This window comes from Pyrus communis, chromosome 16 (assembly GCF_963583255.1).
Source record: "Pyrus communis chromosome 16, drPyrComm1.1, whole genome shotgun sequence".
Lineage (NCBI taxonomy): Eukaryota > Viridiplantae > Streptophyta > Magnoliopsida > Rosales > Rosaceae > Pyrus > Pyrus communis.
Window position 1 is genome coordinate 7636803 of NC_084818.1, and position 139815 is coordinate 7776617.

General features: G+C 37.2%; 15 protein-coding genes across 25 annotated transcripts; 12 read left to right on the forward strand and 3 right to left on the reverse strand.

Annotated features, from left to right (window-relative positions):
• The first annotated feature begins 213 nt into the window (after positions 1-213).
• On the forward strand, positions 214-3717 carry LOC137720810 (transcription factor GTE1-like). Of its 2 annotated transcripts, none has more exons than XM_068459916.1 (9): positions 214-352; positions 444-572; positions 910-1125; positions 1521-1598; positions 2045-2269; positions 2384-2482; positions 2625-2683; positions 2905-3055; positions 3134-3717. In XM_068459916.1, the coding sequence occupies exons 2-9, from the start codon at positions 447-449 to the stop codon at positions 3353-3355; spliced, it is 1176 nt and encodes a 391-aa protein (XP_068316017.1). In that variant the 5' UTR covers positions 214-352; positions 444-446; the 3' UTR covers positions 3356-3717. The 2 variants fall into 2 exon arrangements, with proteins under 2 accessions (XP_068316017.1, XP_068316018.1); XM_068459917.1 differs by having other exon boundaries at positions 447-572.
• An 875-nt stretch (positions 3718-4592) lies between these two features.
• Positions 4593-13410, forward strand: LOC137721540 (E3 SUMO-protein ligase SIZ1-like). 3 transcript variants are annotated; one of them, XM_068460633.1, is made up of 18 exons: positions 4593-5000; positions 5085-5222; positions 5645-5725; positions 6335-6377; positions 6666-6756; positions 7032-7194; positions 7391-7521; positions 7930-7998; positions 8100-8187; positions 8283-8358; positions 9049-9122; positions 9496-9603; positions 10046-10207; positions 11131-11235; positions 11321-11401; positions 11493-12369; positions 12540-12710; positions 13098-13410. In XM_068460633.1, the coding sequence occupies exons 2-17, from the start codon at positions 5199-5201 to the stop codon at positions 12686-12688; spliced, it is 2322 nt and encodes a 773-aa protein (XP_068316734.1). In that variant the 5' UTR covers positions 4593-5000; positions 5085-5198; the 3' UTR covers positions 12689-12710; positions 13098-13410. The 3 variants fall into 3 exon arrangements, with proteins under 3 accessions (XP_068316734.1, XP_068316733.1, XP_068316736.1); XM_068460632.1 differs by having other exon boundaries at positions 4593-5222; XM_068460635.1 differs by having other exon boundaries at positions 4593-5222; positions 6678-6756.
• Positions 13411-18779: 5369 nt separating this feature from the next.
• Positions 18780-24438, forward strand: LOC137721541 (uncharacterized). Of its 3 annotated transcripts, none has more exons than XM_068460637.1 (12): positions 18780-18891; positions 19371-19829; positions 19959-20047; positions 20231-20339; positions 20803-20870; positions 21603-21680; positions 22122-22186; positions 22545-22611; positions 22723-22905; positions 23560-23616; positions 23748-23843; positions 24032-24438. In XM_068460637.1, exons 2-12 carry the CDS (start codon positions 19376-19378, stop codon positions 24164-24166), a joined length of 1401 nt encoding a protein of 466 aa, XP_068316738.1. In that variant the 5' UTR covers positions 18780-18891; positions 19371-19375; the 3' UTR covers positions 24167-24438. The 3 variants fall into 3 exon arrangements, with proteins under 3 accessions (XP_068316738.1, XP_068316737.1, XP_068316739.1); XM_068460636.1 differs by having other exon boundaries at positions 18786-18886; XM_068460638.1 differs by having other exon boundaries at positions 18786-18886; positions 19962-20047.
• Positions 24439-26025: 1587 nt separating this feature from the next.
• LOC137721542 (uncharacterized) lies at positions 26026-28047 on the forward strand. Its single transcript, XM_068460639.1, has 5 exons — positions 26026-26128; positions 26670-26797; positions 26902-26979; positions 27149-27295; positions 27766-28047. Exons 1-5 carry the CDS (start codon positions 26026-26028, stop codon positions 27883-27885), a joined length of 576 nt encoding a protein of 191 aa, XP_068316740.1. The 3' UTR covers positions 27886-28047.
• Positions 28048-29605: 1558 nt separating this feature from the next.
• Positions 29606-31977, forward strand: LOC137720877 (uncharacterized). Its single transcript, XM_068459990.1, has 4 exons — positions 29606-29782; positions 30492-30654; positions 30760-31053; positions 31189-31977. The coding sequence occupies exons 2-4, from the start codon at positions 30514-30516 to the stop codon at positions 31816-31818; spliced, it is 1065 nt and encodes a 354-aa protein (XP_068316091.1). The 5' UTR covers positions 29606-29782; positions 30492-30513; the 3' UTR covers positions 31819-31977.
• A 388-nt stretch (positions 31978-32365) lies between these two features.
• LOC137720876 (uncharacterized) lies at positions 32366-40025 on the reverse strand. Of its 4 annotated transcripts, XM_068459988.1 has the most exons (5): positions 39410-40024; positions 38093-38950; positions 36394-37536; positions 34336-35613; positions 32366-34236 (listed from the first exon to the last, which is right to left on the reverse strand). In XM_068459988.1, the coding sequence occupies exons 1-5, from the start codon at positions 39570-39572 to the stop codon at positions 32693-32695; spliced, it is 4986 nt and encodes a 1661-aa protein (XP_068316089.1). In that variant the 5' UTR covers positions 39573-40024; the 3' UTR covers positions 32366-32692. The 4 variants fall into 4 exon arrangements, with proteins under 4 accessions (XP_068316089.1, XP_068316090.1, XP_068316088.1 ...); XM_068459989.1 differs by having other exon boundaries at positions 32366-35613; positions 38093-38936; positions 39410-40025; XM_068459987.1 differs by having other exon boundaries at positions 32366-35610.
• An 11299-nt stretch (positions 40026-51324) lies between these two features.
• Positions 51325-61586, forward strand: LOC137720764 (serine carboxypeptidase-like 27). The gene is made up of 9 exons (XM_068459879.1): positions 51325-52336; positions 52425-52520; positions 52695-52787; positions 52878-52963; positions 53804-54064; positions 54364-54491; positions 54572-54667; positions 55106-55211; positions 61023-61586. Exons 1-9 carry the CDS (start codon positions 51976-51978, stop codon positions 61161-61163), a joined length of 1368 nt encoding a protein of 455 aa, XP_068315980.1. The 5' UTR covers positions 51325-51975; the 3' UTR covers positions 61164-61586.
• A 2820-nt stretch (positions 61587-64406) lies between these two features.
• Positions 64407-67013, forward strand: LOC137721447 (tetraspanin-6-like). 3 transcript variants are annotated; one of them, XM_068460543.1, is made up of 3 exons: positions 64407-65046; positions 65653-65998; positions 66750-67013. In XM_068460543.1, the coding sequence occupies exons 1-2, from the start codon at positions 64555-64557 to the stop codon at positions 65971-65973; spliced, it is 813 nt and encodes a 270-aa protein (XP_068316644.1). In that variant the 5' UTR covers positions 64407-64554; the 3' UTR covers positions 65974-65998; positions 66750-67013. The 3 variants fall into 3 exon arrangements, with proteins under 3 accessions (XP_068316644.1, XP_068316645.1, XP_068316643.1); XM_068460544.1 differs by having other exon boundaries at positions 65653-65987; XM_068460542.1 differs by having other exon boundaries at positions 65653-65969.
• A 2653-nt stretch (positions 67014-69666) lies between these two features.
• On the forward strand, positions 69667-75201 carry LOC137720549 (MLO-like protein 6). The gene is made up of 15 exons (XM_068459633.1): positions 69667-69827; positions 70109-70166; positions 70282-70493; positions 70585-70701; positions 70792-70852; positions 71431-71519; positions 71651-71725; positions 71816-71910; positions 72009-72058; positions 72145-72185; positions 72354-72527; positions 72631-72666; positions 72849-72916; positions 73122-73182; positions 73281-75201. Exons 1-15 carry the CDS (start codon positions 69711-69713, stop codon positions 73728-73730), a joined length of 1704 nt encoding a protein of 567 aa, XP_068315734.1. The 5' UTR covers positions 69667-69710; the 3' UTR covers positions 73731-75201.
• A 3056-nt stretch (positions 75202-78257) lies between these two features.
• LOC137720926 (uncharacterized) lies at positions 78258-81188 on the forward strand. Its single transcript, XM_068460046.1, has 6 exons — positions 78258-78598; positions 78722-78749; positions 79432-79662; positions 80330-80393; positions 80468-80527; positions 80816-81188. Exons 1-6 carry the CDS (start codon positions 78462-78464, stop codon positions 80869-80871), a joined length of 576 nt encoding a protein of 191 aa, XP_068316147.1. The 5' UTR covers positions 78258-78461; the 3' UTR covers positions 80872-81188.
• Positions 81189-81388: 200 nt separating this feature from the next.
• Positions 81389-84766, reverse strand: LOC137720925 (rhomboid-like protein 19). The gene is made up of 8 exons (XM_068460045.1): positions 84601-84766; positions 84399-84523; positions 83614-83674; positions 83323-83489; positions 82794-82899; positions 82496-82698; positions 82272-82409; positions 81389-81864 (listed from the first exon to the last, which is right to left on the reverse strand). The coding sequence occupies exons 1-8, from the start codon at positions 84622-84624 to the stop codon at positions 81762-81764; spliced, it is 927 nt and encodes a 308-aa protein (XP_068316146.1). The 5' UTR covers positions 84625-84766; the 3' UTR covers positions 81389-81761.
• Positions 84767-87369: 2603 nt separating this feature from the next.
• LOC137719562 (chlorophyll a-b binding protein 6, chloroplastic-like) lies at positions 87370-89036 on the forward strand. The gene is made up of 4 exons (XM_068458599.1): positions 87370-87649; positions 88102-88204; positions 88293-88581; positions 88688-89036. The coding sequence occupies exons 1-4, from the start codon at positions 87450-87452 to the stop codon at positions 88837-88839; spliced, it is 744 nt and encodes a 247-aa protein (XP_068314700.1). The 5' UTR covers positions 87370-87449; the 3' UTR covers positions 88840-89036.
• A 9546-nt stretch (positions 89037-98582) lies between these two features.
• LOC137720187 (L-idonate 5-dehydrogenase-like) lies at positions 98583-101309 on the forward strand. The gene is made up of 6 exons (XM_068459205.1): positions 98583-98915; positions 99263-99330; positions 99626-99862; positions 99981-100271; positions 100374-100552; positions 100779-101309. The coding sequence occupies exons 1-6, from the start codon at positions 98768-98770 to the stop codon at positions 100969-100971; spliced, it is 1116 nt and encodes a 371-aa protein (XP_068315306.1). The 5' UTR covers positions 98583-98767; the 3' UTR covers positions 100972-101309.
• Positions 101310-103455: 2146 nt separating this feature from the next.
• On the forward strand, positions 103456-106952 carry LOC137720229 (zinc finger CCCH domain-containing protein 40-like). The gene is made up of 4 exons (XM_068459271.1): positions 103456-104119; positions 104639-105018; positions 105128-105351; positions 105857-106952. Exons 2-4 carry the CDS (start codon positions 104644-104646, stop codon positions 106767-106769), a joined length of 1512 nt encoding a protein of 503 aa, XP_068315372.1. The 5' UTR covers positions 103456-104119; positions 104639-104643; the 3' UTR covers positions 106770-106952.
• Positions 106953-130901: 23949 nt separating this feature from the next.
• On the reverse strand, positions 130902-138094 carry LOC137721557 (putative serine/threonine-protein kinase). The gene is made up of 6 exons (XM_068460653.1): positions 137918-138094; positions 137284-137399; positions 136927-137137; positions 135132-135369; positions 134861-135011; positions 130902-131323 (listed from the first exon to the last, which is right to left on the reverse strand). The coding sequence occupies exons 1-6, from the start codon at positions 137985-137987 to the stop codon at positions 130988-130990; spliced, it is 1122 nt and encodes a 373-aa protein (XP_068316754.1). The 5' UTR covers positions 137988-138094; the 3' UTR covers positions 130902-130987.
• Positions 138095-139815: the final 1721 nt, after the last annotated feature.

Sequence of the window (139815 nt, forward strand, 5' to 3'; positions counted from 1 at the left end):
ATAATGACAAAATAAAGGGTAAAATGAATCGTACGAAGATTGATTTTTTAGTGTAAAAATGTGATTTTTCGTTAAAATGAACCGTACCATGAGTTTTTTGTTAAAGTTTTTTTTTTTAATTTTTAATTTTTAATTTTAGGATAATATTTTTGTTGAAAATCCCAAAGAAAATAGTAAAGCAAAACTTCTTTATAACCAACGAGGGTGAAACGACAGCCGACGCCGACGCTGGTGCTCAAACCTTTCGCCTCGCAGCACAAAACCTCCTTCTTTTTACACACCCAGCTCCCTGCCCGAAACCCAATTTCAGGGCCGCCATCATCTCCGCCGCAGTCTTCCACTTTACGCATTGGTTCGTGCTCTCAACTTTTCATGGCTTTAGCAAAAACAATTGTACTTATTTAGCGGCAAAAAAGATAACCCACTATTTCATGCTTTTGCAGCAGATGGATCAAATGGAGGCGCCAATTCTAGCTGCCTTCGACGGCGGAACAGTAGATTTTGCCGCCAATGGTGCAGAAGCAGAGTCTTTCAAGCTCCGGGTTGATGAAATTTTCGTAAATGTTGATAAGGTAATTGAAAGCTCTAACCTGTTGATTACATTTACATATTGAATACTACCCGTGTAAGATTTTCTTCGTAAATTAGAAGTTTACCAATTTATCAGGGGAAATTGTTGAAGGCAAAATGAAATATTTTTTGGGTTGATTATTATGTAATTAGATACTGATTTGTTATGATAATTAGTGTAATCTTGGTGGTTTTCAAGTTTAGAAAGTGCTTCTATGATTGTGTTTTTTCGGGTTTAACTTAAATTGGCGTCTCGTGTGATTGATCATGAGGTTTGTTTGTGAAGGTCCAGACATTTATATAATATTGGTATTTCATGTTTTTTCTTGGGTTTTGCAGCTCGAGGAAAGAGTGAATGACATAGAGCAGTTTTACACGACTACGAGTAAAAAGATGCCAAATGCGTGTAAAAGTAGCTCAACTGCGAAGGATAAAGATCAGACAAAACATGTTCCAAGTATTAAGAAGCAGCAGCAAGATGCAGCATGTAGGGAAGCAGCTGCTGCTAAGAGAATGCAGGAACTTATGCGCCAGTTTGGCACGATATTGCGTCAGGCAATCAACTCATTAGCTATCTCCTTATATTTTCTGCATTTGTATGTGTGCCTGATTACATTTTAAAACATCAAGAACTGAATTTTTAAAATTTGGTCAGTTTTCTTATGAAAATTCTACTCTACTAATTGATAGCTCTCCCTTGCCCAAAAATTGCATGTAACTGTTGCTGTACTTTTGAAAACATCTCATCCATGTGGGAAGTCTCGTAGTTATCTTCTTAATCTCTGTCAGTTCTGCTATAACATAATAGGATGTACTATCTTGGCTATAAGCTGAACCTACACTATTGAGAACCTTGAGTAGACGCTTTTAACTAAACATAATAGTGCATGGCTTTTTTGATCTGTGAATTTCAATTTGTGTTTCTGATGCATATTTACTCTGGTCATCAGATTGCTCAGCACAAGTGGGCGTGGCCTTTTTTGCAGCCTGTAGATGTAGCAGGTCTTGGTTTAGATGACTATTATAAGGTAAAGTTGATTGCTTTTTCTTCAAAATTATGTTCTGGTTGGTATAAGAATTAATTTGTGTTATCATGAGTGATCCGTAGGAGAAAGGTTAGATTTTGAAACTCCTCTGCATGGAAAGGTTAGATTTTGTGGTATTTGATTTCTTTTGTTGTCGGTTGAAAGCAACAAGAAGAAAAAGAAGGGCGGAGGGAGGTTCATCTAATGGAAATGCACATTAAGCATTTTTTAAATTTACTTCTCTGACACTTGTGTAACTCTTTAAGACAATAACAGTAAAGTAGGATAATTGCCAATTGCATGTTATGACTTTGTTATAAAGATACTATCTACCGACTTCTAGCAGGCTTTTCTTACTTTCCTGATTGATCCTTGTACAAGATTCATGTGTTATCGAAGCATACCTTCTATATAAGTGTAAAACTAATCTGTTGTGCATCATGTTCTAGGTGATTGACAAACCAATGGATTTAGGCACTATTAAAAATCAAATGGAGGCCAAAGACGGTACTGGATATAAACATGTTCGGGAGATATTTGCTGATGTGAGGTTGGTTTTTAAAAATGCGATGAAGTATAATGATGACAGAAGTGATGTTCATGTTATGGCCAAAACTTTGATGGCAAAATTTGAGGAGAAGTGGCTCCAGTTTCTGCCTAAAGTCACAGAGGAGGTATATCCCAACATAATGATATGGGGTTCGGTTTTGTTGGGTTTGTACTGAAAGTAGTTTAGCATCTTGGTTAATTTCTTGATAATTTTTAACTTTAGAGCAATATACTTTCAGGAAAAAAGGCTAGAAGAGGAGGAGGCAGAAGCACAGTTAAATATGCAACTTGCTGAAGAGGCTGCTCGTGCCAAAATGGCTAGAGATTTAAGTAACGATGTCCGTTAAATTAACCTTCTTATTTGCATATGATCAATATTGATTACAACCCTCCATAAATATAAGATTATTTCCAAGTTTGAAAATTTCTACCTTATCATGGACATCTTTTAAAATAAATTCTATGATGTCTTCTTTTCAGCTTTATGAGATTGATATGCATTTGGAAGAACTCCGCGAAATGGTTGTTCAGAAGTGCAGGTTGTTCAGTGCATCTTCTCTTTTCATACTATGTTTCCATATACATGGTGACCCATTGAATGTAAATTTATTGCGTATCTGCTTCAGTAATGTGTATATGCATTCTGCGGTCTATTTATGCGTGTGTGTGCAGAGGGAAAGAGTGTATTTTTATGCATGAAATCAGTTGTAAGTGAATGCCTTTGCAAGAACCATATCTTATTTTGAGAACATTGTTTCAGAAAAATGTCTACTGAAGAGAAGCGAAAGCTTGGGGTAGCCCTCACCAGATTGTCGCCTGAGGATCTTAGCAAGGCATTAGAGATCGTTGCACAAAGTAATCCAGGTTTCCAGGCTACTGCTGATGAGGTGGACCTTGACATCGATGCTCAGGTAACCATTTTAATTATTGATCATCATCTAACCTCTCGTTTGTTCATATTTCCAAGTTCTTATACTATATTCATGCAGACTGAGTCTACCTTGTGGAGGTTGAAGTTTTTTGTGAGGGATGCTATTGAAGTTCAAAGCAAGAGTCCAGCAAGCATGGGCGGCAACACCAACAATGCTATTAACCACAACAGTGGAAACAAAACTAACAACATCAGCAACGCTACTAATAAGCGAAAAAGAGAGATTTCTGATGCGATCGTCAAAACTGCCAAGAAAAAGAGTAAAAAGCCATCTCCTTGATCATGCTGTGTGCCATGGGAGAGAACGTTAGGTTGCGCTTTCGGTCCTTTTATTTTATTTTCATAGATTTTTGTTCTGGCAACTTAATTTTTTCGCATTTGACCAAGTTTTGTTCGTAGTGCTTCATCTCACATTTTAGTTTATGCATCATCTAATGACTTATGAGTGGTGTATGTAAATCTGTATGGTCTCCTAGTCCTAGACATGTTTGAATTTGGGAACAATGTGAATCTACAAGTTGGACGTACGGTTCCAATATAACCAGAATTGCAATCTGGTGTAGCCTTTATCTTGTCAGATACGTACATATATATGTAATTTTTCCCAGTCAGATAATGTTTCATGTTTGCTGTACTATGAAATTCGATTACACGTTCTCAAGGAGTTTGTTGTTTGTTTAAGCGATTAAAAGTGTTTATCCATACACCTGCTAAGTTTTTGTGTTCGATTTCTGTTTCCACAATATTGCTTGGATGAAACCCCATATTCCGACATATTTCGTACTATATTTAGGAAAAAGTTGAGATTTTTATTTATGTTTTGCTACTAATTAGGGAAAAGTTGAGATTTATGCTAAGTCCTAGTGTAATGTATTAGGACTAGTTTAGTTGATCATGGTACTATGTGCGTGGTTGTGTAATGATTATCTAAAACTATTGAGATTTGTTGCCATTTGTGCAAAATTTATAAAAAATTATACTAATCAACGACTATGTGTAATTTAGAATACCTTAATGTAACGACTATTAAAACATTTTGAGATTTATTACCTTTCACGCTGGATTTATTCAAGATATATATATTAGTCACTAACTATGAATTTAGAGCAGAATGTGCGGCTCTTTCTTCGATTTTTAAGAATAATTTACATTTTGGGCGACATTCATAAAAGATACATACTAATTAACGGTTATGAGTTTAGATGAGTATGTCTGCCAATTTGTACCGACAATTTAAATAACTTGAAATTTGTTACCTTTTGCACTAAATTCATTAAATATTCATATTTCATAATAATCATCGACTATAAATTTAAGACAGTATGCGTGTTTCCTTGCAACGAATTTTTAAATATTTAAAAATTAGTTGCGGTTCGAGCAATAATCATTAAGAATTTACACAAATCAACGATTATCAGTCGCCCACCTCAAATCTAATCTAATAAAATCCAAAATCTAACACCAATAATTTCTAATATGAAAGCATTTTATAACAAAATCTGTGTCCATGGAAAAAAGAGGGTAACAAAGTCTATGATCCACACCACTGTATGAAAGCAGGTCAACAAGAAGTCGCCAGTCGTACGTCCCAAACTCCATAGCTGCTGAGCTGCAGAACATGCAAGACAAAGGGAAGAAGAAACCTCAGATATCGCTACTTATATAAACCACTTACAACATCAAGTGATTGTGTTTCGTCGTCGTACCTACGACTCCCAACGCGTCCAATCAGAGGCCGCCAGCAAAACCCAGCAGTGCACGGCCTGCTGCGCTGAATCACCTAATCCCAACCCGGATTCATACGCCGAACCTAATTCGATTCTGATAAACCATTAAAATCCGCCGCGTAACGGTCGACCAAGTCTGAGTTTTTAGGAGGGCACTGATGGCAGCAGGACTGAGCTGCTGAGTGGAAACCCAACGAGGTAAATTGGCACTCTCGACTATGTCAATTCGAAAAATGGAGAATTGGGTTTTGATTTGATTGAAATTTTGATTTTTGGTTTGAGATTGTTATTGTTTTCGGGTTCGGGTTCGGGTTCAGCTCGATTTTGGTGGAATTTGCGAATTTGGAGCTGAAATTGGTTCGGTGATTGCTGTTTGGTGGTTGGGGGCAAAGAGAAATGGACGTGGTGGCTGAGTGCAAGGTAAAATTTGTTTGATTTCTTGTGGTTTAACTTCAAATTGTGTGGTTTGTTAGTGTAATGTGGCATTGTAATTGCATTCTGAATTGTCATTTGAGAGAGAGAGAGAGAGAGGATCAAAGTCTCATGCTGGCAATGTTATTGCATTCTGAATTGGGCATTTGAGAGGGGGGGGGGGCGGTTGGAGAGAGAGGGGCGGAGAGGATCAAAGTCTCATGCTTTCTGTTCTGTATAATCGAGAGAGAGGGGGTTTAGGGAGAGGGGAGGGATCAAAGTCTCATGCTTTCCATTCTGTGTAATCTATTTTCGTGATTCAGTTGTTAGTTTCTTATATCAATATTTGGGCTGTACTAAAAAGTTCACATGCCATTATGTGTGAGTGTATGTTGTTCTTCCCTTCTCTCTGATATATGTTTAACCTCCAGAGAAAATTGGCATCCTTTCGAGTCAAAGAGCTTAAGTACGTTCTGACTCAGCTGGGCATGTCAAAGCAAGGGAGGAAACAGGTGCGTTGTTATATATATTAATTGGTCTGCATTTGCTTAACGTAGTTCTCATTGGTTTCGTGTCACTGAAAGTTGGTGGCTCTTAGCTTTTTTTTTTTCCGTTGTATCGTTATCTGCTCATGAATATAGTCACTTTTATGAGTGTACTATGAAAGGATTCATTGTCTACACAGAACTTTAATGACTGAGACTTCGTATGCATTCCAGAAGATGCCCATTTTTGTTTACTTCTAAGCACGCAATCTTTGTGGGGTCATCTTTCAATAACTAATTCCAAATGATTGAGAATAGTTTCTTTGATATGTGCTGTCCCAATCATCCTGTTTATTTATCATAATTGGTCAGTCTAGCATTGACATACTGTTTTAAATTTCCTTAGTTTTCGATTGTAGCTCGACATCTTTTAACCACTTAGTTACTCATTGTTATTAGAAGTTTAGGCAGTATTATTTAATTTTTTTATGTTTTCATATATGTTTACAGCATGTTGAGAATCATTGATTCAAAACCTCATGGCTCACACATATCCATTGAGTGATAAAATGTTTTCATTTAATCATATTTTGTTACATGAGGTAAACTATATTTGTACTTGTCTTTTCTGTGCAGGATCTGGTTGATAGAATCTTAGCAGAAGTTTCAGATCAACATAGTAAGTTCTTCAAACAACTTCGTCATCCACACAATTAATTTCAGATTCTGTTTCATTCTGTGGTCATTGTCCCTCTTGAAAAATGCAATAGTCGACTATGACTACAACCCAAAAAGTATTGCATCCTAGTGTCACTTATAGCCGGTTTTGGTTAGGTGTTTAATACATCCAGGGTGTTTAGAAATTTTAGTCTGAAATATTCATCTGCTGACCGGGTTCTTCATAATTGATCAAGAGTCCCTGTTCATTGAGTGCTTCATAAAAAATTAGATTAATCTTCATTTACAGGGTTCTTGGCAGCATCCAATGCACTCCATTCATCGAAGAAAAAAATAATTGAGAAGAAAGGAGTTGCAGAACTGATTGATGAAGCTTACAGGTGCTACTTTACTTTAGTGTTTTTGTATATGTTTTATCCTGTTAAGGTTTTGCTTTTCCTCTTTTTAAGTTGCTCATTTTTTGGGGCAAATTCTTTATTCTATGAAATGCGTGTTGCGGTTACTGATTACAAAAAGAGAATTTGTGATTGACGTCCCTTTTTTTGTATCTTCCTTGTATCATTTTTCTGTGTGTTTGGAAATCTTTATAATCAAGTTCTCCTCTCTATCTCTTGGCCTTTTAAATTTTAATTGTTATATTATTGTTTTGTCCCAGAAAATTGCCGAATACACCGTCAGCTGATTCTGCTTCAAAGGAACAGAGTGGTTCAGACACCTGCAGTGTGAAACCTAAAAAGGAAGTTAAAACTTTTAAGGATCCAGATGTGAAGATTTGCTGCCCCTGTGGAAGTGCATTGTCTAATGGGTTGATGATACAGGTTCGGTAGCATTTGCTGTAGTTAGGATCATACAAATTCTATTTAGTTTCATATGTCGTATTGGCTGGATATTTCTTCAGGTTTGCATGACTGGCAGGAGCATTTCAGCATTCATTTCATATTGGATTCAAGTTGTTTTCTAGAACAACTCAAAAATCTATGGAAAATACCTAATTCAGGTATATGTTATCTGCAGTGTGTGGACTCAAGGTGTCAAGTGCAGCAACATCTTGGTTGTGTTATTATTCCAGAGGAAACAAGGGATTTCAATATACCAGTTCGGCCTCTATTCTACTGTGAACTGTGTCGTCTCAAACGAGCAGACCCGTATGTATCGTGCATTTTTCAATTTTAACTTAATTGAGTCTTCAATCTGAATGAAATATAGTTTCAACTGGGCAAAACGATATTTGGTTTTGCAACTTTTGCTACGTGAGAGGTAAACTTTATGATTCATTTTCAAAGGCATGATGCCATGATTGATGGTTTGAAACAGGCATTTACTTGTGTTTAATAAGTCTTAAATTCCCTATTGACGAAATATAGGAAGGTTATTGAATATGAACTCTACCGCTCATTCTATTTTATTCACTTATGCTGGAACTTAGGTTCAAGGTGATAAAGGTGTTTTTTATTTATTAATTTTGTTGGGTTAGCCCATTCTATTTTTGCTTTAATTTTAGTTTCCCCACAATGAGGGGTCCTTGATATTTTTGCATCTGTTCCAACATGCAGTTTTTGGGTAACTGTGGTAGATCTACTATCTCCGGTGAAACTAGTTACTTCAAATATTCCAATTGATGGGTAAGTTTCTCTCTCTCTCTCTCTCTCTCTCTCTCGTTCTCTCTGTCTCAAGTAATCCATTCTTATGTATTTTGTTTTAACATGGTTATCAATGTTTTCAGTGCAAATCCTACTCAGAGTGTAGAGAAAACATTTCTACTTTCTAGAGCTGATGGAGATCTACTAAAGGATAATCAATATGATGTTCAGGTTTGTTTCATTTTGGTTATGCGATAAGTGATGGTTATATATATTGACCAGTTGTGGTCATTTATTGATGGTGTACTTTGAATTTTTTTATACAGGCTTGGTGTATACTTCTTAATGATAGTGTTTCATTTAGGATGCAATGGCCACAATTTGCAGATTTACAGGTCAATGGTATGCAATTTGGTCATCCTTTCCCACCAATTGATGATACATAAATTTTACCTTTGACAGTTTTTTCTATGAAAAATAAAACGATATGTGACCACACTATCTGCATTTCTCTGTCCTCTCTCTCTCTCTCTCTCTCTCTCTCTCTCTCTCTCTCCCTCTCTCTCTCTCTCTCCCCGCCCCTCCTCTTTTCCCCCTCGCCCTCTTTCCTTAAGAGAGGTGCCTAAGAAACTTCTTTTCCCCCTCGCCCTCTTTCCTTAAGAGAGGTGCCTAAGAAACTGTACCATTAGGTATGTCGGCTGGATTGGCTGACTTGTGAGACAGATAAAATGAAAATACCATTTAGTAATCCACATGAAGCTTTGCCTTGCAATGGTCGTGACCTCTATTGTTTGTTCTTGATTTCACAAATTTGATGTTCTGCATCCACGTACTGTGTGAAACAGTATACTTGAAAAATACATGTAAGTAGCTAGGCAGCCTAGGCTAGTTATCCTCCACTCCTGAGGCCAAGAAATAAACTATTGCCTGTTTACTGAGTTTGTATGATATTAGGGCAGCTTGGATGACCCATGAATTAAAGTTTTGGTACTACAGGCTGGTGGGGCCTACTATTGTTTTCCTTGTTTATTTTTGTCAAAGTGAATGAATCCCCAATTTCAACTTACATTTCAATTTGTCCTTTATTTACAGGTGTGAATGTTAGGACAGTGAATAGACCTGCGCATCAATTGTTAGGTGCGAATGGTCGTGATGATGGAGTGTTAGTGAGTATTTCACTTCTGATTTTTTTATGTTTCTGTGATTGTTGATCTCATAATTCGATTATTTCACTTGTAATCCTTGCCTTGCTCATTGTTGATAGAGATTAAGACTAATTTGTCATTCCTTTAGTATACATGTATTTTTTGGATGACCATGCATTGTATCCTCCATTTTGTTGTAAAGTACTATACTTATTTGGTTTATGCTTCCTTAATTGTTGTGTACTTCATTTGTGGCCACTTCTGGTGGTTGTTTTATAGTTTTTAATTTTTCATATTATTAACATTTAAGTATTTAACTTTTCATTTCAAATAATTAGATCCATGCATTCTAAGAAAATGTGTTTCAGTTTAATTTGATTTATTTTCATGTCAGATCACAGTATACATTGTGGAGGGAATCAATAAGATTTCGCTATCAGCATGTGATAATCGTGCTTTCTGTTTAGGTGTCAGACTAGTAAAGCGACAAACAGTTCAGCAGGTACATCACTGATTCTTCATTTAAAGCGTTTTCGAAAGATAATAACCTAAGTCCTGGAACATATGCTGGTGAGTAGAGCTGGTTAGCTCACTCAGTAAGTAATGTGGATGGTACTTGTGGATGGATGCACTGCATCTATCTGTAATCTGCTGTCCTTGGCACTAGATTCTCAGGACACGGAAAAGAAAATTGAGTACGTACATGAGAAATTCCCATAAGCATGAATATACAGATATCTTTTTTGGACCATTATTGATCCGTGAAAAAGTAGAATCAAGGAAACATTATCGACCGATGAAATAATCTGAAAATTCTGAGAATACCATTCAAGTTCAAAGTATTAAATTCTGAGAAATACCTGTGTTGAAAGGAAGATGTGCAAATCTGGATAGCATGTCATCTCACCAGCTGTGTTTCTCCTTTATTCAACTTTTTTATCAAGGTTCTGAACTTGATTCCTAAAGAAGAAGATGGTGAGCTTTTTGAAGATGCACTAGCACGAATTCGTCGTTGCATTGGCGGTGGGCCTGCTGTGGCAGCTGAAGATAGTGATAGTGACCTGGAAGTGATTTCAGACTCAATATCAGTAAATCTCCGCTGCCCTGTAAGTGATGGTTGTTTTCTTTTGCTAGTTTCACACCCTTTAACTGCATGCACTTGTTAATGTTAAATTTTATAATGTTTAGATTCTTAGAATGCTAGGATGAAGCTTTGCATCTTGAGGCTGCCCATAAACATTGAGCTTTTTTATTTTTATTTTTATTTTTTATAATATACACCTTAGATGAAAACTATGGCTTATATCTTAATTTGGAACTTCAGAAATGTTGCGAGAATAGTCTGTCTGAGGCATTAGGTCAGGTTTCCTTGTGCCTATCTTGAAGTGCGGTCCACGGAACCGTTAAGTCCTAGGGATTTCCTGGTGACCATCCCTTTATCACGCCCATAGACCCATTGTTTCTCAGCATAACATAGATCGTACGACCCTTACTTCATACTGGTTTTCTAAGAATATTTGTTATTACATTCATACTGACAAGGCTTGCCTTCCTGCTAGCCAATTAATTATAAGAGCACAAAATCAACCTTGGCTAAACAGGCTGGTTGATCCCCAATGAAAAATGTACAGCTTACCGTCCTTAGCCACGGGCTGCAGATCACAGACAATGGGCTGCAAGTTGCAGTCTGATACCAAACTGACACACCCTGACCCGGAGTATCCACCTGGACACCCAAATCGAGCTGTGTTGGCCGTCACCCGGAAGGTGATGAAGCCATAAAGTGATGGTGACGTGGAAAGTGCTACTAATTTAAACCTAAAGTAACTAATTCTAGAGTGCGCATGTGAGTGGGATCAACCCATTTCACACAAGTGATGTTTAGAACAAAAGTAAATTGCAGTAAAATAATAGTAAGGACATTTATACCGAAAGGAGAAGTCTCCTACATAGCGTATATAAGCCTTGTTTGTAGTGTAGAGCTCATAATATTGCTGTCCATAACATAATGTTTACATGTAACTGTCAGATGAGTGGCGGTCGAATGAAGGTAGCTGGCAGATTCAAACCTTGTGCCCACATGGGTTGCTTTGATCTTGAAACTTTTGTGGAGCTAAACCAACGCTCTAGGAAGGCAAGTGATACAATAAACTTATATTTTATTATTTTTGATTATTACAAATTCTGCAAATATGTAAAATAGTGTATTATGGTTGCAGTGGCAATGTCCTGTATGCCTGAAGAACTACTCTGTAGAGGACGTAATCATTGACCGTTATTTCAATCGCATTACAACTATGGTAATTCCTTTAACGATCAATCTGATTTTGTGTAGTGTCTCTGAAATGTTGTGGAACCAAAGACATTTATTGTTGTTTATCTGGTGGACAGATGCGAAATTGTGGAGAAGACATAGCAGAGATCAATGTAAAGCCAGATGGTTCTTGGAGTGCTAAGACCAAAGGCGAGTTTGGTGATCTTGCGCAGTGGCATTTGCCTGATGGATCTCCATGTGGTGATAGTGATTTAGAACCCTCAAGGAAGTTGAAGCTGGAATCCGGTTTAAACGAAGATAATAGAGTTAAGTGTAATTGGGTTACTGAAGTTCGTGGGCATCAGCCTGACCCCTTAGAGGAAGTATTTGAGGGCTGTAGTCACAATGTGATAACAATGAGCAGCAGTGACTCCAGCGGGAACCTTGATTTCTCTGTAAATGAGGACAATGAAATCAATTCTGTACCATATAATTCTGATCCGACATTTTCAAATAAGAATAGTGATTCTGCTGAAGCTGGGAATGCTGACGTCATCATTCTTAGTGACTCCGAAGAAGAAGATGCCAATTTAGTTTCTTCTGGTACCGCCTATGGTACATTTCCAGTAAGTGGAACAGTTCCTGGGTTCCAATATTTTGGTAATGTCTCTGGTTCTTTCATTGATAGCACTTTGGTTCCAGCGGATCTAAATCCAAGCAGCCAAGATATGAACTCTTCTATTTTCCATGCTGATGCTGGATTGGACTTGATTGAAAATACCTTGCCCTTTGCTAGTGAGGACCCCTCACTGCAAAATTTTCTTCCAAATCAGCCCTCGGCTTTGTTGGAACAGTCTGATTCTGGACAACATCCTCCACAATCAAACAGCATTAGCAGGGACGACTGGATCTCTCTTCGACTTGGCAGGGTCGATGAAAATGTTCCCAATGCCTGCCCTGAACATGTATCCACACATGAAGTACAATTGAGTAACGAATGTGGATCAGATGAAGGTAAAAATTTTGCCTATTTAACTTTGTAATTGTTGGAGCAAGATTTTACTTAAATTATGAAATGCTGGAAATATTTATATTTTGTGTGATTGTAATAATGCTTCAAATAAACTTTGCCAGTTTTTATTCATTTTTTATTGCTGATGTTTCATATTATGAATCCTTTGCAGCTACTCCTCTAATTAAGGATGGAACTGATGAAGTTAGGTCTAGCAAAGCAAAGTCACGGAAATTTTCGGATGGACCTTTCTCGTTTCCTCGTCAGCCAAGGACTTTGAGGCAACGAGTGTATCTACCAGTAGAATCCAACTCTGAATAGAAAAAGTTCTTGCTTGCTTGAGGTACATTATTCAGTTTTCATAGGCTGCTTGGGTTGTTGATTCTGAATGTTCTCATATTAGTTATTTATTTATTCATTTTGTAGGATAGGCAAACCCTTTTGTGTTTGTATAATCAAGGTTTTGGCCATGCCTTTTCACTGCAATGTTGTTTTTAAACCACCTTGTTTTGTGCTGATCGTAAATTTAAAACCTCGCTGTTGATATGATGAATTTCAGTTCAATAATGTTGATTTTGGCATGTCGATATCTCAATTCCCTAGAGAGGCATCACAAAGTAGAAGTCAGCTGAATTGCATGTTTGTGCTTGCGTGCGTGCGTGTGAGCATGGTTGTCTCGGCAAGCCTAGAGCTAGATGCATTCTCTGACAGTATTTCTTTGCCTTCTCAGGTAACTTATTTGCGTCGACTTGGTGATATTTTGAAGTTGCAGAAGAATCGATCCCTATCCAGAATTTTTTTACAATTGGACATAGCGGAAGTTTCACCATTGTAACATAAGCAGCGGTCCTCTCTCTGTGCCACCTAGAAAGGGTTCAATCTGTAAATAGAAAGGGTTCGATCTGTTGCGTTTTTTTTGTTGTAATGTACTGTTACTAGCATCCAATGTTTGTTCCTTATGGGAGTAGTGCTGAGGAACCGTTGCATTAGTGACGCTGGTTGTTGAACTTACAGTAAAATTGCGAAATTTCGGTTTAAATGTTTGCCCAACCTTTTCCCTCTGCAGTAACTTTAGGCGGAGATACAGGAACAAGAGATGGTTTCAAATAATGGAGTCATGATTTCGTCTAAAAAAAACTTCACCGGAACATTTCTTCAAGCACCTAGTGGGCGCTGCTGGTTCTTGCCGACATTTGTCAAAAGCTTATGCAGATGTATGTCGACAACTACCATTATCTGCAGAGATTTGTTGAGGGCAGTTGCAGGAAACTGGCTAGTAGTGTTGAAGATTGCCAAATATAGGGGTCAAATACAAATACACAAACAAATATGCATAGGGGTTTTGAAGTTGTTCGGTCATGGATAACTAATGATCTCATGTAGGCTCCGCCAACTGTATATAAACACATACAGACGTGCAGTTTGGGGTCTTCCTGGCATATTACCGTATATATGCATATCCACTACAAGCAAAACGATCTTCTTACAAGTAAAATCTCACTGTCCCACAAAACATTCTCTCCCTCTCATCGCTGTTAAAGTTGGTTTCATTTGAAAGAATTACTGATGTTGAAATGACTCCGTGCAAACGGAAGATGGAAAAACTGAGTTCTACATCGTACGAAATAAATTTAACTTGATAGTTAGACAGAAGAGTTAAGTTTACGAGTTCATAGCTTAAGGATAGTAAGGAGTCGATTCTTAAAAATTAAGGGCCAACAAGAAGTTTCGATCGAGTACCTAAAGTAACGAAAAGAGAAGAAGAAGCAAGGACTGAACTCATAGCTTCGAATACTATACACACACACACACACACAAAATACAGCCAAAAATACACAAGATAGAATGAACGTATACATATGTTTTGACTGATCGACTTTATTTCATTACAAATTAAGCATCGATCAGATCAGTATATATATACACTAATCATGATTAGTGGAAATGCATGAATGCAGATTAGTACATTTGTGTATGAAATATAGTGAATGATATAGGTAGAGACTGTTGAGCTAGCAACAGAGACCACTGCAGATGCCAAAAGGCAAGAAGTTAATCGGAACGCAAACACAGCCGAGCTGGCAAGGGGCCACTACAGAATTGCATGGGGAGCCTCTGCACCCATTGATCATTGACACTCCCTCTTTTCCTTTTGTTTTTCCTTTTGATTCTAGCTTGTCCATCATCCTTGACATGATCAATTCCTCACTACTTCTGCCCTTCTCGTTGTTCCTAGTACCTGATATAGCCACCCCACTACCATTGTTGGCATCACATCTGTCGTCGACGCTGGCGCCACATTTGGCGTTGATCTTGGCGTCACATTTGGCATCAGTAGTGGCGTTACACTTGGCATCAATGTTGGCTACTTCAATGTTCTTGCGGTCGGCAAGGGCAGTTGGAGGAAAGGTGGACGCGATAAGAACCGCCATGGCCACCATCACACAATACGCCTTCATACTCATCGCCATAACCATTTGTGCGTTTGTGTGTACGTAATTAGTGTATGCATGCATGCCTTTCCTTCGAAGCACTTATTATTTATAGCCATGAATTATGAAGATAATAACCAATTAGGAAGTAAGATAATACCGTACGACAACCTAACTTAGATACCATGTCCACAAAAATAAGTTAAAGAACAATATCCATGCAATCTTCATGCATATGTATTCTTTTGTTTTGTGGAAATTTACTACGACATGCATCTTTCATGAAAGATGTTATTAGAGGGCTAATTTCAAGAACAACCTTTAAGTAATTTGTGCTAATTATTCCGAGAGTAGTTTAAATTAGTCTATGAACACTTCTTACTGCTGAATTATTAGCTGTAGAAAAATAATTTATGCACACCCATTTATCGACAAAGGCAACTAAGGCTTACTGCAGGAAGCAGCCCCCTCTAAAGTTTTGTGCACGAAATGAATTATAACGGGTACATAAGGTGCAGAGAACATATTAAGCACATTATTTGTGCCCCCTTAAAAAAATAAAAGATAAATTTATGCCCCTTCAAATGAAATATGAAGTAACTAAAAAGCATATGTAGCTTTAATTTTCCGTAATTTTAGCTTTATAACTGATTTTAGTTGATACTAGTATAATTACCCACACATTGCTGCGGGTTTTTAAATCGTATAAAATATGTAAAAAGTTATGTACACATGTACAACCAAATTAGGGGTTCAATCATGGATTCGTATTCCTCTTTACAGTTTTATTTGCACACATACACTAATTAGTACTTTTAAATTCTTCGATCATCACTTTAGAACTTTTTTTATTTTTCATGATATACATGCTTCTTGGTTGCAATGTGAAAAAATAATTAAGTAATATCGCAGCTCTCAAATTCATTTAATATGATACATTAAAAAAAAATTACAAGCTACCTATTATCCTTGATCAGCAACTTTTTACATACATTATTTTGGTGACATCAAAGGTGGATCAGCAACCTTCTACAAACTTTATTCCTTGCATAACATTCACAATAGTAATATCACATGACGGTTTTATAATCACTAAAATTTCTGCTAGGCCAACACAAACTGTCACAACCTTTGAAAATAACAATTGACAAAAACCTGTTCAGATTCAAGATAAAACTTCAATGACACTTGCATTATAAATCTGCCATTCATCTAGTAGCATTCTTGCAAAAAAAAATAAAAAAAATAAAAAAAAAAAAGAAATAAAAAATGAAAAGCATTGATTTGCTTTCCTTCCAAATTAAGTTTAGCTACCATGGGAGAGGTTGAACCAACTATCATCTAGATCCCGAGCACATGCCAAAGCTCTCAGTCACAAAGTTGAAGGCATACCACTGATTGACTCGAGACCCATAAACACCTCTGGTAACATTTATTTTGTTTTGCTTATCACTTTAAATAATTTGGAGACTAAGATGGCTTGGCACCTTTATATTCTACACTTCCCACGATCATTCTATACTTAGGTCTCGTTTGGCTGCTCGGATTGTACTGACTATTTCTGTCGAAGAGGATAAATAACCACCGGATAGTACTGATTAAATTAGTCGAACGTTTGGTGCAATATCGAACTAATGACCGTATTATTTATATTGTGTTTGGTAATATACTGGATAGGAGGAATCAAACTTAAAATAAAATTTAAAAAAAAAAAAAAAAAGTGAAATCATTTTTTTGTTCCCAGATCTCTCCGCACCCCCCCCCCAAACACCCTCCCTCTCTCTCCCTTCTTCTTCTTCCCCGACTGCAGAAGAATCCCAAATAAATTCAAATAGCCAGTTGCAGAAAAATTTCAAATTGAAATCATCTCTCCGCCGCACCATGTTTCTTTGCAAGACCCAGTTGCAGGGGAGGACGGTGAGAGGTGATGAGGAAGGCCACAAGGAGAGGACGACGAGGAAGGCGATGAGGACTAGGAGAGCAGAGATGGCGAGAGAAAGCAGCGCGACATAAGGCGACAAGGAGGACGGTGATGGCGAGAGAAGGTGACAGGGAGGACGACGATGTCGACAGAAGGCAATGGGGAGGACTACGATGGCTAGAGAAGGTGACGGGAAGGACGACGATGCCGAGAGAAGGCGAGAGAGAGAGCCGAGTTCGCGAGATAGGAGAGTGAAACCGACTAAATAATTCGGCGCTTATTTAGTACGAGTGAACGCCAAACACCCGGGTCCGTATAACTAATTATATCTGATCCTTTATCCGATCTGCCAAACAGAGCCTTAAAGATTTGACAAAACTTATTATATTGGCAGGCCATTGTTTGTTAAATTCGTTTTTATTAGGAGGGGATCCATATTTGTTTCTTAATCAATTGTGATATTGTCTGTATCTATTTTTTATGTTGGAGATCTCGTCACCAAATTGTTGGGGAGTTTTAACGAAAAGCCCGTGATACTGTTCATTTTAACGAAAAACCACATTTTTACACTAAAAAGTCAAACCTAGTACTATTTACTTTACCATTTATTTTGTCCTTATCGTTAAAACTCAAAGTTTTCAAGCCATTTTCATTAGTTTTTTTAAATTGTTACTCCTTTGACAGCAAAACAAAAAGGGTACAATTGAAAGAACATAAAATAAATGGGGGTATAATCGGAAATCCACTTTAACTAAGCTACAGTGATTCTCCCACCGGTTTTAGTATATATAGAATTTTTTTTTTTTTTTTTTAGTACAATGATATATTTTACATTAAGAATGGAGGAGTTCGGCCAAGCTACACAATGGATAATTTAATTTGGTAACGAATTCATCATCAACGAGATTCGAAACTAAGATCTCTCACTTATAAGTGAAGAATAATATAATCAGATCGTAGTACTGAATGATTTCAGTTGATATTTTTAAACACAAAGGAGACACAGGAGTCGGGACAACAAACTCGTAGCTTTTGGAGGAGGGGTAGTGTTATAGTGGAAATCAAGCATCATGCGGCTTTTCTTACTCGGATCAAGGCTCCCCACCCCTTCCATTTCTATTTAATTCATATTTAGAAAGAAGGAGTTTACAATGAGATTTTTTGGAGAATAAATTGGTTGCGAATTCATCATTTCCATAATTTGAATCTCTCTTGCGTATTCAATTGGGAATTTGAAAGACCTTAATGGATTTTTATGGAGTTTAATTGATTGGTAGAAATTCCATATAAAATTTTGATTCAATTTCCTCAAAATCTCATGGGAATATGTGAAATTTGTGGATGCTTAAAATACACTATGAAATCTCTCTAATTTTCTCTAATTCCTTAACTTTTTCAAATTCTTTAAGATCAATTTCTAATTGAATATATCTGAAATGTTATAAACTTATTTAAAATCCTAATTGAATACACTCAGATTTATAATGAATTTAATAAATTATCTTGAATTTCAGATAACCACTTAAAATTTTGATTGAATATCCCAAGATTCATTAAAAGAATTAAAATCTCTTAAAATCCCAATTAAATATACACCCAAATGAAGAGAAACATTACTAATTCGTAGTATCTTCTCTACTAATTAATAAAACACTCATTGTCAATAAAAATCCTATGAAATTACCAATTTAATCCTCTAATCAAAACAGAACATAAATAAGAAATCTGGGTAGAAATATAATTTCACACAATCAAATTTTGTTATTTTTTTCTTTTCAAAGCTTCGTCTACATGTAATACTAACATATCTCTAATTAAAAAAAAAAAAAAAAAAACTTCTTACTCACACATTCTCTATCACTCTCTTCCTCTCTCCTTCTATTTCAAAAACAAAAACAAAAAAAATTTCTCACACACTTTGTGTATGCCCATATTCTAGTAAAAATTTTAAAAATATATATAAAGAAAAAGAAATTAGGTGACCGAAAAGTGCCGTCTCTCTGTAGGACACGAACGCAAGTAGGCGAAGCGAAGGTGAGTGACAAAACCGCAATCAACTAATCAAGTTGCAATCCGTTTGGCGGAAGACAACGCAGTTCGGTCACTTCCTTTGTCCTCTCTCTCTCTCTCTCACTCTCTCTCTCTCACTTTCACATAATCTACCAGGTAAGGTAATTTCTCCTTCTTTCTCTTTGTTTCATTTCTGCTCTCTGTAAAATCTCGTCTGTGATGGTTCAGATTTCTCAATGGTGCCGATTGATGGATGTCACTGTCAGGGTGTTTGAAAATTTTGTATTCTTTTGGTTCTCTTGATAAAAGTATAAAGAATGAATTGGCTTCTGTTTTATTGGTTTCCCAGATAACAAAAGTTTTGAAATTTAACCCAAGGTTAAGATTTTTGTCATAATTTAGGCGTGTTTTTACTCAGCAGCTTAAAGATTGAATCTTTTAGTTTGATTTGGGTTCTGTTGAAATTTTCTTAGCAACCCAATGGCAGTAGGTTCTAGTGTTGCTGTTTTCCTGAATGTCAGCAGAGCTAACATGAGTAAACCTAGCTGCAAATGGAGATATGGTGTTTTTTCTTGCAATTCGTAGACGGGGCGGTATAGATTTCGGTGGTTCTATGAGTTGACACACGGTGACATTGTAGGTGAAATGGAGAACCCAGAAGCAAATCAGCTTCCTGAAGTTGATTCTTTGCCTGATGGGTTTGTTGTGAGCTCCCCAGAGCCGCTGGCTCCGGCAACTCCAACCTTAGAACAAGAGAAGCCGTTGGGTAACAACGAAAATGATAATTCTACAGAAAGGGATAGTTCAAAGGAACCTGTAGGTGAATCGGCTGCAGATGAGTTTCAGCCAAGCCAGGATAGGGCAGAGAAGACTCAGAAACTGAGAACGTTTCCTGTTCCGTTGTCTGAAACAGATAGTTCTCATGTTTCAGTAGAATCGGTTCAGGTTCCCAAAGATGCCCCTGCCGAGCAGACAGAAGAAGGTACACTGGTCATGCCTGATTCATCTGTTTCTGTTTCTGAGGCTTCGGTTGGGGGATCTGAAGGCGGTGAGGTAAAGGAGGAACAAGTTGAAGCAAGATGTCAAAGTTCAGAGAGACGTAAGTATCTTGACCCTGTGATTTCCATCGTAAAGAAATTAACTCAAAATGTGTACGTATATTTATAAGTGGTCCTTTTCATTTGAGTTTTTGATATTTGTTTGCCACCCGTCTGTCATTGCCTTTCAGCAGCTGAAAGAGGCTCAGATGCGTCACCAACCAATTTGAAGGAAACGTCTTCATTGGAGAGTGTTGAAACTTTGAAAAACAGAAAAACAGTTAGTATTACATATCAGTAGATCTCTTTTTATACTGTATCAATTTGTGTGCTTGACCTATGCCAAAAATCATGTGTGTCGTTTTCTTATCTGAGACAGATTTATATGATGCAATCTTCATTCAAAATGTTATATATGTGAATCATCAATACAGTTACCGAGTTGGATTAAATTTTTCCTCAGGAATCCACTGAAACTAAACGTAAGAGTGTAAAGCGTACCTTTAAATCAGAAAAGGAGTTCATAGAATTCACCTTGAAGTATCAACAAGCTCTTGCCGAAAGAGATTCGGGTATGTTGAGATAGCTATGCTAATGTTTACAACCGAAACTTTTCATAACATATACTGATGTGTATGCTTCCAATATGGGGTTATTGCAGAAGAAATCATCTCTTTTTTTTCTAGTAACATTGAAATTTTGTAGGGATTTAAGTATACTGCATGTATGTGGTGCTATAATAGTTGATCCAGAAATGGATTTCTTACACCTATGATGTACTATCCCGTGTCACAAATTTTCATGAAATAGAAGAATGATATGAATCAAGGCTTCGAAATTCCCAATTATTAGTAGCTAGATAGTAAAAGTTAATTGATTATGTTGATAACCTTAATTTAACAGTATTTTCTGAACGAAAGATATAGCCTTCGTGAAGTCTTAGTGGAGTGACATATTTATAATAACAATTATATCATGAGCAACATTGTAGAGAATCTTAATAACTAAATACTTGCATCCTTTTTGTCTTTCTAGCCATTTCTGTTCGAGATAAGCTTGAGTCCTTGTGCAGGGAGTTACAACGCCAGAACAAAGTATTAATGGTATGCTACCTCTTGACTGACTGCATATCCTTCAAATAATTGTTCTGCAAACTTCATATTTGTCTGAGTCTTTAATTTGTCTAGGTTCTGATTGACCATGAAAACTTAATTCCTACTTTCTATTAATAGCCATAGGATGATTCGAAGTAGAGGTGTAGCCCTTGTAGGCTTGTAAAGTACCCAGTTTTGCATACCATGACGAAGCCCACTTAACTACATTGTAGGCTTGAAACCAAAGTGTCAAGTTTCCCTCAATGACATCTTTTCTCGTTGATTTTTTATTTTTAGTAAATTAGAAAAAATTGCAAAGAGGGAGCTGAAAGTATTTGTTGTTTTTTCTTTGTTGTCCCATTGCTTTGAGGTTGAGGTATAGTTTATTATGCGAAGGGTGCACTGGATTATTCTGCACTCTAGTGTATTGTTATTGACTGAGAAGTATCTGGTGTAGAAAAGAAGGGTAAACTTTTGTCGAGTTGAGTGTAATTTTTCAGTTCATCTGATTTAGATCCCCCTATTATCGTCATGTTCACTGCCTACCACGTCATCTTCAACATTTTGAAATGACAAGTTCACACTACTGGCTTGTGATCTATTTCTCTCGACATTAATTTTAGTGTCAATACCATCTTTAATTTTTTGACTATCTTACAGTTTGTTATGGTAAGTTGTGAAGTTGATCAATACTCTGTCACCAACCTAGAAACACTGATGGCTTCCTGATAATTTTAACAGGATGAGTGCAAACGGGTGTCAACAGAGGGGCAGAACTTGAGATTAGATTTATCAGTCAAGTTCCAAGATGCAATAAAGGTTTGATTCCATCTTCTTCTTATCTTCTATAGGGAATTGAATTGTAATTACCGTTGACTTATTAATCCAAACATTTCCTATATTATATACTACAAAACATTTCATGTACTACTATACTCTACTAACCATGAGATATTTTAAAGGTACAAACACCCAAAGTCCATATATTTTGCAACTTAACATTCCGAGTATGTTGAAAAGTAAAAACAGACAAGATTTCTTGGTTTGTACTTTGTTGTATCGTGATTATATCTAGTAGAGGCCCAAGAGAGAACATACAAGCAATAAGGGTTCAGTTGAGTAACAAGCATTTTTGTATTCTTTCCGAACATCAGAATTCAGAACTACTTCCTTTCTATTTTAAAAGAAAAAATTATTGGTTCAGTTCGTTATTGTTTTCTTTAATGCATGTTTTCTGACATTAAATTCCTATGGTTATAGGATGTGAGCACTAAACTTGATGAGCAAAAGGAAGAATGTATCTCTCAGCTAAAGGAGAATGAAATGTAAGACCCAGATGTCGTCGGAAATAAGCTTGCTATATCTTGCAGAAAATACCGTAGCAAATTGGATTTACTTACCTTGGAGATCCCTAGCATGTGTGTGTCTCAACGAGACCAAACTTGATCAATGTCATCCTAAAGTGTCATATATTAAACTTTTTCCTTATAGGAGGGTGGTGTCATGTATTATTCATTACAAAAGTTTGACAACTCAGTATCTCTTTTTTCTGTTCACTTGATTGATTCATGCCATTGTTTTATTCCCTTTGTGGTTGTCCTTGTGCTTGCACTCATCATATAGGCTTCGATAATTTATCTTTATTGTGTTAAAATTAGACAATTAACATTCATTCATTTTCAGGTTAAGAACTAAGCTCCAGCAGCTTACTTATCAGCACGCTCTTTCTGAACAACAATATGAACAGAAGGTAAAATTTAGCTGTAACTTGTACGAATGACTTTAATTCAGTTATAATGATTGTTTAATTTATTAGGTAGGGACTTAACTTTTCTGTAGTGGTTTTGTTTTGGATGAACAGTTAAAGCAGAAATCACTGGAGCTTCAAATTGCTGATTTGAAGACTAAGCAGCATGAAGAGAAATTACTCCAGGAAGAGTCCCAGATGAAATTATATGCTGAACAGGTGTCACAGTTACTATCAACTGAAAAGAATTTGCGCTTACAGTTGACGGCTGATGGGGAGAAATTCCAACAGTTTCAGGTTATGTTCTTTTGTCTTACGCATTGCTTTTACCCATTATTATGAAACTTTGTCACCAGAACTGGATGAGTTATTGCTTGGTTAGAGGCTTTCAATGTTTCTCTGCAGAATTCTCAGAGTACAAAACTATGTTGGTCCATTTGCCCTGTAGGCTCTAGGCATGTTAGTTATGGGGTATGTTAGTAGGTTGAGTCTCACGTGTATACACTTATAGACATTTGGTTGTTGCACACATAATATGTTATGCAATATTATGAAACAAAGAAAAGACCTTACCTTGGTTTTTGATGGATATATTATTAACTTGTGCATTTCATGACATGATACAATTAGTGTCTTTAATTTACTTGGAATTATAAGTCCAAGTAGTTAACAGGTGAGATGTAGGCAAAAATGTGGTAACTTTCAAGTCTCCTTGGACTGTTTAAATCATTAAATGTGCTTAGACTTTGGGTTTTCTTCCAATGTATGCGTTCATTAGACACTTTTGAAGAAAGGCATCCTGCTCTTGTGTGCTCAATTTGGAAATCTTGAGCACTCTTCTTTCAAAATGGATCCTTAAGATACATGGCAGAGCACCTTACGAGTGCTGAATGTTTGTGTTATCAGCGTACAAATCTACCTGGTCTTAACTGATAAATATTTATCGTGCAGGACGCATTGTTGAAAAGCAATGAAGTTTTTGAGACATTTAAACAGGAGATTGAAAAGGTGACATATTCATTCAAATTACATTTCGTTTAGACACACTTTCACTGCTTTCTCCTGTGCAGCATAACTTGCGTTATATAGTCGTCTTCAACTAAACTACCTTTCTGTTTGTTACATGTGCAAAACCTTAGATGGCAAAGTCCATCAAGGAACTCAAGAAGGAAAACTTATTCTTGAAGAGCAAATGTGAGAAAACAGATGTCACTCTTATAGAACTTGTAGACGAGGTATAGTTTGCTTGCACTTTGTTTTTCTTACTCTTATAGAACTTGTAGACGAGGTATAGTTTGCTTGCACTTTGTTTTTCTTTCTTTGCATTAGTCATCAATCAACAGTAAACATCAAACCGTTCTGATGCTTTATTAAGAAACAGTGCAGATGAGGTATAACACTGATTTTCTGTTGGTCTGAGCAGCGTGAACGGTTGAAGAAACAGTTGGTGAAAACAAAGAACCAGAAAGAAATGCTTGAATCATTGTGCAGGTCACTTCAAGCAGAAAGGAAACAGAACTCCACTGGGAGCAACAACTCCGATTCTGTTCCATCTTGAACACCGCTCTACTCAACTGTGTAACTTAAGAACTGATTTTGATGACCACCATTACAAATGTTACCCCGTGTACTATTTTTTGCTATGACTTGTTTTTCAAGAAACGGGAAGAAGAGACGTGTGATATTGCGATGAGTGTAATTCATACTCGTTTATTTTGCAATATTTGTATTATTTTGCTTCACTAGATTGTATCCTCTCAATGTTTAACTCGCAAAATCGAGATTTGTTTTTGTTCATTTACTCCCCGTTTATTTCAGAAGATTCGTGCTTTTACTTTGTTTTCGTATTTGTACTTTTCGGTTGTAACTCTTTCCGTATGCATTTTCTTGCACGGTAGAAGCTCTCCATATCCTACCCTTGCTGGATGGATGTTATTATCGTCCATGATCCATAAACATGATTAACAAATAATTTGAATTCGTGGTAAACCATCCGGCAAATTTTAGTTTATGGCATGTTAGGGACTTCTTGATGGTCAAAAGTGCTTTCATACAACCATAAGTGCTTGCAGTTCTGTTTGGCAGAAAAGTTTAGAAGTACTAATGCGTAGCAGAAGGCTTTTCAAAGACGGTTTCTCTCCATAAGACACGTTCAAGTGCTTTTTTAAATTAAACACTAACCGAAAGGGTAGGATTTAGAGACTGCATGATTCCACTGTCACTCATGCTATAAGCTATAGAATGTTCACGGACAGGATTGGGACAATTAAGTAATGCAGTCCTAAGAGTATGGATGAACCGAGAACATTGTCGCATTGTATTACTACTCTACGTGTTATAAATTATAATATAGTTTGACGATTTAATTGATATTTTTCAATTTAACCCCCGACACCAAATCATTGTATAAAAATATGATCATGTCCGTTGCACATCTGTCGGAGAATGATCAGGAAAAACCGTTTCTTGTTTCACTCTCTGAGCAAATAAACAATGAACCCTATGGCCGTGGCGACAACCCAATGCCAAAAGATGGAAGACCAAAAGCCACAACAAGGCAATAACAATGTCGTCAATGGGCGTTTGCTGGAGACCAAGGGAGCAAATATTCCACTGTGGCTCCTGAAAACTCCCCCGCGCGTCTCTCGCTGTCTGAAACCTGATTTCTCAGACGCCGCCGCCGCCTCCGCTTCTGATCAGCAGCAGTCTTCTCCCCCTGTGGCCAAGGTGGTTTTCTGTTTGGACCCTATCACCAAGACAACAGAGGTACTTTCTTCTTCTTCTTCTTCTTCTTTATATATATATATATATATATATATATATATACACACATGTTCTTCACTCATTCACATTGAATTGTCATCGTTTTTGCGTTTTGGGTTTTGAGTTCTTCCTTTTTTGTGCATGCATTGTCGTTTCGGGCCGTGACCTTTGTTTTTCTTTTGCATTCTGTTGTTTCTTAACATTTTTCCTTTGATCGTGTGGATTTCTCTGTTTTTGATTGTCAGATGTGGGTTCAATAGGTTTAAGCTATTCTATGCACGCTAGTTTGAAGTCCCTGCCCGCAATTTAGATTAGTTTTAAAGTAGGACATTGAAAATTGTGCTACTTAATTTTGCGCAGTTTTTGGTTAAGTTCTTAATGTTTATAATGCCACTAATCTTCGCATATACATCCTTGTTTGTTGCCTTCCTTGCAGATGTTCTTCCTCTATGCACTAATGCACACAAGTTCGAATTCCCCTCCCCCACATTTTAGATTAGTTTAAAGTAGAATATCGAAAATTTTCCGCTTAATTTTGTGAAGTTTTGGGTTATAGTCTTCATGTTTATAATGCCACTCATCTGTGCATACATGCATCCTTGTTTTGCTGCCCTTCCTCGTTCACCAAGTTGTTTAAATGACTCTCAGTTCACCATGGAACTGGCGGCCACGGAATCTGAAAATGTACCCGAGTGTTACGCTTTGGATATGACTAGAAACTTGATGCCAATGTCTGTATTTGCTGAGTCATCACAAGGTAAGCATTCCCTCTTTCCCCCGTGGCTTTTTTGATACTGAAATGCAATCGGCTTGATGTTATGATGCCGCTGTTCATGTTGGATATCCACTTTGATTTGACATTGTTCTGCTGAGAGATACATTGCAGAGTTTTCGGCTCGTTGTTTTTTTTTTTTTTTTTTCTGACTGCTAACATGGTAAATGGTACTTCCAACAGATTGTTGCTGCGTAAACTGGTTTTGTGTTGGGAGGGAAAGCAAGTTTTTGGGCCATTAAGAAATGAAAATACCCGAGTTTATGGTTCGGGTTCTTAAATTCGAATGTATTCATCCTCAAAGAACAGTTTAATATCACGTATTTACAGAACTTTTTCTTCTTCGTTTGAAGTATGCAAGTTATTCCATTGGAAATACATGCTTTGAGGGATTAATACTCAAATCAGAAACAATGTGTTAAAAATTGTGAAGATTATATTTCCTTCGGCACAGCCACAAGCACTTCTTAACTTAGCTGTCAGTGTGGTGATCTTAACTGAGTGTCGAAATTATATATCATCGTAGGGACTTTATCCGTGGAGGGCTTCATATTGGACAAACTTGACATGAAACCCCATAACGAGAACCTTGAGAACTATGGGAAACTTTGCCGCGAACGGACCAAAAAATCTATGAAGAGTAGAAAGATCCAGGTACCCCGAACTACTTCATATATTTTTTCTCATGCTCTATTTGGGTTATCTAATACTCTATTCCAGTAATATATCCACTAATTTGTCCGTTTTTCAAATTTCAGGTGATGAACAATGACAATGGGGCTCATATGAGACCCAGGCCTGGGATGATGATCGGTTTTGTGTCTCCTGGACCCAGCGTGCGTATAGCTACCCTCCTTTTCTGCACTATTTTCTCGAGTGAGATTAGTCCTTGCTTCCCTTAATGCACTCACATCATTCCGCTCCGCATTTGTATGTCAGAATATAAGTTCACCATTGACTATCCACCATTGTGTTAAGCATAAGTAGAACCTGTCTTTCATATAGGAGAAAAAGAAAATGCCAACGAAGGGGTCAGACATGAAAAGAACAAGGAAGGACCGCGGAGAAATGGAGGATATTATGTTTAATCTCTTTGAACAGAAACCAAACCGCACGTTAAGGCAACTGATCCAAGAGACAAACCAACCAGAAGTATGTTATGTTTTCTGCTTATTTTCTTTCTGATTGCCTTATAATATCTGGTTTACAGTACTATCATAATCTTTCCGTTTCCAAATCAATGTAAGATCTTTCCATTTCCAAGTTTCTGCTACATAGCACGAAATTTAGGCAACGCATTTTGATGCGAAAAGCATAGTTTAAAGGCAGCTACATAAGAAACTGTATCCTACATTATGTCATACAAACGCTACTCTCGGTTAGATATCTTATACCAGGAAGTCTAGAATTTTTGCATCGCCGGAAATACATGGGAGTGGCATTAACGCTGAAAGGTAAAACAGACCAAACCCAAGACTCCATTCTTTTGAACTTGTAACACCAATGAGGGTGATGATCTTGATTAACTGTGAGCCTTTTTTTTATCATCATTATGCTGGTACTTTAGGAAAATCCACCGTTCTTATGAATCGATGATTTGACACTGAACTTGTTTTTGGCAGCAATTTTTGAAAGACATACTCAAGGACATCTGTGTGTACAACAACAGGGGAGCTAATCAAGGGACGTATGAGCTGAAACCGGAATACAGGAAATCCGTCGAGGAGCAAACTCCCGATTAGGTTGTATGATATAGATTTAGTCCCTTTTCCGGGCAGATACCTCTCTTAAGTGATCATTCCTAGTTTTGTTTCTTCTTATACAACTGACTTGACTCTTCCTTTTTAGCAGAACCTGAATGTGTTCTTCAGCTTTCGGTATGAGCTAGCCGAAAAATATGAAAAAAGCAGTGTACGTTTTCAGCCTCAAATTGACTAAAATTCAGTATAAAATGGTTAATAATTGGGGATTTTAGTGAAGATATTTATTTTGGTCCTTGGGCTAAAGTCTAACTGCCCAAATAATACAATCTGTGACAAAGTCAATATTTTTATTTTTATTTTACGTCAGCCATGACGTGGGTTTTAGGGGTGTACATAACTAAAGGTCTAAAGCAAGCCTGCCATCATATTAATGAGATTATCAGTCTTCCAATTTTCACTCATCCGATAAGATGTGGTTTATTATAACGCTTGAATTAATAACAATACATGATGTTTTAATTATAAATGAAATTTTTTAGCCAAATGCGCAATAGTTTTGATACTCTTGACAAATAAATTTCTCAAAACTCCAATTTTAGTACAAATAACCCTTCAAACATCATTTTGAAAGAATAATTTTTTTACAAATCACTTATCGTTTATGAGAAATTCGTCTCTTTTTGTTGGTTAGAAACGCTTATCATTTTAATCTATTTATACCGCTATTCTCAAACTTTGGTTATAAATTTTTTTGTATAAAAAGAAAACTCAAAGACTCAAATTATTGCGTGTAGCAGTAACAATCCATCAGTGAAATATATAGTTTGACTCGAAATTATTCCTCACTAAAAATAAACAACAAAGGAGACCACTAATTTACTTTAATAATGTATTTTAAAAATCAAAATTATCAACTCAACTACTAGTACTACTTAGTGGTCGATAATAATAATAATTTAACCTCCAAATAAAACTAATCGAAACATGACTTGCCAAATTAAAAATGTGAAACATATCTCCTAGTAATTGCTTTACCCACCAACGCCCACTCTACCACTCATGAATCATCCCTTCCATGAGAAAAATATATTATACATTTTCCTTATTTTTCAAAATAATTGAGGGCCCTTTTTATTCCCTTTTTTTTTTTTTTTTTTTTTTTGCTCAAACGATATTATTTACACTAAGGAGATAGGGTGGACCTAGTCTCACAATGAGCTAACAATAATGTGATTCAAATTCGTCTTTGGCGAGAATTGAACCTAAGATTTCTCACTTACAAGTGAAGAGGAATAACACTAGACTGTAGTACTAAGTGATAATTGAGGGATTATTTGAAAGCGTATTTAAAAATAATATTTTTAAATTTTAAAAGCACATAAAATATTTTTTGTAAGAAGCACTAGTTATTTTATGTGACGTCAATTCTTTCATAAGATTCACTTGCATTTTACTAAGAATTGGCTTCAAAAACATTTCACTAAAAACAATTTTAGATATTTCAAAAGCACTTCCAAATGAGTGTTTAGATAACGAAAAATTAATAAATTAAGCCCACCACAAAAACAAACATAAACCGAAAAAGCACGTGGTGCACACACCAAGAGCGACTTGGACCGGGGTGGGCCCCGCACCCCAAAAGTTGGAAACGTTCAGCAAGCCGCCACGTCAGATATGGGACCAAAATGCGGCAGGCCCCGTTCACGTTCCTAAACCCCAAAGACTCGAAAGTAGAAAGCGTGTGCTCACCAGACGACGTCGTCTTCATCCTCTCTCAAGCCCTTTCTCTCTCTACAAAACCCAAAACGAAAGTCAATATTTTCAGTTCGACCAAACACACCGATACCTTTCCTCTCCGTCTTCTTCTTCTTCCTCCTCCTCCTTTAGCATTCTCGCTGTCATCGGATTTTTGCCCCTCCGAAAAACCTTTCTCAAGGTACGATTTCTCTCTCCTCGCTTTTGGGTTCTTGTAATTTCGTGTAATTTTCTGGTTTCTAATTTGCGGTTTCGTGAATCGTGATTGTAATTCTCTGAAGTTTCTGCATTTCTTGGCTTTAATGATTCTTGGATTCGTAATCTTGCTTGAATTTGTGCTGCGATTGATGTGTTTTGGTGGATTCTTGGGATTCTGGGTTTTGAAATGAGTTGGGTAATGTGTCGATGATGTCGATGCTCGATTTCTGGGTCAATTTATTTTCTTGGGGAATTGAATCTTGAGAATTTCGAGTTTGGTGTCGGATTTGAGTTCATGAACGGTCTGGGTTAACGGGTTTTAAACATTATAGTAGTCTAATAGCTGATTAAATTATAATTTACATTAATGGTTTTTTGTGAATTAATCAAGACCATAATTTGATGACAACTTTCTTGAAGTTCTTGTGTCTGAGTAAAATCTATTTGTTTTGGGGCTTTTGGCGGTAGGTTGGTTTAGAACTTTAAGAAATCTTTAATTTTCGACTGGGTTATTTTGCAACAACTGATGCTTTCGATGGTTCTTTAATCGTTTGGTTCGACCCGGATTTGATTTTCTTATATGCAAGAGAGAGGATCGATGTCTGATTTCAGACATGTTGATATTTTTGGTGTTTGTGAGCTCATGGTTTTGTGGCGGAGTTACTGATTATTCATTGTTCCTCTGTGCGCAGGTTAATTTTTTGGACATTAGAGATGGATTCCTTTTTCAATTTCAAAGCTCCAAGTGACGATTGTGTGCCGTCTGAGCTAGACATTCTCAAATGCCCATTTTTGAGAAACATTAATGAGCCCACCAATTTTTCCTTCGCCTCATCCTTGGCGTTCCCAGTGCCCGTAAGTTATCCTTTTTCCGATTTGAATCTACTATTGTTGCCTGGTACTAGACTTAATTGAAATTGCGGCATTTTCCTGACATTGCTTTCTTCTTTTCCTGATCAGGGACGTGGAGCCAAAGGTCCAATTTTTGAAGATGGTCCCAATTTTGACATGGCGTTTCGGCTTTTCCATGGGAGTGACGGAGTTGTCCCGCTTTCTGGAGGATCATATGTGCATTCTGACATAGTTGAGCCTCAACCAGCCCCACCTGTGTTTAATCCATTAGCTGCAAGGGCAGCTGCGATCAGTCTCTCATCCTTTGGTGCTGGAGGGCCATTCAGTTTCGATGCATTCCATAAGAAATGGAAGAACCAGCAAAAGAAATCTAATTCCTCGAAGAAGGATTCTACTTCAAAGGTAAATTGACGGTTGCTTCCAAGTACTAATTTCCCAGCGTATTGAGTAATTGAAACTGCCTGTGATTTTGTTGGTTTTTTCGTATTTTGTGTCATTGAACAAATTTCTAATAATGGTTGAAATTTGATGTTTCAGGGAGGAAATTCTAATCACGAGGCAGTGAGCAATGAGTGGCTGCAATCCGGAAGCTGTCCGATCGCAAAGTCATACCGTGCTGTTAGCGGTGTCATTCCACTAGTCGCAAAGGCTTTTCAGCCCCCTCCAGGCATGAAAATCAAGTGCCCGCCTGCAATAGTTGCTGCCCGAGCAGCCCTGTCGCGAACTGCATTTGCAAAGAACCTCCGCCCGCAACCCCTTCCTGCAAAAGTACTTGTGATTGGAGCAATGGGCATGGCAGCCAATGTTCCTTTAGGTATATGGAGAGAGCACACCCAGAAATTCTCACTATCTTGGTTCGCGGCTGTGCATGCAGCTGTCCCATTCATAGCCGTACTCCGGAAGTCTGTGCTGATGCCTAAATCAGCCATGGCGTTTACCATTGCCGCATCAGTACTTGGACAGGTCATTGGCTCCAGAGCAGAAAGGTACCGTCTGAAAGCAGTGGCTTCTAAAAAATTACCTCTGACTGAAACCTCCGCTGGTGGTGCGACAAGCGAGTTACAGGTGCTCCAGGTGAAAACCGGTCACTGCAATGCAATTGAGGAGTGGAATTCGGTTGGCCTTCAGGTGGCGCGTCCTTCGTCATCCACAGATGTGTTCTGCTGATTTCGTTGTATTTTGATGGCAGCGGATCGATCTGTTCCGTCGTCTCCATGTATTATGCAGGGTATAATTCTCTGTTCCATTTGTGACTCCAAACACTGTCCAAGTTTTCTGAAGACTTGAGAGAAGAATAAATATATAATGCGGATTACCATTTTTTCATCAAGATATTTCCTTCCCTTCCGGTTTTATGGTTTTGTGTAGAATTTTGCGGTCTCGAGGCATTTTCTTCATTTCTTGTACATTGGCCGGCAATTGTGGCTACAACTTGCACGCTCACCGAGTGGTTCTCTCATCCTTTGAATGCCCAAGTGAGGGCTCGCTTTTAAGTACTTATTGAGTTTTGACTGAGTGCTCTTGACGACAACATTTCTTGAATCAATCCTTGGTGAAAAATGTGCTTTTAGTCATTTTAAATGTAGTTCCAAACGATCCTTACTCATAAACATTACGAATGTCAATCATGCTGCCGATGGAGTGCTTTCGACAAATTTAAGGTGATTGAAGGCAAAGACGTCAGATCAGATCAGAGATGGAAAGCTCGCGAACATGGAATAAATATTTCTCCATCCATCCCTCTTCCCAACTTCCTGTATTTTTTTTTTTTTTCCATAAAATACAACAAATACAAGATGCTCCTGCTTCTGCTGCAACATTACAACCACCTAATAAATTAAAAAAAACAAAAGCATTTTACCCAAAAAACAAGAGAAAAAGAAATAGACGGGTACTTCTAAACCGTCCGTTTTTGCCTATCATGTCGCTGACTGCATCGAACCAACATCAACCAAAAACTATTATACATGGCGCAGCAAATAAACAATTTGCCACTGAGGGAGCGCCAATGGCCAGGCCCAGCCCCCCCTGCAACCGTCTACTACCTGCCTATATCCCCTTGGTTCCCTCTCCACGACTCTTCCTCCCCGACAATGCTCCCCACCTGCCCCCCGTACTGCTCGGTTTTTGCATAGTGCATTCTAATGGCAGCCACGGGATCTGATACCCCCGTGCATGGACCCCCTACAAGGATCCCTCCCCTGGCCATGACATTCATCCCGACGATCGCCCTCCCTTGCTGCTGTAAGCTCGTGATTGCATCCAACCCATTTCGTCTTGGAATATCAAACATGTCTTGCCGCTGCTGCTTCACATCTACTGTAAATGGTTGCACTTTGGCACCACCATCCCGACCCCTGCTAAACACCGGATAATCAACAACTCCATTGCTACCATTAATCTCCATGCCAGGAAAAATTGACACGCCATTTATACTCCCATCGCTGGTCTTCACAACCGCCTGCAGTGGCTGCTGTTCCATTTGGGAAGAGGATGTAGGAAAGTTGCTAAATGCTGCAGGGTACTTGGCCAGCAAGATAGCTGAGTCAGGAAAAGATGAAAAACCAGTTCGCACTTTATTCCCTTCCCAAAACCCGCCATAACTTCTCCTGGGAACATTCTCGAGGCCCAAATAACTACCACAATCAAACTTCAGTAGGGGAGAACTCCCGTCAGCACTGTGATGCCCGGTGAACTTTAAGTTAGATGCCTTGTTGCTTAATTGATGGTTATGCGCTCCCTCTTCATTCTCATGGATGCTGGAAGTTGACTTGGATGGGTTGCTAAGTATCTTACCAAATAGTTTCACATCACCATTCCTGCTTGGTTTATCTGAATCTGACGAACTCCATGAATGGGCTTTTCGAGAGTCGCCTGGTTGTTCTACCTTTAGGGGCACAGGAGGAAAATCAACCTCAGAACATGGAGGCGTACAATTCCCAAATTGAAGAAAGCCATCTTGTGTCATATAATGCCCATTGATATTTCTGTCTGGCTTAGCTTCAGATAAATTACCACAACTTATATCCCCGTTTGTCTCTTTCTTGGTTGCTATTTGCAATGGATAGCCTCTGATAACTTGCGAAGGTTCGACATTTGTGTATACCGGAAAACCTGACAAGTGCTTGCTACTATCATCCTCACCAACAGATTTAGAACACTGATGATCTCTACCCTCCTGCAGATCCGGGGTTGATGACAACCTATCTTGGTCAAGGGATTTCTCGCATTCAATGGCAGCAGAATCTTGTCCCGCTGTATCTGCAGTCGCAAGAGGATTCACAAGTGGCAATGAGATGACTGAAGGCTTTTGCACAGAATTCAGCTCAACAGAAACTTCATACAGGTACTCAGGGTTAAGACCTGAACAAGAACCATCGGTTGCCTGGTCAGAAGCATTGCCACACAAATCGTGTACTGAAACTGGTATGTGACATCCACTTTTACCTCTATTGGTTCTTTCATCTCCCCCCTCCAATTCCTTTCCAAATCGATCAAAAGAATTTTGACCCACCAATTTTTCCCCAACCATACATTCAGGATTAGGTGTGTCAGAGTTGATTCCCTCACCAACAGGTAGTGATTCTGCAACCAAAATTCCGTTTTCAGTCACATTACCTCCCATAGCACCGGAATCCATGATATCAGTGTCATCACCAAAAGCAAGAAATTTGAGAGGCTTACCATCTCCATGATCTACTTCTGCCATCGCATTGTTTTCCTCTGGTCTGAGTGGGCTTGTTTGCAATTTCATGCTCTCCGCAGGATCAGCTTCATCGTCATTCATGTTTGTGACAGATGACGGCAAGTCCTCGTTCATGTTACAGCCTGACTTGTCACTGGAAATACCCGAACCGGTTTCCAGATCACAGGCATCTTCAGCGTCACTCCCACCTCCATTAGCATCATCACCAAGAGATGTTCCATTTCCAGGCCGCGGATGCACTAAATCAAGGCCAAGGCACTTCCGAGCCTTGCTAAAGAAAACCTTGCATTGATGCTCAGACCTTGATCTAATGCATCGCGAGATCATAGCAAAATCCTTTCCATAGGATGACACTGCCTGAATAAAGCTAGACTTCTCCTCGTCTGTCCAGTCAGAAGGATCCATTTCTCCACAACTTTCGTCTGAGCAAGTCTCATCATCCACATTATGCATTACATCAGGTGTCAAAGGTCGCCTTACTACGGAATCCACTTTCTGGCACTTCCACTCCCGATAAGACTCAACAGGATCAATGGAACTAGTGATGCAAGAACTCACAGCCTCAGATGAAATCGAACCACATATACCTGCTAAAACATCAGCAGCAGCTGTTTCTCTTTTATTGCCAATAGTATCAAAACTGCAAGGCCTTTCAACCATGGTATCATCACCATGAGATGTATTGGTATTCTTGTACCCTCCCAAAATTAACCTTCTCGAATATGTCTGTCGATTTCTTGTACTACTTTCAGCATGAGCTGCAATTGCTGAAGCAGCACCCAAAATATCAAGGGAAGCAGCATGCATCTCACGATTCCACTTTTTCTCATTTGAAATTAAGTAGGTATTGGCCGAGGACTTTTCTTGTTTAGCCATATCAGGTTTCTTCTTTGCTTTCTTAAAGCAATCAGACTTGTGGTTTTTGTAGTAAAACTCAACACAGTCAGCAGTCGTCTTGTGATCAAGAAACGAAGCAATTTTCCTGAAATCCTTCCCATAGATGGTTAGCTTTTGGATGAAAAGTTCTTTCTCTTCTGGCTTCCATGGGTTCATCAAAGCCCTTTCATTCTCAACAGCACAGGGATCTTCAACTAAACCATTACTAGAAACAAATCTTGTCGCCATCTTCTCCTTTTTGTCCAAAATTAAGGCCGGCATCTTCAATGAGTTCCGGTACAGCTTGACTTGGGAATCTGACAGCAACTTGTTAGTGAAATTAATAGTCTCTGTGGTAGGGACCAGATTCAGACTTCCTGCTGAAAAAAAATCATTAAAAACATATGAATAAAATGTTTGACCAAAACGTAAGAGTAGAGGTATTTGTTTTCAAAGATATACAGTAATAGACTTCTCACATTGATCAAATTATAAAATAACCATCCTTTATGAGAAGTAGTTATGTAAAGCATGCAACAAGAGAAATCCAAATAAGCATATCAACAGAAGACCTAAGCCCAAAAACCTAACAAAAGAAATCCAAGTAATCACTACTATTAACACAGGCAAAAACAATGAAAACCATCGCACCAGAGTCAGCATCAGTGCCTCATAGGCAAGAATGGTGTATCAATCATCAGAAGTTAATTGCTAAACTTACTGAAAAACAAATATTGATTACTATAAGATAGACAAAAATTCATAAAAATAAAATTAAAAAGTGTATAAATTCAAAGGGAATTGTTATTTTAGCACTCCAAGATGCTAAATGTGCCTGGCCGTCTCCTGTCCCCCTCCTTCCTTATATTCACTATAAACTGTATACAAAAAGTTCATGCATAAGTAAAATTTCATAACCACGTCCAAACAAAGACTGCAAAAGTATCAAATGCCACAAAAAGCAACAGAAACATAAAACCAGATTCTGTTAAGGAAAAAACCGAGCAGCATCACAACCTTAGCCATCATGAACAGTTCACAGAACTGTTTTATTTAGTTTTTCTTATTCAGATACGAGAATATCAGCATGTTTATAATATCAATCACTTTCTTCCAAAACCATGAAAGACAAACAGATAGAACAGATGGAATTTTCTTACCAGGTGTAGAAAATCGAGATCGAATTGAAGATCGATGCTTCTGATGCCCATTATTAGTAGCTCGCAAGCTCAACTCAATGTTTTTGTGAGATTTTGAACGATATTTTCGCATGGAAAGCAAATGCATGTCTTCCTTCCACAAGTGTTGAAAGGCTTTAAATTTTAAGGTTACAACTCTCTCCATAAACCTCAGATGTTGCTTCCTCTTGGCAAACTTCTCTTTGATCAATGGATCATTCTTCCAGGATGATGGAACACTTACTCCAGATGGATCAACCTCATATTGCTCTTTTGGTAACAGCTTACTAAATATGTCAGATGCTCTACTTGCAAATTCTTTATTGGCCGAAAATATAGAATCAGATAACTTATCTACTACACCACAGGCCGGTGCAACTATCTCCTTATCCAAAAGCATGCTACTATTTCCACAAGTAGACGGGTCCGTCTTTTCTGTACATCTGCTGGGCACTGAGCATGTCCCTTCCCCTATGGTTGTCTGGATTGGATCCCAATCCTCAGAACAACCAGTTTGATTCATCATATCAGATGAAGAGACCAACGGTAATGACTCAACAAATTTCGATGTAGCTGTTCCAGGACTATCAATATCCTCATCGTTGACAATACCGCAGAACTCTACCTGGTCCCTGTTGTCAACACACATTTTCTGCACATCAGTGTCCCCAGAAGAATGAATTTGCAACGCAGTAGGCAGAGTAATCAAATTTGTGACATGTTCTTTGCAAGATTTATCCTTGTCCTCCACAGGCAAAGAACTAGAAGTTGCTGGATGGGGGCAGCTGCCCCCAGAATCAGAGTTCAGTGCCTTAAGTTCGTTTTCAAGTGAATCAATTTCCGACTCAGTAACCTCCAGTACTTTTGAAATCTCACCTTTCCATATGAGCAACTTGTTCAATGCAGTAGGCCTCCGGATACTAGAATCCACAGAACTTGGATCATCAGACTGAAGCAATTCCAGTAGTGATGAGTCCAAGTTAACTATAGAATTACTATCCAACTTTTCCAATTGGAATGAGAATCCCTCATGATGACTCTGGGACATATGACCTGGGGAACCACAAATGTTTCTAATATCGTTATCAATATTTACTGCCTTGGAAAATGATTTCTCCTCCACACCTGTAACAACATAGGTAACTATAATCATAAGAACTTCTGGGCATAGAACATGTGATTAAGGTAGAGAGAAACATCACATTATGGAACACATAATCATGTCAAACCAGTATTTCAACAGAAAAATATGTAATATAATTCTCCGATACGTGAAGTGTTTCAAAAAAATGTGGAATTTACAAAATACAAGAAATGGATGACAACATGAGATCAAAGTTTTTAATAACTATTTCGAGAGAGAAGGTACTTCAATCTATACTTTTCAATTTTCTACTCCCACGCCCTCCCCATTCCATTAAACCAAAAGGTTAATAATGATAAGCTTCATCTACTATGTTCCTATGAGAGGATTCACTGCTCAACTTTCTACCAAAAAGTAGCTTAATTCATTTGAATCTCATAATAAATGGTACAAGACTTGCATGCATAACTAAACATTAATGCCAACATGACAATACAGATTTAAAACACACAAATCTTGTCAAAATCCACTTCCATGCCGGGTCAGAAATTTAAATAGTGTAACATGTAATGCGAATGTAAAGATGCAACAACATACCTGGAGAAGAACTGCAAACAACGGAGGATGGAGTTGCAGGAGATGCACAATCCAAGAAAATTGTGACTCTAGGGCTTTTATCTGGCAAGCTTGAACTCAAAGAATGAGCAGGTTCAGTGTTACCAACAGAACAGACAGCTCCATCATTGTTCATGCTAGCATCAGGGACCTCAACTTTCTTTTTCTCATACTTTGCCAATCCCTCACCCCATCCAAGGCGTGGCTTCTTCCTAGAAGTTGTTTCCTCTGATGATGCAGCAGATGTCACACCAGTAGTAGCTTCTCCCGAAGGAGACTGCACTGGAGTGGCATTTTTTGGCTGTGAATCAACCATTGCTTCATTGGAATCAACGGGCCCCATGCTTTTTGAGCTACTTAAATGGCTGAAACCCGAAACTCGAGAAGACAAGCTTCCAGACCTTGTCCATTTAAGAGGCTTCCAATCAATTGAGCCCAACGAGTTCTCTCTCTCACATTTCTGGCCAGCACCTAAACCAGTGGAACCACCCATTCTATCAAGCTGGTCTTTCTGAATCCGATCCCATGTACTTCCAAAATCGGAAAGTTGATGAGATGAGTATGTCAGCATATCATCCTGCGACTTCTGTTCATTATGATTTGGCCTCCCAGGCATGTTTGGAGACCCACTTCTGGCATCCCAAGAATGGCCTTTGCTTTCCCTCTGGCTGTATGGTGGCCCTCTATTATCCCTACTGTTCCTGCCATACCTTCCGTCTCCACGTGAAAATGACGGCCTGAAGCTCTCATCTTCCAGCATCTTATCACCAGACCGAGACGATCCACACCCATGACCAGAATCATCGGAAAACACATGCGAAGCACCCTGCTTACCATGACCTTCAGAAAATATTTAAACGGAAAGGCAAAGATAAATAATTAACTCAAGCAAAGTATTCAAACTAAGCATAACTCAAGCAAAACATATTTAAACAGAGCAAAAAATTAAAGGCAATAACCATTTTTCCAAAAATATCAAAGAAAAACATAGATTGCCCATGTCAGATCTCCACAGTTTCGCAGATCTAAAGTGCTGAAACTAAAGAAAAACACCCCAAACCGCTTACTGGTGGAAAGCACATGCTCCTAAAGATCAAGTACTTTACAAACCCAGCCCCATATCATTGTTTTTTGTTCTAACAAACCCACCCCTCAAAAAAGTGATTCTACAACCGTAGAACAGCAAAATAATGCAATTTGTGTGTGCATACATCCCGTGCCAATAATTTTAATACTGGATATACAGATAAGAAACAAAGGCAAAAGGGAGATTGTGGAAAACAAAGAACATACAAATACCTGGCGGTCTGCGAAAATCGCCGGAAGGCCAACGATTGAAGTCGCGAGGTGCATGATGGGGCGAGTCCCTCCATCGTGCCACAGAGCCAAGGGACTCCGACCTCTCGTGCTTCCTCTCCTTGAAGAAGTCTTTCCGATCCCAAGGCAATGGTTCTGGCGGCATCAAAAACAACCCAATCGCATGGGCAGCCACACCTTCCAATCCTAATTTCTAAACCCCAAACGCCACCGCCAAGATCTCCCTCGGCCGCACGCCTGCCAAAGTCTCTGCCTTTCGCCGCCCCCAAAAAAACCAGACCTCACAGCTCCCTAATCCCTCCCTACCGCACTGAATCTAGGGCTTTCCGCACACCACACACTACACGAGCCTCCGCCGTTGATTGCCGCCCTAGGGTTTCGAAGCCAGATCGAGGAGGGCACAAATCGCCGGGAGGAGTTTACCGTGCCTTGGGGAGACGAGGGCACCGCTAGGGTTTGCTGTTGCTACCTTATCCGTCGTCGTCTTGGCTGGCTTTCTTCCTCTCTCTCTCTCTCTCTCTCTCTCTCTCTCTCTCTCTCTTTCTCTCTGTGTTGCTGCTGTTTCTCTCTCTAGGTTGGGTTACAGAAAATCTTCCTGTGGGGCGACCAAGTGAGAACCGTGAGCCGATAAGGGACAAAGAGAGCCTTGAGGGAGAGAGAGAGAGGGAGAGAGACTGGCATCCGGATCTCAAAATCCCTATTAAACTCGATTCCAATCTCCTTTCGCGTCCGGAGCATTTATTTCTTTCAAATTAGAAAATCTCGATTTATTAATTTAATTTTCTTGTGTCACTGTTTATTTATTTTTATTTTTTAATTATTTTTCACTTTTTTTAATTTCATCAATCAAACTTTTTCATTTTCACTTTGGCCCCCACTGTGTTCTCCATGTCGTGCCCAAAGTGCCCATGGTTTCGGGGCCTTATTTACGGAAAAAAGGCGGTAGTTGCCCGCTGTTTTTTTCAAGAGTTCAATGACGGATTTACCCTTACGACAATTGCAAACGACTGCAGTTTCGTGTCACGTTTTGATTCCGATGACTTTGGTGTTTAATTACGATGTATTCAATTGAGATTTTAAAAGATTTTAATTATTTTAATGAATTTAAGGATGTTCAATCAATATTTTAAATGATTCTCTGAAATTCAATGTGTATTTAATCAGGATTTTAAGATAGTTTATTAAAATTCTTAAAAATTCAGATGTATTCAATTAGGATTTTAAAGAAATTTATAACATTTCAGGTGTATTCAATTAGAATTTGAATTTAAAGATGTTGAAAAAGTTGAGGAATTTGAGGGAATTTGAGAGATTTTGTAGTATATTTTAAGCATCCACAAATTTCACATCTTTCATAAGATTTCGAGAGAATTGAATCAAAATTTTGCATAGAATCTCTACAAATCAGTTAAACTATATAAAAATCTATGAATTTATAAATTCATTAAAATCTTTCAAATTCTGAATTGAATACAACCCTATATTTTTGAGTATTTATTGGTCGAGTTGACTTTTTGATCTTGCTGAAAGTTTGAATTTGTATAAATATTTATTTATATCTTGTTGATAAGAAGAGATTTAATTAGGTAGTGCCCACATGCAACTTATTAGGAAAATTTTATTTGGATCCAGTTATCTTATCTTTACATCCAACTAATAAGTTTTATGTATCAAATTTCCAAGTTTACTTTTAAATAAATAAGAATAAGAAAATTAAATAAACATTGGTGTCTACACCCCATAACTCCAAAACTGGCACACCAGTGCCCTCCTCCATTATTTCAGGCAAAATTCACCCAAATAACAGCAAAATATTCTCTCTAGTTCATCAACGAGTCAGCTTGCTAGATACCCTTATTAGCCCTCATTTATAATTTTAACGTAGGTTTTCAGCTGATATGTTTGCTTGTTTGAACCATTATTTGGGAGTTGACTGCTTGCATAACTTATTAAAACTAACAAGTCAGCTTGCTAGAAACCCTTATTGCTATCTCTTCTAAATAGACACTTACATGGAAGTTTTTTTTTCTCATACTGCAGGAATTTATTTCATGTCCAATGAATTGGTAAGAAATTTTTTCTGCTAAAATTATAAATAAGGGCCACTAAGGGTTTCATGCAACACAAGTTTCTAGCAAGCTTACTTGTTGATAAACTCATGAGCATATTTTGTTGTCATTTGGGTTTGTTTCGCTGGATATAATGGAGGAGTGTAGATGTGTGCCATTTTTTTTGAGTTATTGGATGTAGAGATAAGAACACCAATGTTTATGTTCTTTTATTTTCTTATTCTTAATTTATTTAAGGGCAAACTTGAAAGTTTAATAGAGAAATTTTTTTAGTTGGGTGTAAAGATAGGATAACTGGGTCTAAATAAAATTTCTCAACTTATTATTATGCAAATATAAGTGAAAAAAAACATAAGACAATTCTTATCTATATTGTAAGATAACTGCTAAGAAAACTTTTTCAAAAGTGGGTGTAGAGATAAGATAACTAGATCCAAATAAAATTTCTCAACTTATTATTATGCAAATGTAAATGAAAAAAACATTAAGACAATTCTTATCTATATTGTAAGATAACTGCTAAGAATACTTTTTCAAAAGTGGAAATCTCGATGGACTCTGTGTCGTCTCATTTTTTTCACAATATTTTATAATGTTAGCACAAATATTGATATTAAACTGCGAAGCAGCAAAATGTCCATGAAGAGTTCCACTTCAAGAGAGTAATAAAATGGTTTGGATATTTATGTTATGTTTGTTATTGTTGTATTGCTCATTTATTGGTTTTAGAAGAACAATGATTCACTACTCAATGATGAGTAGGAACTCCTACTCAAAACTATTCGTGTTCGAATCATAGAGCTTTGTATTTATAATCATAACTGTTTATATTATAAATCACTTTGTAAAATTCATCTCTGCAAAAAATATATTTAAAATTAAGGTTGTTTAGTTCGTTATTGTAGCAAATCCACAGACAATTCGTAATGCTCTTATCAATTCCGTTCATCTGTTTTTATACAATTTGATGACTAAACGGCCTTAGTTTTTATTGATTTTTTGCAAATATGATCTTTATATAGTGATTTATAATATGAATGGTTCCGATCATATACACGAAATTCTATGAATCGACAACAAACAATTTTGAGTATGAACTCCTACTCATTCTTTAAATAGCCAAGTATTGTTCGTTTTAGAATTATGAATTGAAAAAAGTTAAGGGTGTACTTCTTTTATGATGTAAACCAAAAAAAAAAACTTCATTGTTTTATGCTTCTATTAATTATAGAAAATCGTTATTCCCGCTCACAAATTTTCATCATGCACTCCTAAACTTTTTATATATAAAAAAGAAAAATACATTTGTAAGTAATGCAAAATAAAAAATTTCGAGTATCAATAACAGTTCTCTAATTACATTTTTCACATCCCGGCCCGGGACGGATCACTTCCCGGGCCCGCTCCACCACCGTAGCACGATATTGTCCTCTTTGGGCTTACCATTCCCTCACGGTTTTGTTTTTGGGAACTCACGAGCAACTTCCCAGTGGGTCACCCATCATGGGATTGCTCTAGCCCCCTTCTCGCTTAACTTCAGAGTTCCTACGGAACCCGAAGCCAGTGAGCTCCCAAAAGGCCTCGTGCTAGGTAGGGATTGGAATATACATTTAAGGATCACTTCCCTGGACAATGTGGGATGTCACAATCCACCCCCCTTAGGGGCCCGACGTCCTCGTCGGCACATTTCCGGCCAGGGATTGGCTCTGATACCAATTTGTCACATCCCGGCCCGGGGCGGATCACTTCTCAGGCCCGCTCCACCACCGTAACACGATATTGTCCGCTATGGGCTTACCATTCCCTCACGGTTTTGTTTTTGGGAACTCACGAGCAACTTCACAGTGGGTCACCCATGATGGGATTGCTCTAGCCCCATTCTCGCTTAACTTTAGAGTTCCTACGGAACCCGAAGCCAGTAAGCTCCCAAAAGGCCTCGTGCTAGGTAGGGATTGGAATATACATTTAAGGATCACTTCCCTGGGCGATGTGGGATGTCACAACATTGCTAATATAAACATTATTCTTAAATTCAACCGTCAAACCCTAAAACGTCATCTTAAATACGAGTAAAATACCATAAAAGTATCAATGCATGAATAAGTTTTTTGAAAAAATTCACTTGAATCAATTCACCTGCAAACAAATAACTCATCCATTTATTCCTTCAAAAGTTTGCGTAATAATGCATGAACTAGAAAATTTCACTTGATATCTACCAGAAAATAAATAACTTGACCCTTTTTTTCTTCAAAACTTCGCCTAACAACATTCTTAAAAGACCAATATTTACAAAGCAAGTATCTTGATGTCATATGTGCATGAGATATACAAAATTGCCAAGTTAATTACTCACAATAATCGAATAAAATGAAAAAAAAAAAAAACAAAAAAATGAATCACCACCCACCAAGACTATCTAATTAAGCATAATATCAAGCCTCGGAAAGTTGATTATTCTCAAAGTAGATAGGCAAGGGATAACTTATCAAAACATCTAGCAATAAGAATCAAATATATACATGTAATAAACAAAAGGCCTTAGGTTTGGGGTCGATTTTAATTCCTTACAACATCTTTAAAATATTTCAATTTCATACATCTGTTAGAAAATCCGTTAAGTGATGATGTTGCTGCCAAAATTGCGCCACGTGGCAAAAAAATAAATTTTTATATATTTAAAATATTATAATAATTTATCCTATTAAAATAATAATAATAAGAAGAAGAAACCCATCTTCTTCCCCAAACACACCCATCCCGCCCCACCCCACTTGCAAACCCCCACCCCACACACCCAAAACCCACCCTCGAGCACCGGAACACCATGTCCTGGGAGGGCAAAATCGTTATGCGCAATGTCACCCATGCGGGCCTCGTCGTCGCCGACTGCATTGGCAATGAAGTCGCGTCGCAGGCTCGCAGCTCGATCTTGAAGAAGCCCTAGAAGCTTCCCGATACGCTAGTGTGCAGGTGTGCAGGTGTTTGTGGGTGGGGTTTTGATTTGGGATCGGATTTTTGAATTCGGTGTGCATGTGTCTGTGGGTGGGGTGGGAGATGGGTTTTTGGATGGTTTGTGGGGTGGGGGGTTGCAGGTGGGGTAGGGTGGGATGGGTGTGCTCGGGGAAGAAAATGGGTTTCTTTCTTTCTTTCTTTTTTTTTTTAATTTTTTATAATAAGATAAATTATTATAATATTTTAAATGCATAAAAAATTATTTTTTTGCCATGTGGCACAAATTTAGTAACCACGTCATCATTTAACGGATTTTATAATGAATATATGAAATTGAAATAAAATGATAAGTTAATGTATAAAATTGAAATGTTTTAAAGATGTTGTAAATAATTGAAATCGATCACAAACCTGAAGAGGTAAAATGTAATTACCCTAAACAAAATGAGGGGCATCATTTTAAAAGCGACAGGCTGCTGAGAACTCGACAAATAAGGCATTTGGAAGCTCCACCCTGCAATTCTTCATTTCTTTTCCTCGAATTAAGCTGCGTATTCCAAAGTCTTTCTTAACCTCTCTCGTGGACTCAAGCTCTATCTGCGCAACAAAACCCGCGAACTCCCGGAGAAGTAAAAGGGATCGGTCAAGACCAGTTTTAGCTAGGCCTTGTTTGTCCTTTTGCTTGATCGGAGATGGAGAAGTCATGGGAGCCCTTTTGGAAGTGCCCTACCAAATAGTGTCCTTCCTAATTTTGACAGAACGTCCTTGGTAACCTTGTCGGCATGAGGATGTAGATCATGACCTTACCTATACATACAAACACATAACCTACTGGTATTTGATGTTGCAACTTTCACTTTTGGGTCCATGGAGAGATTGAATGTTTTCTTTTTCATTTTTGGAGAGCGGTTAATTAAACTTGAGACAACTTTCAGCATTAATGCATGACGAAGTATCGCTAAATCAATTATGAATTACAAGTCAATTGTTATAAACAGATTAAGCAATCAACCAAAAATAATAAAAAGGGCTATGCCATAGCCCACTATTGAAATGCTAATTTTATGTTAGAGAATTATCAGAGTAACAAGATAGTTATCGAACAGCACTTAATTACATCATTTTCATATTGTTAAACAAAAGAAATTTTGCATTATTTTTTGTATTTTGTACCCATGGTTCCATGAGTTAGAATGGCATCACAATATATAACAATATTCTTAGCAAGATAATAGCTCTTAAATCCATGTTACGGCTTGTTCGGAAGTACTTTCAAAATAGCTAAAAGCGCTTTTGGTGAAAATGTTTTTGGAACCAATCCTTAGCAAAGTGGCACGTGAATCCTAGAAAAACACTTTATTGTTTTATGAAATAAGCACATAACTGATACTTTTTACGTAAAACAATTTTAATGCTCTTGGAATTGGAACCCACAAATATTTTGTTGTAAAAACACTTTCATCGGTTTAAAAGCAATTTCCAACAACAGATTAATATTTTATTTTCCACGTATACAAGTGAAATGTTATTAGACATACTAGTCTACTACATTGTTCTCTAGTATAATGTCTTTTAAGTTAGCCCACCAAACTTCCACTGTTCATAAATTGACGTGAAACTTCACTTCATCTAATGCTTTGGGACCATATTTCCAATTTCCCAAATAATCATTTTGGCAAATCTAGAATTCATATTAATTAAAACTTCACTTCACTTAGAAGTTTATTTACACGACGGATGACAATGTGAATCTCATGTCAAAAAATTGTTAATTAGTTTTACTTAGATGTTATGCTTTTGATATAATACAGAGTTCAAATTCACGTGTCTTACATACTATATATCATACTCTTAAGGGGGGATTTGATAAGTGGATTAGGATTGGATTGGTAATTTTACATCAATCTAGCTTGGACCAAACTTGAGATTAATTAACAACTGAATAAGGTGATATTACACCTTTCTTATGTGGCCTTATTACATGTATCATACTCCAAAGGCATGCTTGATACATAAGATTGACTCAACGTGGACTAGTTAGAGAGATTAACTTGGATTGGTTTGGCTTGTGTCGGGCTAGTTTTATTTAGGCCCTCATTTTAAATGATTTAAAATAAATCCACATAAAAATTGTATAATTTCAGCTTATCGAGTGGTTAATTAATCTGATCTTATCCAAGCAAATTACCTCATTGCATATGATTATGTTAATTTGACGGCCGAACAAATTAATCATCGACACTAAAGTTGCCGACCAAAACATTTTGGTTTTGATTTTTTTTTTGGAAGAATCAAGGCTGTTTTAATCTGCAGATCAAATTGTAATGAAAATAACTTGTGAAGGAACTCACTGTAAATACGTATAACTACAAGGATTTATATAGAATTAAAAACTCAACTTTGTCCCCTTGCAAACATTTCCTCAGTTGAGTTTGGAGCTCTTTGCATGGAGAGTCGAGACAGAGTCAAAGCCGTAAACTATGGAATGCAGACGTCAAGCAGAACACGTGCCAATGCAAACCCAATAATTTTGTTCATTTTTGTGAAAAATCCGTCAATATTTTCATTAACTTGTCATGTGAATGACCAATTAATCATATTTAAAAGGTATTTTTATCAAAGCAACTTCTTTACTTACTAAGAATATTGACAGATTTTTCATGGAATGACCAAAATGATTTACGATGGACAAACTGAATGACCATTTATATCGATTTTCATCGTCAAGAATTAAAATAAAGAGTTATATTAATCTCAAAAACTATTTTGGGTAAAAAAAAAAAACTGAGTTAATTGGGTAAGAGTGAGTTTTTAAGGGGAAAAAGAATTCAGAATTGGAGCTCAATCTAAAGTTAATATGCATATAAAAAAGAAGCAAAATTTGCAAACCCATCTCATGCAATTAGTTCTAAATTAATTTTTTTTTATAGTTAATATCGTTTGTATCACGGAAATGAAACAATTTTTACTTTTTTTTTTTCTTTTCCTCCATGCGGTGAAGGTTTGATGTTTTCAAAACATAAGCACCTTGATGTTGAGGGTTATCCACATGCAGATTGAGCTGAATCTGTTATAAACAGATGATCTATCTCATGTTAATTTCCATTTATTGGTGGCAACTTTGTTGATCGACAAAGTAAGAATTATAATATTGTTGTTAAATCAAATATTGAACCATATCGAGGTATGTCGCTCGATATTTGTGAGCGACTATAAACAAGTAATGTGTCGACCAGATTAAATTTTAAGCTCGAAAGGTCCGTACAATTGTTTTTGATAATAAATGTCTACGATCAAATTTAGCATGATCGAACCAAAAAGTTTAACGTCGTTAATGTGTATAAGTTAAAGAGAAATGCTAAGGAAAGTCTTTTAATGTCACATTCCAATCTCGGTTCCGTCGTAGCATGATATTGTCCACTTTGTACCACATTCACGCCCTTACGGTTTTGTTTCTGGAACTCAGACGAGAGCTTTCCAGTGGGTCACCCATCCTGGGAATACTATCGTCTAAACTCGCTTAACTTCGGAGTTTCGATGGAACTCGAAGCCAGTGAATTCCCAAAAGGCCTTCTGCTATAAGAGGTGGGCATGCTCTCTCTTGGTCGATGTAGGATGTTACACTTAAAATTGGACTCTACACCACTTCACTGTTTAATGTCAATTCTTATGCTAACATTATAAAACATTATGCTAAAAACATAAGATGACAGAGAATTTACATAAGATGACAGAGAGTTTAAATTTTGAGAGAGTCTCTTTAGTATATCTCTAAGTTAAAACCTTAGCATGAGTTATGTTCGTGACAATAGCATTTTTGGAAATCTATTAAGGTTGATTATTTTGATTCAATGAAATGATATCTTGATCCAATTGACAGAAGTGCAGTAATGCTAACTCACGTTTAACTATAAAAAAAAAAAAAAAAATTGTTGCTTAAGTTTACGTCGAATTAGATGGAACCTTTAATCAATCATTTGGTTAATGCTATTTAAAAAAACCACGTGGGATGATGAAAGGAAGAATGAAAAATAAGGTTACATTGTTGTTTTCACAGTCAAACAGTATCACTCTACTATACTAAAAAGAAATTAAGATTTCTCTCCTCCAAATTTCTTTCTCTTTCACTCGTCTCTTCTTATTTGAAGTCACACCAACATTGTGTGTTGACTTTTTTATAGAAAAAAAATGCAAAACTACGATTAAGAGAAAAATGCACTATATGAGTATTCTATAGGCATGTGAGAAAAATTACATACCTTTGCAATGATTGCTATGATCGGTTTAGAGTGTAAGCGACCGCCAATGACGCCCAAATTGGAAGGCCCCCCTTCCCCCTCACCCGCCTCCCAAAAACGGAAGGTCCCCCCTCCCCCTCGCCCCCTTTCCCCCTCACCCACCTCCCAAAAATCGGAAGGTCCCCCTTCCCCACTCTTCCCAAATGGAAAGGGCTCCCACTTCCCCCCAAAAATTGGAAGGCCCCACCTTCCCCCAACCAATTTTTTGTATCTTAGGTAGAGCACTTACAAATACGAAAAAAAAAAAAAAAAAAAAAACAAAGATGATAACAATCAATGTACAGGCCCGCCTCTGGAAGGGTGGACCACCAGTTGGTCCATTTTTTTTCAAAAAATAAAAATTCAACGTATAAGTGGTGAGTGGTAAAGTGTTAGTATTGTGTGCCAAGTGGTCTTGTGTTTGATGAGTTCTTGTGGAGCACTAATTGGTGTTTTTATCTTTCTTTTGTTTTGTATACTTCAAATTTTCTTGGAAAAGTTTTGCACTGAGAATTTTGAGTAATCAATGATCATCCAACCAATTAGATAACCAATAGCTTTCTTTTTTTCTTTTCTTTTTTTCCTTCTATTGCATGATTAGGCGTCAGCCTGGTGGTCGGAAAATAACCATCTTCGGGTGTGGGGGTGAGAGGAAGACAAAAAGAAAAGACATATTGAAGATAGTGGCCGCAACACATTTGAGTATTACAAAATTTTAGGTAACAAGGGCCTAATTTAGTTTTTGTTATGCAGGTGACTTATAACTCAAGTAGTTAAAAATATCTTTTACAAAGATCACGTGTTGATTAATTCCGTCTTACCTTAATCTAGTTCTCCACGTAGACATTTGAGTTTGATTATGATATTTCTTATTTCTAGGAGGATCCTCTCCGGATCCTCTTTATAAAGATCCTGACAATCCTCAAATCGTGTCAGTTCATTGTATATCGTGCGGTCAGTTTTCGTTATGTATTATTCATATTTAATTTAAAATAAAAGTATTTAAAATGATTTTTAACCGCACGATGTACAATAAATGGACACAGTTTGAGGATCCCCAAGATACTCACAAAGACAAGATTTCTCTTTGTTTCTTACTTTTCTCACATGGTAGGCCCTTCTACTTCTCTTTCTTTCTCTGTCTAGACTTTGGGGTTTGCTGTTGCTTGAGTATCTACGTAACTTACAGTCTTCATACCACTTTCTGGAGGCTTGCAGTCGGAAACTTTTACCACATTGCATTGACTTATTCATCCACCATCCCGCCGCCGCAACTGTTGAAACTTGAAACAACACCCAATACTCTTACAAATCCTCCAATCTTATCCCTTCTCCACTCAAAGTCTAAGCCCCACTCTCACAAATCGATTGTGTTTACGGAATCTTACTTTTGACACCATTTACATATTTTTTTTGAGAAATGAAAGATTAATTAAGAGAGGGAGAAACCCTGGAAACACCCAAGACCTCTAGACTCATACATCAACGGCGGCTTTTTAAGGAACACATCCATCCCAAACATATAACTTATTACAACTATACCCAATAGAAGTGATGTCATCCTTCACAAATAATAGAGTCAAACGAAGAAGCAAGCCATTTGTTGTCTTCCACAATAGCACGCCAAGGGATGGTGCACTTCCGAGTAATAGCTTAATGACAATCTTCGAGTCTCCTTCGATCAAAATCTCTATGAGACCCCGAGTCTTAGTGAGTATTAAGGCATCCCGAGCTGCTAATACAAAACGAACCACATGAACTATGAGTTTTGGATGTCTACCTTTTTTTAAGCATACAGCTCCAATATATTTTAAAAAAACATGGATGAGAATTTCAGCTAACAAGAGATATTTCAGTGTCTTCAGAACACAAATATTTCATATGTCATTCCAAATATTGGAACACTTAAAAATACTTTCCTTAAATCTAAAAATATCGATGTACTAAAAAAAAAAAAAAAAACTTTCCTCCACTCGGATAACAACATTTGGCTATCTATTTTTATACATTGAATTTTTTTTTTTTTAGTGTCAAAATATTGAGGTACCAAAAAAAAAAAAAAAAAAAAAATTTTCCTCCACTCGGATAATAACATTTGGCTATCTATTTTTACCAATAGGATCCTCTTCGGATTCTTTTAGTAAGGATCCTAAATATCCGTGAATTGTGTACTTTTATCGTATATCGTGCGGTTAGTTTTTTATTAGGTACTACTTGTGTTTAATTTTAAATAAAATATTTAAAATAATTTTTAATCGCACGATGTACGATGAACATACATGATTCGTAAATCTCTAGAATTCTCGCAAAAAGAATCCGACGGAAATCCGGATTCCTATTTTTATGCATTGAAAATTTTGTCCAAGCTGACAGCCCAAGGGCCCATTATTCGTAAGGGTAAAGAATAACGACGACAAAAAACGTCAAGCTATAACGCCAAAGCGCACGCCTCACTTTGATTCCTTCATTCGCTGGAAAGAGTATTCCATGGGGTCACCACCATGCTACAGGACACACCAGCAGCTCACAGATATTTACTGCCACCCGCACTCTACTCTACTATTCCTTCTTATCTATTTATTTATCTGTTTGCGAACTTATTTCACCATTGCTATCACTCGTACTTAATGATATTAATCACACTCATACCCACCACCGCCTTCCTTATCAGGCTTAAATTAATACACTTCGAAAAGCTCTTGTGCTTTTTTGGGTCTAGATTCCGCTTTTTAGATGTTACCTGCAGACTAGAACAAGATTCAGAGCAAACCCCATGTGCCCACACCACCTGTTTGGTCAAAATGTCTAAGTGAAGCAAACGTATGGGAAAGAAAGAGAGAGAGAGAGAAGAAATTCCAAAGTCTGAATTTTTGAACCCATAAAATAACTGCATGGCTTGCAGAGCTTCAACACACATCATTACAGCTAATCACAACCATTGGCATTGGCGTTCTGCTTGAGAGCTCCCCAAGTCTCTATAAATACCAAACACTTTATGTCTCTCTCAGTCTTGTAGTTGTTGTTTTTAAGTCTTTTAGGTGATTCTTTGCAGACCCAGATAAACATTGGGATCTGGGTTTATTGTTTAGTGTGCTGTTGACAAATTCCCTGGAAACCCATAATTGTTTTGGGGTTTGTGCTTCTGGGTTTCATTTGCATTTCTTGTATTTGATCTATTCTGTCTGCTTATAGTGATTGAATTTATGCTTTGTTTGCTTGTATTTGTCTTTGCTTAATTGATTAAATCATGGGTGGTCACTCTCCATTTGCATTTCTCTGCATTTTGCTTCTTTTCTTGGGAGGTTGTTTTGCTTCTAATCAAGATCAAGTGAGGGATAGAATCACACAGTTGCCAGGACAGCCAAATGTGGGGTTTGCTCAGTACTCCGGTTATGTGACTGTCAATAGGAAAGCCGGTAGGGCATTGTTTTACTGGTTGACTGAATCACCGGAAAATCGCCAACCCGAGTCTAGACCTCTAGTGTTGTGGCTCAATGGTGGCCCTGGTTGCTCTTCTGTTGCTTATGGAGCAGCTGAAGAGATTGGACCTTTTCATATTAGACCTGATGGAAAGACCCTTTACTTGAATCCCTATGCTTGGAACAATTGTATGTATAGATGCATATTCTCTACATTAAATACAAAGTTGTCATTTTTTGTTTGGTTTGTTCTAATTGATTTACAAATATTTGGCAGTGGCAAATTTGCTATTCCTTGAATCTCCAGCCGGTGTCGGTTTTTCATATACGAATACAAGCTCGGATTTGTATACAGCCGGAGACCAGAGAACAGGTTGTTGCTCACTTTAGTTTTGTTTTGTAACCTTATTGGATCTATAGTTTCGAAATCGGGAAGGCTAGAACTTGGAAAATTCTTGAGTTGTGTGAATCATGTTTCTCTGTTTGTAAATCAATTCATTTGAACATTTCTGAATCTTCTTGGTATTTGGTTGTGTTATATCTATAGCCGAAGATGCATATGCATTTCTAGTCAATTGGTTTGAAAGGTTTCCACAGTACAAGCACAGAGATTTCTACATTGCTGGAGAAAGTTATGCAGGTGCTTATAATTCATTTTTGCTCGATTTCTACGTGTACTTGATATGATGATGATGATGATGATGAGTTTGTTTTAAAATTTCATTTTCAGGCCATTATGTTCCTCAGTTGTCTCAAATCATTTATGAGAGAAATAACGGAAGGCAGAACCCAATTATTAATTTCAAGGGATTCATGGTAAGAATGCAGGATTCTTTTGAATTGCAATTCTGTGCATATATATTCTGCCTCTTTCCTAAATGAGAGGGTGCTTGGTACAACCAACGTAAATGCTTTGACATGTTATTTGAAGAATACTAATAAAAAGATACTCTTTACCTTTTTCACAATCGAAATAGTACTTGATTTATTATTTTACTACTTTTGTAAACATTTAAAGTTACGTGTTGATCACCCTATCAATTTGAGCAACTAATGAAATAAACTTTAAACTACAGCTTAATTTTATTTCTGTTTGTTTTTAATTTTTGTTCTATTTTATTATGAAAACTTAAGAAACTATTCTTCTGCCCCTATATTTTATTTAATTTTATTCACTTACTAATTACAATACCCCTATATTTAAGAGAACTTACAGAATCTGAAATGTGAGTTAAAGCAAGTCTAGTGGAAAGGCAGGGGGCTAGGTGCTAGAGGCTTTATTTGGCCTCTCAAAATGCCATTATTCATGAAATCTAGCCCTCTCACAATTTTGTTGTTCTAATGGTGTGAGAGGCTAGGGGCTAAAAAGTGTTAGGTGGCTAGCTTTCATTGGCTACTCAATTTCTTCCCAAGTTGACCATTCAAGAGCCTTGGGCAAGAGCTGCGGCTAAATTGGTCCCTTGAAGAGCCCTGGGCTATTTTAACCTAGGATATGTCCGCTTAGAAATTGATTTTTTTATTTTTTTCATTTGGGGCTAAATAACAACTTTGCCCAGGCTAGTTTGCATGCATTAGATATGCTTAGTGCCCAATTTTATGATAACTAACCTATTTACATGTGTGTATTTATCTTCTCGATTTATTTCTTCTTGCCAGGTGGGAAATGCTGTGACTGATGATTACCATGATTTTATTGGCACGTTTGAATACTGGTGGAGCCATGGTTTAATTTCCGATTCTACCTATCGGGTGCTACGTGTAACCTGTGACCTTGGATCCTCTCAGCATCCATCAGTGGAATGCATGAGGGCGCTTAAAATAGCAGAAACGGAGCAGGGAAATATCGATCCATACAGTATTTATACTCGTCCTTGCAATAGCACTGCATCCTTAAAGCGCAATTTGAGGGGTCACTATGTAAGTTCTGGTTTAAAAATTCTCTCCCTTACTGTCGATTTTTCCCGACAGTCACCATTTTCTACTTACTTGATAGTTTGGTAACGGTTTGCGACACCTCCAAATTCTATGAAGATGAAAGTTCTGATTCTGAATTTTGTCAGTGATCGCAAAAGTAGTTGAAATTTGGTTGCTTATGTTTCATTACCACATTAGCATCATCAATATGCTCCTCTTAGTCTTGGAATTTTCTCAATTGCCTCTTTTCCTTTAAATCATTCAGAAGATCTGTTAGTTAATCTTACTCTGTATAAACTCAGCCATGGATGTCCAGAGCATATGATCCCTGCACCGAGAGGTATTCTGAAGTGTATTTCAACCGTCCAGACGTTCAAAAGGCACTCCATGCCAATGTAACTAGAGTTTCTTACCCATGGAAAACATGCAGGTACGTATTTTCTTCTCAATATTCAGCAGTTTTCTCACAATTTTTTTAATAGCAAATCTTACATTAAGTGCTTTCCACAGTGATATTGTTGGAAACTACTGGGCCGATTCTCCATTGTCCATTCTTCCTATTTACAGGGAGCTCATAGCAGCTGGTCTTAGGATATGGGTATTCAGGTAATCCGGCCACTTTACCAACTCCTGATCCCCAGTTCCCTGAATTTATATGATTCAAGGGACAAGTTTTGTTGCATGTTTGGAAACTTGATGGTAACTTGTAAAATTTACTTTGCTCACTGAAAATCAGTTTTCCCAGAAGCACATTTCCTTTAAATTTATAGGCTGGAATAAACAAATATAATGATTTGATGAATCAAAATTCCGGTACTTCTCACTGTTATTATGCTTGCTGTTCTCGCAGGGTTTAAAGTTTAAAGAGGCTAGCTATTAGTATTATTTTAGTTTTTTTTTGGGTTTGTGTTTTATGCTTGCTAATGGTTAACTTTGCAATGTGTATTCTGGGTAGAATCCCAGATTTCCTCCATCATTTCCTCGTTTCTCGGTTTTACCGTGCATCCTGTAGCTGACATGGCTATTAATGAACTCTTTGTCCAGTGGAGACACTGATTCGGTGGTTCCTGTGACAGCAACTCGTTACTCCATAGATGCTCTGAAGCTACCAACCATTACCAACTGGTACCCATGGAACAACAACGGAAAGGTTAGTGCTATCGACGAAGTGTTCTTTAGAGTAGCTTCAGCAACTCGTTACTCCATAGATGCTCTGAAACTTAAATTATCGACGAAGTTTTCTTTGGGCCACGGACTCTAGGCGCTTCTAACAACCATATCTTTCGTTGATTGGATATATCCTTTTCCTACCATATATCTTAATAATTCTGCAGTATATTTATGTAATCCATACGACATAGCATTGGTACAAAACACGGAAGTTGGTGTGGTAATCACCGTAAATAGTCATCAACTATCTTCTATAATGTGTTAAGATGATAGTTTTGAGGTGTTCACTTATGTGGTACCAGTTATCTGTGGCACTGCACAAACATTGCAATCTTCTGTTGTTACTTGTTTGGCACTGGCAATTTGTTGGATGAGTTCCCAAATGTATGAACCCTAGGATCTGCTGGATATGCACCTTCATGTTAAATACATGGTGTTGGCTTGATGGTTTACCATGTCCTCCTACTTCGGGGAACTGAGATTAGCTATTGAAAGTCCTCTAGGTATATTGTATATTATCTGTGTAATAGGGTTTGTGTCAACCCTAGTAAGTGCTTTACCTAAAGTAAGTGCTTTACCTAATTGTATAAGAGTCTTGTCTTGTTGGCAGCTAGATTGGCAACTCCTTAATTCAAGGAGGTTAATTATTCTTCCTATGCCGAGACTTCCAGCTTGATTGAAGGTTGTTCTAGGTTAGAGTCTTAAGTGTTGAGTGTTGTTTGCAACTCACTCAAACTTCTCTATATATTTGTATTATGTTTCGGTTCCTAGATACAACAATATATAAAAATACACAAACTTCAAAAGTTAACATGGTATCAGAGCAGGCATCCCTCTGAAGCCTGTCTTTGAATATCTTACGCTGTGATTTCTCTTCCGCAAAACTATGGCTGATGAGCATTCGGAGGAAGAGAGCACCATTGCTTCTCCTTCCACTCACATCTCTGAAATGGATATCAATCCAAATCAACGACTCAGTTCAGTGTTACTGAATGAGTTCAACTATTTACCGTGGGCAAGAGCGGTTAGTCTCGCACTAGGTGGAAGATCCAAACTGGGTTTCATCGATGGCAGCCTTCCTGCTCCTGGAGTCACTTCTCCTGAATATGGAGGGTGGCTTTGCAAAGATCAGCTGGTCATGTCATGGCTGCTTAATTCCATGGAAAGGAAGATTGCTGAGATCTTCAGCTATTCCGAGTCGTCACTCACTCTCTGGACAACAGTGAAGGAGATGTATGGTAATCAAAATAATTCTGCCCACATTTTTCAACTCAAGAAGGATATCTCCAGCGTTCAACAAGAAGGTAAAACCTTTGTTCAACATCTTGGCTCTCTAAGAAGCATGTGGAATGAGCTGGATGTCTATAGACCTCACACCACTGATCCCACGGTGCTTCTTAAAAGAACTGAAGAAGATAAGATATTTCAATTGCTGTCTAGTCTGAGCTCAGACTATGAGGATTTGAGAAGCCATATCCTCATGAATCCTGAGCTACCATCCTTCACTAGCATTTGTGCAACCATCCAACGTGAGGAAGTAAGAAGAAAAGTCATGAACAATGGTACAAAAACCATTGTGACTGAAGCTAGGGCGTATCTGACAAATGAAAAAAGATACAAAGGAAAAAACCCCCATCTAAAGTGCCTACACTGTAACAACATCGGGCAAGTGATAGATAAGTGCTGGATTCTCCATCCAGAACTTAAGCCAGATTTCATGAAGGACAAAACCACGCAGAAGACAAGTCGAGCACATCCTCGTGCCAACACCTCATCATCTTCATCTTTCAACAGTTCTGATCCATACAAACAGTTCACTGCAAATCCTGCTACTCTTATAAATGAGTTCGCAGCCTATCTCCATCAAAAGAAGGGTAGGGAAGATCGTGCTGCTGAACATGAAGATGGAAGTACCTCGGCATTGCTTGGCAAGTTTGCTGGTTTCCTGGCTGATGCTGATCGCTTACCTCAACAAGGCATGAAAGGTATCATGAATGCTTTCAAAACTGCTCTTAAAATGAATGAGTTGCATGATTTTTGGGTTGTAGATTCCGGTGCCACAGATCACATGACTAATCAAGTGTCAAAATTGCATAAATTCGAGAAACTTCATAAACCATCACATGTGTCTGTAGCTAATGGTGAAGGTGCTAGGATTGTAGGCAAGGGAAAAATTCACTTAATATCTGATCAAATAGAGTCCATGGCCTTATACGTGCCTTCATTTCCATTCCAACTTCTCTCAGTAGGAAAAATCACAAATTCCTTAAACTGCTTAGCCATTTTTTCACCAGAAAATGTCATTTTTCAGGACCTTGTCACCAAGAGGAAGATTGGTGAGGGATTTTACCTAGATGGTCTCTATTACATCTCGAAAAGCTCTCCCAGTGGATTACAAGCAAAGTCTATACCCGTACATGTCTCCATTCAAGACCAGTTTTTGTGGCACCAGCGATTAGCACACCCATCTCAACATGTTTTGTCCACCTTGTTTCCAGATTTAGATAAAGAACAAATTCATTGTGAAACTTGCCACATGTCAAAGGCAACAAAGCTACCCCTTCGTTCATCTTTGTCTAGAGTTTTTCATCTTTTTGAACTTGTACACTCGGATGTATGGGGACCAACTAGTGAGTCTTTTGATGGTTACAAATATTTCATAACCTTTGTTGATGACTATTCAAGAGCAACTTGGTTATATTTGTTAAAATCAAAGAGTGAAGTGATGGAAGTGTTTAAAGACTTTCATAGTCTTGTTAAAAATCATTTTTCCTCTCAAATCAAAACTCTAAGGTCTGATAATGGCACCGAATACATGTCCCAAGTCATGACTCAATATTTGAGCAACAATGGCATCATGCATCAAACTAGTTGTGTTGGCACACCTCAACAAAATGGTATTGCCGAGAGAAAAAATCGAGATCTTCTTGAAAAAACTAGGTCATTGATGTTTCAAATGAATGTACCTAAACGTTTTTGGTCTCAAAGTGTTATGGCAGCCACTTACCTGATCAACAGGTTACCTAGCAGGGTTTTGGGGTTCAAATCACCAATGGAAATTGTAAAAAACAGGAAAATAGACCTGTCACACCTTAAAGTCTTTGGATGCATTTGTTTTGTCCATGTTCAGTCCTTGCATCGAGACAAACTTGACCCGAGAGCAACCAAATGCATTTTCCTTGGTTACTCATCCACACAAAAGGGATACAAATGTTACAATCCACAACTTAAGAGGTTAATTGTTTCCAAGGATGTCAGATTTCATGAAACTAACCCTTATTACAGCCAAGCTCTGGATAGTTCAAGTGAGGGGGAGAATTACTTGGATTTGTTTCCATTACCAAGAACTGAAATCCTTGCCACTGAAGTACCTGATGCAATGGGGCCTGTTCATCACACAAATATCCCTACTGAAAATGACAACCAAGCCTCAAGTAATGATACCAACAATTCTGAATCAATCCACAGTATAGATCCTGAGGAATCATCCTACGAGTTGCAATCGACTGCACCTCGACGCAATCCTACTCGTGAAAGACATCCTCCAGCAAGACTGCAAGACTTTGTCACTTACAAACCAAGACATCAACTGTCTCACTACGTATCCTATCACAAAATGTCTCCTAAACACATTGCTTTCCTGAGTACTATATCTGAGCATGTTGAGCCTCAGTCATTCCAAGAAGCAAATCAATCACCAGTTTGGCAGCAAGCCATGCAAGATGAACTGCATGCCCTTGATCAACACAAAACCTGGAGCATTGAGACACTGCCTAAGGGAAAGAAGACAGTAGGTTGCAGGTGGATATACAAGGTTAAATTCAACTCAGATGGATCCATAGAAAGACACAAGGCAAGATTAGTGGATCGTGGTTTTACTCAAACATTTGATGTGGACTACAAAGAAACATTCGCCCCTGTTGCAAAGATGAACTCGGTAAGAGTACTCCTTTCAGTTGCTCTTAACAAAGGATGGCCTATGTTTCAAATGGACGTAAAGAACGCCTTCTTACATGGTGAGCTTGAAGAAGAAGTCTTCATGAGGTTACCCCCAGGCCATCCTCAAAGTCATGAACCTGATCTTGTGTGCAGATTACACAAATCAATTTATGGTCTTAAACAGTCACCAAGAGCTTGGTATGCCAAGCTAAGTTCAGTCCTCACAACGGTTGGTTTTAAAAGAAGCAATGCAGACTCTTCATTGTTCGTACGCACGGGCACTGCTGGGAAACTGGTCGTTCTTGTCTATGCCGATGATTTAATCATCACAGGAGACAGCATGGATGAAATAACTAAGCTCAAGCATTCACTGCAACAACGTTTTGCCATCAAAGATCTTGGCATACTTAGATATTTTCTTGGCATCGAAATGGCTACCTCTCCCAAGGGTTTCTTTCTCAGCCAACGGAAATATGTTCTGGACCTTCTCAAGGAAGCAAACATGAGTGATGCTAAACCTGTCAATACACCCCTAGACACGAAACACAAACTTAGCTTGGAAGGGCAACCACTGCCCAACATCAGCTATTATCAGCATCTTGTGGGTAAGCTGATCTACTTGACTATTACAAGGCCTGACATAGCCTATTCAGTAAGCATTGCTAGCCAATTTATGCACTCTCCCACCATGGAGCATTTTAATCTTGTCAAGAGACTACTTCGGTATCTCAAAGGTTCAATAGGTCGTGGCATCATCATGAAAAAGAATGAGAGCATTGAGATCACAGGCTATTGTGATGCTGATTGGGCTGGCAACTCTATTGATCGTAAGTCTACAACGGGGTATTGCACATTTGTGGGAGGCAATCTTGTTACCTGGAAAAGTAAAAAACAAGCTGTAGTTGCTCGATCCAGCACTGAGGCTGAATATCGCGCCATGGCATCTACTGCCTGTGAACTAATATGGTTGAAAGGTTTGTTGTGCGACTTAGGTGTCTCTACTACTCAGTCCATGTCTCTTTTTTGTGACAACCAAGCGGCAATGCACATTGCGTCCAACCCTGTCTTCCACGAGAGAACCAAGCACATCGAAGTTGATTGTCACTATGTCCGTGCATAGGTACAATCACAGGTCATCAAAACTCATTTTGTCAAGAGCTACGATCAACTCGCAGACCTATTCACTAAACCTTTAGCATCACCTCAGTTTCAGCGGCTTCTCGGCAAGCTTGGATCCATCAACCTCCTGGATCCAGCTTGAGGGGGAGTATTGAAAGTCCTCTAGGTATATTGTATATTATCTGTGTAATAGGGTTTGTGTCAACCCTAGTAAGTGCTTTACCTAAAGTAAGTGCTTTACCTAATTGTATAAGAGTCTTGTCTTGTTGGCAGCTGGATTGGCAACTCCTTAATTCAAGGAGGTTAATTATTCTTCCTATGCCGAGACTTCCAGCTTGATTGAAGGTTGTTCTAGGTTAGAGTCTTAAGTGTTGAGTGTTGTTTGCAACTCACTCAAACTTCTCTATATATTTGTATTATGTTTCGGTTCCTAGATACAACAATATATAAAAATACACAAACTTCAAAAGTTAACATTAGCTTTCTCTGCATGGGTCAATAGCATCTATATATCCCTAAGCGGGTTTCGGGTGTTCAGTTTTCTGGCCCCCTCTGTACTTTTTGTGTTAATTAAATTATCAAACGCGTGGTGTTGGCTTCTACTGTTACACAAGGATCGGTAAATTAGCATGTTAACCTTGAAAATTTGGTAATCTTCGGTTGGTCGCTGATTTTGTATTAGGAAACCTAATATTTCATCTTCTCAAAAGCTCTCGTTCTCTTGTTTATATAGGTTGGTGGCTGGAGCCAAGTATACAAGGGGCTGACATTTGTCACCGTGACCGGAGCTGGGCACGAGGTTCCCCTCCACCGACCCCGCCTAGCTGTCATCCTTTTCCGATCATTCTTGGCGAGCAAGGCAATGCCAAGTTAGATCCATTCAATCTTATTCACATATTCTTGATGAATAAGCACACAAACATCTGGAATTGCAGCAATTGTTCATACACAGGCACCTAGAAAACACAAATAAGAGAAGCATTCCTCTCGAGTGCCCCTCCATTCTTGCCGCGAGCAGCGCCATTTTATAGCTCGTTTATCGAGAAGTACGAACAGTTAAGGAGTAAACATTGGAGTTGTTCTATACATAAATATATGGATTAAGCAATGCCCAGTGTTAAAGGCGGGGTAGATGCTTGATTTCTTGGGATCCAAGAAATAGTGGATTATAATTTGGAGGGTTTAGATGAGTTAAATCCGCTGTGGCCATGTTATACAAGTCAAAAGAGAGAGGAAAGTCAACACTTGTATTCGTCTCTCAAAACTTGGGATTTATTTAATACAATGAAGATCTCATGAACATTTATGGCAGCCTGTTTGTCCCCTCGGAAAATTAAGTTTACTTTGTACTATGGACCTACCAAATCATTTCACAATGAAAGAGATCATCTCCGAAGCTCTTTCATCAAAGCTCATGGATCAAGTGATTCCGGTCTTTAAAATTTGATTAGACGGCTAAAAACAAAGACTCATTTTAAAAGTTATAATAATTTTAACCATTGGATCAAATTTTAAGGACCCGGTTACTTGATCCATGCAATTTGGTGGAAGAGATCTAGAGAGGATCTCTTTCCATTTCACAATATATATGCATTCCAAATTTTCAATAAAATCTTAGATTGAAAATCTGAGCATGATTCTTTTAATTGCTAAGTGAGGTGAGGTGTGTGAGAAGCTAAAAGTTATATGAGAAAATCATCTCCAAGTTAATGCAGCAGAAATTAATACATTTGTATACTATTTAGTTAGTGATATATAAAATATTATTGGGGACATATATGTGGCACTACTATTTTTACACAATTTTTTACACACAAAAAATGTGGGGTCTCTTCTTGATGTATTTTAACAATAGGCGTTTATATTTTGGGTCTTCTCTTAAAGATCATGTATGTCAAAAGTAGTTTGAAACCATATGAATGTTGATTAAGAGTTTAGGATTTCTTTGTAGAATGTTATTCGTCTATTTCTTTCATTATAAATGAATGTCTTAATAATTTTGGATTTATCTAATTTTTGAAAGAATAATCTATTAATAATGTTCTAAAAGATAAACTTGTTTGGATCGTTATAATACATTACGAAATTGACCTAAAAAAAAAACGTGTATAAAATATCGTGTAAAAAATAGTAACGCCACATAAAGTTCATACGGATCATGGGTGGGCCAGCCAGCAAATGGCTTTCTCCAAGAATCGGGTTATATAACTATGGCTCATTACCAATGGCTAGATAACTGGAGCCCACATCAAGGCCTTGTGTTTTTGTGACTCAAGGTGGGCCTCTGTGCTCCCCTAAGGCTTTGTGGTGAGATCAACTTGTATGACTTGAGTATACAATTACAGTTACGTTTCATGTCAATAATACAAGGAAATCTGGACAAAAAAACTAACATATGTTCTTGTATTAATGACATGGAACGGCATACTACTAGATAAAGGGAAAACGTAAAGACTACCATTTAAGTAGTTCAAGCAAGATTTACCGTAGCAATATACCCGTATCATATAAAACATCATCGGGGATCCAGGGAGGTCAGGCGGTGTTATGTACATTTGTGGTTAATGGTGGTGATACAAGTTCATAATGGAGAAAAAGAATTGTTTCTCTTTCTATATAGGTTTGGTTGGTGGGTGCAAAATGGAAGAGAAATCAACTAAGAATACAATTATTGTTTCATATGGATGTGACTTTGATCTAGAAAATCTATACATGTACGTAAAATCATATCCTTAAAGTGTACAGAGTTAAAATGTTTGGTGGTGCTACATGCATTATAAAACATCATTATTGCAGGCGATGAATTCCGCTAGTGGCATCCTATTCAATCTGTTGTGTTCTGAATTTAAACACTTTATTCTTTACTTATTGTCGCTTATAATTATAATATGACTTGTAATAAAAAATATCGTTATTATAATTCTATTCATGACGTACTTGAGGATTAGAAACTTCATGCCAAAGTGGATCACCATTATTATATCATTGAAGTGCCAAATTAATTAAAGATTATTAGAAACTTTAGGGGGTGTAGTTAAATTAAGATTTTAAAGGATTTAAAAAGTGTTAGATTTGATAGGATTTAAGAGGATTAAAGACTCCTACAAAATTCATATGGATTTTTAAAGAATTTGAATGGATTGTGGTGGATTGTGGTGGAAGGGTTTGAAATCCTAGGGGGTGAGGTTGAATTCTTTTTAGTATTGGTTATATATACTTTTGTCTCTCAAATCCCACAAAATCCACAACTTATTGAAATCCTCTAAAATCTTAATTTTTTGAATACGCTTAGATTTGGATGGATTTTAAAATCCTTTAAAATATTTTAATTGACTACACCTAGATTTTAAAGGATTCTAAAATCCTTTAATTGACTACACCTAGATTTGAATGGATTCTAAAATCCTTTAAAATCTTTTAATTGACTACACTAGGATTTTAAAATCTTTTAAAATCCTCTCAAATCCTAGTTTGACTATACCCCTTAGTTAATTGGGAAACTTTTCCATTAAGAAAACTGGTGTCAATTGGAGCCGCAATGCCCTTCCTTTCTATTCTAATTAATTAATATATATTCTGATATTTCCATTCCTTGGTGCCAAAGTCATGTCCTAATCCTGCTTGAGATCAATGTGATCGATCATGCTTTTTAAAAGAAGCTTAAAATGGGTCCATCCATGCACCACACAAAAGCAAAAGCAACTCACTCCTTTCCTGCACAACATTCTGTAATTACCCAAATGCATGTCGAGCTATTATATATTCCTTTCTTGCCTTAGGACAATGTATAATGAACTGATTCCTCCTCGACTCTTCAGCTATGAGTTTCCCAGAAGCCTATCATAGGAGAGCAATTTCAATAACACGGGTATATCGTACTGTGATGTCATATGTCAATAATAATTGTATAAATTCTCTAAGCACTGATGTTATTCATTAACACGTGATAAAATAACAGTGTGCCCATGTTAGACCGAACAGTAGAAGGACACTTTAGTCAATGACTAATCAAGTATCAATAATTTAGTTATATAATGTACACTACTTGAATTAAAGTTTATGAATACATAAATATTTATGGAAAGCAAGAGCAATTGGGATAAGCATTTTGAATTCTTGAAGCTTTTTTCTGCACCAAACACAAAGTAAAGCAATGCCATTTCCACCCATTTAAAGTGAAAGAAACTAAGACTAAGAGTACTACTACACAAACACACGAGAAGAACACACAAAAAGATTGTGAAGAGAGAGAGAGAGAGAGAGAGATGTACAGGCTCAGTAACACAGTGATAGGGTTCTTGAACCTCGTCACTCTCTTAGCATCAATTCCGATAATCGCTGCAGGTCTATGGATGTCAAGGAGCAGCACCACATGTGAAACTTTCCTCCAAACTCCACTTTTGGTGGTAGGTTTTGTGGTGCTCGTGGTATCCCTAGCTGGGTTCATTGGTGCCTGCTTCCATGTGGTATGGGCACTCTGGGTGTACTTGGCGGTGATGCTGCTGCTGATTGCAACCCTAATCGGTTTGACAGTGTTTGGGTTTGCGGTTACAAGCAAAGGTGCTGGAGTGGAGGTGCCTGGTAGGGTTTATAAGGAATACCACCTTGAGGATTACTCACCATGGTTGAGGAATAGGATTAAGGATCCTAATTATTGGAGTAAGATTAGGAGTTGCATCATGGGGTCTAAAACTTGTGCTAAGATTGTTGCTTGGACACCTACCGATTATCTTCAAAGGGACTTGTCTCCAATACAGGTAATATAAGTACGTACGTACATACATACATACATACATATATACATACACATATATATGTATGTATTTGTTTAAATAGTAATCTACAATTGCTAGCTATTTAAATTCTTTGTTCTTATATGTGTGGGATTGTGTTTTTCCATACCCTCCTATTTATAATTAACATCAATTGCAAGATTGTTTTCTTCAAATTTGGTTCATGTTTTATTATTTATTTATTTGTTTCACAGTAGCAATAAAATTATTAATGCTTGTTTCCTTTGTTCATAGTAATAGTTTATTTATATTCAAAATTAATTAGTGACACTGATTTAGGTAGGATTTATGGTTGAAGAATAATTAGATATATAAAAATATGAAATCATATAGTTTTTTTTTTTTTTTTGGTATAAAGATTTGAAGTTAATGAAATATGTTTCTCATGTTTAAGATAGGTTTTCTTAGAAAAAGAATGAAAAAGTATAGAATTAGCTTTCTTTTTGATGATAGAAAAGTTTCGAAAGTAAAGACTTAGCTCTTTCGATCTAAAGCTTGTGGTAGTTAAATAGTTTTGGGTCTTTTTACAGCTTGTAGTATTTAAATTATATTTTTGGTGCATCTGTGCAGTCTGGTTGTTGCAAGCCTCCAACTTCATGTAATTACGACATGGCAACCACAGTGACTCAAGACCAAGATTGCTACCGTTGGAACAATGCGCCCAATTTGTTATGCTATGAGTGTGATTCATGCAAAGCTGGAGTTCTTGAAGATATCAAGAGGGACTGGCACAAGATCTCTGTCCTCACCATTGTCGTGGTGGTTGTTCTCATTGGAGTATATTCAATTGGTTGCTGTGCTTTCCGCAACGCAGAACGAGCTGAAACGGATTATCCATATGGTCATAACAGGATGAGTAAAATCCGCCCCCGATGGGACTACCATTGGTGAGTTTAGTCCCATTGGTGAGTTTAGAGTTAAGTGAACATAATTTATGTGCTTTGCCTGAGTTTGAATTAGGGATGATGCTAATTTTGTTTGAGTATGCGATTTAAATTAAGTTAGGCAACTAAATATTGGCAAGAAATCATAACCCTTGAGTTAATAATACTCTACCACCAAACTCATAACAATTGGGCATTTCTTTATGCTTTTGAAGATTACAAATATTAATGTGAAAATTATGCAAAAATCAAAATTTTCCAAAAGGAAATTTAGTTGCTAATAAAAACAAAAAAATAACCGTAAAAAAGATGTGAAATCCTGAAACATGGTAAGAGGCTTTCTTTTTTTTTTTTTTTTTTTGTTTGTTTTATGTTTTTTTTTGTTTTTGGTAACTGAAACATGGTAAGAGTTTGGTAAGTGTTTGCAAAATGAAAAGGGATTCTCTTTGGATTCACGATGGAAGAGGATTCTCTCCGGATCCCTTCTAGCTTTAAATATGCAGACCCACTTAAGGCTTTCAGATTTGGATCCTCTCCTGAGCTAATGGAGAGGTTCTTCATGACCAATCATCGTGGGTCGTTGAATTTTTATCCAACGGCTACAAACAGAAGGTCCTTTTAAAATTATAATGATTGTAGCCGTTGAATAAAAATCTAATGGTCCATGATGATTGGTCAGGAGGATCGTCTCCATTAGCTTAGGAGAGGATCCAAATCCTACCTCTTTTTCGATCTAACTTGCTAAGCAATGCTTTTTGGTAATTTACTTATTTTCTTTTGCAGGTGGAGAAACTGGCATCACAGAAGAGAGCAGCTTTATTAATTGAAAGAAACTCTTATCTTCTACTGGTTATTGTAAATCTTATTGTTAGGTGTGCTTAAAGATGGGACAATTCAGTTGTTTTTCCAGTGCATTCGAAATTGGAGAGCTCTGATCAAATTTTCTTTTGTTTTTGTACAGACTTTTTTAATTTAGCTTTTTTTTTGTTTTTGTTTTTTTTTTTTGTTGTAAAAAGATGGATTTTACTCTTTTCTTATCTCTGCCTTTCTTTCCCTACTTTATTTTGTAAAATATCATGCCATTGCTAATGTATATCATTTCCTTTATTTTCCTTCCTCACTGCCGTTTGATGGTGGTGTAGTATTTTTATATTATACAGAAACATAAAACTACTAAGTTTTCAAATAAAAAAAAAAAAAAAAACCATAAAACTACTAAAGCGGGTTGAGGTATATGCAACTTGGACAACTTGCTTATTGAGCATAAGCTCAATGTTGGAGCGACAAGTTTGCAAAAGAATATAGAAGAAACTAGGGACATGGGTTGGGTCTAGGTAACCGATTGTTACAACAATGGAATCTGGGATTGCTATTTCAACAAGCTCCAGGGTTGAAATGATGAAAAATAAAACCTAAAACCCGAGAGTTAAGCTCTAAAATGTATGCAGGAAATGAATGCTAATTGGCCGAACAAAAGGAAAAATATCAAAACTTTGACGATTAAGATGAAAACTAGACATTAACGTCCAGATAAGATAACATCCATATAAATTATATTGGACAAGAATTCCCAAATAGATAGCTTCTCAATTGTTAACTCAACCATGGAATTTTTATATTTTCATGCAATAACATATGTGATAGGTTTGCTGATAAGTATGCTGATAAGTGTGAACCATTAGGAGGTGGTGGTCCATAGGAGTGGGCATAAAAACCGCTAAACCGGAAAATCGCATCGAACCTTGACAAAAAAAAAAAAAACGTAAAAAATTGCGTTGACCAGAAAAGTCAAAACTGGAACAAAAACCGAATCGAACCGTTTCAAACGGTTTTAGTTCCGGTTTGGAAATATTAAGAACCGGAGGAACCGGACCGAACCGTTTTTAATATAAATTATTATTTTATTATTATTTTTATATAAATAAGACATTTTTCCAAGAAGACCATGTGCATAAGCCCAATATTTTTCTTCACTTCTCTTCCCCTCCTTTGTTGTTTTATCACTTTTCTTCTCCCATTACATTATTTTTCTCCATTCTTTTCTAGTATATTATGCATTATGTACATTTTAGTTTTAGTTTAAGATCTACACTTTGGTCTTGATACGAGTCTTTCTATCTTTTGATTTATATTTATATGCACACTTTCTATCCTCTGGTCACAAATCTTGTAGATCTAGTAGTGGAAACTCTAGAAAATTAGAAAAAACATATATATAATTTTGGTTAGAACTGTAAACCGGCATGAACCAAACTGGAACCGTCATGAACAAAACCACATGATTTTAGTAATAAATTTAAGTGAAACTGCACCGAACCGAACTGTTGAAATTTTTCGATTTCGGTTTCATTTTGAGGGTGGAACCGGGCCGAACCGGACCGTGCTCACCTCTAGTGGTCCATGCCATGCATTACTGCTAGGGTTTTCTTGTATACATGCATATGTTTAACATTGATCGACATGCATAAAGTTAGTTTTCTTCAAAGCCAACCACAAACCCCAACGGCCAAATTCAAGGACATCGAAGGTTCTGGGCATGATATTCATATATTTTCTTCAAAAATTAATTATGAGCAGTCACACCAAATGGCCCATGCCTCTTTACATTTTCCCCATTCTGAGTACATTAGATTATTAAACCAATTAAGATCCATATCGCTCGGCTTGCTACAATGAGAACCACACTTAAATCTCTACAGTTCTCTATTTTTTTTTTCTGCAGTCCAATTGACTGCAATCTAGGTACCCTTTTGGTCCTCAACATTAATTTTGTCTGAAATAACATTAGTCATGTTCTTCCAGAAATCATTGTTAAAAAACAAAAACTGTTAACAATCCACTGTTCAATCTTAATTCAATAGTGAAAGAAGTCTAATTAAAATTGAATTGAGAGTCACCATTTTCTTATAAAAGCTAGAAAAAAGAAGACTCGAAGTACCAAATACCATGAACCACTTGCATGGTCACAAAGATCGCGTGGAATGAGTTTTTCTTATATGTCCCCTTGAATTTTCTTTGGCTAATAGTCAGTCTATCAAGTTTCAGTCTTCTTCTTACTTTTTTGACTTTCTAAACATTATTAATTAGTTGGTACGAGGAATAATCTTAAGCTCTCTCCCACCACATATCCATCTTCTTTGTGATTGACCCGCGCATTTGAAAAGTACAATAAAATATATGATGAACATTCAATAGCCATTTTGACCAGCATATTTGGGATTTGATCAATTTTTAATTCTAAAATATGGACTTATTATTCATTTAAAATTACAAATTTTCTGAAAAATGTCATATTGTCAATATATCGTTAATAAGTTGTTGATAATATTGATAGATGATATACTCATAACAAAACATACGTAACCATTTTTATTGATACAAAATAAGTCGTATTAGTCAAAGACGTGCTATGTCAAATAAATCATAATTTGTACCAAGTCCATTCTGTCGGCAAATATAACTCCAATTTGCATGCCAAGTATCCCCAAGTTAAAGTTTGCTGATTTATATTTATGTTGTTTGGACAAGTTCTACAATGATAGAGACTGCCTAATGCTACAATCAAAGTCTTTGAATAAATCTTGGAATAAGTCTTGAACTTTTTGTCCTTGCCCAAGGCTCTTCTGCAGACAAATTTCCCTTATAAATAACAAAGACGAACTCATTATTTTTATATTTTTACTAATATTAGTTTCAAAAAAGCAGTTCTTGGTAGCGAGCTTTTGTCAGTGGAATTAAGTTGTAATGGCTGAACTAGAGCGTTCCCTGGAGGAAACACCGACATGGGCTGTTGCTGTGGTCTGTTTTGTGTTGCTTACAGTTTCGATCGTCATTGAACGTATGATCCACCTCATAGGAAAGGTAATTAATCCATATTCTTAATTAATTAACTAACTAATTACGATTATCTCTGGATGATCTCAAATATACAGATCATGCATGCAAATGCAACCAAATCCCATGTAGCAAGGGCGATCCCCTGCCTTTGAATCACGGAACAAGTAAACTAACGTTTAAAAATAGTAGAATTTCACTTTCGCCGTTTCCTGCTTCCACTTAAACTACACCTCTCAAGTCACTTCACAATGTTCCGAACTGGGACTAATTTGCAACTGAGATTGTTGTTCTTACATCACTTTCAGTGGCTAGCAAGGAAACACAAGAGAGCTCTAGTTGAAGCGCTTGAGAAGATTAAATCTGGTATATAACCATCTAACTTGGTCATTTATTTCCCTTTTTATTTTTTGGGGATTATAAAATGTTGTGTTTGTTCCTAGCCTAACCATTTTCTTTGTTGTCTTTGAATTCTTTGAAGAGCTTATGCTGCTGGGATTTTTATCCTTGCTCCTAACTGTGCTGCAAGGAACAATCTCTGATATGTGCATATCACAAAGTGTTGGAGCCACTTGGCATCCCTGCAAATATAATAAGTCATCAAAATCTGGAAGTAATGGTAGGAAACTTCTTGAGTTCTTCAATCACAGGCGCAGATTAGCAGTAAAAGGAAATGATTACTGCACAGAGAAGGTAAAAACTAAGCGAGGGATAGTTAGTTATTATCATCTTTTTCCCTTGTGTATGTGAGTTGGGTATAATTGACAGTGAACTTTTTTTGCAGGGAAAAGTAGCCCTTGTGTCTGCATATGGGATTCACCAACTGCATATGTTTATCTTTGTGTTAGCAGTTTTTCATGTGCTCTACTGCATTCTTACCTTGGGATTTGGAAGATACAAGGTAAAACTTGCAAATTTTTACTGTTTTGGAATCTCCCTCTCTCACTCTCTCTCACTCTCTCATCTTTTCATTGTTGTTTTGGATTTACAGATGAGAAAATGGAAGGTTTGGGAGAACGAGACAAGATCAATTGAATACCAGTACCAAAATGGTTTGTAATTTACCAAACCCATTTTTTTACTTCAAAGCTACGTGGGCCCTATCCCAAATTATGAATGGTTTATGTATCCAAAGATTAATTTTCCAGTTCATGTTTTCCTTTCTTAAAGAATGATGAGGTCGACTTTCTTATAGTGTCTTCAACAAAAATTTTAAATTTTGTTAAACTTACAAGTAAACTGCGTAAAAAAGCTTAACTACTCAGTTTAATTTTTCTTCTCTAATTACTTTCTATGTTAACGAACTTTGAATATTTTATTATTATCAATTTAAACTCAAACCCACTTATTTTTTAGAGCAACCTTCTCTGTCTTTTTTTTTTCTCCTTGCTCAAGAGTCCACCCTTAAATTTTAATATTTAGCAAGTGAACAGTTGCATTTTAAATTTAAAGAGTGACCGTTCATTTTGCTATAATAAACGCGTTTACAACATATCTTGGAGAAGAATTTTTTGAGTTTGGCTCCTTAAAATAGAGTTTTGTTGTTTTACAACATTTCTTGGAGATGCTCATTTTTCTAAAATTCTTCTATTCACTATTATTTTCTTTTACCCAATTATTTCCACTGCAGATCCAGAAAGGTTTAGGTTTACAAGGGATACATCATTTGGGCAAAGACATTTGAACTTCTGGAGCAAGTCACTAGTCTCCATTTGGATTGTAAGTAGCATGTCACTTGTCAATGAACTAGTACCATGAAATTCAAATAATGCCTGGAATATTAGGGCAGCAGGACATTGGATTGGGAATGATTTAAGGAGTTCTAATTGTTTCTCCTTTTTCTTCCTCAGGCCTCTTTCTTCAGGCAATTTTTCCACTCAGTTACTAAGGTTGATTACTTAACTTTGAGGCATGGATTTATCACGGTGAGTGCATCATTTGCCCAAGTTTTTTGCATCAGAGATCGATGCCGGTTGTAAAGGGACTCAATTTCTATATATGCTTTGTGATTTCAGGCACATTTGGCACCAGGAAGCGAGTCAACGTTTGATTTTCGGAAGTACATAATCAGATCACTTGAAGAGGATTTCAAAGTTATTGTGGAGATCAGGTTGGTGTTCTTTACTTAGGTATCTAATTAAACTCATTACGTTGTTTGGTTAAATATTGTCCTACGAAATTAACTTTTACTTTCATTGATTAATGCAGTCCAGTTATATGGTTCTCTACAGTGTTGTTCATGCTGTCCAACACATACGGTAAGTGAGATATTCTTTCATAATTGATTCCGAAAATGCGATGAACCTTAATTTACTGACGAAGAAATGTTTTCCTCTTTGGACAGGATGGCATTCTTATCTTTGGCTACCAATCATCTCTTTAATTGTAAGTTCCACCCAAAATGCATCATCCAAGTTTCATGCATGCTAGATATATTTAGGCCTCTTCTGGTGGTTAGTGCGTTATCCAATCTAATCCTAGCCTAGACACCGAGCGAGGCCTTAAGATCGTGAGCAAAACAGAAGATCCTTATGGTAATTGTAAACATTGCAGATAGTCGTACTGGTTGGAACCAAATTGCTAGTGATTATAACAAAGATGGGGCTGAGGATTCAGGAGAGAGGGGATGTGGTGAAGGGTGCACCTCTTGTTCAACCCGGCGATCACCTCTTCTGGTTCGGAAGCCCCCGTTTCATGCTCTTTCTCATCCACTTTGTTCTCTTTCAGGTACATCAAAACACATCGAAATTTCATGTGTATTATAACTTCAATTCACTGATATTATATGCTCACATGCTTCTTTTCTGTGGTCTTTCCCTCTTCATTGCAGAATGCATTTCAACTGGCCTTCTTTGCATGGAGTACAGTAAGCACATTTCCTATCTAATTATCATTTTAGTTAAAGATCCATTTTTTAGAATATTAGAAAGAACACTCCGGCAGCTACAAGTTTTATACAAAAACACTTCACGAGCTCAATTGGAGGAAAAACCCCCTCGTCACTCATATCCTATCATTTGTTTTTTTTTTTTTTTTTTCCTCCTTCAGTATGAGTTTGGGATAAAATCTTGCTTCCACCAGCGCACTGAAGACATTGTCATCAGGCTCTCAATCGGGTGAGCAGCGAGCTTAATTTACACACTAATCATTACTTATGTCTCGGCCCCAAAATCCTGAGCATGTGACTGCAGCTCGTACCATGTTAATCTGGATGTACGTGACACCGTCACGTGTGTTCGGTGTTTTGGGGCGTGACAAACTTATTCAACGAGCACAAGTGTTTTGCTAATGCACACAATGCTAAATTGTTGATCTCCACAGGGTCATGGTACAAGTTTTATGCAGTTATGTGACTCTGCCTCTCTATGCTCTAGTAACACAGGTAAAAATGATCTCGCTTCGGTTTGATTTTTCAGGGGGAACTAGAGTAATGAAGCCTTGATTTAATGTCGATTTACTTTGTTTTGTTTGATCAAACAGATGGGTTCGACCATGAAACCTACCGTCTTCAATGAGGAAGTGGCAGCAGCTGTGAAAAATTGGCGCCACAAAGCCAAAAAGAACGCGAAACACAGCCACCATTCACCGTCAACCACCCCATTTTCAACCATGCCACCAACTCCCACGCAAGGCATGTCCCCAATTCATCTGCTGCACAGCCACAACTACCGCAGCAATGACGATGGATTTATCACACCTCCGAGGGGATCAAACCTTGAAATGGATCACTGGGGCACTGAAGGGTCCTCACATTCACCAAACAACAATGTTGGACCTTGCGATGGGGATGGGATTATGCAAATCACCGACATTGGGGATCTGGATCAAGAGCCTGGCTCAGCAGAACTGGCTCGCGCGCCGCGTCGTACTCGGTCTCAGCATGAAATTGAGATTATTTCATCTAATTTTTCATTTGGGAAAGGCAGCTGAACAAGTTGATGGTGTTGGATCATAGGACTTGTTGCTTCCTCCTCTCTCTCTCTCTCTCTTTCTCTCTCTCTCTCTCTCTCCTTTTTTGGTGCATTATTTGGTTGAGCATTTGCAGCAATAGTGGCTAGGAATAGGTTCCAATAGAAAAAATGCCCGCAGCATCAACTTGAATGCATCATCTTGAACTGTATTGTACAATTAACAGGACGAAACGGAACATTTTGGTTCCCTAATTAATAGAAGAAATAGAAGTAGCATATAGTTTACAGAAATGTTGCCCTTGTAGTCAAGGTGATAAAATATATATCTTCTCGGTTAGCTACATGTTGTAGTTGACAAAAAACATAAAAACTGTTTTGTTCTTATTCTAGCATCTAAGTTTCCAAGCACGAATGTGCAAAGCAAAAAACAGGCAGTTGTTGAAGCAAAAATGTTGATAGCCAAAAACATGTAGAACCGCCTGCAGCAGTCGATTACGGAGATTGCATTGTTCACTTTTTTTGAGAGTGGATATCTTTCGCACTATAGCAAAAAATATAAATCATAGTTTAAGAAACGCGACCATAATGTTTTTCATGTAAGCGTGCATACGAAAGAAACGAAAAAGAACAAAATCACCCATATATATAATACTTTAAGTTTAAATGCATCCCAATTCGCTGAATTTACATACAAATGGGACAAACAATAAAACATACCATATTAATCATCCTTAATAGTATAAATAATTCAACAACGTGAAAAATATAGGTCATGTATAATAGAACAATCAAAGTTCTCTATTTTGATCAGAAAAATAATGGTCAAAATTTCAAAGAGACAGAGCCTTTTATAGTAAATTTTATATCCAGAAACTCAAAACCAAACATGTTCAATTAGCAAGAAATTCTCTACATGATACTCGAATCAAAACTGATGCATTTAGTTATATGTATCATAAATAGAAACGATGGCATCCAAATTCCGTTAGTTTAATATTTAGAAACACTTAGTCATTAAGTATATATACTTGCTAAAACTCATTTAGACAATATCAATTTATGAATTACACGTGCAGTCAAATTGATTATGCGACCTTACCCTTTCCTTACCCATACCCGTTCCTTACCCCTTCGCTTTAACCCTTGCATAAAATCCTCCCTTCTCTCGCTCACCTTTGTTCTATCTCTCTGTATGTGTAAATCGCAAAAAACAAACCCTGAACTAAAACCCTCAAATCCCGGCTAAATTCTTGCACAATTTGGTCGGAGATTCTTTATTTCTCTCTGCAATTCCTAAACCAAATGTTGTAAATTTTATCTGAAAGAGACCCATCTTTCTACAAATGGCACAAAGAAAATGGTTTTGAGAAATTATGCTAAGGGGGAGACTAATCAGATGATTATGCTTAGAACTAAAATGTTGTTTCAATTTAAAAAAAGTGTTAACTGATTGAAAAACCAAACCATTTAAAGAACCAGTAGAGATCACAGTAACAACATTGTAACAAAACTAAGAAGATCTAAAAAAGCATGTATTCAAAAGTAAATTAGTTTGATCATGCATAAAGCAAGGCAGTGACGGAACGTTAGCAGCTAAGGTAATCCACCATATTATGGCATCATACAGATTATTATACAATGTTTGTCAGCATGGGAACATGTGTCAGAAAAAGAAAGGGAAAAATATAAAGGGTAAATTTAAAGGCTATTTGAAAAGTTTAATATGTTTGTCTCTGAAACTCAGTGATAAAATTTCATTCATGCTTTCCAAGAAGAATAGAAAGAGAATAACTGAAACCACTGATAATTTGAAGCAACAGAGCAGATATTATTAAGATTGAAAACGCATTCCAGAAAGCATGGGGAAATTGTAAAAGTAACAAAAACTGTGATGGTGGAATGGATTAAATCCATAAAAGTGCAACAAAGAAAGGGTAAATCTGAGAAGGGTTTAACTGACGACCAGTCTTTTATACTTGATAATGTTATGAATTATCACCTGGATAAAGCTGTTAAAATATGTTTTGGAATCGGTCGTCTCACAACATGTTTATTTACGCTGTTCTTGTTTAACTGCAAACAACTGCGTTTTATTATTATGTTTCAGTTTAGGTTTGATGGCATGAATATTTGTTACATCACACTAACTTAAGACGTAACAATCACACATTGTACTGTTATTGCGGTCATATATATTCAAATTCTACTGTTATTGTGGTCATATATATATATATATATGAAAAGGACGCTATAATTAGATAGCTAAATCTAATCCTAATGTGAAAAAAAAAAAAAAATGTAAGAACTGTTATGAAACCAGTGTTAATTAATATACCTCAAAAGTCAAAGGGCCAAGTGCTCCGGCGATCGATCCAACTTTCGGAAAATCGGAAACAAAGCAAATCGATTAGCGCTAACTCACAGAACAACAATGAAAATAATAGCTCAAAGACAATAGCGAAATTCTATTAGCAGTAAACACACACTGTTGAAACAGGGATTGTAGCAAAGCTACACCAATTAGTAATATAATATAGGCATTAGTTGCAGGTTCTGCAAGTATTATCTGTAGAATTTAGCAGGTTACTTATATACTTTATCTGAGATAGTAATGCAAATATCATACTGACGAAACATATATCATCCAGTATTTCTCATCTAAAATTTTTCGATCCAAAAAAGACAATAAGGAAAATTATGCAACTCCAGAGCACAAATGTTAAGCGTGCTACTTCAACCAAAATAACTTCTAGATACAATGAGAAACACATGCTCATTCTAGAAATGGAATCCAGGTAAAACCAAAATACATAAAAACTGCAATAGTTAAACTGCAAGCTAAATTGATCAAGTGTCCAGAAGATAAACACACCAATTTTCAAACAAAGCAAAGAAATTGAAATTGTCTCATGAAAACTAACTAAAAGTTTATGTAATGTCATTCTATTATTATCTAAGAGGCGAGATAGAATGTTAATACTGCATGACACAAAAGCAATGCAATATCTACATGTTTAGGTAACACCATCATATTCATGCTTAACAACTGGAAATGCACAATCTAGTTTACAAAAGTAGGGGTTAGAGTATGAAAACCAACTAAACAGACCATGAAAATAACTAAAAGGTGGTATTTGCGAAGGTGTCTAAACTTCAATATATATGTGTTTGTGATGTAAAACTAACTTCATCAGGTAACACACCCCGACCGAAATCAAGGCGTGACGGCCAGCACACCTTGATTTCGATCAGGGTGTGTCATCAGGATTGTAGTTGAACTGAACCAACAAACCTGTCAGCTAATTAAATATTCACACGCATTATAAGCTAACATATGTCTTGGCCAACATATTTATAAGATATGGATGCCAACCAGTAAATAGCTAGGAATTTACCTAAAGAGTCTTAGCCACAAAAATCCCATTAAAGAATTTCAACATGTTCCCAAAACATTAAAATAGTAATGCAGCTCAAAATTTTCCCCAAACCCTAAAACCCACAGAACATATGCTCTACTCAACAAAGATAATTAAGAACAACAACTGCAGGATCAATAAGGACTCTGTGAACTGCAAGGATTAAGAGTGCAGGAAAAACATTACTAATGGTAACTTAACAGAGAGAGAGAAGAACCTGCAATTAGGTTTTCTCAAAAGCGAAATTGCAGAAAGTAACCAAGAGACACAAACACGATTGAACTTAATATTCTTCGGAGTTTGAACTCAATTTGATTCTACTGTTTTTGGCTTGCCTACCATAGATCATTCCTAACTAAGATGCTTGATTCATATGATGTTTAAATTTGAAATATGCACTTTGTTCTCAGATTCCTTTCTGTCCCTTCAGGTTGTATAATATCATTTGATTCACAACTATTGCCAATGCTTTATTTTTAATTTTTATAAGAATCCTTTTGCATGCATATCAATTATCATCAAAAGGTTCGTAATTTTCACAATTGTCATCTTTTTCATTCTAATTCCAACTAGGTGATTTCTATGGTTGCACACAGCCTCTAATAAAATGCTTGATATTTTCTTCTTATTAATCAAGTCCTAACTTATTTTGTTGAGTCCGAGATTGTAACTAAGATATTAAATTGATTTGTTATTAGGGGAAAGAAGTGAGTTTAGCCTCATAATAGGTGAGTAATATTGTGATTCAAATTTACTTTTGGTGAGAATCGAACCTAAGACTTCTCACTTACAAATAATGAGGAATACCACTAGATCATAGTATTAAGTGGCACACAGTGAAATAAGTTGAGTGGGTGATAAATTCATCAAATTAAGCACAACATCTTTTATAAGTTTAAACTCTCGCATTAGTAGGACAGAGTAGTAAATCGCTTTTTGATTATAATGATGCTACATATATTAAAATTTTAAATTATTTTTACAGAACATATTATGTGACGATTATTGGTTGAATATTTTTTTTTAAAATCATTAAAATAGCACAACCATTAACCCCCACATAATCTCTTAAAAATTATTTAGAGGTTTGGTCTTTATAAATTTATAATTATAAAAAAAAAATTGTTAGATTAAACTATAATATTATGGGTTGTGATTATAATCTTGTCACACCAACAGCTAAAGTCGCCCCTCCATTAATGTCGCATTAAAAAGGATAAAGAAACGAAATAAACAGAAAGACAGCCTCATCGCCCCCACCGCTTTCCAGAAACCGTTAAATCGGATAATGATTAGCAACCGTCGATCAGGGAGGCGAATGATCGTCGTCAGCCATGGAGGTCCTACCCAACTCGACGGCCGACAACTCATCGGCCACGCAGCAGCAGCGTCAGCGCCGTACACCCGCTTCTAGTCAGAAAAAGCCTCCTGCTTCTTCCATCCCCGTTGACACCACCTCCGTTTCTCAAAGGTCAGTCCTTTTTTTTCTTTAGTTTTCTGTTTGGAGCCCGAGAAAAATTCTCTTTTTTTTTTTTCGGTCCCGAGAAAATTGAAGTCCTCACTAAAGATGGGTTTTGTTTCAATTGTGCTGTAGGCTTCAGAAGGAGTTGATGTCTCTCATGGTACTCTCTCCCTCTTGATTCTTTGCTTTTGATTTTTCCTCAAATTTGTGTACTTTTTTTTATTTCTTACTGTCTTTGTTGATTTTTGTTGTAATCTTGAATTGGGTTTGATGTGGATTTAAATTTAGATTCATAAGCGAAAAAAGAAAAGAAAAGGAAGTGTAGGGACAGTTTACTTTAACGAAAAATTACATTTTTTATATTAAAAGTTTAATCTTGATACTATTTATTTTACTTTTTATTTTGTCCTTAAATTCAAAGTTTTTAAGTTCTTTTCATTAGTTTTTCTAAAAAAATAAAGCATAATTAAGAAGTAAAAGAGGGACTATTGATTCTTGGTAATCATGGGAGGATGGGGATGTATGATACAGAGGTTGGGTTGGGCAGGTGTGTGTGAGTCTGTGGACTGCAAAGCTTCAATTTATGACTGCATGTGTGGTGATTCGGGAAGTCTCCGCCGTTATCATACTTGTAGGTAGATATTGTTGTGTTAATAAAATTTTCTCAGTTGAATAATATCGTCTTGAAGTTTAAGGTCTAATAGTAGTCTATTTGAGTTTGACACTGAAGTTAGTCTGTACTAGACAGATTTTAACGATGAATAAGTGACCGCATTTCTTGTTATGAGACTGGTAACTGATGTATTACTGACCTTTGTTCGTCCAACGTCCGCTGGTTTCAGATGAGTGGAGGAGATCTTGGAGTATCGGCTTTTCCTGAAGGTGAGAGCATTTTTACATGGGTTGGCACAATCGAAGGTGGAAAAGGAACCATGTATGAGGGTTTTTCCTACAAGCTTTCTTTGCGTTTTCCTCTGGACTATCCTTTCAAGCCACCGCAGGTCAAGTTTGAGACAATGTGCTTCCATCCAAATGTTGATCAGTTTGGCAACATATGTCTTGATATCTTGCAGGTATCTATCATTACATTTACGAAATAAACTGGTATCAAGCTTTTGAGATACTAAACTTCAAGTACGCACTGTCCATGACTGTAATATGGAGAAGTTAAATTGACCATTTGATTGTCATTGTTTCTTGTACCAAGGAGTTAGTACATTAGGATTCTTATGGAAAATTAGTATCGGTTGGATATATCTAAATGCTCTCCTAGTTGTGTAGAAGAGAGTATATAAATTAGTATCAGTTGGATAATTCCAATGCTTTTTCCATCCAGGGTGTTGCCCACATGTAATGCCCTAACTCAGAAGTGCTGCTTAGATGGAAGTATGCCAATGCCCCTTACCCAGGGGTGTTGCGGTGCCCACATGAATGTGCCCTTATCGCAAGGGCGCTGCTAACTTGACAACAGCCATAACAGCTCGCATGGCTGCCATGACCATTTTCATGCAGATTAATAAAACAAAAAGTTATATCAGGATTTATGGGTAATTTGAGAACATTGATGCAAGGGTTGCGTAATACAAGTTTTATTTATTATCACGGGGGTGGTGATAACAAGTGGGTAGAGCAATCAATTTGATGGGTGGCGGAAGTGTCAGTCTGAGTCTGTTGTTGGATTGAGTTTCCTTTCTTTCATTTTCGTGTAATCTCAAAAAGCTTATGTTATACGTGGCACAGGACAAGTGGTCTTCAGCTTACGATTGCAGGACTATTCTACTCTCCATTCAAAGTCTGTTGGGAGGTAAGCTTGCTCTTATATGTATTCTCTTGTAGACTTCATTCGTTCTTGCCTGACCATTTAGTTCTTACCTGCAGAACCAAACCCGGAGAGCCCCCTCAACAGCTATGCTGCTGCTCTGTGGAGTAACGAGGAAGGTTAGTTACTCTGTCATTCGTATCGAATGTTTCTAAAACTGGGATTCAAAAACTTAGAACTTCATCGTAGATGCTCATCCTGTTTCAACCGCCTTCCAATCCATGCTAATTTCAGACTTTGTACCTCATGCAAATTTACCGTGAGCTATGAAATGTCGACCTCATAAACTTATGTTTCGAACTTGAACATCATGGAATATGATGCCAAGTGATGAAGTGCCTATCCTTCCCAATTTGAATTGCACAAACCTCTGATGCAACTCTTGTTCTTGTATCTTTCTTTTACAGATTACAAAAAAATGGTCCATCGACAGTACTTTGCTGGAGAATCAATCGAGAGCTGACTTGTACATATAACTCACGACGGAGGACGACATTGTCATGTGGCCCCTGATTTGTGTACAGCTCCGGGGAGGTGAAAATTCTGCAATGAAAAGTAAAGTTTCTCAACGAATCCGGGGTGATGGAAACGCTAACCCTGGCCAACCTTGTTTATATTGCATGTCCTCTGTGATTGCTAAATAAAGACAATAAGAAGTTGTAAATTTGGTTGAATCAAATGAAGGTGAAAACTGTTTCTCTAATGACTGGAGGAGGCACCATTCCCACATCTTTTTAAACTTCCGAGTTTCAAATGGTTGATGGATGATATTTCTAACGCTATCCAAACTACGACCATGCATGCATGCACCGAATGTCCCCACTCACTCTCCGCCTATTAACATGAAGCATGGATACATCGTTCTAGTCGCGTATCTCATATCGGATACTTGGTCGGATGCAATACATGCTAGATACGTACGGACACATGATTTTGACCTAATGGATACGGGTATCCAAGTTACCGCCAATTTGGGGTGGTGAGCAAAAAGATTTCCGTTTTTATAATAAAAATTTGAGATCAAACACAAGTTATACCAACGTATCTGTGCTAAAAGATGTATTTGTACAACATGACAAAATGGCCCCAACTGTTCCAAGGATATGGATGCCTCTTAAGAATTTCTACTCTACGTATTTTGAGCAACACCACACATTAATCATTGTGCAAAGATACCATTGTCCACATAGAAATTCACAGCTTAAGGATCCTCGAGAATTCACAGAGAGCGGGAACAGAGAAAAACAGTAGAAAAGCCTTCTCTTCAAATAACACGGAACCTCTGAAGTTGCAACGGAAATGACACATTTGGGTGGTTGATTGATAGGAACTGATACTTGAGTCGCGAAGCAATTAAACATTCTCTGCGGCATCTCTTCCAGACTCTTCTGTACCGTGTGCTGCAGCCAACCTCTCAGCTGCCAATCTTTCCTCGAGTGCTCGAGCACCTCTTTCTCTGCAAGAGACAGTTTGGTCACAAAAATGAAGATTCTTTTTCCTGATTCAAGTATTTGATTATTCGCAGTTGGTGCTGTTAAGACGTTTATTTATACTGTCGCAATGTTAGTTTCTGAATCCATTCTAGTAAACTTATTTGATTTTCAAATATTACACGAACCACGGGTCTATATACACCCAAGTTATTAATCTCCCTAGCTATCTAGTGGCATGTGTTCCATCCTTAAGGATTGGGAGTTCAAAGATCCCTTGTTCACGCCCGTGTAAACAGTACGAAATGGTGTGATTTATGAAGGGGGGAGGTTACCCTCCACAGTTCATTCGAACAAGAAATATCTCAATTTTGTTTCAGAGATGTAATATTTAACATTCAAGTGGGATGCTGTTTGAGACCAGAAACGTTACCTTCTTCTAGATGCTTCAATGGGGTCAGATCCAGGCAATGAGGAACTACCCAGGGTATAACCTTGGGATTCATTGGAAGCTTCAGATCTTCCACAGAGCATCCGATGGAATATAGATGCAACAGGATCAATGACTGGTCTGCAACAATTAACAAGAAACACTTAAGAGCAATAGAAACTAGGAATATTGAAGTGAAGAGTTTGAAAATAATGGTAATTATTTACCTCAAAAGTTCAGGGAAGAATGTAGAAAATGCAAAATCTTCACTTGGATCACCCTTGAGTTTTGTTTCTGGTTTCCTCTGCCAGAATCTTAGATAAATCCAGCTCGTATAAGTTCCAAATATTACGAATGGAAGATATGTTGCTGACTTTTCTGTCCAGAAGCTTATGGCAATGGACAGCAATAGCGAGATAGATGGTAACCACTGCATATAATTGAAACCAGCACCAAAAAGAGTTTTAGGACTATTCAATAACCTGCAGAAATTTTCATCAAAAGGTCCTTTACGAAAGTCCAAACCTTAGCTTTTATTTTCAATAAAGGCAACTCCTGGTCGGGGATGATTTGCTTGATGCCAACCAACAAACCTGAAAGGACTCCGTGGAAGCCAGAAACAGGCATATAACTAGCACAAATGAACCAAAGAAAGTAACAATACAAAGGATGAGATAAACGAAGCGATCAAACCATGCTACCACATGTACAAACATTATTATATACGGAAAGATAGATGGACAATGGAAGATACATGTTGATAGTTGCAGAATGATCTGTTTAAAAATTTGTGTGCTGTTAGAGTTGGATCCAAATTTACCAAGTTCATCATTCAGTTAGACTGACTCAGCTTGAAAGGAAAAGGGGGGAAGCGGGCAATAAATTGCATGTTAAATTTCTTATTACTAATAAACCAACAAGCTACAGAATGCCTTGAGGTAGAAGGAAGCAATAAAGCTGAAAATGCAGAAAGATGGAACACAAGGACAAAAAATATGAATTGCTGGTATGCAAATTTTTTTAATAAATGTTCAATTGATTTCTTAGTACTTACAGGTAGAATTCTGTCATTGTAATGTAGTACATAGCAATAGCAGTGACGAAAGTGCATATGGAAGTTAAGAAGTTAACTACAAAGATGAACTTCAAGAACTCCCTAGAACCCCACACAGGTTCAAGCAGCTTCCCAATAAAAAGAAGACCAACAGTGCTGATAAAAACCTGTTAAATAAGTATGAAACTCAGTTCTATCTAGTAATAAAAGTAGAGTGTGTCGGGTCCAGAAATTCCCTTCAATATATGACTACGGCACAGAAAAATTATTTGTGGAATCAGAAGCGCATACCCCGTATACTGATTGTTCAATGTAACCGGATGTTATGAGGTTCCAGACAAAACGAATCGTCCTACAAGACAGAAGTTTGGATTAGGATTAAGTTGCGCATTAGAGGTTCCAAATCTAAAGAGATGAGCTTGCTCTCACCCTTCATTAGAGTGAACAAGCATAGGGATGTACAAAATCAATCATGTAAAACCTCAAAATATTAAGATTATAAATCTAATATTACATTGCTCGTCTCGAATTAAGTTAAACAAATTTACGCAGAAAAAAGTAGGCATAAAATAATAAAGGCACAGACATGTAAAGGCGAATAGAGAAACCCGAACAGCCCCAAATAGTGAGGAGCAACGAGCACATACACAGAACCGCGATTGACAATGCATCTCATTCAAGTTTTTTTTAAGAAGGCACTAAGCTTCACTCGGGAATCAACTTCTAAGTTCCAGAAAATACAGAACCTAAGCGAAAACGAAGTCTATAATCCAATACCAACCATATACTCCATCCCTTGTAATACAAACATTTAACAAACAAAGGATCAACATTATCATTGCTGCTACAAACTCCCAATTCCACTCAAGAAAGGCGAAAAACCGGAGCTGACTTTCAGATCAATCCCACAAAACCAAACGGTTCAAAACACTAAATTTCACAAATTTTTCATAAAACCCATTACTATAAACACAGATTTATGCAATATTTCGCTATTCATTTTAGCAAATTTTCAATTCACAAGTCAACAAACCCAAACTTGAACGGTTGAGGTGCCCAAACCCAGAGAAAAATACCTGGCGGGAATGAGAGCCAGGTAATCGACGGCATAGGGGAGAAGCTGAACCACAATGTGGCCTCCAATAAGCACCACCGACAAGCCCTTGCATAGCCGTGTGAATCCAGAGAACGCACCCGCGCTCTGCAACATCCAGAGTAAAAAATTCGAATTGAAACCCGCAAATCGGAAGAAAATTGAAGAAAATTTGAAAGCTTTACCCCTGAGAGTGATGGAGTGCTCATGGCGGGCGGGCGGTTTGGCCGGTGGATTTGCGGCGGTGATGTGAGATTGGAGAATTAGACTTTGGGTGGAAGGAAGGTATGGATCGTACGGGTTGCGGATCGGTCAGACCGGAGGATGAGTGTTTGATCAGGCGGTGAATATTAAATATAAAAATGGGTTCGTGATTGGGTAAGGCGCGAGCTTACAGTAAGTTGGTTGGAGTTTACTTCACCCAAATATTAGATTGGACTAACCTAGATTAGTTGGGTTGCTACTTGGATTAGTTTGTCGTTTTCCTAATCCAATACAAGGTTGTCCAATTTAGGGCAGAAGCTATCTTGTAATCAAAGAAACTACGTGGCAAACATGTACTGGAAGGATGATGTTACTTTTTAAAACAAGTGATGTCGCTAAAACTATTTCTTCGTTGAAGAAAGTTTATCTCAATTTAAGGAGTTTGTTTTTATATGTTTTTAGTTGATGCAAGTACTGTAAACTCTAAAGGTTAAACTACTTTATTTGACGAGTTTTTGTGCCCGAATCCCTTTTGTGTGATTAAGAGCATAAACATCGCTCAAGAGATTTTGTGCTCGAATCCCTCTTCATCAATGTAACAATGCTTCAAACAACTATGTAAGAATGTTTCACACGTGCTGCATGTGAACACATCGCATTTAAATGAATATTTTCACGGTTACTTGTAAATTTGGTCTTCGGTTGTAAGCATGAGACTGAGATTGGAAGTTCACTTCACTTATCAACTACAACAGCAACATAGCCTTATCCTAATAAGTGAGGTCAGTTGTATGAATCCTAGGATACCAGTGCGTTCGGTTTTATGCTAAATCTTCCGTTAGCTCCAACTACTTCATGTATTTTCTTAAAGTCTCTTTCCAAGTCTTTCTCTACCCCTTTTGCCCTAAGCCCCTGCCTCATAATCGCATTTTCTTAGCGGAACATTGGTAGGTTTTCGTTTCACATGTCCAAACCATCTTAACTGATTTTGTTTCATCTTATGTTCAATTGCGGCCACTCCTACTTAATCTCAGATATCCTCGTTCTGAATCATGTCCTTTCTCGTGTGCTCACACATTCTACTTTACTGCACGTATCAAATACCAAAAGGAAAAGTTAGATGTATTACAACATGGAAACAAATCCCTCTGTTTTGTCCACCCTCTAATTGCAGACGGCGTTTTTCCATCTACACAACACTATTGAGATGCACGTCTATCGCTTAGATTACATGCCATCGGATGTGTTGAACCCTAAAACGAGTTCTGATGTCGTACCACTTGACGGACATGTGTATGCAACCTCGCCGTTTTGTACCTTTCGACAACTTGCAATGCCACCTTTGATCCACCTCCGTCCTCGCATTCTGGCTTAGTTTTTGTAAATACAAGGAATGCTGAGAGGACGAAGATCTAATGGATTTGGTGTGGCCTTGATACCTTAATCCAACCCAAGCAAAAACGACAACGATAGCATCAGCGACGGCGATGCTGGTACCGTTAACCATCGCTGGCAGGAACGTGAGAGCTGGTGTTTCCTCTGTACGGAAACTGACCATTAAGTTAGCATTAATTAGTTGTTAATTCAATGAGTAACGCTGTGATTGGCTGTTGCCCGTTATCGGGGTGATGAAGAAGAAGCAAAGAAGAATGAGTGGCAGTGGAAGAAGCGTTGTGTGCACTGCACTCCACGTGGCCTCGGCAGGCGAATAAGGTCTTAACACGTGGACATGCGAACACAGCATGCACAGTATAACCTTGCTTTTTGGTGTAAACAATTGTGGAAACATGTCCACCCGAGAGAAAACAAGAGCATCTAAACTTCTAAACATGACAATTGACATGGCTTAATGTAAGAGTTTAGAATAAAATGGCATAGATCAAACAATTAATCAGTATCTAGACTAGATTAATTGAGTTTAGCTGGGCAAAAACTTACCTATCACTAATGAATGTGAGACGTCAAAGTGACGATATCTCTAACCAATCATGCGATGTTATGTAAATTTAAAACACACTTGTACAAATGATAAGCTTGGAATGTCATGATAGCTTAATCAATAGATAGGTAAGTCCTCTCATGTGTATTATATGGTGACAAACGTTTGGTGTTAATTAAAGAGTAGAGATTTTTTTTTTTTTTTTGAACCACCACGGGATGATCCACTGGTCCAGACCCATATTTCACATGGTACGTCTAGATTCGATTCTTGGCACTGTTGTATTACACGATGGTGGCTATGAGAGGTTGAAATACTTATGTAAGTCTTCATGGCTCTTAAAAATGTGGAATACTGTGATGAAGCCACTAGCTGATTCTCTTTTAAAAAAACAAACTTATTTTTCTTGGGTTTGGAAGTAAAGTTCCTTGGGGGCAATTACTGGAGGATGTCAAGAAAATGCCTTCAACATTGGTGATCCAAAAATAACTAGTCTTCCACTAACATATTGGTGATCGAAATGGTTCTAATTTCTAACCATTTCTTCCCCAATAACACCCTAAAATTTTACAAGAATATCTTTTGCCTGCAGAAAAGTGGTGGGTTAGATTTTCCTCCCCTAACTCAACCTGCACCACAGATACTAGATTTCACCTATCAATTGGATATTCCACTCCACATAATCACCTATCTGGATTAACAGAATCCACGTGGCCCAATGACAGAGCACCAGCCAGATACATTAGCCAATCACAATCCACATCTAGATTCTTCCATATCCCACTTCCTGTAGTACTAGTATTCCTTGCCACTCCTTCCACCTTCCATAATCTCAGTCTCCTCCTTTCTCCTCCCCACAAACCCTAAATCTTGCAGGCACTAAATTTGCTAATGGCTTCCAACACTTTGATGAGCTGTGGCATCGCCACTACTGCCTTCCCTTCAGTCCTCTCATCCTCCAAGTCTAAATTTGCGACCAGCGCAGTCCAGCTCACAGGTATTGGTGCCAATGCCCCCTCCAGGTTCTCCATGTCCGCCGAGTGGATGCCCGGCGAGCCCCGCCCTCCTTACCTCGACGGCTCCGCCCCCGGGTAACGAAATACACCACTTCAATAATGTTAGAGTAACAAATTTATTTATCAAATGATATCTCAGTACGTATCTTGTTAGAAAAGTAATAGTTAGAGTAGACCTAGATTTGATAAATTTCATAGTGCCACACCATTAGGTGATTAAGATTTCGTAACATGCTAATTTTTTTTTTTTAATAAAATAAGATCAGACAATATTTTTATTTTATTTTTTTTACAAAAACGAATTAGCTGGTGGCTTCGCAGAGACATTTTAGTCTTTTCTGGCCACTATCGTGTGCTTCACAAACGCCAATAATCAAACTCAGGGCGTGTCATGTGAAATACGGTCATGAATTTCATTCCCAACCAATAGATCACCCTGTGATGGTTAAGATTAGACAAAATTAGCTCCTCAAAACATACTAATTAGTTTGGTTAATTGTATTAATTTGTTGCTCGTGGGTTTTCAGTGACTTTGGATTTGACCCACTTCGGCTAGGAGAAGTGCCGGAGAACTTGGAGAGGTTCAAGGAGTCCGAGCTCATTCACTGCAGATGGGCAATGCTTGCTGTTGTAAGTACCATACAAACATTTTCCTTAAAAATTGCATCCATTTTTACTTTGCAATGACTAAATTAACCTTGCAAACCCTCAACTGTAGCCAGGGATTCTAGTACCAGAGGCTTTGGGATTGGGCAACTGGGTAAAAGCACAAGAGTGGGCTGCCGTTCCAGGAGGCCAAGCCACCTACTTAGGCAATCCAGTTCCATGGGGCACTTTGCCTACAATTTTGGTCATCGAATTCCTTTCCATTGCCTTTGTAGAACACCAACGCAGCATGGAGAAGGACCCTGAGAAGAAGAAGTACCCTGGTGGCGCTTTTGACCCCTTGGGCTACTCCAAGGACCCCAAGAAGTTCGAGGAATACAAGGTCAAAGAGATCAAAAATGGTTAGTACATATATACATTACGTTTCTTCTGTCACATATCTATGTTCATGTTATATTGTCCGACTGTATTTGAAGAGTATTTAATTTGTGATTAACGATCCTGTAGGCCGGCTTGCGTTGTTGGCTTTCGTCGGGTTTGTTGTTCAACAATCGGCGTACCCTGGCACCGGACCGTTGGAGAACTTGGCTACTCACTTGGCTGATCCATGGCACAACAACATTGGGGATGTCATCATCCCCAAAGGGATTTTTCCTTGATTAATTCGTGCAGTATTGATTTCACACCCACTGTAAAGTTTAAAATTCCATGTAACCATCTTCGAAGAATCCGAACTTCTTGTCATGTGTGAGTGAGTTTAAAAGCAAACTTTTACCATCACCTTCGTATTTTAGTATTGATAAAGAACTGTACTTAAAGATCATGGTTGAATATATCAGTTAGTTCTTCTCAATTATATTTCAGTGCCTATATATACATAATGATATATGACTGTCTATTTAATCTAATTAAAAATAAAACTTTAGCCCCCTAAAATTCAATTTTTTTTCATGAAAAAAAACCTGGTGTGATTTTTTTACTCAAGAAAATCAGTGACTAGAATCTACATAAACGAATTCAGTAATTACAACTTTACATAATTTACATTTTTTGTGTACCTAAAATGGTTTATTGCATGTTTGATATTGTATGCATATTATAAGGGGAGAGTTAATGATTTTGAAAAAGATTTCGACAAAAAGAAAAGATTTTGGAAAAGAAAATAAAATAAAAGACAGTAGTGCACGAAATTAGGGAGATCAATGCACAGAGGAGGCGAAATTAAAGTGTACAAATATAGCTAAATCAATGAATGCATTTTAGATTAATTATATATTAATATGAAATATGAGAATTGTCCTGAAAAGCTCTATGAGTTAGAATTTTTTTTGTATATTTAATGACTTCTTTAATTTAAACGCTAATAATAAATATTGAATATTAATGCTTATTTTCTCATTTTAAATAATAAAAATTTAGAGAATCAGATATATGATACACGTTATTGAAGCATTGTCATGTTTTCAAATTTTCATAAAATTAGGCATTCTAATTTAACTTTTTATTATATTACTAAATTTGAAAAGGAACAAATTTTGGGTTTTTTTTGTTTTTTTGTTTTTGGAAAACTAGACATTATATTTTGGGGCCCAAGGTTAAACAAACATACAAAGAGGTCCACAAAATTAGTGTATTCCTAGTTCTACATAAATTTGGACAAGTTTATCAGCATTCTCACGTTGAGATTTTTTTCTATATTTTTATCATTCACACTCGAGTTCAATGCATTTTTTTTTTCGTGGTTGCGTTATCAAGGTACACATTAGGCAAAAAAGAAAAACTATTTGTACCTTTTGATTTTTTATCTATTTTTGTTTTGTTGTTTGTACATATTGTCTGTTATTTAATCTACCATGATTCTTAAATACCCGTTGTCACCAATTTAGCCAATTGTTGGCATCATAATTCTTTGACACTAACTAAAATATATTTCATTGTTGTATTTTCTTTAGGTGTCAAATGGAGGGTGCTATCCTTGGAAAATGTGTTTTCAAGAACAACCCAACGGCAATTCCAATTTATCCTAATAATACCTCTTTTGTGGGATTGTAACCTGAAGTTTGTTCGAGGTTCAATGAACTTGTAATGGGGCTTTCCAGATGACATTTGTTGTGCCTGATCTTCCTCCATGTTTGTTGAAATTGGATTTTGACGTGCGTGTTTTTCATTTGTCATTCGTCAATGACAAAAAAAGTCGTGTGATTATCAATGTTAATGAATGTTAATTACCACACAATTTTTATTTGTCAGTGAACAATGACAAATGTTACATCCCAGTCCGGACTCCCACCACATTCCGGGCTCGACTCCACCATAGCAGAATATTGTTCGCTTTGGACCCCGACCACGCTCTCACGGTTTTGTTTCTAGGAACTCACACGAGAACTTTCCAGTAGGTCACCCATCATGGGAATGCTCTCGCCCGAACTTGCTTAACTTTGGAGTTCCAATGGAACCCGAAGTCAGTAAGCTCCCAAAAGGCCTCGTACTAGGTAGAAATGAGAATATACATATAAGGCTTATAAGATCCACTTCGCTGGGCGATGTGGGATGCCCGACGTCCTCATTGGCACACATCCGGCCAGGGATTGGCTCTGATATCAAATTGTCACATCCCGGCCCGAGCCCTCACCATAGCCCGGGCTCGACTCCATCGTAGCACTATATTGTTCACTTTGGGCCCCGACCACGCCCTCACGGTTTTGTTTTTGGGAACTCACACGAGAACTTCCCACTGGGTCACCCATCCTGGGATTGCTCTTGCACGAACTCGCTTAAGTTTGGAGTTCCTACGGAACCTGAAGCCAATGAGCTCCCAAAAGGCCTCGTGCTAGGTAGAAATGAGAATATACATATAAGGCTTACAATATCCACTCCCCTGAACGATGTATAATATTACACAAATGCAAAACAAGCACATCCAAATATGATTTCAACAAATATAAAGGGTAATCAGGCACCATATATGTCATCTAAAAAGCCTTAACTACAAGTTCATCAAACCTCGAACAAACTTTGAAATACAATTCCATAAAAGATGTATCAGCATAAAGGAAAACTAATGAAAATGAGACAAAATAATGGGTAAAATGAATGGTACCATATTTGATTTTTTAGTGTTAAAATATGGTTTTTCGTTAAAGTGAACAGTACCACGGACTTTTCGTTAAAACTCTCTAAATTAAAATTGCCGCTGGCTTGTTATTGAAAACATATCTTCCAATAATAGCACCCTCCATTTGACACCTAATAGAAAAAACAACAATAAAATATATTTTAGTTAGTGTCAAAGAATATGTGAAGGGAATTATGATGCCAATAATTGGCAAAATTGGTGGCAACAGGAAAAAATAGATAAAAACAAAAAGGTATAAATAACTTTCCCCTTATAATTTGCATAGAATTAATTGTATATATCAAACACGCAATACGTGTACTTTCAGCACCCGAAAAAAGAAAACTGCGTAAAGTAGAATGTAATTAACGAATTATCTTATTAGGATCTTAGTATCATTGGGTTTCTTTGAGTAAAAATCATGTCGTGTTTTATAGAGAAAATTGAATTTTAGGGTCTAAAGTTAATTTTTTTGGGAATATTAAACTAGAGAAATACTGTATCAATGATATGAAAACGTTTGTTTATCAACGCATGCATTGTTATTGTAATTATAGGCTTATATATTACACAACCACATTTGGTGTAGGGCTAATTATAACATCTTTGATAAAGCACACACAAACAGTTACGTCACGTCCAGTTGGTATGCATTGGAAGCTTAGACCATCTTTAACCGAAGGGTCCAGAGGGTCAGAGGGCTGAAAATAGTCCGAAAAACGTCTCTAACCGAGGGTTCGGCCAAATAGCTCGTGGGCCCCATGGGACAAAAAATGGCCAAAGGGCCAACTGGCTGGTCCAATCCAACCTGCAAACCTTGAGCCGGGTTGGATTTTTCATTATTAATACATTTTATCCGACAATATTGTCCTTTTTTTTTTTTTTTTTAAATTCCCTTTTTTTTTTCCTATAGATACCTAAGTCATTCCTACACCATTTTCCACATAATTTTCACCCTTTTTAAATTTAAGTTGTTGTAGTTTTTAAATTTAAATAATAAATTATGTTTGGCCCCTATGGCTCTCCTCGGTTGGAGACGGTTTTTTGTCACATGGCTAAAACGAGCCCTATGGCCCTTTGGCCTTCTATTGGAGATGGAGGCAAATATGGCCATATACTGTTTATTAAAATATTAATATCTTGGAGGGCCAGAGGACTAAAACGAGCCATTTTGCTAGCCTTCGGTTGGAGATGGCCTTATGTATTCCTTCTGGAGATCAGCCTTCATGAAGCTTCACATTTATGTGGATGGCAGTTGGCCAAATCTTTAGGAGAAGGGCTCGGGCTTTGTTGGACATTGAACAATGGGGAACGTGAACCCTCGACAAAATGAGTTTGTTGATGTGGATGCAAATTTCTTCCTCCTTGTTCTCAGACAAAATTGCACCTACAAAACAAATAACACCTTAAGTTAAGGCCAAGAACCTCACGCGCCCATGATGAATTGCCAGGGGGGCTTTGGCCGAAGAACCTCCGATGCCAAAGTTAGAATTTCAAGAGAAAAGTGTTTGGAGAATTTTGAGAATTTAGCAAGAGAATTGGAATTGAGTTTTAGAGAGAATGAGGGTGTTTAAATAGGGATGTGGCCGGCCACCTTGGGAGGAGATGGACCGGCCACTTGGATGGTTTTGTGGGTGAAATTCATGATTTGTGTTTAATTAGCAAATTAATTGAATAATTAATCAATTAATTATCTAATTAATATAATAAAAAAGAAATGATTTAGGGGTTACCTGTGGAGAAGATATGATGACGGATGGATGAAATAGGTTATAAATAAATACCTATTTGGGCAATTTTCATTTGATTGAAGGATGATTGCCCACTGCTTGCACGTAGAAATCCCGATGTGCCTTGAGGGTAATCTTGTCTTTTTTACCCAAAAATCCACGTGTCGCCTCCATATTTTTCTTGATTATTTTTTGCTCCACTAATGGCCACACACCTGTTGGGTTGTTCCTAAGAAAGGATAACAGGTGTAGAGATCTCCAGCTTTGATGCAGATTCTTACTTGGACTTGGAATGAATTCTTCTCGGAAAGGGAAATAAATCGCCTCCAAAGCCTATGTAAGTCTACGTTAAATAGGGGATTAAATCAACTTCGGAGGGCAATTATTTGTCCCTACAAGAAAGAGAGAAAACTAGAGGATATTTGTTCCCCTTCCCCTAGCACTCTTCTTTGCTTGCCTGTGCAAAGAATCGTAATCCGTTCATTACTTTGTCTTCTCCGCACCGCACCAATGTAAGAAAAACTTAATTATCCTTGTCTTATTCTTGGGTGATGTTGCCACGGGGTAGCCGTCGAGGTGGTGCAGCACGTCGGCTAGCAGTGGCCAGAAGTCGGCTTGGCATGGGCTAATGAGGTGGTGTGGCAGGAGCCACTGCTTGTGCTACTCGGCCTGATTGAAGCCAATGATTGGCTTGGCATGGGCAGAGGAAGTGGCGTGGCATGGGCCACGGTTTGGGCTGCTTGTCACAAATGAAGAAACTGCTTGAGTTTGATTTCTTAGCTACCATAGATGGAGCAGTTAAGGATGAAGTTGCCAAGATCGGTGCTGCTGAACATGAAGTGTCGGCTGAGCAAACTGTTGAGTGCAAAGTGGCTGTTGTTCCCTGATCATTTACTGTCTAATTGGTATTCAAGCATTTGATATTTTGAGCTATGTGGCATTCTCGCATTGGAGAGCTTATCCAGATGGGTGTCGAGGAATTAGTTTACCTTCTCGCACTGGATATCAATTAGTTTACCTTCTCGTACTAGAGAGTTTACCTATATAAGTGTCGGGGAATTGGTTTACCCTATCGCACTGAAGAGCAATAAGTTTACATTCTCGCACTGTAGAGCTTACCCATATCGGTGTTGGGGAATTGGTTTACCCTATTGCACTGTAGAGCAATTAGTTTACCCTCTCGCACTAGAGAGCTTACCCATATAGGTGTCGGGGAGTTGGTTTACCCTCTCGCATTGAAGAGCAATTAGTTTACCTTCTCGCACTGTAAAGCTTACCCATATAAGTGTCTGGGAATTGATTTACCATCTCACACTGTAGAGCAATTAGTTCACCCTTTCGCATTGGAGAACTTACTCATATGGGTGTCAAGGAATTGGTTTACCTCTCACACTAGAGAGCAATTAGTTTAATCTTTCACACTGGAGAGCAATTAGTTTAATATTTCGCACTGGAGAACAGGCCCATATAGGTGACGAGGAATTGGTTTACCTTCTCGCATTGGAGAGCATGGAAGTCGTTGTCGTGAGTGCAACTGAGGAAAATTGGATTGCTGGACAACTGAAATAATCCTCAGCTTGCAAGGTCTTGTTCGGCGAACTGCTTGTGGAACCCGCGTAAGGGTGTAAGCGCAGTGAGCTGTTCCCATAATTATTGCCCCATCATTAGGTGTTTCGTTGTGTGCCATTTTGAGGGTTGGTTGGCACGAGCCACAGGGCAAGATCGGCATGGCTAGGAGTCATGGTGCAAGATTGGCACAATTATGAACCATGGTGATAGATCAATGGCTCTCAAGAGCCGTGGAGCATGTACGCACGACTGTGAAAGTAGAGCTAGGGCTGGCTTAGGCCAGGTTATGTGCATCAGGAGGAATTGGACCACTAGTTCCGTGATGCTCAGTTACTGGTGATGTGCTGCTTCAGTATTGAATCGTCTGGAGTTGGGCTGGTATGTCATTCTGGTACTCGTTTACCCCCGGCGCACCATTAGGCTGAGCTGCTACATTTGTCGAAATAGAAGTAATCTTTGTATTTGACATTCTATGTGAGATAGTCTCGTCTGCTCGATCTTGTCATTGAAAGATGGCCCGCTTATGTTGGTCATGTCTTATCTGAGCCCCTTGTCAATAGCTTCGTTGTGCTGGAAATCGCGCAATCGCTTGGTCATGAACCTCTCTACTTCTTCTCGAATTTGCATTTGTTGGGGGTAGCGGAGCTTTCGGCTGCCCCTGGTCGTGACTTGCTGGTCTAGGCTGCTCTTCCATATGTTCAGCTAGTTTATGTCGCAATTGCGGTGCTTGTGGTATATTTCTAGATGAGCGGGTAACTCGCAGGCTGCTGGTTGAACTTGAGTCGGATTGAGTGACTGTTTCTCTCCGTCCGCTGTGCTACCTACTCTGATGTGAGGTGGAAAATACTTTTTGCGGGCCTTGACGCGAATAAGCGCTTTACCTGGAAGATTGCTCATGTTGATTATTGGAGTGTGGCCTCAACCATGAATGTATATTCGTCCATGGGCCTAACTGAGAGTGCACACTCCTCCGCGCGCTAAGATGAGAATGTACGCTATCTCAAGGGCCTAGTCGGGAGTGTACTCCGACAGAACGTTCGGTTCGTGACTGGTCAAGTTGCTGTTTATTAGGATGCTGTTGGTCGTCTACCTTTGTCCTACTTTGGGACACCTCGTCTGGGGTACGTTGCATCTCGGTACGCTGCAAGAGCTGATTCACCAAGGTTGTTTGCTGTGCGAGGGCGCTTGTTAACTTTATGGCTTGTCGAGACAAGTGTTGTTCGTCATTCGGGTTGGAAGAGCTTGGACAGAATGCGTCTCCTTGAGTAACGGAAGTGTAGTGGACTTTGGGTACGATATTTGAGTTGATAAATGTCAAATCCGCGGAGAAATGGGGTGAAAATGCCCCCGGTTCAATTGTTGGCCCATAAATTTAGAGCTGGGACAGTTGAACCAGTCTTGGACCGACTTGGGCTACTTGGGACACCACGGGAGTGAGCCGTGCCATGTGTAGGGTGCGTGGACGTAGTGTAGCGCTGAGAGCGCATTGGATCTGGGCAGAGGGAATGGTCAGCGCAGCTTGGGCCTACGATGCGTCTTGGGCAGCGGCTTGGGCCTGCTCGTGCTGGGCTTGGTTCGACTGCCTTGTGGTGTGGGCTGCAGATTGGGTCGCCTGCTGGGCTACTTACGCAACTGTTGTTAGCACCTGGGCTTTGTCCTGGGATTGGGTCATTGTAATGGCAGCACATAGAGCCATGGTTTGCTGTTATGGAGCAGGCACATTCACCACTGCCACGGTGGTCCCCGTGGCAGCCATGGTGGTCCCCGTGGCAGCCATGGTGGTGGTGCTCTGTGGTGGCAAGGTTGCTCATCTTGCCGCCGCATTGAGCCTTGTGGATCGTCGTGGTAGGGCTACATCGCAATCTCCACCACTTAATTCGGATCTTTGAACATAAGAAGTTTCGTTCATTGTGGTTTCCAAATTTTTTTGTCATTGTATTTTTCTTTTACGTTTATTCAAAGAATTTTATAAAAAGTTCTACGAAGTAGAACGTACGAAAAATCTACAAATGAACGAGAAATTAGAAACGTTGCATGCGAGAGTCTTCTTTGAGCATGTGAATCAAACTCTCAATGAAAGCACCAATTTATGGATGCAAATTTCTTCCTCCTTGTTCTTGGACAAAATTGCACCTACAAAACAAGTAACACCTTAGGTCAAGGCCAAGAGCCTCACGCGCCCACGATGAATGAGGGGGCTTTAACCGAAGAACCTCCGATGTCAAAGTTAGAATATCAAGATAATAGTGTTTGGAGAATTTTGAGAATTTAACAAGAGAATTCGAATTGAGTTTTGGAGAGAATGATGGTGTTTATATAGGGATGTGGCCGGCCACCTTAGGAGGAGATGGACCGGCCACTTGGATGGTTTTGTGGGTGAAGTTCATTATTTGTGTTTAATTAGCAAATTAATTGAATAGTTAATATAATAAAAAAGGTATGATTTAAAGGTTACCTTGTGGAGAAGATATGATGAGGAATGGATGAAATAGGTTATAAATAAATACGTATTTAGGCACTTTTGACTTGATTGAGGGATGATTGCTCACTGCTTGAGTGTAGAAATCTTAGTGTGCCTCGAGGGTAATCTTGTCTTTTTAACCAAAAAATTCACGTATCACCTTCATATTTTTCTTGATTATTTTTTACTCCACATTGAATTGCAGCCAAGTATGTCGCAACCACCAAAGCAAACAACAGTGTCAAACGCATTGCTCTTCCTTCCATTGAAGATAAACAAAATTTAAGGTTCTTATATGATGCAATTGACAGACTTCTCTCTAATTTCTTGGTGGTTTTTAGGTAATGATGTCAGGTGTTGGTCATGTGATTTGGTTTTTATAGTATAAATTGATGATAGGCAAATGATAAATGATAGCTCGTTATTCAATGTATTTAATTATTGTACCAATGTATCTTCTGTATCTAATACTGTTATATAATGTATGTCTTCTTTGTTTACGGTATCATAGTAGTCTGGCTTATCTTTTTACGCTTTGAAAATTCTACATGCATGCATATATACTTGAACGAAAGTCAAACCACTTGTGATCCAATCTCTATAATTTATATAAATAAAAACTCATACACGTGTGAACCTGTGTGATCAAATATTTGTTCAAATTTTTTTAGTTTGTAAAACAAATGAAACTCATACACGTGTGATAGCATTTTAATTAATTTACTGTGATAATTGCAACATTTACTTTTATAATGGTCGGTTGGTCATCTTTGACATAGGCAAACTGATCTCTTTGGAATTATTGTATAAAAGAACATATATGCCTTGGAAACGTTTACAAGTGGTAAGTTTTGAGTGAAGCCTAACTCAATAGTTTCAGATTTTTTCAAAATAAGGTGGACGGAACACGTGTTTTTGAAACAGTGCTTTGTGAGGGCAATGCCGGTAGTTTATGTCAATTTTATGTTAACTGTTGCAATACGACGAAAAGCTAAATCTTGATTAACAAACGGATCAAATGTTTTATAAACCACTCATATCATTTCTATGGACCTATCATTTTGCTCATATAGACTCATCATTTTTTTTTTTAAATTAGTCACTTCATCGCTTGAATTTGTTAGAAACATTAGAACAATCCATTGATCAATAAATTTTGACCAATTTCATGTATATAAACCATAAAAATTGTAACAATTGCATGAATTCGCCAAATACATGTACTCAGATCTTGTATCAGATACACTGTTCTTCCAAAATCGGTTGTATAAAAGGTTAAAAAAAGAAGAAGAGTCGTTATCTTATATTGGTTTTGATGAAGAGAATTGCATTACGTGTCCCTAATTGAAAACGAAAGGGACAATTCCAAAATCAAAGGCCGGTCCTATCCAACTACTAGTCATATGACTCATCAATAATACTGATGTTCCAACAGAAAGTGAATTATACACAAAGCATTTTGTCCTAGATCGGCGATTCATCATCAGTACCCATCGATCACAACCCCAACGTTATCAAGATAAGAGTAAAGTGTGAAAAGGAATTTATATTATTTTACACCAACTCACTCATCAAATACATACAAGAAAATGTATATATGAGGTAGCCAGAGATGATAGTATGACAACAAGGGAGCTTATCTAACTACTGCTTCATTAATCAGTCTGCATCTTCACTAATTACTCGCAGTCTGAGAAAACAAAGAGAGAAAGATGGGAAAGGGAGGCATGTCTGATGGAGATCATGCTGATCGCTGTTTTGGGGAAGCAATAAATGGTGATGTTCAACAAGAGAACATGGCTGCTTGGCTTCTTGGTGTTAAAAACCTCAAGATTCAACCTTACAAGCTCCCTAATCTTGGTATCTATTTCTTTTCATGTTTTGATTGAATCACCTTTTTTGGAAATGAAGAATTAGATTATTTGATTCACTGATATAGTTTTTTATGAGAAATTTGTCAAGATGATCATTTTAAAAATATTAATTGCTGAAATGATTAGGGTTTCAGTTGTCGTCGATATTTGATTGCTATATCGTTGATATCTAATTTTTTTTTGAGTTCAGTGACTGAAATTTTAATTTTAGTCTTTTTTGTCAACTTCATATGATTTGTTTCATTTTTCTGTCAAACTATTTGTGAATTGTGATCCTTTTGCCTGGTTAACATCCTGCTCCCATTTTTTTTTCCTGGGATTTCTTGATTTTAGGACCCCATGATGTTAGAGTCCGGCTGAAGGCTGTTGGCATATGTGGCAGTGATGTACACCACTTCAAGGTGCTCCCTTCTTTAATTTGATGTGTAATAGTAAATTAGTTGTTAAGTTCTTTGGCCTTTGATGGATTAGAGCTAAGTTGGAGTTAAAATGGATGACAGTAAACCATCCTAAAGCACGGAGAGAGGATTTGAACTACAGTGCATATGAGAAGCATATATATGCTCTAGCGTGCATGGTTACATACGAAAGAATAACAAAAAAATAAAAATAGAAATATATATGGGTGTTGTTATATATATCCAATAAATCATTACTGACCGGTCTGTTTTTATTTTTGTTTGATACTATTTTCAGAACATGAGGTGTGTAGATTTTATAGTTAAAGAGCCAATGGTTATTGGGCATGAGTGTGCTGGGATCATAGAGGAAGTTGGGAGTGAGGTCGAAGATTTGGTGCCAGGCGATCGTGTGGCACTAGAGCCTGGTATCAGTTGCAAGCGATGCAACCTCTGCAAACAAGGCCGGTACAATCTATGCCGCAAGATGAAGTTTTTTGGCTCCCCTCCAAATAATGGTTGTCTGGCAAATCAGGTACACATACTTTGCAGCATTTCAAAACTATAATATATATACCAATTGTGCACTTTAGTCCGCGTTGTTTCAATTGTGTCAATTTTAATCTTCCAGGTTTGCTTTTATCTTTTGGCAGGTTGTCCATCCAGGAGATCTATGTTTTAAACTGCCAGACAATGTGAGTTTGGAGGAAGGCGCAATGTGTGAGCCTTTAAGTGTTGGTATTCATGCTTGTCGCCGGGCAAATGTCTGTCAAGACACAAATATCTTGGTCGTGGGAGCAGGACCTATAGGACTTGTTACACTGCTAGCCGCTCGTGCTTTTGGGGCGCCCCGAATTGTCATTGCGGATGTGAATGACGAGCGTTTGTCGATTGCAAAAAGTCTTGGCGCGGATGAAGTCGTTAAGGTTTCAACAAATATTGAGGTGCGTACGATAGTAATGCTTCTGAAATGGTTTAACGCGCATTGTGATATCGAAATATCGAGACCTTGTATTTAGAATTGATCATTTATATTTGTTCTGAAGGATGTAGCTGAGGAAGTGGCTAAGATACAAAAGGTTTTGGAAAATGGAGTGGATATAAGCTTCGACTGTGCAGGCTTTAACAAAACCATAACAACAGCTTTGAGTGCTACTCGTCCCGGAGGCACAGTTTGCCTTGTGGGAATGGGTCAGAGAGAGATGACTCTCCCTCTCGCTACCAGGTATAAATTGATCCGTATTTTCAGTTAAACCTTTTGGCCGGTCCCTTTTGGGCTAGCACCCGGTTGAATCGACGTATCATAATTACCATATGTGCATGATATAAAAGTTAAACAGAAACTATTTGTATCACTCTTTTTACTCCGCATTTGGTATCGCATTTCTAGTAGAGGCGAGACTTGCTTATAGCATTACTAAGATTGTTGTGGTTTCATGATTTTTACGCAGAGAGATTGATATAATTGGAATTTTCCGATACCAGAACACATGGCCGCTGTGCCTTGAGTTTCTGAGAAGTGGTAAGATTGATGTGAAGCCCCTCATAACGCATCGGTTTGGATTTTCTCAGAAGGAGGTGGAAGAAGCCTTTGAAACCAGTGCTCGCGGAGGCAATGCCATTAAGGTCATGTTTAACCTGTAAAATCGATCGGATACAAGGATATTAATCATTTGGACCCAATCTTTGGTGATGTTTTTGTTTGCCTTAGTAATTTGGGGTTTTCTTCTTTTTGGTAAAGTTAGTAATTTGGGTTTGTGGTTCTCTCGGTGTTGTACTTATTATTAACCTTTTTTTTTCTCTCTCGTTTAAAAATGTTGTCATCATGAACGAGTTAAGAAATTTGTCTTGTTGCATGTAGTGAATTATGATGTCGGATAAGCTTTTTTCTTCTGCTAAGTGCGATTTGGGTTCAAACCCTCCGCTTCTTTTAATGTAATACTATTGTTAACAAAAATAAAATATAAATTTTGTGCCTACAACTGATCGTATTGTTATCTGAAAAATACTATTCTAAGATAAATATTCTATTAATCAAATAAACAAAGAACATCATCAACATGAAATAAAATTTCATGATTACAAACACGATGGCAAGGCGATACAATATTTCAACCGCATAATTAACTGCATCCAACTACATGAAAAGATAATGATCACGATGACAAAACCTTGCATCACTTCCTAATGAAAATTTCATAACAAATAGTAAACTAAGAGAAAAGACCACCAATCATGTGAAAAAATGTTACTTTATATAATCCTCAACATTATTAGAGGCTTACATATACCAAAACTCGTTAACGGGGACTTTGTTATGTAAGCAGATTGGTGTGGAACTAGATCCTGTGCTAGAGCAACAGTTGTCGTGTAGCCAAGTTCACTTGCCCGATGCCAATGATACGAAGAGCTAGTTTTGCTACCCGAAAAGTCTACTTGCTTGCCGGATCCTTTCGTTTTCTAGTTTGCTTGGACTTTTAGTTTGAACAGATATTATTTTAGTGTTCAGTGTGCCTTAGTACAAGATCGGAACTTCTAAAATTTCTATTCACTTCCTTCCCGTTCAAAGAGTTTGAAATGGAACTTCACTTCTAAGGGGCCGATTGGCCTCATTATGTAACTTTCTTTCCATCTTATTGAGACTTCAATCGATATACTACTCTATTTGAAGGTGATATTATTGTATCTTTGGAAAAACACACACAAGAAGTTTCTTCACCCAAAGACACAATGGAAGCTTATGTATTTCTCCTCGAGTTCAGCCCTGCACGATGCTTCACAACCGTGTGGATGGCAGCTGGCCACGTCAGGAGAAGGGCCAGGGCTTTCTTGGTTGGTTATTGATGGACGCCAACCCTCAACAACAACAGTACTGTGCAGTCTGTGCTGGTTTGCAGCCAAGAATGTCAAGAGCACCAGAGCAAACACAAGCCTCAAACCCATTGCAGCCGTTCCTTCCATTTGAAAGCACGCAAAATTTAGAGCCTCTGTTTCTCTTGTAGGGTTTAGTTAGTTGATGCTATCAAATAGTCCTTCATGCATGAAGTGGGTTTTTGTAGTAACTGAAAGGATGACTAATATGGAAGGAAATCCTTTTGGTGGATTCAAATCTAGTAATTACCAATGTTTATCTAGCTTCAGTTATAGAACCATTAATTACCTCTGGTTTAAATTAATTTTTATGTTTATACCTTTTTCACGAAATTCACGCCTTCTAACAGTCTAACTATTGCGTTCTTATTTGTGAGTCTCACAAACATGAATGGTCAGGAGATCAACATAACATACTAATCCTAAAATTTGTCCTAATTGATACATGCATTGTTACCTATACAATGGGCATGTGTCTCGAGCTTTTAGAAGTGGTAACAATAGTGTGAGCCCTGTAACGCACTGGTTGAATTTTCTAAAAGGAAGGCGGAAGCCTGGAAGGCGTTTCTGAAACCCATGCTTGTGGTTCCGCGGGGAATGCCAATAAGCCAATGCTTGTAATGTTCTCATCTTTAATTGTATTTTTAGTTTCCTGATAAAGAAATGCACTGGATTCAATTTTGTTAGGTGGATCGGAATACGTATAATCGTATCTAAATTGAAATTCAAGCAAAACACACTGATAAAAAAAACAAACGAGTATAGTCCTAACAAGATCTGAAATATTCATGTTTAATCATACTTCTAGTTTTAATTTAAATTAAGAACACTACATAAAGTTATTATTTGTCGGACAAAAAGTCTTTACCCAACGGAATACCTCATTTAGCTTAATTTGACGATTAAGCTAAATGAGGGGGCCAATGGTGTAGAGATATGTAATTTTTTTTTTTTTTGGTAAACTGGATTTCATAACCAGGGCAAAGATGCCAAAGATTATACCGAAAGCCCACAGCAAGGCAATCAACCAAAAACAAAGCCGGAAGTGCAAGGGGAAGAAAACCCGACACTACCAGGAAGCACTAGGGTCACCCCTTGCACATCTGAATAAAATTAACGTGGGCAAGGTAGTCCATATTTATTAAGTACATTAACAAGTAAAGATGGGGTCTGTCAACCCAAGTAAAGTCACACGTCTCCACATAACTCTGCGACTGGTTGGCCGCCATATTGGCTTATCTTGGAGTCCAAGACTAGCGACAGTCATGGAAGGAATTGCCAACTTTCTTGCACTTTGATAAGATTGGAAACACCTCCCACCTGCCATTTGTGATGCTACCCTGTAAACATGAAATGGATTTCGGAGAATCAGATTCAACAACCACATGATTGAGACCCAAAGAGTGACCCAACTCACAGCCGCGAAGAATGGCTAAAGCCTCAGCAGCCGGAACACTACGGGCCTGAAAACGGAACCTCCGAGCAGCAATAAAATTACCCACAGCGTCCCTCACCACCGCTCAATGGCTGTTTTTGCTAAAATTGGAAGATGAAAAATGTGGTTGACCAAGAAAAAAGTTTCCAACTTTTAATGGGCCTGTAAAGGGCTCAAAATAAATTTACAAGAAATTGGGCCGTCAAGTCTCCTGGAGGTCAAGCTAAAGAGCCTGCTATCTCCAAGCAACGAATTTGTGGGAACCAAAGCGCGAATGAGAGAGAGAGAGAGAGGAATTAGGTTTTGGTCTGTGAAGTCCATCCGCTATTGATGATCTCCTTGCTCGCACCTGTAAAATTGCGTTTCCCTCACGCTTCAGCTCGCACTCTTCATCCTCAAACGTAGCAGCCGCCGACCTCCAGCTGCAACCTCTAGTTATCTCCGGCCGTCGCATCGCCGACAGCAATTAGCCAAACTCATCTCCAGGTAGATTTTTCGTTTTCATTTGATTCTGATTGATTTTCCCTCTCTGTTTTTTTATTCATCGGGTTAGATACACACGATAGTTCTGTTGATTTTGTTAAGTTGATTTGAATTTATACCAAATTTACCTAGTTTTTAGTACCATTGTTTGTTTTCTGGTATGTCGAATCCTTGATAGAGTTAGTGGATAAAGGATTGAAATTTTGCAACTTAGGGTCGGGAAATGGTTGAAATTTTGAAACTTGGGTGGCATTTGATTTGAGCGTCCGCATCTAATTCAGTATGTAGTATATGTGACTGATTATGTTTTTGGTTGAGGATTAGGGATATTGGGGTGATTAGGTTTTAGTTTCTAGCTTTTGGGTCTTTGGGTATATTTTGTGTGTCTGCGTGAGAGAGAGAGAGAGAGAGAGAGAGAGAGAGAGAGAGAGAGAGAGAGGAAAAAACGCATGAATTCTGTTTAATTCCAGCTAACTTATATAATGAAATTCTAAAGCGTTTTCGGGAAATTTTGGTGGTTAGGTAATATGGCACACAGGTTGCTTAGGAATGTGGAGGCAGATGGTTGGGAACGATCAGATTTTCCCATCATCTGCGAGTCATGCTTGGGAGACAATCCCTATGTCCGGATGACACGAGCTGATTATGACAAGGAGTGCAAGATTTGCACACGTCCGTTCACAGTTTTCAGGTGGAGGCCTGGTCGTGATGCACGATTTAAGAAGTCAGAGATTTGCCAGACGTGCAGTAAGTTGAAAAACGTTTGTCAAGTTTGTCTCTTGGATCTTGAATATGGCTTGCCAGTTCAGGTTCGAGATACTGCTCTGGCCATCAGTTCTGACGATGCTATTCCAAAGAGTGATGTAAATAGGGAGTTTTTTGCTGAGGAACATGACCGAAAGGTAACTTTTTTGTCTTTTTCTTGAATAATCAGTCTAAGTTAGGGCATCAGTTTTATGTAAATGTTTTGAAATACTTTAGCATCTAATTTATTTTAATTGGTGAGTGCAGGCTAGAGCTGGTATAGATTATGAATCTTCATACGGAAAGGCACGGCCCAGTGACACTATTCTGAAACTTCAAAGAACAACACCCTATTACAAAAGGAACAGAGCACATGTCTGCAGTTTTTACATCCGGGGTGAGTGTACAAGAGGTGCTGAGTGCCCTTACAGGCACGAAATGCCCATAACTGGGGAATTGTCACAACAAAATATCAAAGATCGTTACTATGGGTATGTCTTCATACTTTACTTCATCTCGAAATGATAAGGAAGCATTAGTTTGTGGTTGCATGTTTTATGCTCATTGTTAGCTTACAACTGTTGGCTAGTTAAAACTTGTGAATTTGTTTGTTGATGAGCATTATTCTGATGTTTAATGGTTTCCACTCAATTGTTTGCTGAGATTGAAAGTCTACCTATTTTCATTTAAAGAGGAAATTATTAAATAAGAAGTGGTAGATAAACAAGTATATGAAGTCCGAATTTTCTCTTCGTTTTGGTTTTGTTTAATATCTTTGTTCGTATTCCTCTTTCAATAAGTCAGAGTTGAACTATCGATCTGAAGGTAATAGGGTGTGCTACTTCAGCCAATAGCTGTTTCAACCAACATTATTGCTTTCAAAAACCTATAGCTATATCCCTAATTTTGCTGTCACATCTTTGCACATGCCTATAATGTAATCCTATGGATTTCTGAATTTTGTGATGCTCATGTTTCATCGTTAAATATCTGCAGAGTCAATGATCCAGTGGCGATGAAGCTTCTTAACAAGGCCGGAGAGATGCCCTCCTTGGAACCTCCTGAGGATGGAAGCATAAGAACCTTATACGTGGGTGGGCTTGATGCGAGAATTTCGGAGCAGGATTTGAGGGATCAGTTTTATGCTCATGGTGAAATAGAATCCGTTAGGATGGTACTGCAACGAGCATGTGCGTTTGTAACCTACACAACAAGAGAAGGTGCAGAAAAGGCTGCAGAAGAACTCTCTAACAAACTGGTAATAAAGGGTTTGAGGTTGAAGTTAATGTGGGGTAGGCCTCAAGCACCTAAACAGGAATCAGAGGGCACGGCTGAAGCTAGACAGCAGGCGGTGGCTCATGGTGGTTTGTTGCCTCGAGCAGTCATATCTCAACAACAGAACCAATCACAAGACCCAGCTGCACCTGTGCACTACTACAACGTGCCACCTCCACCTTCACAGGAGAGGTCATTCTATCCATCCATGGATCCTCAAAGAATGGGTGCCCTTATTCCATCGAAGGAAGGGGCTCCTAGTGGGATCACAGGGTCAGGAGAGCGCAGTTCCGCTTCAGAGAGGCAGCAACATAGTCAGCATTATGCTTTTCAGAACATGGCTCATCCACATGGCCAATATCGTCAGCAGTTTTATCCTCCATATGGGCATATGCCTCCACCATCACCACAGTACCAGCAATACCCTCCGCAATATCATGCTACAGTGCCGCCACCAACATCCTTGCCAATGAACCATCAGTACCAGCATTCTGCGACACCAGGGCCGGCACCCCCAGGTTCTACATCTTTGGGATCTGCGCCGTCATCAGGATCTGCACCTTCAAGTTCTGGACCTTCGGAATCTACTCCATCTGCATCCGGATCTGCACCAACGGGGTCATCACAGCAGTGACACTGCCCTCCTATTATTGTTTTAATACTGTCGTTACGCGTGCTTTTGGTTATTCGAATCAAAACTGGGCTTGCATTCTGGATTTCGGAAATTAATCTGTATCTTCCCAGGGTTTGCCCTTGTAAGCAAAAATTCTGCACCTTTTGTGGATCAATCCTTTACTTTTTGTGTTTTTGGAGTTAACCTGAGCATTACATTGTTGCGTTGAGGTTTAATCTGCGCATTTCATTTTTGCTTTGAGCATTTAAATTCGGGGATTCTGAAGAATGGTGCCATCATTCTTACAAAAAATTGAAATTTCCTCTTTCCTCCTATCAGCCTATGAATTAGGATCAAGTTGAACCCTTTTATGTTTTCTTCAACCATTTATTCTGAATGTGATTTTGAAACTGGTGAAGTTTGTCACCAACACGTAGACGTAGGTTACGTAGGTTTAGTCAAAATGGCTAAAGCAGTGCACACTATACTTTGCATTCAAGTTTGAATCCTCTTCTCCGTAACTGAGATGAATATTAATGTAAAAATTGTCCTAAGCTATGTTGCACTGATACTTCAAATTTGGATAAGGGTGAGTATCGGATACCCACACTCCCACGATACCCCAACGATACCTTCCGATATGCATCAGATACTCTATTTGGAGTTGCTGACTTTTTGTTGATTTCGGATACTCTGCGGATACGGTCAAGATACTCCTAAGATATTGATCTAGGAATTTGAATGATTGTAGTTTCTAAATTCTGTTGTCCTTGTGGGTTTAGAGATGGTTGTAGCCCCATACGGTCAAGATAATCATTCCAGTCCTGAGAGAGGCGAGGAACAATCTCAAGATCAAAGACTAAGCAATGTTCTATTTTGTTATGTTTTTTTAGTACGTTGATATTTTTATACTAAGGGAAGGGGAAGTTCAGCTAAGCTACATAGTGGACATATAAATATATTTTAAAAAATTACAATATTTTAATTGCCATATATTTATAGTATTGTATCCTTGTTTTTGAGAATTTTACCATATCTGTGCGTACCGTATCATACCAAATCCCCCCGCCCTTATCCGTATCCATGCAACATAGAAACACAGCAATGGTGAGGAATTACCTATTTGAATCCCAGTGGAATTCCTGACCAGTCTGGGAGACATTTCGACTTGCTAGACATGTTTGCTTGATCAATTTATGTTGCGAAGATTGATATTTCATGTGATTTTATGTGGTAAGTTTCATATGATTGTATCATAGAGCAATTGCTGTACATCATGTTAGAGACATTTCGACTTGCTAGACATGTTTGCTTGTTAATCTCATATGCAGTGGAGCGCCCAATGGCGCTCACCTGAGATAGAGATGGGCTCGGGGTTGGATTAGAACTGAAATTTGCTGTTTTTGGAGAAGAATGAGGAGAGCTCGAAGAAGAAAAAGAAGAAAGGAGTCGGGAGAGGTGGTTGAGTCGTTGTGCCAATTTTTTTTTCTCTATTTTTAAGGAGAGATAATTTAGAAATTTTGTACATTGACATGGGTGTTCAGAAAAATATTAACTGTGAGTGTCCAAAGAACCACTCTAACATTAATAACTTGGGCGTTCAAACACTTTTTACGAATACTGTATATTCGTTGGATAAATTTCATTACTAGAAACGCTCAATTTCTTGATTTTTATTTGAAGATCATCTATGTCAAAAGTAGTTCTAATGGAAGATCGTTTAGTCATTTAATAATATCAAATAAATGGACATTATCGTTGATTTATTCTATTCATTTGAATGCACAAAAGATCTCTGATTTGAATTATATTTTGTTAGAATGATCCTGAATCAAGATTAAGAAATTGAGTGTTTGTTATTATGTAATTTGTATGGTAAAATGTATTATTCAAAAGGAGTAGGATATGCGCATTCCACTAGTGAGACATTCATGTATTGTCTCCTTGAAAAATGTAATTATGCACTTTATACAAACTTATTTTTTTATTTGTTATATTTTTATAAATTTGAAGTGCTTCATGATATTTTTAAAGTGATAATAATAATTGTTATAAAGGGAATTGTTATTGACACTTCAAAAATCTCATTTTAAACTCTAAACTTTCTATATTTAGAAGAAAAAAAATACACTTGTGAGGAGTGTAGAATAAGATTTTTGGAATGTCAATAACATTTATCTTTATAAAAATATAATACTAATAGTACTATAGAGGGACAATTTGCTAGGGTTTTGAGACATGCAGCGAGAGAGAGAGGGCGCCGGACAAACACATGCAAGGCGTGCTGATTAAGAGGAAGCGCGGCGGAAAGAATATATAGTACAAGTACCACAATACCAATATGTCAATAACTACAACTACAACATCATGCGTAGTACTAGTACTAAGTGTTCTTTGTGTGTTTAATTCGAGAACAAACAATATATAATTATTTTCTTAATTTTGATATGTACATATTTAAAAATGAAGTGAAAGAGAAGCACGTGAAGCTGCAGCACAAGCAGCAGCAGCAGTAGCAGCACAGGAGGAAGCAGCACGCTCATGATGGATGGTGATTCTCAAAGTAAATTCAAACCCAAAACAGACTTATATGTTATTGGTATACGATTATAATAGTATCTTGCATTAATAAAATAAAGATGTATAAGTTTTGGTTGTATATTCTTATCTTATTAATATAAAGTATCACAAACAATATACTTGTATTATGTTAGTTGTTTTTTTTAAATCTCAAAATGCTGCGTGCGTGAATGTGTTAGTGTGTTTACGTGTAGTTCGAGGCGTATAGTATTAACTAATGAATGTATGATGCCCTAAATGTATCAAACAGAGATATGTGAACAGAACTGAAGAAAGAAGGAAGTCGAGAGGTTTTGTATTTCACAGAGTAAAGAAATAGAGTTTTCTGAGTGTTCTCACATAACACCTATATCAGCTATTTATACTAGCTAATATCATATTACACAATGACTCTATTACCCTTTCTAACAACTCCATTCTAACAACTCCATTCTAACTAACTCAAACCAAGTAACTAACCAATGACACTGCCATATGTCAACATGACTCTATGGTTATTACTCCCCCCACAAACTGAACTGAGCTACGGAAGCTAAGGTTGCTGCAGAACCAATTCCCAAGCCAAGAAACCTGCAATGTTTAAGAAAAATGGGACTATGCAAACCCTTTGTAAAGACATCGGCCACCTGATCATCTGTGGGAATATAGTGAACCAGAAGATCTCCTCGTTGAACCTTTTCACGCACAAAGTGATAGTCCGTGTCAAGATGCTTGATCTTGGAGTGAAAAACAGGATTTGAACTTAAAGCCAGGGCAGAAATGTTATCACAGTATATGAATGGTGGAACGGATATGGATTGATGAAGATCCTTAAACACAGAGCGAATCCAAAAAACATCAGCTGCATAGTGAGCTAATGCCTTATACTCTGCCTCCGTGGAGCTTCGAGAGACTGTGGACTGCTTTTTAGACTGCCAAGAAACCGGATTGTTCCCCAAATAGACAACAAAACCTGTGATTAATCTTCTGGTGTTGATATCTGCTGCCCAATCTGAGTCAGAATAGGTAGTAATATTGAATTCCTTGCTTTTGGTATAGTGTAAGCCATAACCAATTGTCCCCTGAATATATCTTAAGATCCTTTTGACCAAAACCATGTGGACATTAGTTGGTTGTGCCATGAATTGGCAGACCATGTTCACTGAATGGGCTATATCAGGGCGAGTAAAAGTAAGGTATTGTAGAGCCCCAACGATGCTCCTATAGTGACTAGGATCAGACACCAATGTTCCTTCACCAGCAAGAATTTGAGTATGAGGCTTACATGGCGTAGATGTAGATTTGCAGGTATCCATTCCTGCCTTTTGTAACACATCCTTGGCATATTTAGCTTGGGAGATAAACAGTGAACCATCATCCCTATATTGGATATGTAATCCCAAAAAATATGTTAACCTCCCCATATCTTTGAGTTCAAATACACTAGCAAGATCATCAATGACAGATTGAATTTTAGTAGAATCTGAACCAGTGAGAATGATGTCATCAACATACAATAAGAGCAGAATTATATCACTACCATCAATCTTGACAAAAAGACTAGAATCAGAAGAAGAGGATTGAAACCCAACAGCTGGAAGATAGCTTGTGAACTTCGAGTTCCAAGCTCGAGGGGCCTGTTTTAACCCATAAAGGGATTTGACCAATTTGCAAACATATCCAGGACAGGTAGCATCCACAAACCCTTGTGGTTGTTTCATATAGACATCCTCTTCCAAGTCGCCATGAAGGAAAGCATTTTTGATATCGAGTTGTCTTAGTGACCAACTGAACTGAGTAGCTAAAGCCAAGATAAGTCTCACAGTGGTATGTCGAACCACTGGAATGAATGTCTCTGAGTAATCTAAGCCTTGCTCCTGAGTATACCCCTGTGCTACCAAACGAGCCTTGAACCGAGAGATGCTACCATCTGGATTTTTCTTAACCTTATATACCCATTTACTGCCAATAACAGACCTATGAGAAGGTGGTGGAACAAGTATCCAAGTGCCTTGAGATTTCAATGCACTGAACTCCTCCTGCATGGCAGTTTGCCATTCTGATGACAAAGAGGCAGCTTTAAATGTCCTAGGTTCTTCACAGGTTGAAATGTCAACAATAAAGGAAAAAACCCCCAGAGACAGGCACACTCAAGGTGGTAGATGAACCATCAGAAGAGAAATCATCAAGTTGTAAAGAACACAACTGAGGTAAAGAAGCAAGGCAACCCATAAAGCTTTTCCTGGAAATAGCACCAGTTCTTAACCTGGTTTGGATACACTCCCTATTGATAGGTGTGGGGACTAAATTAGTAGTATGTGGAGGTGAGGGAGAGGAAATAACTTCCTGTTGAGGAGCAGGTGCAATGACAGGTAGCAATGGAGTAGTAACTGGTGAAGAGGAGTGAACAAGAGATGTGTTAGACCCCTGAACTTCTGGCTCTGGTGATACATGTTCTTCAGATGGGGTAGTATGTGGAGAAAATAATTCGACACCTGACTGAGATAAAGACCGTTGAGAACCTGCAGAAGTTGTATTGCGCTGTGAATAAGACACTAGTATAATGACAAGCACAGGTACAGGCCTTGATTGTTCCTGTTCCTCATGACTATACATTCTTTCAGGGCTTGTATGTGAAACCATTCTGGCGGGAAATAGAGATTCATCAAAATAGACATGCCTGGAAATAACCAACTTCTTGGTTTGCAAGTTATAACAAATCACTCCTTTGTATCCTTGGTAATAACCCAAAAATGCACACATCACTGATCTTGGTTGTAATTTGTTACTATTGTATGGTCTGAGACATGGAAATACAGCAGACCCAAAAATCTTAAGGAATTGGATATCTGGTAGCTTCTTATATAAAGACAAGTATGGAGAGCTAAAACACAAGCTTTTGCAAGGCATGTTATTAATTAGCCTAACTGAATGAGCACAAGCAAAATACCAGAACACAGAAGGTAAGCTAGAAGCACTAAGAAGAGTGATTGCAGTGTCCAGAATATGCCTATGTTTCCTTTCAGCAACTCCATTATGTTGAGGAGTATAAGGACAGGAAATTAGTTGCAGAATTCCTTTGGCAGCAAGAAAGGAAGAAAACATCTTGCTTGTATATTCACCTCCCCCATCTGTTTGCAAGGACTTAATTGGAATGCCAAACTGAGTCAGGACAAACTGATAAAACTGAACAAAGATTGTAAACACATCAGATTTATTGCTCATCGGGAATATCCAAACAAATCTCGTATATTCATCAACAAATGTTACATAATACCTATAGCCCTCTATAGATCTTACAGGTGCTGGTCCCTAGACATCAGTATGTACTTTCTGAAAAGGAGATGTACACCTATCAGCTCTAACAGGAAATGGAAGCCTAGACATTTTGCCTTGAATACAAGAGATACAAGTATTATGATTATCATCTGTTTAAACTGAAATATTCGATTATTTCAACATGAAAGTCATTACATCATGAGCTGGATGTCCTAATCTCTGATGCCAGACATTGTTCTTCACTGCTTTTCCCAGATAAGCTGCGGGACACCTGGTGATATGCTGAGAACCCTTTGCACTTGTGACCACAGGAATCTGGAACAATTCATCAGGCCTACTCTTTCCCTGGTACACTATCTCCCTTGTCTTCTTGTCCTGCACAAAGAATGCAGACTCATCACATATAAACCAGCTGTTGTTATCTGCACATAACTGTTTCACAGATAGTAAACTCCTAGCAATAGTAGGCACATGTAAAACTTTGTTAAGAATCAGGGAATGAGTAGGAGTCTGAAGCTTAGTAGATCCAATATGTTTAATTGGAAGACCAGTACCATTCCCAATTGTTATTTTCTCAGATCCCTCAAAGGGTTTTACTTGAGAAAGAGCACTAATGTCAGAAGTTATATGATGGGACGCACCAGAATCAACAATCCAGGTATCTTGAGGAAAAGAGTGAGGAGACTGTTGTGCATTCATTGCAAACAAAGATGAAGGTGGAGGATGGCCTTGATAAGCATAGTTTCCCCTGTGATAGCAATCCAAAGCTCAGTGACCTCTCTTCCCACATATCTGACACTCGACTGCAACACCTGTGATTGGCATATTTGTATTCCTGTGAAAACAGTTAACTGCAGTGTGTCCTCTTTTGTTGCAGATCTGACACTCAATCACCACTGTAGTTCTATTATCAATAATGCCTGACCAGATATTAGTATTCCCAAGTTGTCTTGATCCCCCCAATTGCACTGAGGTATTCCCTCTTCCTCTAAAACCATTATTATGCCTGTAATTGTTAACACCCCTGTAGTTGTTATTACCCCTGTAATTATTCCCAAATGATCCAGATTGTACATTTGAGGACTGTGATCTAGACACAGGTGGACCACTAGAATTTGCAGAGAAACCATATCCATGTGACTCATTTGGAAACACACCAGGTGGTGGAAAATAATATGGCTGCTGGAATTGAGGTTGGGAAGAAAAGTATGGTTGTGAACCTGGATGTGGTGGTAAGGATGGCAGTGAATCACATGGTACAGCTGTGATAGTACCAGCAGTGACAGCTGGAATATGAGCGTGACTGTGAGAATTTGAAGATGATGCAGACGAGTGAGACCCAATGTTTAAACTAGAACCAGTGGTTGGACCAGAACTTGACCCTTGCACATACAAAGCAGACATATTCTGAGTAACTATATTCATGTCACCCTCAATTTCCTTCTCAGTACCAAGTAACAATGCTCGGAACTCCTTCAACGTGAGTGTAGACTCCCTAGCCAATATAACAGTACGAATAACCCCAAATTCCTTAGGTAAACCAGCAAGACCAGCAATCATAACATCATTATCTGAAATAGTTTCACCTGCAGCACTTAGTTGTTCTCTAATATGCTTGAGCCTCAACAAATATTTATCAATTGTATCAGACCCTTTTTGAATCGTGTGTAGTTCAGTTTTCAAATGATTGATTCTAGATTTAGACACAGTGACATATCGATCAACAAGATTAATCCAAGCCTCATATGCAGTACGACATCCAATCACATATTCCATAGCCTCATCAGTTAAAGTAGCAAGCAATAAACTCAATAATGCCATATCAACAGTTTCCCATTCAGTGTATGCAACTGTGACCTCCCTTGTAACCCCATGTTCTGAATCAACAACAAACTTTGATGGACAAGGAGTGGTACCATCAAAATGACCAAACAACTTATACCCCCTTAGCACCGACTGAAACTGAAATGCCCATTTAGCAAAATTATCATCCCTAAGCTTAATGGTAAGCATTCCCAAAACACCTTCAACCTTAAACGAAGACGCATCCATGACAGAAAGATCGATATTTCCACAGATCAAGACAACTGTATGATCAAAACAAAACCAACTCCAGAGAATGACACTCTAAACAAATCAAGAAAGACGAACCCTTTCTTGCAACAATGCGACCAATTTACAGTACTGCAATCAATACTTCAACTAACAGACAATTTCACAATTCACACACCAGAATGCATTCATCAAATCAGGAGAAAACATAACAGAATCCCCAATTCTCCAATTTAGCAATTCAGGAGAAAACATAACAGAATCCCTAATTCACGAGAATCATGACAGAATCTCAAACGCCATTTTTGTACAGAACGAAATCAACATTCAAGAAAACCCAGACAAAGAAACACGAACAATCTCACCAGATTAGCGACAGAAAACCTTTGCAAGAACCACCAAGAATCTGCATCAGAGTAGCGGAAGAAACCCCTGGGATCGAACACGGCCGTAAACCTTCGCCGGCGATAATACCATATTAACTAATGAATGTATGATGCCCTAAATGTATCAAACAGAGATATGTGAACAAAACTGAAGAAAGAAGAGAAGTCGAGAGGTTTTGTATTTCACAGAGTAAAGAAATAGAGTTTTCTGAGTGTTCTCACATAACACCTATATCAACTATTTATACTAGCTAATATCACATTACACAATGACTCTATTACCCTTTCTAACAACTCCATTCTAACTAACTCAAACCAAGTAACTAACCAATGACACACTGCCATATGTCAACATGACTCTATGGTTATTATATAGAAGCACTGATCATCACAAGCTTACAATTATTCCGACCCGGGATTTAAATTCTCTCATATTCTCTTTTTGTCCCTTTCTATTTCTTTCTTTCACGCTCTCTATTTTATCTTTCTTATTTTATAAAAAAATTAATATAAAATGTTAACGTGACTTAATTGTGACCGTTCAAATAAGAGAGGAGGAAAGATGAAGAAAAAAGAGAGGATAGAGAATCCTACTCCCTCAACTCCATGCCATCACTTACTTTTATTAATTTTTGGACTAGGATTCTCTCCCATCCTCTTTCCATCCCTTTCTCTCATATTCTCTATTTTGTCTTTTTTTTTTCAATAAAAAATTAATATAAGATGTTGACGTGGCTTAAGCGTGACCGTTCAAATAGGAGGGGAGGGAAGGGGAGGAAAAAAAAAAAGAGGAGAGAATCCTACTCCTTAATTTTTTAACCTAATGTCAAATCAAGGGAAAATGATCCTCGCCCGATCATTTTCCTAGGGATCCGAGGAATTCCACAATCGTGTCCGTTCATCGTACATCGTGTGATCATAAATCATTTAAAATTTAAAATTCAAATATAAATAGTACCTAACGAAAACTGATCGTACGATGTATGATGAACGAACACGATTGCGGAATCCCTAAGATCTCTAAGAAAAGGATCCGGATCCTTTTCCAATATCAAGGGTGGTTCCAGTTTACTTTTCTTTCTTAATGATTTTGTGATAGATATATACCCTAGTTGGAAAGTGTGGTCGGTCGATCATGAAACTACACAACAGTGTCCACGTACGGTACAAATTCTATAATGCAAAAATAATGAAGTGAATTCTAACAATATTTACAATCGCGCCCTCGTAATAAACGCATTAATTTACTTGTTATAATTTGAAGTTTTACATGAAAATATACGTCTATTCGCAAAGAGATGTAATCTAAAAAAAAAATGGAATTGATTTGTTTATAACGAAGAAATAAATACTTCAATATATGAATCATATATAATGAACGTATAAAAAAGTGCAACCATTGAATAAGGGTTACATTGATCTCTTTAAGGGCGGAGCTAGAAAAGTTACACATGGATGTGCGAATTTTAATTTTCTGTTTGAGGCAGGCTAATTTTATCAAAGAAGGCTGGACTAGTTTTGAATTAGACAACATTGGCGTTTAAAACTACATGTTTTTTGTTTTCTCAAATTCCAAAATTTACATTAGGGTATAGCTCACCTTATTCGTATTCTCTTTGTAAGGGTTACAACCATTCAATGCATGTTGAAATGTATTATTTGCTTGTTTATAAATAGGTTTGCAGTCAAACGTATTCCTTTCATTCCAATTACATGATTTGAGAGAGTCTATATACGAGAGATTTTTTTGTGTGATCACGGGACTAAAAACAACTGTCATCACAAGAGATCCTACTTGCTTTACAATTATACATAACAAGTTATATAAATCATGGTTGATTTACGTATATTAGCAAATAAGGTATGATTAATCAGTCGATCAAACGGCTATAACCCGCTTGCATACAATACAAAATTTATATAGTATAGAAAAATCTTAATACTGTATGTGTTTGTGCAAGAGTACATAATACAGACAGACCCAAGCACGGGCACCACCGTCCATGTAAATAGTATAAAGAAAAGTTAGAAGAGGGTTGGAGTAGAATCTAACCGTGAGACAGAAACATACAAACAGGACGGGGCAAGCAAATTAAACCACAACAGAGGGAAAGGAAGTCGACTCTGATCACTGCACAAAACCAAAGGCTCAACATTTCTGACACCAGGATTCCCACACTTGTTGCTTCCAACACTCTACGATAAAGTTTTATTTATTTATTTCCACTTTTAATATATGGGGTTTCTCTCCTTTTTCCTCATTTCTTTTTTCTTTGTATACCAACTTCTCCATGCAAGGAAAGTGAAGCCTTGAAAGGAAGAAAATTCTTGCAGCCTTCCCTAGACATAGAAAGATAGATCGCTCTCCTTTCATCACCCCACACCCCCACTTCTCCTTTTTTGACTACTCTCTCTCTCTCTCTCTCTCTCTCTCTCTCTCTCTCTCTCTCTCTCTCTCTCTCTCAATAATACATGCATTTTTGTTGCATTTGTATATCTTATCGTTTTGTTGTTAACTTTAATTTAGTGTACAACTGTAATGTTTGAACCTATGATTTTGTATTTAATTATTATATTATAGTAAATGTGTAATTTTGTTTATAAATATTATATAATACATTTATTAAACAATATTTTATTTTATTTTTTTAATTTTTAGAAATTTTTTTTATAACGGGCGTTAGCCGTGGCCAATTTGTAATCTACAATGGTTAGAGTGCACGTGGTGTTAGATCTTAATCTACAATAGGCACAATCTGTGGTTATATTACAATTGACAACGGGCATAACCCGTGGTAGAATCTGTGACTTTCTATCACATCTAGATTACTAACGGGCACAGTATCCGTGGTGGATTGCAATCTACCACAGGTATCGACCGTGATAGATGAGCTTTTTTATACTAGTGATTCCAAGTGGGCAAATGGGGGTGTTCCATGTTCTAATTAGGTAGCAACATCTGAAAATTCATTTTTCTCATCCCTAGCTAGCTAGCTTTCGTTTTGATTGTGTCTTTTACAATAATTATATATTCTTAGTTTAATTTTTAGCTATATTTTATATGTTTTTGTTTAATGTTACCAATGGCATGTTCTACATTAACCTTTGTCCTTATGGTTTAACTTTTGTGATAGTCTTGTAACTGAAGAAGCATATATATGTAGAAGAGGAAGAGTAGAGTTCCTGCTTTCTGTGCCCTATTTCAAGTATCACACTGGCTTATTACTAATTTTGAATTCTAGTTCTAGTATATTGTTTAGACAGACAACAATTGGTCAGATTGCAAGATTTATTAAGTTCATGAGCACAACATTTTCATACTTATATTTAGCAGACGGTGAACTGAACTAATTATATATATAGCTTGGCCACGTTCATTTCAAAGGGATTTTAACTTGAAAAACATACATGCAAGACCTTAATTAGAAGCACGAAGCCAAGAAAGATAGCTGGAACAGTTGTATCAAAAAATGAAATTACTCTTCTTGTCGCTTTTGCACAACGGAATCACTGTAGTAGAATACATAGGATCGTCCTCTCGTATGAACACGTACATTTTGCAAGAACTGTCTCTTATATCTGTTCATACTTTTGGAATTATCAAGAACTGTCTCTTGCAAGAACATGCACAGATGCTTTGTATGTGAATGCCCTAATTCGTGTCCCCTTTAGCTAGAGCTTAGATGGGTTTGCTCGTGATTTTCAAGTCAACAAATCCCAGTGAACATTCTAATTAATGAGAAATAAAAATAGTTTTTCTTTGTTCTTTAATCCCGTTTCTCTCTTTCTGTCAAGTAGATCATTTATTAGATTAAATTACCAAAATAATATTTTCTTTTAGGTCAACATTACCAAATACAATATTTAAAGACTACTAGTTGTGTAATGTTACCCTAGTTAGGAGAATATTTCGGTGACTATAACCTTGAGAAATGTTAAGGAGACTCTTTTAAAAGTGGGATTCTTCATAGACTCTTTGTCACCTCACAGTTTAACATTAATTCCCCTACTAACATTATGAAACATTGTATAAAAAACATGAAGTAGCAGAGAGTTCATAAAAAGTTCAACTTTTAAGAGATTCTCCTTAATATTTCTCCTACAACTTTTCCATGGAAAGAACCAATCGAGTTTTCTAGAAAAAAGTTTCCATGAAATAGCCAATGAGTTTGCTACAAATTAAAGTTAGTTCATGATATGTTTCCAAATTATTTAGATTGTTAGAATCAAATCTTATCTTTGCCAGAGTTTTGAAAGCTCTATGCCGAGGAATCGCTTTCCTCATTTTATAGGGAGATTATTTCATTTCCTTTAAAATAATTAACCATCACCTTCCTTCCAACTAATAACATTTGGGTATCTCATATTATACACGAAAAGTTTAGATATGTAATTAACATAAGTTTTTTTTTTTTTTTTTCCCTATTCGATTCTTCATATTCTCATTTCTTTGGATTCTTATTCATTCGCATGATATATTCACATTTCCTGAGTTGAATTTTAACCATAGTGCTTTGGCTCTTTTTTTTTTTTTTTTTTTTTTTTTTTTTTTTTTTTTTGGTGATGGCCACTAATAATAACCCTAAAAAGGATATAGAACAAAACAAGAAAATATTTTCTTGAAAAGCACGGTTTTCTTCGTGCTCATGTTCATGATGGTTATCTACAATCCACATCAATGGTAATATCAGGTGATTACCCAAAAAAAAAAATATATATCTGGTAACCAAATAAAAGGCAATCCTTTCCTCTTTCAACGCTTGGTCCTTTCGAATGGTCGCTTCATTGTTCGTCTACTTGTGGATAACATACAAAGCTATCTTGGACTACTCTGTTAATAATTACTTTCTTCTACGTACTATCTTATTTTAAAATATATATACACATTGGTTGGACAATGCTAGCTACTATTGGCATTTCCAATTCTAGTTTCTTGCATTTCAAAATGGGTATTTGTAGGTATAGTTTCAATATTGCACTCATAATGCAAGTTAATTAGAAGGTAGCAGAGAAGTGTGAATAGTAATTAATTAAGGAAAATTCTACCGACTCTTTAATAAAAATTAGGATTTTTATCACAAATGGTCCTTAAAGTTAACCCTTATCATCAAGATGATCATTGAAATTGAAAATTAATCAATGTAGTTCCTGAAAATAGGTGTCCCAAATCAATGTGGTCCTTCTGTCACAATCTTGTTAAAAATTCTGTTAACTGCTGATGTGACACATAAATGGGTTCCATAAGTCCCTTTTTTTTTCTTTTTTTTTTTCCTCACAAATGGTTCTTGAATTTGACCCGCTACTAGGGGTGCAACTCAGGCGAGTTGGGTGGGTTGGAAGGTCAACCCAATGCTAACCCAACTTTTACAATTTAGGCTCAGGTTTGGGTTGTGTTTCATTCGAGTTCATTTAGGCTCGGGTTTAATTGGGTTAGGGTTTACTTGGGTTGGGTTCAAATTGCCCATTTTTTCAAATTTAATCTTGTAACAACTTAGTTTTCAACAATTCCTAAAAAAATTAAGTCAAGTAGCATCAAAGCTAGCTAACTTTAATTTTATAAATCAATCTACTATAAAGCTTTAGGTTTTAGAGAGTACAAATATGTTGACTAATTAAAGCCTCTTATTCCCTAAAAGCTTAAGTAATTGTACAAGGTAATTTATTAAAAAAAATATTAGAAAGGGCATTGGTTTTTGGACTTGGCTTAGTTAGGTGTAGTATGAGCATTAATTGATATGGGTTACAATCTGGTTAGATTGGGTTTGATTAGTTGGGTTGGGTTGGGTTGGGGATGGACGAGCAAATGATCAACCTAACTCAACCTAATCAATGAACGGGTTGAAATTGGGTCGGGTTCGGGAGGGTTATAACTAAAAAAAAATTCCACTTGTTCGGGTTTAAAGTCGGGTTGGACATGGGCGGGTTCAAATTGGCCCAACCCAAGTTGCACTTCTAACCGCTACATCAAAATGGTCACTGAAATTGACCCGCTACATCAAAATGGTTCTTGAAATTGAAAACTGATCAATGTAGTCCGCAAGTAAGTGTTTCAAATCAATGTAGTCCTTTTGTCACAATTTTGTCAAAATTTTTGTTATGTGCTGATGTGACATATAAATGAGTCACACAAGTCTAATTAAATTTAAAAAAATTACAAATAGGCTTAATAATGTAATAGTTAATAAAAAATTGTCAACCCAAAAATCCAGTCCTGCAATCACCTCTGATCCAAGTCCACATTTCTCTACCTCTTTCGCTCTCTATTCTCTAAAGAAAATCTCAATGCACTTGTGTTTACACACTTCGATACCTTTCATCGAATTGAACCTGGATCAAGATCACCTTTTTTGACGGCTTAGCCAATTGGCAACGACTTCTGGGACATCACCATTAACATTTAGGCAACATCTTCACAACCTTAATCTTGGAGAGCTTATTTGGCGCTTCCCTGGTGGCTTGGTGATTCAAAGAACGACGAGGGCTGCCTTGAGATAATGAGGTTATAACCGACGAGTGTCTATTGTTGGTTGACAACTATTTCCACACTCCCTTTTAGGCCTTGGTTAAGCCTTGTACCTTTGAGAATCTATGGAAGGGATCTCTCTTTGGAGTAGGCTCTACTATAAGAAAAATATATATTTCATTGTGCAAAAAGGTATTTAGACAACTTTTTAATTAATTATTAAACTCACATCAGCACATGGCAATTTTTTTTTTTAATTTTTTTTTAATTTTTTACAGAATTGTGACGGAAGGATCATATTGATTTGCAACATCTATTTTCAAGGACTACATTGATCGATTTTCAATTTTGGGGACCATCTTGATGGTGTGGGTCAATTTCAGGGACCATTGTGATAAAAACTCGTAAATCTTGTGGGGCTCATTTATGTGTCACACCAGCACCTAACGAAATTTTTAACAGAATTGTGACGGAATGACCATATTGATTTGCAACACCTATTTTCAGGGATACATTGATTGATTTTTAATTTTGGGGACTATCTTGATAGTGATGGTCAATTTCAGGGATCTTTTGTGATAAAAACCTTGAAAATTATATTATAATCATCAAAGTTTGTCTAATGTTACATGATAATGTTGAGGTTATAGAATGATATTATTTATTACACTACCAACGTTAATTGTTACATCATGAGCACCTTGTTGTAATAATATAATATACACGTAAGTTGTAATTAGCGGACGTTATGGAATCACCCATTAATTATCATCATTCATTTCTGGACTCTCTACCTTGACGTTTAATGGTGGTACAACATGATGTAGACATTTAATTAACATTTGAATTACAAGAAATGTACAGTGACATTATAATCGTCAATTAAAGTTTATAGTTGAATGCATAATATGGGAAAACTGAAGCATTTGTCCCGTTGAAACTTTCGTCCTTGAACTAAAAATGTATAAGTATTGGTTTTTAAACTTGTCGCAATGTGGAACAATGGTTCTTTTGGGTAACATCGTTAGAACTTTAATTTAAAATAAAAAGTTTAATTAACGGGGCAAATAAGGGATAAAAGTTCTAACGGATTTACTCAAAAGATATATTACTTCACATTATAACAAGTTTAGGGACTAATGCTCCAACTTTCTCTACATAATAATGGTATGGTTATAGTTTATAATTAACCGAATGATATTGTTATTACTATAACAAGGTTAATTTTTACGTTGTGAACGTCGTAGTATACCGTTATAAGATTGCATGTTATGTGTGAACTGTGAACATGGTTGTATTAAACATTGTTCGATTAAAGGGTACCAATATACTCTTCTTCTTTTAAAGTTACCGTAGACTAATCCTTTCTTGATTCTATAATTTTCATTAGTTGGTAGATATCGATGTGTTTATATATTTAAAAGAGACCGAAAGTTGTTGTTTTTATACATTACTTGGTTAAGAAAGTATATGAGGTCTCATGTTCGAATTCCTTCCTTGTAGTTTAAATGTATATAGTGTAAATTTTCCTATTATTTGTCAAAAAAAGAAAAAAAAACATGTGCAAGGCACACGCCAACCAGTGTTTAGTTTCAGAAATAATATCTGTGTTCAGTTTCAGAAGTAGTCAGTTTAAGAAATAGTATAGTATCTGTGCTCAGTTTCAGAAATAGTTATTTTAAGAATAGTTAATGTTTAGTTCAAGAAATAGTGATAATACCAACGTTCAATTTAAGAAATAGTAATAGTACATGTGTTCAGTTTTCAGAAATAGTCGACATTCATTTTAAGAAATAGTGTTATACCTGTGTTCAGTTTCGAAAATAATCCGTTTAAAGAATAGTCAGTGGTCAATTAAGAAAAAGTAAATAAGAGGAGAGCGTGTGTGTGTGTGATGGACACGTGGGGTCCTGTGCGTCCATTTTATTAAAATTTAAGTCATTTTTATTAAAGTTTAAGCCATTTTCATTAAATAAAGATAATAGATAGTTTGGTTAATAAAAAGTTTGGAAAACCCTTTTTTATGAAAGCTCCCATGATCAAATTGTTTGAAGAGATGACTTGTCGAAATACTCATGCATGATTTGAGCAATATAAAGGCAGCTATAGCATGCACACACAATATTTGGATGTTCAATTGATATTATTATTCTTCTTAAGAGAAATATTAAACAGACTCACTTAAACTGGGACTTTGACAACTTTCACTTTCAACTTAATTCACCAACTCCGTGCCCTTTACACCTAATCATTCCTAAGAACAGTTGCCACCGCCCCGCTCCCCCCCCGGGCGACCGTCTTACCACTGCTGCTAGCATGGAGTTAGCCACGGCTTCTTCATCGAGTCCGGTTATGATCGCGCACCCGACGAAAGAGCTTTACAAGTGGCATTGCCCTTCTTCACTCACTCACCTCATGTTTTTTTTGCACAATGTTCTATAAAATTGGCACGAAAAAATAACGTTAAACAATGAGGTGACACATATTCCATAAAATGTCCTACTTTTGAGAGAGTCTTTAATTAGCATTGTTAATTCAACTTTATCAAGTAAACTGATCCTAAGAATGAGATCACTGTGTAACTGAAATGAAATCAGTGATGACCATAAGGTAGAAATACGAAAGGACAACATATTCTAACGGACCCCTGCTTTTATACGTCAATACTAAAATTTATCCTGTTGATGGCCAATTTGGATAGCTAAAGAGATTCTCGTTGGATATTGACTATTCGTAGAAAAATCGCATAGGGTTAGAATATCATTGGAAAATTTGGCGTTTGGCGTTTGGTCTTCAATAAATGAGGACATTTCACCATGCTAAGTACGTAGTACCCTTAAACCCATGGCGAAGCAAGAAAAGAGAGATAATTAATGACTTAATCATTTGCCATCAAAATTAAATGTCTTGTGTAAAGGTTGGTCCAAAGATATATTCACATTATTGTTAGAATTATTTTTAAGAGACTTGTAGCTCAGTTAAATAAACACAATTATTTATGTACTTAGAGGTCTCAAGTTCGATTACTCCATCCATTATCACTTGTATAAAATAGAAACTGCTAGGATTAGGCCAAATTTTGTGGCTTATCTTATAACTTTGTGTCATCTTGTTTCACAAAGGAATACTCCTGTACCAGCTAGCTAGGGTTTCTTACCCGTATATTAAAAAGGCTTATGGGCATTGTAAAAACTCTCAACAAGATCAGTGATACTCAAATATCAATATTCCGTTGGATACGGCAGTGATGACATTGATTTTACATACATTCTAGCAGTTTTGCCAGTTTGCAACATTTCTTTTCTTTTCATCAGCTTTCCCTTTCTAATAGTTCTTTGCTATATTAATCATTAAGTCAATCAATTCAAAGCAATCTGTTTGCTTCTCGCACAAGAGATTAATATAATTAGCTTTAAAGATACGAGTTTTTTTTTTTTTTTTTGACAAACGATAGCCTCAAAGATAAGAGTTTGGAAGTTCTTAGGCGTAGAAAAGAAACAAATCGATCTAGTTCCACACTCGGTATACAACCGTTCGACTAAAAATCAGACGCAATTTTCTCACATTCATGTCTACAAGTAGTTCATATTATACCTTATTCTTATATCTATAACATGTACATTATATTATAAATGAGTAATATTAAAAGGGTAATTCTAAGTGGAGCATTACTTGGCTCCACAAGATTGTGGAGCAACTTCTCATCAAAATAGTTCATGGTCAATTCATAAAATTTCGTGCTTATGATTGAGCAAATTTCATGCTTAGTTTGTAGCAAATGAATAGACCGTTCATCATAATTTTACCGATTTCGACCATCTTTTTTTATACAATTTAATGACTAAACGATCTTATATTTTTATAGAAATACTCTTTACATAATAACTTATAAATATGAATAATTTCAAATTTATAAACATGAAATTTGTAAACCGGCTACAAACTACTTTTGAGGAGTACTTCAAAACCTTTAGCGCAGTATTGTTCTTGACTATGGGATGCAACCTGTATTGACAGAAGTAAAGGTGGGATATTAGGTAAAGCCAGCTACATGTCATAGATTATTCTAAATTTAAAATCTAAACAAAAAGCGGGGTTAAGCACAAATCTCTGTTGGTGAAGCAAAATAGTAATTATAATGAATATTAGTAATAAAATATGTGTGAAGGGTATGAAAAAGGAAAAAGAAAGATATAAAGATTAAAGAGGAAGTGATGGTGCAAAAAGAAAATTATGGTATTTTCTCCTTTTTCTCTTTTAGGTCACTTTATATTTTTTTTATTTAAAAAGGAAATGAAAGTAAGGAGAGGGATGAAGGAATCCAAGTCTTCCAAGCACTCCCAGACAAAGTGAGCTTCAGAGAAGAGAAAAGCAAAGTTTGCTTTACGACCCAGAAAAGGAGATTTCAAACACCATAAGGCCTAGCTTACGAAATTGCGTGGTTATTAACCCAAACCACAGACGAACCCTATTTTCTCTCTCTCTTGCTCTCACACCTTCGTTTCTCTCTCCTGGTTGGTTTGGTGCCTATATTTAGAGGGCAATAGCTGGGGGTGCAACTCCAACCCCACATTCTTCCTCCTTTCACTCTGAAAATCCCATACACAAGAAAAAAAGAAAAAAGAACCCACAAAATACTAGGCTCTACCCTTTAAATACCCAAGTTTAGCCCTCTGGTTTGCTTGTTTTATACCAATTCAAATGGGTCTTCCTCTATGCCTGTGGGGTTTTGAAACTCCATTTTGATTATGACCCAGTTCCCATCATTATCCCATTTTTCGCTCTCCCCCTTCTCTCTCTCCTAAATATAAGCCTCTCTCTCTCTCTCTCTCTCTCTCTCTCTCTCTCTCTCTCTCCACTACTGCAACCTCTCCTTGTCTTACCCTCTATAGCCATGGCAAAGCTTCTCCGGTCTAGCCTTACCTACAAAATCTTATTCACTCCAAATCCATGCATAATTTGCTCTCCCTCAAAAACCCATGTTACCAAAAAAAAAAAAAAAAAAAAAAAAAAAAAAAAAAAACACTCATTTTTATAGCATACGTATGCATACCTACTCATATTCATGGAGAGTATTAGGATGTTGGGTTAGCATTAGATTAGGTTTAGGGTTGAATATTTTCTACAAACCCTAGCTGGTAAATATGTAAGATCATATATACCTCATCAATTGATCCATGTAGGTTTGTTAATTAGTCGTATATATGTAGCTAGCTAGAGTGATCACGGATACATACATATACATGTATATAATATATATGTGCCTGGCTCCCTGTATGCCATTTGCAGAGTTCCACCGAACATCGATGGCCTCCGTGGATGGCGTATGAGGAGCCATGCATATAAAACCCATGTCCATGGCTGTGTCTCTTCATCTTGTTCTATTTCTTCTTCCTCATTAATTTTGCAGATAGTTTCAAGGCTTTTGTGTAATGTTTTATTTTCATTTCAAAGATTTTAGCTACAACTAGCTAGATAGGGATATTATGGTCATGTTGGAGTATTTGTAATATTATTCCACAGGGGCAGCACTGTAATTTAGAAAGTATGGAGGCAGATGTTTCTGATCAGAAAAGGTACTTTATCTTCTTCTTTCTCTCGTTCTTCTCCTTCATGTGGATGGTTTAGGGTTTTTTCACCATGGATGTGATGAGATGAGATGCTTCTACTTTTGCAGAGAGAATTATTATTGCTTTTCTGAAATATAGATTTGTCATTTTACTGGTTGTCACATGTATTTTCCATGAGACTTTAATCATTTCACCGTACACATGTAACGAGGGGCACTGGAAACCAACAAACTGTGGCGAAAGCTTTGGCCCAAATTACGGTAAAATTAGAAGCTGGTTCTGGTTAAAAAGAAGGTCGAAACCTGACACAACATGGAAGTTACAACTTACTTACAATGTTGCCCATCAGATCAGATCAGATTACTCTCATGAGCCGTGACACATGACACCAAAATCCATCCATCTTGTTCCACGCTTGTCTCATGGACATTTCTCATGACCTCTCTGGTTAATAAACTCAAAGGGAGCTATATAATTTGTTTTTTATTTGTTTTCTCTGTATTTTGTCTTTTAATTCGCTTAAGTTTTGTTATCACAAGAGTTCGATGAAGTATTTATGTAATTTCAAAGCTTAAACATTCTTTAAACAATAAGAAACTCGTTTTTTAATTAATCCTGCAGATAAGTCCCATTAATCCAATCTAGTTATCTGTTGTTGAATAGATCGTATGGTTAGTCCAACCATTCGGACAAATTACATTTTAATTTAGATTTATAAATCTAACGCAAATTTAGGGTTTACTAAATTAAGTTATGGTCTTGGCGATTAGATTGCATGACATTATCCATTATCAATTTTCTTTCTCGACAAAGAAAAAACAAGATTTTCAAGACAATGAGATATTTCAGATCTTTGAGTATTGAGACCACAATATCAAATGAGTTAAGATTAAAGAAACCCCCCCCCCCCCCCCCCCCCCCCCCCCCCCAAAAAAAAAAAAAAAAAAAAGAATGAAAAGTTAAAGAAATCAAAAAATTAAAAAAGCTTTGCCTGATCAATAGTCCCTTTTCCTTCGAAAGAGGGATGGCGCTACACACATTTTAGACCCGGAAAAGGAGGTTAATCTCACATACTTCTCTACTAAAAATATATATTATATAGAGATGTGATAAATTTTCTTTGAGAGTTATTGGATTTAAAGGCTCTAAGTAGGGCAGCATTCACTAAAGAAAATGCTAACATTAGCCATTCAATAATATGGAGTAATTTTAGATTTTTTGATTATATAGATAAGATTTTCCTAATTCCCAGACATATGATCACAATAATAATATTCCTTGTCCTGCAGCATGCGCACAGCTAACTAGTGGATCAGTGAGCACATCTTCCCATCTGTGTTACACAACGAACGTATAGAGAAGAGAAAAGAAAAGAATTTAAGTTTAGGCTCATCTGCGTTGTATGTATCTAGGTCTAGCTAATCTCTCTCTCTCTCTCTAAAGTTGTAAACGCAAATTAAGAGTCACTCAAGGCACAAACAAACGTACGACCGGCCAGGGCTTGAAGAAGAAAAGTATGCATGTATGGATTCCAGGAAAAGCAAAAGTGTTTTTTTGCAGCAGAGAGGATTATCATCATGCTATTAGGAATCTCATACATACATACTACAAGCACAAAAGACTGGACCACCTCTCTCTCCCTCCCCTTCTCTCTCTCTCTCTCTCTCTCTCTCTCTCTCTCTCTCTCTCTCTCTCTCTCTCTCTCTCTCTCTGTGAATATATATTTTATATATCTTTTCACCAATTGGCTAGCAGGGAATATATAGCATACAGTCAAAGCAGGTCAAGAAGAAAAAGGACATTTCGTCAGGCAAAGAGAATGGACCACCTTGATGAGCTTCCCTCCTGGGAAACGCAAAACCAAAACCAATTACTGGGGATTTTTGGAAATTGGATTCCCATATATTTGAATTTTCAATTTAAGTGCATGCATGCCGTTGCCTTGGTCATACACAACCAACATTCTCCTGGGATTGGCCAGCCTAGAGGCACAAGGCCTTAACTAGCTTAAATTGTGAAAATAAAATTGTAAAAGTATACTTCTATATTATTATGAATCTAGGAATAATGATATAGATCTAGGTATGTACATCATGTAGAAAAAAATTTCATTGTGTCCGAAATACAAGTGCATGGTACACCATGTGTCATTGTATAATTTGAGAGAAGTTTTATTTTTAAAGTTGCTAATTTTTTAACACAAGTATCTCACCACTTATATAGTGACACATAGTGTACCACCTCGTATTCCAGACACATTGAAATATGTTCATCTTGTACTGGCTAGTGGGGACCTACATAGCTACCTTCTGGGTTGTATATTTGTAGACATTGTACACTCGAACTCAGGAATAAGATTCTTTCCCAACTTTTTTTTTTTACAGGAAACCATAGGGTGGTATGCCATTAATTAGTGTCATTTATTATATTGTTCTAGTGACCAATAATTTGATCTGAAGTGAATTTGTACAATTAAACAAACAAGAGTTAACCTTAAAAGACGACAAATACAAACGCATAATTGCCAAGTGCACAATTGTCACCAATATTGTTGGTCACAATAAACAATAGATGCAACAGAGTTACACTGACAATGACATCGATCATCGCTAAAAAATGATGCCACATAAAATCATTGCAGTAGGGCGAGACCACATAACTCATAATCCAAGGGCGAAGACCAATTCGGCCATCACAACATCGCGACCACAGGTCCACAGTACTCGCAAGCGAGGCAAAAACAATTACACTACTCTGGAGAGGGAACCACTAGTCAACTCATCTCAGTGGAGGACAACTATACACTAACTTCTGATTTATCAGAGTTTTGCTCATTTTTTCTTTCTTGGGGGTCAATGAATGATCTTTTTATGGAATTAGTGACCAAACTCCAATCAATTGCATTGGTATGAAAGAGAATCCAAGAAGTACTGGATTCTCTTTCGGATAGGCCTTGAAAGAAGAAGGAAGGTTGGAACGTCAACAGACGTCTATTATTGAATTTAATTCATCCGACTTGATAGTACCTATTTTTGGAACGTCCAGTGCCAAAGTCACTGAATGGGTAAGTCGCCAATCCTTAAAACGGACTATGTAATGTACTTTATCTACTGGATTATGGGTGAGCATTTTATAATTAGTATAAATTTAAATCAAAATTTATCATGCCCATAAACCAGCAAAACCGGTCTTTTTTTTTTCACGACAATTGTGAAACAAGACATATATATATGGCCCCCAACAACACATATCCATATAATATAAGAACATGTTCTCTTAGATTGATAGTCTCTCAATATCTATACGCGTTTATATTATCCGATTATAAATTTGGATCATTAAAAAGTAGCCTTCTTGTGTGTCATTTTTTTAATCGAGTGTGGCATAAATTCAAAATCTATATAATATAAACATTAACAAAATTAAACGATTCGTGCTTAAATGAGATATAGAGAGAAGAGTGGAGAGAAAAAGCTTTGATATATATATATATATATATATATATATATATATATATATATCTGAACTTATTGATTGGATGGCTCTGCAAAAACCCTATTACATCATGTTACAAATGGGAGAGTATATTCTGTTAGATTCTTCATGCCTGTATATGCAACTGCACCACAAGTAGTAGTTGCTAGGCTTGTAACAATCTATACAGCACATTACAAGGGAAAAATGTAATAGTGGAGAAAATTGGTGGGACGAGTTAAAAGAAATGTATAAAGAAAGTTCGACATACAAAAATGAAAACTAAAGACTAAAAATAAAAAGTTATTTTAACTTGTTTTTACGTTCAAAGATTTTGTTTTCATTCATTCATCGTTATTTCTTTCTCTCTTCTATCATCCACATCTTCATATCTTAAGCACCAAAATACAAAATAAATTGGTTATCAAACAAGCCTTTAAGCGCTTAAACCTACAGTTAATTCAAATTTCTAATTTTTCTTTTAATAAAGATAGATTTGGGGGCTTTGCATGCTGGCGGTGAGCTTCTCTCAGTCCCTTGGGCTAATTTGAGGTCCATATTGTCAGTAATGACTCCTGGCTCGCCTACCTTCATGTTATTAACGTTGATCTCATTCGTCGTCATCAGCTTAATGGCTGTCGACATGCGGGGTCGGAGGCTGGATTTTTCTTGTACACAAAGCAGACCCACCTTTAGGAATTGGACGGCTTCTTTTTCTGAAATGTTTCCGTCAAGTTCGAGAGAAGAGTCCACTAGATCTACAAGCTTCTTTCCCTTGTACATTTCCCATGCCTGCATGCATCACCATCAGGTCCATGCAGTCTCACTATTAATTCAGGTTTGGTAATATTTCATATAGGTTAATTAGGATCCAAATTTGATGCCAGTTTCTTTTTTGGGTAATACGTGTACTTATTAATTTGTGATTTGAAATGTGCTTACCAAACCAATTTATCACATGCATGCATCTATACATCTATACATACATATATATACATCTATACATACATATATATATATGTATGTATGTATGTATATATATGTATGTATGTGTGTGTGTGTGTGTGTGTGTGTGTCACTTACATATATATATATATATATATATATATATGTATGTATGTATGTATGTATATGTATGTATGTGTGTGTGTGTGTGTGTGTGTGTCACTTTCTTGCAGGTGACTAGAGTTAATTATATGAATAATGTTAGGGAAATCAAAATTTTAAACTAAATTTGTAAATCAAATGATGTGTTACAAATAAGAAATAAGCACGTTAATCAACACTTAAGTAATAATCCAATCATTAACATCCAGATCACTTGGTTTATAAAATTTGGTTTAAAAATTTAGTCTTCCTAGTATTAGCCGATTTGTTACGCATTAAGGTCTTGTACGTAACTCAGATAGTTAAAAACATTGACTTATGCATAATATATAAAGGAAAAATTAGTATCCAGTCTCTAGTTACTAATGTTCATTGACTGAAACCTTATTAGTTTTCAGATTTTTATCCAAGTCCCTAGCATTAATGTAATAATGAATTTACATGTCAGTTACATAATTTTTTAAAATAAAAATTAATAATTGATTTAGGATTTTAATACTCACACCTTTATTAAACTCCTAACTAATTTTTAATCCAAAACATTTCCAAAATAAATAAAAATTTAGAATAAGTTTGTACCCATTAGCTTTTTAAAAAATGTTTTCAATTTTTTAATCTTATATGTAATACCCTGCAAATTTAAATATATGAATTATATATTCATAATTATGATTATGTGGGAAAAATCGAAAATAAATCGATTTATGGTTATGAAGAATTTAATCGAGAACTTTTAAACTTTTGTTTCCAGAAATTATTATAATTTACGGGTTTGTATTATTGAGACTTCATGTTATTTTTTGGAGAAATTATATTAATTCATTTGAGTTTAGTTCTAAATTAAACTAGTTATGAAGTTTGGGAATTAATTATTTAAAATCCATAGACCTTTCAAAGTCACAATTTATATTTTTGAATAGATCTCGATCTCACGAACACATAGGCACAAACCGTTCGTGAAATCGGAGTTATAATGAAGAATTTATTAATGTTTAAAGTTGAGGACAAAATGATCAATTTATTTTGAGAAGGCTCCAGATTTCTTTGAGCCAAATCTGGGGAAAGCCACGTGTGTGGCTAAGATTTAGGGAGGAAAAGAAGGGACGGTTTTGAGGAGAAGGGCAGAAGGGGAGAAGAGAAAGGAGAGAAAGGAGGGAAAGGAGGAGAAGAGAGGGCCAATGAGAAAGGAAAGAAAGGAGGGGAAATGAGAGAAAAAAAGGAAAGGGAAACGGATCCCTTTGAGGAACCGTGACCCGACCCGGTTCTATCTCCCAACTCCGGCCACCATGGACGGCGAGGTTGGTGTCATAACGGTCCTTACCTCGAGGCCAATCGATCTCTCTATCAATTCCACCCTCAAAATTAGAGAATTTGGCTTTGATTTTACAAAACGCACATCAAAGGGTGCGACGGGTTTATCTTCGAATCACCAAAATCTAAAACAATTTCCTTCAACCACCACTACCAATAGACTCCCCTCAACCCCAGGGACAAAGCCCATGCATTGGTTGGGGCGGCGGAGTTGTTTTGGAGTCAAATCAAGAACACCCAAAAACAAGGGTTTCTGGCGGTTCGTGGAAAATGTGAGGTGTTTCCCGGCCAAATTGGACTTGGTCGCAAGTATGAAAATTGCTCCACTCATTGAGGTATACTTGCCTGTAAAATTTGGTAATTTTTGGAAATAGTTGATATTTTCTGGCGATTTGAGCGGCCGGTGGCCAGTGAGCCGACGCTATATTTTTAAGCAAATTTTGATGTTCTGAAACCAAAATTAATAAGAATTTGGTGTGATACACTTCTTGGAAGCTAGATGGTGATTGTTAGTTATTTGTAGAAATGTCGAAATTAATTAGAATTAGCGAACTACGAATGACTTGATCCCTATTTAGGTTACGTAGGCAGTCTAACAAGGAGTGAGATGCAGCCATAAAACAAGTAAGGTTAAATAATCGAGAATAAATTTTTAGTTGGAAATTTGATCTAAGAGAAGAAAATGGAAATTCATGGAAAATGTAATTGTATGTTGATAAGAGAATAATGGTTATGAATCATATGTGGAATGAAGGAATTTATATATAGAATAGTGATTAATGTTAGTGAATTAAATTGGTAATGTAATTGTATGTTTTGATAATTAAAAATATGGATGGTTTTGTAAAAAAATGAATTATTGAAGTAAAGAAATGTGATTAATGGTAATGAATTAACCACAATTTAGAATTGGGCTGACCAACGGAATTATTCCCGAAAATATATATTTCAGGGGCGGGGTGTTACATGTACCCATTCATGTAATTTTTTCAAATTTTTAATCTTAAAATGTACTCATTCTTAAATATACCAATTTGTTATATGTAAAAAGTACCATACCGATTTTTTTATATATAAAATCTATTCAATTTTTTTCTAATCCATTTTTAAACTTATATGGGTACATTATTATTATTTTTATTTGAGAATGTATTCATATCAAGTTTTATCGAAGAAATTTACTAATGTTATTAAGCCTAGTATCCTTTGTTTTTTTGTAGTTTTGAAGAATGTACCCATATTTTGGTACAATAATTTTTTTGTTAATTTTGATGAATGTACCCATGTTTACACCCACACACACACACACACACACACACACACAATAGTATAACTTATATTTTAATATTTTTAATCCCACAAATTATGGGTTTTTATTTAAAATCTCATTAACATAAACTACTATAAATTTCAAATTTTAATTTAAAAAATATAGTAACATAAATAGAAATAAATTATCATATTAATTTCAGGGACTTAGATCAAAAATTGAAGACCAACAAGGTTTCAGTAAAAGAATATTGATAGATAGAGACCGCATCCAAAGTCTCCCATATATAAATCAAAGTCTCCCATATATAAATCAAGGTTCGGTTCTAGAATAAGTGTTTTAAAGCTTATATATGCATAATCATTTTAAATAAGCGTTGGACCCTTGGGCTACTGTTGCGAAGAAGACCTTTCAGAAAGGTCTACCAATTATTTCATGAAGTGGGTGAGGATTTAATTTTCTTTACAAAACTACTCTTGGTCTACTCAATCCATCATCGATACAAGGTTTTATGATAAATCCTGGAGAATGTTTAAAGAATTTAAAAGTGCAAAATTAATTTCCAAGTATAAAAAGTCATGCATACCACTAGCATTATAGTTTATAGAATTTGTATATAATTATCATATATAAGATCATACCTTTTCGACAAGATAGTGTTCTCCAATTTCCATATCAAAGTCAACTATCGATCGTCCACTGACTATTTGCAAAATCAACACTCCGAAACTGTATATGTCTGATTTTCGCGTTAAATGTCCAGTGATTGCATACTCTGGAGCCAAATAACCTCTTTGTCATCAACAAAGAAGTTTGCACCATTAGTATTGTCAATACAAACCAAATCATATATGCAATTTCTATTGAAACCAGTTCTAGCATTTCAGCTCTTGGACAATATATTCTACTTACAATGTTCCAGCCACTCGTGTACTAATGTGAGAAATGTTCTGTGGAAGTAGTTTTGATAACCCAAAATCTGAAATTCTTGGATGAAAGTTCTTCTCCAAAAGTATATTGCTGGCTTTGATATCTCTGTGCACAATATGTGGTTTCACCTCCTCATGAATGTGAACAAGGCCCCTAGCAATCCCAAGACAAATTTCTCGTCGTGCCCTCCAACCTAATTTCGATCTAATTTTCTCCTCACCTAATCAACAGATGATTAATCACATATGTACTATATATCCATACATACGCACTTTCAAAAAAAATTAAAAAATAAAAAAATAAAAAGGAAGGAGGATATGTTTAGCATGCTATGTTGTGAAGTCGACAATTTGAACCATCATTTAGATATGATTTCACATTATTTATGAACCAACGAGTCTATTAACCTGATAACATAATATATTAGATATTGTTTGATAGGAGAATGTGTTGGACAAGTTTAGTTAGCCGTTTGATAATTTATATATTAATTAGACTTTTCCACTAAGGTAAGGATATGATTACTTTCTTAGTAGTTATTATTGGTTTCCTACTTGTTCAGAATTAGGTTTTTATATAAATACATCTCTTGTAACTCAATAAGAACTATGTTTGGTAGGAAACACAACAGTAACTACAAATATCATTTCTCTGGTTTTCTAAACACAAGAAAAGCCCTAGCCACCGACTAGCTAGCCTTTGGCTTTTGTTTTCTCCTCCGTCCCTCCTTCTCTTTCCTCCCTTTCTCTATTATTTCAATGTTCTTCTGAGTTTTGTCTCGGTTTTCCTTGAGCTTTGTCTCAAATTTTTTCTTGAGTTTGTCTTAGATTTGGGCTTCATGCCTCCTCCCTCCTTCCCTCCCTCTCTTTTGGCCATGCCCTTCCAAACCCAAACCTTCATCTTCCCTGACCCTTTCCCCTACCTCCCTTCCTCATAATCTATCCCCACCCCATTCTTTGCTCCGATCTACGATCTTTGAACCGAAAATGAATGCTAGATCCATTTCTATCCCTTACTTCCCCTCCCCCAACTGGGTTGGTATCCCCTCAAGGTCAAGTGTTTTGCGGCTTCAGCCAAAGTAAAGGTATTTTGCATACCTTGGTTCATGTGTTACTGTGTTTGTATATGTTTGTAGGGGTTGGTGAAGGAAATTTGGATCTGGTGACTATCTCTTGGTTTAGGGCTTTTAGTGATGAAATCTAGTTGTGATGTGTTTTTGGTTGCGAGTTTGTTATTTGTGAGCTGCGATGGTCAAGTCTTGGTCGAATTGACCACTCGGTGCTGCCATGGTGGCTGCTAGCAAAACTTTTGTGGCCGAGGCGACATCAATGGTGGCAATAGCTGCGGGGCGGGCATTGCTTTGTGCACTTGGAGGATAGGAATTAGGATTTTAGTTTCTGTTTATTTGTTTATTGGGCTAGGCTTTTGTGTATTTAAGTGTCATCTGGGTTATTTTGTCTTTCTTTGAGTTGACCTATGACCTCTTTTCGGATTAATTAAGGTTAATTTTTAGAAGGAAAAGAAAAAAGAATTATGTTTTGCAAAATTTTAATTAGTTACTTTTTGTTATGTAGCCTTGTTTGACAATTTATATAATTTTTTTTTGCCCTTTGTGTAAATGAAATAAGAATCATAGTTTCAATCCGGTTTTTTGTTATTTTCTCGTCCTTCGATTTTTAACATAATGTTTACCGCTATTATATATATATAAGGTGAAAATAAGGAAGGTCATCATGCATGAAAACTAATAAGGAGCTAGGTTAATTTATGTGTTTACCTAGCAAGATGTGAGCAAGGCTGTTGTGCTCCATGTAATCATAAACAATAATTCTACGGCGACCTTCCACACAACCACCGCGCATCTTGACCAGATTTTGATGGCGAATACTGGATAGTGAAGCTAGCTCAGACATGAACTCCCTATCTCCTTGCTTTGATTCAGCTGAAAGAACTTTCACGGCCACGGCCACTCCGTCACTAAGTTTTCCCTTTTAGAGTAATTCAACCACAAGAGTTCTTACTGTTTAGCCAAAACTAATTATAAGCACTTGAAAATTAATAAAAATTCAGAATGCAAGCAGTCTTTTCTTAGTACTCCAACAGTAAAAAAAATCAACGTATATGCAGAAATTACCTTAAAAACAGAACCAAATCCGCCTTCACCAATTTTGTTGGATGGATGGAAATCGTTGGTGGCGACTTTCAATTCTTTGTATTTGAAGTTGTGGACATTTTGAAGAAATTGTACACCTGTTTTAATAAGTAGATAGCCAAGAACGATCCACGTTCTATCAAAATACTAATTAACGTATAGTATAAATTAGATAAAGTGGGACAGGTTAATATCTCATTAGCATATACAATACAATTCACATCATCAAGTTGGTTACAAAGAAACCCAAAAGTGAAAATGAAAGGGCAAATTGAACTATGATATGCTGCAAAAAACAGGCTTCCGTATTCTCATGTTTTATGAGCGGAAAAAAATTTATGCACACTCATTTTCTTCTTCTGCACACATTTGTTTAAATTCTCTTTTTGCACACATTTGTTTAATTCTTCCCTTAATTCTTTTATACATCATTCAATCCAAAACCCAAAAATTAACATGGGTACATGAGAAGAGAATGAGTGTAAAAATCAATTTTTTTATTATCAATCAATGAGGAAAGATAAAAACGTAGGTATGATAGGTAGCGAAAGATATCCATAAAATGAGAGCGCGGTTTCTACAGAAAGCAGAAGTTCTATTTTAAATTTCTACTTACCGTGTGTGTTGTTATCATCGATGATTCCAGGTGAAGAGAAACACTTTGAGCAAGGAAGCAAGAACTTCATGATATATGGTTGTTACAGCTGGAAATTTGATGTGTGCTCTTAAACTGAATCGGATTTTAGCAAGGTAGCTGAACGAGTTATCAAGTTACAATATGAGGGAATGATGCTGCACTTATATAGATTATATTATTCTCTTATAAACCCTCTTAAACCCAAATTAGAGGAAGTTTTGTCTTCTTTATTCTTGGAATATATTGATGAAATTAAGTCAATATGAATTTACACTTTATTACTGTCATGCAGATTTTTTTCGCCGACATTATTGTTTATACGTTTAATCCCACTTGTGATCTTGGGGCGGCTTGGAGCGTTGGAATAATGTCTACTTGTGCACGTTTATATTTAAAACCATTTTTGTGTGATCAGATATAAAATAAGCATATTTTAGCCTTCTTGACTTCCTCCATTCGACTATTATAGTGGAAATGCAAAATTTCAATACGAAACGTTTTAACAGACACTAAGCGTTAGTCGGTGGCAGACTGGGGTCTAATGCCAAGGCAACTAGGCGAGAGTCTATGTGAGTAGGGGAGAGTGAGTAGGGGAGAGACTAGGTGAACTAGGTAGACTATGTGGATTTAGTCCAATTTATCATATAACATATAAATAGGTACTCACATACACTTTAAAAAGGGTAAATCTCAATTTACTATCCTTAAGTTTCGTGGTTTTCAACATTGGGTATATGAAGTTTTTTTCGTCCCAGAGTCATACCTAAAATGTTAATTTTAAGATAGTCTCATACATTCGTTAGTCTGTCGGTTAAGTCTTCTGTTAATTGATGACATAACGCTCACGTGGACAATAACTGAACGTCATGTGGATATTAAAAATAAAATTTAAAATTAATAAAAAAAATAATAATTGACAAAAAAATAAAAATAAAAAAACCCTAAAAATACACTCCATTCCGCAGCCACCCATTCAATCCCCATCTATACATCCTGCAGTCCACCCTCACCGCCAGCCACCCTCCAATCCAACCCCATCGCCGGCTACACTTCTTGCAATCCAATCCCACCCTTTCAATCCCCAGCCACACTTCCTGCAATCAACACTCATCGCCAACTACCCTCCAATCCAACCCCATCGCCACCCCACGCTCCCATCCATCCCCTTCCTCCCTTATCTCATCTGCGCCCCCCAAACCCTCTATACCCGACCCATCTCCCTCTCCTCCAACCTCTTCACCACCCCTCTATTCTCTCTCCTCCACCCTTTGTAAAAACCCTAGCTCCCAAAATCTTTTGTTTTAAAAAAAATTGAGCAAACCCAGCACGAAATCCCTAATCCCCAAAATCTTTCCGACCCGTTTGAATTCGACTTCGATTTCGTCAAACACATAATGAAAACACAAAAAGAGTTGGAACCAGGAGATGTTGCAGGGTGCCTTCAAAGTCCTGCAAAAAGATTTTTGGAGCCTATACTACCAAAATTTGTAGTTAGACTTCGAATTCGTAGAGCAGCAGAAGCAGGCCGTGGTGCTGCTGAGGAAATCGAAGTCGAAGTCCTTTTCAGAAGAAAGAAGGGAGGAAATCGGCTTCGAACTCACATACCGAAGAAGTCGAAGTCGAAGTCGAAGGGAGGGTTCGGCGCTGAGCAAAACCCATTGCTGCTATGGTTCCTTCTTTGAGGTTGAATGGGTGGCTGCGGATTGGAGGGGTTTTTAGGGTTTTTCCATTTTTTTTTTTTCCAATTATTATTATTTTTATAAATTTTAATTTTTTTAATATCCAAGTGGCGTCCAGTCATTGTCCATGTGGGCGTCATGTCATCAGTTAACAGAAGATCGACTTAACGATCAGGCTAATGGATGTATGAGATTGTC

Bases quoted from the DNA above. Each gene is read 5' to 3' on its own strand.
- LOC137720876 (XM_068459986.1), bottom strand. From the start codon at position 39,572: ATGCCGCCAGAACCATTGCCTTGGGATCGGAAAGACTTCTTCAAGGAG. The intron at 37,537-38,092 runs GTATGTTGTTGC...ATGTTGTTACAG, and splicing joins TGTTTGCAGTTCTTCTCCAG to GTGTGGAGGAGAAATCATTT. The intron at 35,614-36,393 runs GTAAGAAAATTC...ATTTTTTTTCAG, and splicing joins ATCTCGATTTTCTACACCTG to CAGGAAGTCTGAATCTGGTC.
- LOC137720925 (XM_068460045.1), bottom strand. From the start codon at position 84,624: ATGAGCACTCCATCACTCTCAGGG. The intron at 84,524-84,600 runs GTAAAGCTTTCA...TGGATGTTGCAG, and splicing joins GCACTCCATCACTCTCAGGG to AGCGCGGGTGCGTTCTCTGG. The intron at 82,699-82,793 runs GTTTGGACTTTC...AATTATATGCAG, and splicing joins TATTGAAAATAAAAGCTAAG to TGGTTACCATCTATCTCGCT.
- LOC137720926 (XM_068460046.1), top strand. From the start codon at position 78,462: ATGGAGGTCCTACCCAACTCGACGGCCGACAACTCATCGGCCACGCAG. The intron at 78,599-78,721 runs GTCAGTCCTTTT...ATTGTGCTGTAG, and splicing joins ACCACCTCCGTTTCTCAAAG to GCTTCAGAAGGAGTTGATGT. The intron at 79,663-80,329 runs GTATCTATCATT...TACGTGGCACAG, and splicing joins TATGTCTTGATATCTTGCAG to GACAAGTGGTCTTCAGCTTA.
- LOC137720229 (XM_068459271.1), top strand. From the start codon at position 104,644: ATGGCACACAGGTTGCTTAGGAATGTGGAGGCAGATGGTTGGGAACGA. The intron at 105,019-105,127 runs GTAACTTTTTTG...TGGTGAGTGCAG, and splicing joins CTGAGGAACATGACCGAAAG to GCTAGAGCTGGTATAGATTA. The intron at 105,352-105,856 runs GTATGTCTTCAT...AAATATCTGCAG, and splicing joins ATCAAAGATCGTTACTATGG to AGTCAATGATCCAGTGGCGA.
- LOC137720764 (XM_068459879.1), top strand. From the start codon at position 51,976: ATGGGTGGTCACTCTCCATTTGCATTTCTCTGCATTTTGCTTCTTTTC. The intron at 52,337-52,424 runs GTATGTATAGAT...AATATTTGGCAG, and splicing joins TCCCTATGCTTGGAACAATT to TGGCAAATTTGCTATTCCTT. The intron at 54,065-54,363 runs GTAAGTTCTGGT...GTATAAACTCAG, and splicing joins GCAATTTGAGGGGTCACTAT to CCATGGATGTCCAGAGCATA.
- LOC137721541 (XM_068460637.1), top strand. From the start codon at position 19,376: ATGGAGAACCCAGAAGCAAATCAGCTTCCTGAAGTTGATTCTTTGCCT. The intron at 19,830-19,958 runs GTAAGTATCTTG...ATTGCCTTTCAG, and splicing joins ATGTCAAAGTTCAGAGAGAC to CAGCTGAAAGAGGCTCAGAT. The intron at 20,048-20,230 runs GTTAGTATTACA...ATTTTTCCTCAG, and splicing joins CTTTGAAAAACAGAAAAACA to GAATCCACTGAAACTAAACG.
- LOC137721542 (XM_068460639.1), top strand. From the start codon at position 26,026: ATGGAACTGGCGGCCACGGAATCTGAAAATGTACCCGAGTGTTACGCT. The intron at 26,798-26,901 runs GTACCCCGAACT...TTCAAATTTCAG, and splicing joins TGAAGAGTAGAAAGATCCAG to GTGATGAACAATGACAATGG. The intron at 26,980-27,148 runs GTGCGTATAGCT...TCTTTCATATAG, and splicing joins TTGTGTCTCCTGGACCCAGC to GAGAAAAAGAAAATGCCAAC.
- LOC137720187 (XM_068459205.1), top strand. From the start codon at position 98,768: ATGGGAAAGGGAGGCATGTCTGATGGAGATCATGCTGATCGCTGTTTT. The intron at 98,916-99,262 runs GTATCTATTTCT...TCTTGATTTTAG, and splicing joins TTACAAGCTCCCTAATCTTG to GACCCCATGATGTTAGAGTC. The intron at 100,272-100,373 runs GTGCGTACGATA...TTTGTTCTGAAG, and splicing joins AGGTTTCAACAAATATTGAG to GATGTAGCTGAGGAAGTGGC.
- LOC137721447 (XM_068460542.1), top strand. From the start codon at position 64,555: ATGTACAGGCTCAGTAACACAGTGATAGGGTTCTTGAACCTCGTCACT. The intron at 65,047-65,652 runs GTAATATAAGTA...GCATCTGTGCAG, and splicing joins GGGACTTGTCTCCAATACAG to TCTGGTTGTTGCAAGCCTCC. The intron at 65,970-66,749 runs GTGAGTTTAGTC...TTTCTTTTGCAG, and splicing joins CCCCGATGGGACTACCATTG to GTGGAGAAACTGGCATCACA.
- LOC137719562 (XM_068458599.1), top strand. From the start codon at position 87,450: ATGGCTTCCAACACTTTGATGAGCTGTGGCATCGCCACTACTGCCTTC. The intron at 87,650-88,101 runs GTAACGAAATAC...GTGGGTTTTCAG, and splicing joins CTCGACGGCTCCGCCCCCGG to TGACTTTGGATTTGACCCAC. The intron at 88,582-88,687 runs GTTAGTACATAT...ACGATCCTGTAG, and splicing joins GGTCAAAGAGATCAAAAATG to GCCGGCTTGCGTTGTTGGCT.
- LOC137720549 (XM_068459633.1), top strand. From the start codon at position 69,711: ATGGCTGAACTAGAGCGTTCCCTGGAGGAAACACCGACATGGGCTGTT. The intron at 71,520-71,650 runs GTAAGTAGCATG...TTTCTTCCTCAG, and splicing joins CACTAGTCTCCATTTGGATT to GCCTCTTTCTTCAGGCAATT. The intron at 72,059-72,144 runs GTAAGTGAGATA...CTCTTTGGACAG, and splicing joins CATGCTGTCCAACACATACG to GATGGCATTCTTATCTTTGG.
- LOC137721557 (XM_068460653.1), bottom strand. From the start codon at position 137,987: ATGAAGTTCTTGCTTCCTTGCTCAAAGTGTTTCTCTTCACCTGGAATC. The intron at 137,138-137,283 runs GTAATTTCTGCA...TTACTCTAAAAG, and splicing joins GATTTGGTTCTGTTTTTAAG to GGAAAACTTAGTGACGGAGT. The intron at 135,370-136,926 runs GTAAACACATAA...TCTGTTGATTAG, and splicing joins CCTTGCTCACATCTTGCTAG to GTGAGGAGAAAATTAGATCG.
- LOC137720877 (XM_068459990.1), top strand. From the start codon at position 30,514: ATGGATTCCTTTTTCAATTTCAAAGCTCCAAGTGACGATTGTGTGCCG. The intron at 30,655-30,759 runs GTAAGTTATCCT...TTTCCTGATCAG, and splicing joins CCTTGGCGTTCCCAGTGCCC to GGACGTGGAGCCAAAGGTCC. The intron at 31,054-31,188 runs GTAAATTGACGG...TTGATGTTTCAG, and splicing joins AGAAGGATTCTACTTCAAAG to GGAGGAAATTCTAATCACGA.
- LOC137721540 (XM_068460632.1), top strand. From the start codon at position 5,199: ATGGACGTGGTGGCTGAGTGCAAG. The intron at 9,604-10,045 runs GTACATCACTGA...TTTTTTATCAAG, and splicing joins AGCGACAAACAGTTCAGCAG to GTTCTGAACTTGATTCCTAA. The intron at 12,370-12,539 runs GTAAAAATTTTG...AATCCTTTGCAG, and splicing joins CGAATGTGGATCAGATGAAG to CTACTCCTCTAATTAAGGAT.
- LOC137720810 (XM_068459916.1), top strand. From the start codon at position 447: ATGGATCAAATGGAGGCGCCAATTCTAGCTGCCTTCGACGGCGGAACA. The intron at 573-909 runs GTAATTGAAAGC...TGGGTTTTGCAG, and splicing joins TTTTCGTAAATGTTGATAAG to CTCGAGGAAAGAGTGAATGA. The intron at 2,483-2,624 runs GTCCGTTAAATT...TCTTCTTTTCAG, and splicing joins CTAGAGATTTAAGTAACGAT to CTTTATGAGATTGATATGCA.